A 144,179-nucleotide genomic window follows, 5' to 3' on the forward strand; every position below is an offset into this window, starting at 1 on the left:
GAATGACACTTGGGATGAAAACCTGCCAACAGGGAGGTCTCCTACCACCAGGAATAAGTGGCCAGCAGCTGTTTTCTAGGTCATGCTCCCCGCAACTCAAAGAACAAATATGTAATGAGAAACTACCAGCAGAGATTTTTCCTAGGCACTAGTTCCAGGTACATGACTTTCAGAAAGCTTTTCCTTGTTCAGGCTATTCCTTGACTTACAAAATCATGGAGAAGCTTTAGGACTGCAGCCAGAAGAGGAATGAGTCATCTGTAATAGAAGAACTCGACTGATTTATACACTATCAGAGATATCCGTTATGGCTTTGACCTTTCCTGCTGTCTTGCGAAGAACATTAGCATCAATCGCGTGGCCCAGATAATCTGCAGTGCTAGAAGCAGTCACATTTGTCCTTGCAAACTTTCCTTCTTTGGGCTCTCCGAGGCAGGGGTGGAGAAACTCTGGGCTGTGGGCCGAGTCAGGCCTCCCCATTCCTGCCTTGGGCTCCTCCGAGCAAAGTGCAGGCTATAAATCAAAGAAATGAGGAAATATTTGGCTTGCTAGGACATCTGAGCAAAGCCACACAACTTGCCCTACACCTGGTGTCTGAATGGGGTGGGCACAGGTAAGTAAAGTTGTGATTGAGCCAGGAAGGCATTTGCAGGATGCTTTGAAGTCCTGTTGGTCGGCAGACTTGCAAGCACCAGCAATCAGCTGATTATCTGAAGAGAGTCTTGCCAAGCCTAAGGCTCAACTATTAGCTAGATCGGCTGGAGGAAGTAGCTCTGGTTGTTCACCTATAATTCACCTAAACAAAATATGTGGCTTGTGTACTTGGCTCCTGGCTAATAAGGAGTCTGCTCCTGCATACCTGTAGATATCTGCAAAATTTGGGGCAGGTGGGTTAAAAACTGCAATAATTCCCTGGAATATAAAAAGAGGGACACATTTCATCTCCAGCAATTAGCAGAGACCACTGAAATGTGCTTTTATGCAATCAAAACAATGCATTGTGATACTAAAAACAGGCTGCTTTATTCCTACTCTGTTTTTTTTTTTGTTTTTTTGCTGTTCTTAGAAGATTCTTTCTGCAACATGATACTCAGGCCTCTTCCATATTTCTGTCATCTGAAGCTTTGCCCAATGTAGCTGGCCTAATTTGAGATGCACTTCAGTAGGGACAGTTTCCATATGATGCACACATTTGTGGAATTCCTTGCCATATTTCACAGGAACAAGAAGTCAAAGAACTGCTGTGACAAAACAGGCTTGTGATGACCCCTCCAGCTATGTATACCTGATGGTATTGGAAGGGATGGGGCAATCAACTAGGCAATAAATGGAAGGTGGAGAAACTGACTTTTGCTTTCTGCATGCTGCACACCCAATTGCAAACACATGTGCCAGCAGGCAAGCACAAAGCAGGCAAGACTTCTCGCGATTCCTACAAGCCAGGAATTGCCTTAAGCATGGAAACGTTTGTTTCTTGTTCTTTCCGTGTAAATTTCCAATCTCGTCTTGTAATTTGCCTACGTTCTGGACTTAAGTAGCAAACTGCATAGTCCTTCTCTATGGATTTTCACAGCACAATTCGCTGGAAGATGTGGAACATGATAGAACAAGCCAGGAAAGCTCTCTGGCTTCTGGGTGGGTGGGATGGGGGGGGGCAATGAAGTTTAATCCACCCTGTTGTAAAGGAAGGCTAAGTGAAACTTGTGGCTGCTGTTATAAAAACAGGAAGGTGCTGGCCTGTTTGTGAGCAGCCAGATATATGGAAGAAGGGAAAGGACGCAGGGTTGTTCTTGGCTCTGGGCTCCTCCAGACGCCTTCACAAGTGTGGATTCCTGATGCTTTCCTGAGGGGAAACGTTCAAAGCAAATAGATTCTGAATTGTATCATTCTGCTGTTGGAAGTCTGATGTATATTTCTCAATGGAGTAGGCCAGATATCAGTTATTTGTTGGAATATTGAGTAGGCTTGTAAGTAATCCTACTGAAGTGGCTTGGAAAGGGTTAAAACATATTTTTGGATATCTACAAGGGACACATGATTATTGTCTCAAGTTGTCCTCCTCAGGACCAGAAGAACTAAAGTGTTTTGTAGACAGCAATTGGGCAAATTTACCTGACAGAAAGTCAGACAGAAAGTCAGGTGAATCTGGAGCTAAGTTGAACATATTTTGTGGGGCCAGGCTAAGACATTTTAATGCACCCAAGTATTTCAATATTGTTATCTATCTTTCACTCATTCCATGGATGGTTTTGAGCTGCTTGGTGTTTTACAGGGATCACTGGTGATAAATTTATAGTGGGGGATGTGCACTTGCAGGAATGTTGGAGTGTGTTCAATTTTATTTATTGTTGCATATTTTTAATATTTATTTCTTTACTATGTAAGTTGCGTTTAGGCCTTTGGGTATAATACGACACATAAATAAAGTAGTAACAACAACAGGCAGCAAGGAAATTGAAGGATGGTGGAATAATGTGCTAAGGCCTGCAAATAAAAACAGCTGGAAGCTTGTTTCCATGGATTCACTCAGCAGGCAATTGTTGGTAACATCATGGGTGAGTTTCTCCTTAGAAAGGTAAGGTGACATGGAGAGACTAGACTTCCTTTAATTTTGGAACTTCAATGACACCTAGTGGCCAAGTGGTTGCATAAGCAAAGTCAAGGTTGCTCATCTATAGCACATATCTGCTGGTTTGAGAGGTTTTTCTTTTGCCCTGGAACAAACATCAACCAGGTTTGTTCCAATTCAGCAGTAAGCCACAGGTTTTCCTGGGGAACATGGCGGGAGAAAAGAAAAACCTCTTGGGCCCGTGCCTGGAAATCATGGGACAAACAGAACAAACTGCAGGGATGTATGGATGAGTCCTAGTCTGTTCATTTGTACCACCAATGTTTTTTTCTTAAAAAATTTTTTTTTAGGGGTACTCTCATTTCGACTCAAGAAAATCACCATTTTATAGTTCAAATTGGGAAAAACAAATACAGTAAATGGACAAAAGTACGAAGATTCACAAAACGTTTAGGGGTATGCGTACCCCTGCGTACCCCCCAGAAAAAAGCACTGTCTACCACATCTGTTGCATTCAGGGAGCTTCTTCTGCTTCTCACTGGGAAGCCCACACCAGTGGTACACAAGGGCATTAGCTGTCTCCCACTGTCATTCCTAGTTACTGATTTTCAGAGGCCTGCTGCCTCCGATTCTGGCATACAGCCACCATGACTAGTAGCCATTGATAGCCCTACCCTCCTTGAGTACATCTCATCCCCTTCTAAAGCCATCTAAGTTAGGGTCAGGGGCATCACTGAGCCTTGAGGCGGTCAATTTCATGCTCTGTGTGAAGATGTGCTTGCTAATCTCCCACTCCTCAGCTTCACTGGATGAACCCACGTTGAAGTATTATGAGAGGGAGGAAAACTTTCTACCCACTCCCTCCTTTCTCTCTAAACTAAATATATTTGATTATATGTTGTTCTTATATTCAACAAATAAAATATTCAACAAAAACAACAAAACAAAACAACTAAATAGCTCCAATTGTTGCAAGCTTTCCTCATTGCTGTTTGTTTGGAAGAAATAAACCACAAGTGCTAGTTTGCCCATCATGGCAAGTCAAGGCTCGCAGTTTGTTGTTCCTGCCTTAATAATAATAATAATAATAATAATAATAATAATAATAATTATATAATTAATATAATATTATTATTAATTATTAAAATTTATACCCTGTCCATCTGGCTGGGTTTCCCCAGCCACTCTGGGCAGCTTCCAGCAGAATATACGTCAAACGTTAAAAACTTTCTGATACAGGGCTGCCTTCAGATGGCTTCTAAAAATTGTGTAGTTCTTCATCACCTTGACATCTGATGGTATGGCATTCCACAGGGAGGGCACTACCACCAAGAAGGCCCTCTGCCTTCACTTCTCGTAGTGAGGGAACTGCCAGAAGATCCTCAGAAGGAGACCTCAGTGTCCAGGCTGAATAATGGGGGTGGAGACACTTCTTCAGGTATACAAGGCTGAGGCCGTTTAGGGCTTTAAAAGTTGGTACCAACACTTTGAATTGTACTCAGAAACATACTGGGAACCAGTGAAGACCCTTTAGAACCAGTGTTATATGGTACCGGCGGCCACTCCCAGTCACCAGTCTAGCTGCTGCATTCTGGATTAGTTGTAGTTTCCGAGTCGCCTTCAAAGGTAGCCCCACATACAGCGCATTGCAGTAGCCCAAGCGGGAGATAACCAGAGCATGCACCACTCTGGTGAAACAGTTTGCAGGCAGGTAGGGTCTCAGCCTGCAAACAGGATGGAGCTGGTAGACAGGAAGGGCAGAGCAAAATGGGAATCATTTGGTAGTGCGCTCTGTATTGCTGCTGCTTCATGTTTGGTGAATGAAGCTGATGTGGAAACTTTATCAGTTTTACAAATTCTCTTTATTTTGAGGGCAAACCTTCATGGGAAAACAAAGCTCGTTTCAACATGACAGCTGCAGAATTTTCGGTTTCACTGCTTTGCTACAGGGAGTCTTCTCCTTTTCAGCAGAATAGCACAGATGGGTCCTTGACACAAAGTACAACTTAAGTTATTTTATGAATTTGGTTGTGCGGCACTGATAGCTGTTTCCAGTATATGAGCTTATATCTTGCACTTGTTTTACACAGAAATTTCATAGCCTCACTAAAGCAAGATCTCACAACAAACTGAGGAATAAAGTTCTGTGGCATCAATATTTCATTATATAGGACTAATCTACTCCAACTTTTAACATTTCCATGGACCTCCTTGGGATTTCCAAGAAATTGTATGCAAGATGTTAAGTGTTAAGAACTGAATCCTGACAATCAAGAGATCCAATCATTTCCATCCTGTTGTCAAAATCTTCTCTCATCTTCCCATTTGGGCCCATTGCTGATAATTCTTGACTGCCCGCAACTGGTATTTTTTCTACTGCTACAAACTTTTAGATTCAGGATGCCACTAATAAGGCAACTGTCATAAAATATTCCAAATTATTTTTCATCGCTTCCTGAGACATGCCATATAAGCACAGGAAGCTGCCATATACTAAGGCACTGTCCATTTAGCCCCATACATTCTACATTCACTAGCAGTCGATTGTCAAGGTCTCGAGTAGAGATCTTTCCCAGTCATGCTCTCCGATAACCTTATTATGCCAGGGTTAAACTTGGGCCCATCTGCGCACAACACCTGTGCCTTATCATTGAGCTATGGTTTCCACTCTCCAGCTAAAGGACCCATTTTTTTCAAGCAACCTAACAGGTAGCTCTCAATTAAAAGGCATCCCCATTTTACAATACAACATAACCTTAAACTGGGGACACACCTGGGTAGGGATGGGCAAATTTGTCAATTTTTATATCTCTAATATTTCCAATCTTAAGTTTGGTTATCCACATTTTCACATTAGTTTGTGTCCTTTTTTTTGAAGTTCTCATGAAAATTCAGTCACATTTTATTGCAGATTTCTCCCAATATCTGCACTTTTGTATACAATTCTGCCTAGCCCAATGCATTTTTATGTATATTATTTTCACCAATATACCGGTATGCATTTTAATGCACATTTTACCCAAGTATATGCATTTTTGCTTACATTATTTGGCTGGAGAACTGCATTGCAAAATTAGAAGTTAGAATTTCGAAGGATGGCTGGGCTTCAATTTGCGTATTGTTTCAGAAACTGCAAATTACGGTAGATAGGTTTGCCTTTACACACAAACTGAATCAAAATTCTCTCCCATCCCTAGACCAAGATATTACTAACAAGCTTAGCTACATCCTATACATGATGTATAGAGAAACTTCTTTATAATTTATAAATAGATATTAAAGCAAGGGTTTTTAACTTCCTCCTACAGTCTTATTTTCTGTACAAAATGGTCCTGACCTGACACATAGCAATGGGTGCATCAACCTATCCTCCTTCAGAGATGCATCCAGATACTTCCATGGTCTGGATAATTCTCATAACGCTGATGTGGGTACGTATCCAGCTCTGCTTCTTCAGCAGCTATGTGTGCGGAAGGCTGCTTCCAAGCACAGATCTCTCTTGCCAAACTCACCAAAGTGTCTGATCCTGATGAATTCTCCTTGCCTTCTAGTGAACCTGAGTGTTAAGTTTGTGTCTCATTATTCCTCATGTGTTCACTGTGATTTCATCCCATATTGCTGTGAGACCTGAGAATTTTGGAAGCTGGTTAACTTTCTTAAACATGGAGAAGAAACTTTTCTTTAGTATGTTTAGTGTTGTTGTATTATGATTCCACTAGTGGTTTAAGCCCATTAAAATAATGGGCGCTAGAGCGGTGGAGGCCTCGTCATTCTCCCTTTCTCCGAATAGGTACAGGGGCTGTGCCAGCGCTGCGGGAGCCGGGAGAGCAGGTACCGCTCGCGGGATAAGGGAAGACTGCCCGGTTTGTTTGTTTTTGCTCTTGCGCCGCTCCCCGCCCCCAAGCTCAACCGCCCTCCCCGCGACACTGAGACAGGTAGCGAGGGGAGAATTTCGCTTTCACTCCCCCGGCTTTGAGGGAGACGAAGAGGCAGGGGCGGTGGTGGACACCTCGTCATTCTCCCTTTCTCCGAATAGGTATGGGGGCTGTGCCAGCGCTGCGGGAGCCGGGAGAGCAGGTACCGCTCGCGGGATAAGGGAAGACTGCCCGGTTTGTTTGTTTGTTTTTGCTCTTGCACCGCTCCCCGCCCCCAAGCACCTCAACCGCCCTCTGGCTGGCCGTGCCGCTCCCGGGCCACTAGTCAGGCGGCGGCTGCAGCAGCTGCGGGAGCGCGGCGTCCCTCGTCCTCCGGAGCGTCAGCGCTCCGCGGGGCGGGCTGCTCTGGGCTGCTCCCGGGCCGCTAGGCCTCGGGGCTCTGGTTTCAGCGGTGAGAGCAGCAGCATGGCCTCCCTTCTCGGCCTCCCCTCATCCTCTGGAGCGCCGATGTTCCATTTCAACTGCCGCTTCAACTGCTGCCGCTGCTCCCGGCCCGATTGTCTCTCTGCTCCAATCCCTGTGTCCGTGGGGCACATGCTCAGTAGCGCAAACCCAGAGACACAGGGACTGGACGCAGAGACACTTGCGTTTTATATATATAGATTGTATTCTGAGGTAGTAAAATATTCCCCCCAAAAGCCATGTGCACTTAAGGAAGTTTTTACGCTGCACTGTGTTGTAGGGTGTGGAAATCAAACCAGACTGATTTGCCCTGTGCTAACTCTCCTTTGGAGATTTCCTGCTCAACTACTAAGGAGACTAGAGTAACTCCCTAAAGACTTAATTATCTGTTCTTCTTTGCAATTTTCAATCTGAGTCTTTGTTGCATCTTGGCAACAGTATTATGCCCTTGGGCCCATTGGTAGTGGTGTCTGTGGGGAATATGTTTGTTCCTCACAGGCATTACTCTGTAGGACTTAGCCATGTCATTCGGTTGGATACTGGAATCCACTTCTAGTTCTGAGGTGGCCATGTTGTAATGGGAACGAACTGGGGCTTCTGAGCAACTTAGGTTGGGCTCGGAGTAGAATTTCACTTCCAGGTTGGAGGCTGGCATGCCCCTTGAGGCAGAATGTGGTTCGCTCTGGGAGAGTGGGTTGCTGGAAGAGGGCCCTTGGCCAGCAGAATGTTGGCTGCTGGTGGAGACTCCTGTCGCCGCCACTGGGTAATACCATGAGCTCAAAGGGGTGGCTGAGAAACGGGCGGGAGGAGGGCTCTCAGGCTCTGGCTGTGCCGCCGACTTCTGGCTAGGAGAGATAACCATCGAGCTGTGTGGTGTGGCCACTTCCACGGCACTCCTGAACGTCTGCAGCACACGCTCGTTCTTGTGCTTCTCCTTCTTCTTCTGTGACTCCTCCAGCCTGAGCTGACGCCGCTGGTCACGCACCATCTGATTCCGCGTGTCCACCAGGCCTCTGTGAAGCGACAGAGAGGATAGGTAGGAGAGGAATAAAAAAAAAAGCAGGAATGAGGGAGCTGAAGGCGTTTTGGGATCAAAATCATTTACCTTTCTCTACTGGTACAATGATTTCCATACACTGCAGGGATGGACCGAAGGTTGTAATGGCAGATAAGCCTCTGGGTGATATGCAGTGCATCGGCAAAGATTTCTGACTCCTCCCATTTGTTTATCAATGGCAACAACAAAGCAACACACATACCAATTACACTGCTGAAAGGGAAAAAAGCTATAAAGCAGGGAAGAGGAATTTTTATTGACCAGAGGGCCGGTCTGAGTTGGATACACACCACAATCACAGCTCAAGGATCTATTCCACCCAGGCAAAAGTACCGGAGGATGTGGATTAGGGCCCCAGTAAGGGGTGTGGCCTAGGAAGAGTTGCAAGGGCCAGAGAGAGGAGTCTGGAGAGCTGCTTGAGGTTCCCCATTTCTGATACAGAGGGTGGGATAACCGGAGGTACTGTGTGTGTGTGTGTGTGTGTGTGTGTGTGTGTGTGTAAGGAATGTACAATCAGTTCAGTTTTGGTACTTGGACCAAATTCCTGGGCTCAGAATTATTTTATTCTAATTGTCTATCTTTCATCATGCCTCCAGTTGTTGGACCTCAGCCTTCCAGTAAAAAAATAAAGCAGATTCTGTAAGTCTTCCCGTTTCTGTTGTGTGAGTGAGCTGCAAGGCTGGGTGGATGCAGGGGCAAAGGATGCTTCCAGGTGAGAATCCATCCATTGGTGCACTCAGCAATGTAGTAGAACCACCACTTTGAAGGCCCTGCCTTAGTAAGCAGCACATAGTATTGCTTTGTCCTGTTGCGTGGGTTTCTTCTATCGTTTCCTTGATCATCACTGTGCTTCAAGTGCTTCTCTTCTGCAGTTACCAAACCTGTCTAGTATTTCTACTAGGATACTATTTTGCAGTTGGAGGGTTAGTCTGGTTGAGCTCACTCCCAGCCCTGTCTGTAATTGCAAAACTAAGGTTTGCTCAGGAGAGTGGTGATACAACCAGCAGGACTGCTGGAGATCACCCTGATGGCACTGGCAAAGTAGTCAACCATGCAACTGTTGCTAAGAAGATTTCTATCGATAGATGGGGCCTTCTGGAAGCAGAGAGTCCTCTGGTAATCAGGTGTTAACATGCCACCTCCCTGGGAAAAGTGGTATCATTGGTGTGTAAGACTGCAATAGACTGGCAGTCCTGGAAATGAGTGAAACGGACACAACATTCCTCCAGGTGACATGCTTATTCAGCATTCTTCTTGATTTGCTTAGGTAGCAGCTGGATGATGTGCAGTCTTTTCTGAACATTTGTTATGATTTGTTTATGGGGTGGTTACATAACAAGGAACATTCATTCTGATTTGCTAGTGGTGTGTCTACACGCCCTCCCTAGAAATGGGAAGGCCTGGAAAAAAACATTTTAAATTTTTTTTTTGGGGGGGGGGGGGAACCAGGTATTTCCCCTCATTTTCCCCCAAAGCCGTTTTTTTTCCTGGAGAAATTGAAAAAACCCAGTTTGATATAGTTTGAATATTTCACACACACACCCGATTTCTCCAGGAAAAAACGGCTTTGGGAAAACAGAAAAAACCTGGGTTTTCCCCAAGCCTTCTCATCTCTAGCCCTTCCATCAATCATTTGTTCATCTGACACTTTTCAATGCATTTCCCTGACTCTTTCCAAACTGCAAAAAGTCTATGTGTTGTTTTTAAAGTGGATTTGTTGCACTCAGGCAACAGGGTGCTTTGATGCACTTTAATTGTGTAAACCTAAAGTATTAGTATGTACTTGAATCTGGAGGGTACAAACAGAAACCTGACTTTCTGTCCTAGCTGGTGGACACTCCTGCTGCTGCTGCTGCTGCTTAAGAACTCTTAACTTAATTGTCTTAGCTTGCATTCCCCTCTTCCCTCCCCATTCATTTTTCTTTAAGTGTGTCATCTCTTTCAGACTGTAAGCCTGAGGGCAGGGTAGGGAGTGTCTCGCTACTGTGCTTCTAAGCAGCTCTGAGACCCTTTTTGGCCAAAGTGAAAGGTTTTAGAGAATGCTTTTAAATGTGCAAACAAACAGGATGCTAGGCACTGTACAGAACAGCGGAATAATGCAGTCTGCTGCACATAACATTTCGTATTAGGATTTTAAAAGAAGTTCATTTTCCCAGGACAGTTAGCCAATGTATGAGTTTTATTCTACTCCTGCCCTTCTTTCTCTCCATCTAGAGGCTGGATAAAGCCTTTAAAGAAAGAACAGCCCTTTGATTGGATCGTCATCCTTGAATCCGGGAAACCAAGAGCTAATTCAGATGTTTGAAATAAGTAGAATATACAGTCCTCCTGGGCTTGCTTTGTTCTCTGCGATTAAGAAGCCAACCTGCAAACGGAATAGCAACTTCTTTTATAACTATGGAAACTTATAATCTAGTCCTGACAAAGCATTTTTCATCCTCTAGCTAAGTCAGTTTTCGCTAAGTCAGCATGCTATTTTGGAGTGTATTTTCTTATATGCCTGAGCTTATGTTGCGTTTGCTTCCCCCCAACCCCCCGAATAAAAATATTTTCAATTATTTAAGACTCTTCTTTTGCCTTAGCTTACTCAAAGACTGTGAACTATCAGTGTGCCACATTTCTTATTACCAAACTTGTATAATATCATATTCCTGAAGAGGGGCAAACGGTGAGATTCAAAGTACCCTGTATTAAGAAAGAAATGGTTGCACAAATTTCATAGAATCACAGAATCATATATCTGTTACAAACCTGCCTTTTCTGGATTAACTACTGCTATGGAACATATTTTCCCGTGTATAACACTCCCCCGTGTATTAGACTACCTCTATTTTGGGGGACTCCAAATTAAGAAAATGGGGGGAGATTGCTCAGAGTTGTTCAGCTTTGGGGGGGGGTGATTGCTGAAAACCGCTCGCCCAATTGCCACAGTGGCAGCCAATCATCAACAGGCCTTGCCACAGCCACAAATCACCCGCCAAATCGCCGCTGAAAATCTCCTGCTCGCGGCTGCAACCAATCACCCATCCCCCCCTCTGCACTATCCGTGTATAAGATGACCCCCAATTTTTAACATTTTATAATTATAAAAAACATTGTCTTATATACAGAAAACTATGGTAAATCTCATCTAAAGGCTGGATCTGCACAAGAAGCATCTTGGGCTCCTCTAAAACAGCCTCACATGAAATCAGTTTACTCACCTTTAAACTTTTGACATGATGACCCAGCCACTCAACCATTCTCTGTATCTCTAGCTAAGGGCTCGTCCAGATGACCTGTTTATGCAGCATTTCATCCTGATTTGCTTACACAAAGCTTACAAGGTGGTTAGACTGTGTTTGGTCTTTATTGCACATTTGCTCTGCTTTGTTTACAGGGTGGTTATATGACAATGAGCATTCATTCTGCTTTCATCCTAATACTTTTGTGGAGTGTTTGCACATCTTGTAATGAATCATTCATTCATTTCAGAGTTTTCCATGTATTTCTCTGTTTCTTTCAAAACTACAAAAAGTCAGTGGTGTTTTTAAAAAAGGAGGGGAGGGATTTGTTGCACTTCGACAGAGCACTTTAATCCGCTTTATTTGTGCAAACTTAACATTATGATAATTCCTCCTGTAAAATACTGAGACGGGAGGCACTGCAGATCACACAGCCCAGTGTAGCTACTTTGCAAAACAACAGTGCCTTGCAATTTGCAATACAGCTAATCTCCTTTGTCATGCAGTGAAGCAAGAGAAGGATCTCAGCTTTTGAATAAGAGCAAAATTCCTCAGCTATTTTGAGAAATTTGCCCAGATCCTGCAGGCATGCCTCAAAATGTGCTAACTGGAGTAGCTGAAGCACAGAAAGAAATCTTTCTTAGGGCTTATCCCTTCTGCCTGTCCTGTGTCTAGAAAGCATGGTTCTGAGCATGAGTTTTGCCTTTGCCTCACCACTTCCCACCAGAAACTTCCTCTTTAGTGCTAAATCAGAACAAATGGGCAATCTGCAGAAAACCCAGTTGCCATTTGTTCCGATTTAGCACTAAAGTGTGGGTTTTTCCAGGGGAAAGTGGTGGGACAAACAGAAGTGTGGATGAGCCCATAGGCATGTAGGAGAGGAAATATATGCAGGTAAAGCAACCTGCTAAAATTCATTCTTCTGAAAGAAACAGGAACGCAGTGTGCAAGGAAGGCAGACTGATTGGAACTTTTACGCTTACTCTTCATCCTTAAATCACAACAATACGAAGTATCTTAATGTTTTCGCTTTTAGGATACAATTATGCATACTATCTTAATGAATACAAATATTTAGGAGCATAAGTACATCAGTGCCTGCCTTATGCCAATTACAGGTGGGTAGCCGTGTTGGTCTGCCATAGTCGAAACAAAATAGAAAATTATTTCCAGTAGCACCTTAGAGACCAACTGAGTTTGTTCTTGGTATGAGCTTTCGTGTGCATGCACGAAAGCTCATACCAAGAACAAACTCAGTTGGTCTCTAAGGTGCTACTGGAAATAATTTTCTATTTTGTTTTGCCTTATGCCAAGTCAGACTATTTGTCTCCCAAGCCCAGTATTGCCCACGCTGAGGCCTCAGCTGTATTGTAAAGTGCAATGTACAAATGTGACACTAGATGGCGATGGTGAGCTATGGCAAATTCAATAGACACCCAGTGTGGTGTAGTGGTTAAGAGCGGTAGACTCGTAATCTGGGGAACTGGGTTTGCGTCTCCGCTCCTCCACATGCAGCTGCTGGGTGACCTTGGGCTAGTCACACTTCTCTCTGAAGTCTCTCAGCCTCACTCACCTCACAAAGTGTTTGTTGTGGGGGGGGGAAGGGAAAGGAGAATGTTAGCCGCTTTGAGACTCCTTCGGGTAGTGATAAAGCGGGATATCAAATCCAAACTCTTCTTCTTCAATATATATATTTTTCAAAACTTTTTTTTTTTAATTCACAGCGGGTTTTTTATGTGTGTAGATTCCATTTGACTGTCAATATGGATATGCTTCCACATCAGAGCTGTATGGCAGAAAAGTGCATGGCTGCTGAAGGGTTGAAACACAAACAAATCACACAATGGGAGAAGTGTGTGTGTTATTCATCACTTGCTGGACTAATTTCTAAAAGAGCTGGCTTCAGAAACAGCAAAAATGTGTCTCTGTTTCAAGCAGAGATGGGAAACCAGTGCACTTCCAATGGACTACAACTCCCACCACCTCTGTCCATTGACAATGCTGGCTGGGGCTGATGGGAACTGGAGTCCGTCAACACCTGGAGGTTCTTCATCTCTTGATCTAGAAAGCACTGAAACTGCTTCTGCCACACTATAAATATATAGCCACATATTAGATGATGATGTATGAAACTAAAAGGATTTCACAAAATGGCATGAGCCTAGGTGGGAGAATCATGTTGTTTGTCGCTAGTAACATGACAGGAATGTCTAACTGGTGACCATGACACACACAGTTCCACATGGGAATGTAGAGATAATAATCATCATAAATGCACTGCTTGGGGGCTGTACTGTGTTTTCCCTAGAATATTTTAGATTCTGTATTTCTTTCTTTTGGAAATCAGTTGATATTTCAGTATATTTTACGATCTAAAGTCAAGACTTTTGATTATTTCCCCACTTCCAGCACGTCCCCTTCAGCCCGCAGGACATGTTTCTTAGCTTCCTGCCACAACTTATCCTTCCATCCTTCACTGGCTGACCTGACTTCTGGGCCATATTAGCCTTCTTCTTCCTCTTCCTCCACCTCAGGCTTCTGTTCTGGCTCCTCAACTTTATAATTACTAATTTGAAAGGTGAAGGGGAAAAAACAAAAAAACAGTGAGGATTTGTTTTTGGGTTTTTTTTTGGGGGGGGGAAGCTTACTGAGGGTTCTATCCAGTTTTGCACAAGCAGAAGTTTGCACAATGGATCTTTCCCTTCCCTTCCACTCTCTCCACCCCCACCCCATGCTGCTCCCTTTACCCCCTGAAAAGCATCTCAGGAGGGCTGGGGGCCTACCAAACATGGTGAGCTATGTCATATAGGGCTGCAGTGGGAGGGAGAAATTGCCCAAAATTGGACAACAGAGCCTTGTAAAGCTGCCTTTCGCTCATGCAATATGAGATGCTTACCTGAATTTTTCTCCCTCATCCCCCAACAGACCTTTGAAAAGAACTTAACGCTGGGCACAGGACAGCCAAAGCAAGAGTATTTTTGCATGTGCTGCTTTCAAACCCACAGTCACATGTATCCACCGCATCACATTTAGAAATCGGCTTTGGGCACATAATTACCCCATGCGTGGCTGTGTGCCGAAGGCTCGGTCCTGCACATGACGCTGAATGCACATAACCAGCCTGCCAGAGGCTGGGAAGCAATATGTGCTGGCCATTAAGTTGAGAGCTGTCTGAACAATAAACCCGATAGCAGGGTTCTCCAGCTGTTTTTGGTCTACAACTCCTATCATCCCTAGCTAGCAGGACCAGTGGGCAGGAATGATGGGAACTGAAGTCCAAAAACAGCTAGAGGCCCAAGTTTGGGAAACCCTGGCATATAGCATTATCACTAAAACAGTTCTATTAATCGCTTTAGAAATGAATCTACATTCAGGCTCTTAGGAAGTGTTGAGGCCAAAGGCAGTATTTTAACTGTTTTTAATTCTGACATTTAAAATTGTTGTAACCCATCCTGGGACCTGCTACTGAAGGCAAGGTAATAATTTTAACAACAACAACAACATGGAAGAGACTGAGCTTACAAAGGAAAGAACAAGGAACAAGCATACAAGGTTGTCCACCCCTTAGAGGCCATCAAAGTCCAAGCCTTAGCACCTTTAGGCCTTCTCGGTGGCTGCTCCCAGACTTTGGAATTCCCTCCCTAGAGAAGCTAGACTGGCTCCCTCCCTCCTTGTTGTTGTCCTTCCTTGTTGTCCAGACAGAGCCTTCTGACTCCTCCTAACTCAAAAGAATGCCATGGAGGTCGGTGGTGTGCACCCTTTACCGAGCAGATTTATAAAAGGTGAACGATTTTGGAAGTCATGCCATAGGAAAATGCAGACCTGTAGCCTGGTTGAGAGATCTATTTGATCTCTTGACAGAAAACCGGAAATTGAGAAGAGAATAGAGTAACAAGCAAAATCTGGTTACCGTTTACTCACCTGTAGTCCACGTACCCCGTCTTCCTTTGGTCTAGCTTACGCACCAGTTCCACAACCTGTACCCGGTCCAAGGGGATCTTTTTTTGCTTGTGATACAAGAAGAATAATATTATTGAAATTGAGTACAGTTACATCTTCCAGAGATTGGGAACCTGTGACCCTACAGATGCGGATGGACTACAACTTCTGTCATGCCTGGCCACTGGCTTTGCCGGAGCTGGAGTTGAGTAACACCTGGAGGGACAGAAGTTCCACCCTCCTTCCTCTGTTGGGTGGCTGTAAGGTAATAGTGCCCACCTCCCTCTCTCCCCTATCTTACCTGCTGAGAAAGGCACCATGCAACAGACAGAGCCTGCTGGCTCCTCCTAACTCAACTTCTCTGAACACATCCTGTTTATAATAATACACCTCAAACTGTTTGAAACATAGGTGCCAACTCCCTGGGCCCCTGGGTGCTGAAGCACCCACGAAATTCCCCATGAAGGGACTGAGAACTCATAAATTTTGGTGCCATGGCCATGCACACTGCATGGCACCCATGGCCCTAGGCACCCACAGCCCTGGGGTCCAAGCTGGCACTCCTGGCCTGAAACACAAGGTGGAAAACCCAACCCTCATGACCCTCGCTCACCACTTCCAATATCTATGTCCATGACCAATTCTGAATTTTTATTTCAGCACCCAGCCCTGCCCATTGCCAATCTCACATCTAGACTTTGGCCAATAATGTTTCAGCGCATCTACACTGATTTGTTTGAGTTATGTGTTCAGATGGCTCAATCTCTGCAACTTGTCTCGTTCTCTAAACAGCCACGACCCCTGCCAACAAATGTCACTGCTTTTCCTGACTGTTTGATGAGCCAATTGTTTCTCTTCCCATCTGCTTCTCTGTACCAGCAATACTGTGACTTACGGGGATGAAAATGAAATATTGTAACAATAAACCATAGGGTTTGTGGTAGGTACTTGGAGTAGCTAGAGATGTACCAGTGTGAGAAAATGAGTCATCTTTTCATTTGTCTGCACTAAACGTTTAAATTGCTTCCATACTTGCTTGACAGTTTCGCTTTCCAACCATGGAAAACATGGGAACTGCAGTTCTGGGAAAGGGCTGACGTCCTCCCAGCCAATATTGCCAACACCCCAGTGAACTTGCAAGACCCAGGGGTCTTTGAGAGAATACGTGATAATTTAAAGCAATCAAATCTCTTTAAAATTCTAGTATAGTCGGCCTCTGGGACATACCAGCATCATGGTTCTTCTAAACTCCGCCACGGGAATCTTCATGTTGCCATATTTGTCCATATTCTTAAAGAAGTCCCAGAGCCTCAACTTGTGTTCATCTAAATAGTTCTAGGAATAAAAAACAGAAGAAACCTATGTGAGACCACAAGTTCAATCCCTTTCCCCTGGATAGCATTTACTGTTTTTCTTATATATTCAGATTATATGTACATCTTCGACTACATACAGGGGCTACATTTTTTGTTGCTCAAAACCACTAGATAGAACTACTCTTGAAGCAATTCTGCTTATTCTTTTGCTTCGTTCCTGTTTATCTTTAAGCATTTACAATACAATTATGTTATTTGGTGCTCTTTATTAACTGAAAATATCATTATTTTGGCAGGATACTTCTATTATTCTTTCCAGATTGATATACATTTACTTAAACCTGCCCATTGCAAGAATATTCCAGGCATTAAACTGTATTTCGGATGGTACGGATGGGCCCTAAGATTAGTAGATTATTCTTAGTTGTGGCACTCCCTTAATGGAATACCCTCCCCAGGGATGTTCATCAGGCCAGCTCTATTTTCTCTTTTAAGCAGTTAAGAACAGTGTTGATTTTTATAAATGTCAGTGCTGAGGAAGAAATTAAGATTATTTTTGTGCTGTTTTATTCTCTTGGATTATTTTACCACCATGGGATTTATTATTTAAATGTTTGCTATGGACTCAAAAGGCCTGGTAATAAATTGCAAAATCAAAAGATACTGGAAGAGGTCTCTTGCAACTTGATACACTGCAGCATGCAATTTAGCCTGCAGTCCTATGCATATTTACTTGGGAGCAAGCACTAGCGAAGACAATGCAACTAAATTGTGAGTACCGGAAATCTAGTCAAATTTTAGGCTGTTTATATTTCCGAATTGTGGAAAGAAGCTTTTGTGCTGGCTCCAGGCCTGGGTCTTTGTGTTGCTAGGAGGGGACTCTTATATTGGCTCCTGTGAACCTCTGTCTCAGCACAGCAGTTTACGTGCTCAAAATGTAGGGCAGGGATAGCCAATGTGGTGCCCTCTCAAAGCTGTTGGACTCCGATCAGGCTCAGCCAGTGTGGTCAATAATCAGGGACGATGGGAATTGTAGTCCCTAACACCTGGAAACGTGATTAGGTCAGGTTGGAGAGTAATTGCTTTCTCTCCAGAAGTACTGTAATTTTATTTTCCCATTCAATAGCACCATCTACTGAGTCTTGTAGAGAATGCATGCTTTTGAAAACAGGAGTTGACTAGGAAGCTGGTTTATGTGTAGCATGGCCACATTATTATTAAAGGTCTCTTGTACCTTTAATAATAGTATTTTTATTATTTGCACTCCGCCCATCTGACTGGGTTGCTGCAGCCACTCTGGGCAGTTAATGGTTTATGTCGACAAGGCATTTTGGTTTTAAACTCTTCTAAACCAAGGCTAGTGTAAGTGTGCTGTTTTCTGACGTTTAACAATATTTTAGTGCCACTTCTCTTTTTTGAGACGATAAGCCAAATCCCTTTTGATGTATTTCTGTTGTCTGTTAATTCTTGGGGTGCCCAGCTCTCAAGTACATCCAGGTTCCAACATCAAAAATTCCCTAGAACTGAGAGTCAGGTTGCATGTGAGAACTGCAGGCTTGCATGCAAACTACACACTTCATAACACTGCTCCAGAGGAGAGATGAGGGAAGCAAGCTCGGGGTGACAGCACCCACAGCTTGCACCCGCGCCCGAGCAAAAAACAAACAAAAACCCCCGTACATTTCCTTTAAAATGTAAAAAATGGATGTGCATGTTGGCCCCCCAAAAGAGAACATGTCAGGGATTTACCAGATGTATGGGAACCCTAAGTAACTTCATTTTGATGAGCAGCAAAAGCATGGCTTTTAAGGGGTGTGCTCTCTCCGGTAATGCAGTGTTTCTGTAGTATAAGTGCAGCCTTGAGATAAGATGTGCGGTCTGTAAATAACCAATGGTGTATGCACTGTTTGAAAAGCCTGACTGTGCAGCAAGGCCACTAAGAAAGGAATGGGAAACCTGTGGCCTGTCAGTTACTGAACTCCATCTAATGGGAGCCTAATCATTGCTGGAATGCCACAGGTTCTCCACTGCTACCCAAAGAGAAGCAAACTCTCTCTCTCTTTGACATGACAAAAATGTCAAAAACTCTCTTTGTCATGACAAAAATGCTAGAAGAGGACCTCACCTGAATCAGCTTCATTGCATCTGGCCGTGGTGGAATCTTATGGGCAACGTGGCCTCCAACCGCTCCAAAGATGACATCTAGTTCAGGCCGTATTTCACAGACTACATCCAGCAACTTGATGAAGCCTTCATTCACCAGCACATTCTAAAGCAGAGCAGATTGGATTTAGGGCAGACAGGCTGGATCCCATTTCCATATACAGTGGAACCTCGGAAGCCAAACATCTCGGAAGCCAAACGTTTCGGCTCCCAAACTCTGACAAACCGGAAGTGAATGCTTCCATTTTCGAACGTGCCTCGGAAGCTGAATGTCTTCTCTCTCTTTTTTTTTTAATCAATGGGGCCTGCCGACCGCCCCATTGAGCCTCAGTCTTCTGGAACGCATTAAGTTTGACAACCGAGGTTACAATGGGATGACAACCCTGGAGCATCTCTGGTTAGTTTCAATGTCCAGGGGATAGGCTGAGTGTACCTTGCGCAATCCATCTCAATCAAAATTTGGGGCCCAGGAAATCCAAAAATTGAATTCTATGAATAGAACAAATGCTCTCATTTTGCATAATTGATTCTGCCCCCATCTAACTTTTTGTTTACTTTGCTATTTACACACACACACACACACACACACACACACACACTGCTATTTATAAAAAAGGCTTCCAGTGTGATTTACCAATCCCTAAAAACAGCCCCTGTCCTCAGGTTTATGATCTAAAAAGATGCAGGACAAATGGAAAATGGATTGAACCCAGTACAACACCCTGTGGCATCTCATTTGTCACTTTTTTCCAGGATGACAAGGAACCTTAGTGAGCACTCTTTGGGTTTGGTCAGCCAACCAGTTACAAATCCATCTAACAGTTATCTCATCCAACCAACATTTTACCAACTTTCCCACAAGAATATCATGGGGGACTTGGTTAAAAGCCTTACTGAAATCAAGATACACTATGTCCACAGCATTCCCTTGATCCATCAAGCTGGTAACTCTATCAAAAAAGAAATGAGATTTGTCTATCATGACTTGCTTTTGAGAAAGCCATGCTGGGTGTTAGTAATCACTGCATCCTTTTCTAAGTGATCACAGGCTGACTGTTTAATTTCTGTTCCAAGACCTTTCCAGGTATTGATGTCAAGCTCATTTGTTGGTCTTCTTTCCCCTCCTTTTTGAAGATGGGGACAACATTTACCTGCCTCGTCACCTGTTCTCCAAGAATTCTCAAAGATTATAGACAGAGGCTCTGAGATTACATCCGCAAGCTCCTTTGGTACTTTTGGGTGAAGCTTACCAGGCCCTGGAGATTTGAATTCATTTAAAGTAGCTAGGTGTTCCCTTACTACCTCTTTTCCTATCTTGGGCTGCTGCCGCCTCCTTGCATTGTTTATTCTGTTATCACCAGATTGGGCACTTTCCTCTTGGGTGAAGATAGAGGCAAAGTAGGTGGTGAGTAGTTCCCCCTTCTCTCTATCACCTACTAGCATTTCTCCGTCTTCTCCATGCAGAGGACCTACTACTTGCTTGCTCTTCCTCTTGCTTCAAACATAGCTGAAGAAACCTTTTAAAATTATTTTTAACCTCTCTTGCAAGCCTGAGTTCATTCTGAGCTTTGGCCCACCTGACCGTTTCCCTGCAACTGTTGGCTACTCGTATATACTCCTCCTTCATGATTCCCCCTTTCTTCCATTTTTTAATAGATGCCCTTCATAAATCTCAGCTCATCTGTAAGCTCCTTATGCAGCCACACCAGTATCTTTAGATGTCTCGCACTTTTTCTTTCTTAATGGAATTGTCTGCATTTGTGCCTAGGCAGGATTTCACCATTATGAATTATGAGGGCTACTGAACTCTTCCTTAGTATCCTCTTACCGAAATATTAATTTCTTCCATTTTGGTGCTTGTATTCTTTCTGACACATGAGACGAGAGCAATGGCGCCCTCTACTGTAATGGGATTGTGGGACATCTATAAGGAAAAGAAATCAGAGATGATCTGAAGATAGGAAAGATTTCACTTGCTAGGAAGGAATGCACCATCAGTAGTTAAAGAACTGAGTTGAAAGGTCTGGGATTGTTCCAGTTCTGACATGGATATTGTATGGCAATGCATGAATGCTTTACCTCAGTTTTTGATCTGAGAAATGGGAATTATAGTGACTTATAAAAGGTAAAGGGACCCCTGACCATTAGGTCCAGTTGTGTCCGACTCCGACCGCCGGAGCAGTAACTATTTATCTACTTGCACTTTGACGTGCTTTCGAACTGCTAGGTGGGCAGGAGCTGGGACCGAGCAAGAGGACCTCACCCAGTTGCGGGGATTCGAACCGCCGACCTTCTGATCAGCAAGCCCTAGGCTCTGTGGTTTAACCCACAGTGCCACACATGGTGTGCTGACTGGGAGATGGAAGCAGCAGGGGCACACTTGGCTGCCTGAAAATTTTAACAAATCAGTATGTACTATATTTATATTTATTGATGTTTTATTGATGTTTTTATTGATGTTTTTGTTGATTTTATTCTTATATTTTGCACTCTGCCATATATTTTTATGAAAGTGCATTCATAAATAAATAAATTGTCCTGATTATATCTAATACATCATAACAGTAAATATACCAGTAAACAAATCTTTAAAGTGAACAACAATAATTTAGTCAGGGCAAATCCTAATCACTACCATTATAGTGTGTGTGTGTGTGTGTGTGTGTGTACAGCTTGGCTCTTCAAGTCACACTTTCTGTGGAGGAAGAGAGAATTCAAAAACAACAGAAGACATTTGGAAGTTTCTCAGATAAGTTGTGAACTCCCTTTGGCATCTTCATCATATGTTTTTCTCACTTTTCTCACATTTCTCACTTAATCAAAAATCAATCAGTCACTTAATGCAAGTTATAACATAAGTTTTATGTGGCATCTTGCCCCTTTTAATGGTGTGTGATTTATTAATCATGATATTTCTCCTTTACTTTTTCCACTGAGTTTCTCATTTTTAATTTCATGTCCGCCTGATCAGAGAATTGTAGATGTAGACATAGCCTTTCAACTAACAAACAAACAAACAAAAACCTTTTGGTTTAACACGTTCCTCCACTTTGGAATGCCCTTCCCTCAGCTATACCTGAAGCATCATCAATTATAGTGGTACCTCTGGTTAAGAACTTAATTTGTTCCAGAGGTCTGTTCTTAACCTGAAACTGTTCTTAACCTGAGGTACCACTTTAGCTAATGGGGCCTCCCGCTGCCGCCGTGCGATTTCTGATCTCATCCTGAGGTAAAGTTCTTAACCTGAGGTACTACTTCCAGGTTAGTGGAGTCTGTAACCTGAAGTGTTTGTAACTTGAAGCGTTTGTAGCCCGAGGTACCACTGTATTTGCTCCCAACATCTTGTAAAGACGTATCTTTCTCTGCTGGCTTTCTCTCATCAATAGGCTGGACTTTGTACCATTTGACTTCTGCTTTTATGATATTGTTCTAGTTTCTTTAAGTTCACTTGTAGGGTTGTTGAACACTTAAGACTTAAAAAAAAATATTAAGTGGTTTAGAAATACTTTTGAATAAACAATTTACAAAAACAAAACATCATTCATATACCATATGCTGCCAAGCTCCAAACCAGCTCAGAAAATAAAATCCTACCTTCAGGATTCTAAGGGTACCATTAACTTCTAACCCCTTGCACAACTTTAACGTCCCTTCATTGTTGATATGGTTGCTGCTGATGTCCAGCTCATTTAGCACGTTGTTGACCTTGAGGGCTTCCCCGAGGGCCAGAGCACCCTCATTCCCAAAACCGTTCCATGAAAGGTCAAGTACCTTCAATGATCCATTGGCCTCCAGAAAGAGAGAGAGGAGAAATTAACATTTATTTGTGGTTTCATGTATATGTTCTTTTTAACCCTGTAAATCACCCAGGAACCAGTTCTGGAGACATAACAGAAATAATAAAAATAGAACTCTTTGGGAGGAGCGCAGAGACAAGAAACGCCAAGGTAGCACAAACGGACACCTTCATCTGCCCAGCTGCAACAAACCATGTCTCTCCCATATCACTACCTACAGCCACAGCAGGCGCTGTAACTCCCAAAGGTTTGACTTTACACACACACACCCAAGGCACACTCCTCCATTGTCTCCCAAGACAGATGGGAACCAACTGAGGGGATTAATTCCAAGAAGACATGCTGAGAATGGCACTGTAAAGCTCTCTGGTGGTAAAAGTCCCAATTTATTACAATGTGGATGGCTCTTCCAAAATTCCTTTAGGATCAGCTGCAAGTCACAAAATCCTGTCTGCTCCTTCAGTGCCAGTTTTCACATAATGGTATCTAACTTGTACCCATAATAGCACCACCAAACAATAAAGTAACTCGATTTCCTCTTGGTGCCTGTCCATACACCAGTGATTTTATTATTATTTTTAATCCTTTTAGTGATGCCAGGCAATTGTGCCAGCTTGTAACTCACCAGCCAAAATTTTCTCACAGGGCTAGTTTATATTCTATGCTCGTGGGTTGTGGTTTTAGTTATGCTTTTAAAAAAATCATTTCTGTGCATTGCTTAGAACAGTGTTTTTCAACCACTGTTCCGCGGCACACTAGTGTGCCGTGAGATGTTCTCTGGTGTGCCTTGGGAAAATTTCCAGCCAGAATATCAGCTTTGTGTTCAGCCAAACAGGCCCTGGTTGCACACTGAATAAAGTATTTTATAATTTTTCATATTTCTGTTTACTTACTATTTCATAATAAAGTAATTATAAAATACTTTCTTTGTGTTTATTTGATTCCTATTCAAGAGAATTACTTTATATATAGTCAATATAGGCACAGAGTTAATTTTTTTTTAACATTTTCTAATGGTGGTGTGCCTCGTGATTTTTTTCATGAAACAAGTGTGCCTTTGCCCAAAAAAGGTTGAAAAACACTGGCTTAGAAATCTTCTAAAATATAAACTGGTGGGGTATAAAAGTGTTTGAAAATAATAAATAATTTGGAATTTGGCCTGATCTACACAACCCAAACCCATACTGGAATGTGTGTTGACTTGGAGGGGCCTCACCTGGAGTGTGCAGAAAGGTAGGTATGGCATACCCACCAAGTGTCCCAGAAAAAATGGGGGGGTCCTGTTTTTTCAAGCCATTTTGGGTGCCACAATATCACACGCTACCTTGTCCCCCAAAAATCGCTTTTTTGGGGCAAGATAGTGGCACAGGTCACGTAACTTGCCCAGGAGCGCATCCTAAAAGTCGCTCATCCCGTTTTTTTATCTGAAAAAGCTGGATGGTGTGGGTATGGTACTGCTTTACCCAGTGCTCCCCCCCCCAAATAATGTTTAGGGGTACTCTCATTTTGACTCAAGTGAACCACCATTTTATAGTTCAAATCGGGGAAAATAAATACAGTAAACGGACAAAAGTACAAAGAACATGCATTGTCTCATATTATACGGCCGACAGCTCACAGTAATTTTCCGACTCGTATTGAAATACTGCCCCTCAATGAGGTCAAACTTTCATCAGTAAAACACCACATCCACATTCCACATTGCTTCTTTCTGAGACTCAGGAAACACCATGACAGGAAATGAGGCCGCCATCGGAGGTGGTAATGAAACTGACCAATCAACGTGCTATTCAATGGAACTGACGATTCACCGTGCTAGAGAATTTTAAAATTTTGAGTTTCTTCTCCCATTAGATCCACAAAATGTTTAGGGGTATGTGTACCCTGTGTCCCCCCAGAAAAAAAGCACTGGCTTTACCACATGTGCCAACTCCCAATGCATGCCCATTTTGCTGCCACACTGAGCATAAGACAAGCCTGCTGGATGAGGCCAATAGTGCATCTTACTCCAGCATCCTGTTCTCACAGCGGTCAAGCAGATGCTCATAGAAACCAGAAAGCGGGACCTGAGCGCAACAGCATTCTCCCCGCCATCCCAACCATCTAAGACAGGGGTCAGCAAACTTTTTCAGCAGGGGGCCGGTCCACTGTCTCTCAGACCTTGTGGAGGGCCGGACTATATTTTGAAGGGAAAAAAATGAACGAATTCCTATGCCCCACAAATAACCCAGAGATGCATTTTACATAAAAGGACACATTCTACTCATGTAAAAACACACTGATTCCCGGACCATGCGCGGGCCAGATTTAGAAGGTGATTGGGCCTGATTCAGCCCCCGGGCCTTAGTTTGCCTACCAATGATCTATGAGATGGGGCAGTAAAAGGTACTTTGAGCAGCAAGGGCACCCTGTTTGCTGCTCTCAATCACCACAGACCTCTTTCCACCTTTGCCTCTTCGTTCCCACACGCCGGCCCTGTTCAGGCATTATTCCTGAATTGGTCTCCAGCCTCGCCATGCTCCTGGGATCCTCTCCCCAGGATCCGCAAGGGCGAGGCCCAACAGAGTCTTACCCTGAGGCCTGCACTCAGGGCTACAGCCCCCTTCATGCGCAGGTGATTCCAGCTCAGGTTCAGAACCTCCAGCGATTCATTGTTGGCTGAGGAGAAAGAAAAAAAGAAAAGAAAAAAACTTGCTGAGGATGCAAAAGATTGGGGTGGGTGAAAACACATGGCTCTTCATCTGTGACGATCCCAGACTCGCACTGACATAATTAGGACGGCCCAGGGATTTTTGTACATTTCAGGGGTGGTGAGATTCATATTGCCGGGGGGGGCGGGCAGGTCGGTTATTGCCATTATACAGAGGCCAGCAAACTTTTTCAGCAGGGGGCTGGTCCACTGTCCCTCAAATCTTGGGGGGGGGGCAGACTATATTTTGGAGGGGAAAAAATATGAACAAATTCCTACAAATAACCCAGAGATGAATTTTAAATAAAGACACATTGTACAGGGGGTTGGACTGGATGGCCCTTGTGGTCTCTTCCAACTCTATGATTCTATGATACTCATGTAAAAACACACTGATTCCTGGGCCTTAGTTTGCCTACCTACAGTATGCCGTTAAATATGAAGCGGCTGAGGGTTTTTCTTTGCCTTTCACAAGAAAGCCTTCCTGCCCCTTCAACCTTCTGCCTTCCCCACTCCCAGCAAATGCCTCAGCAGCAATGATACTGTCATGACATACAGTTGTCAACAGTGACGGTTCTTTCCCAGGAATGTGGCCAGACTTCTAAGGGGCAACCAAGTCGCCTTCTGAAGCCAGCTCTTTCTTAAAAGTTACAGGTGGGTAGTTGTGTTGGTCTGCCAGAAGTGTGCATGCACACGAAAGCTCATACCAAGAACAAACTTAGTTGGTCTCTTAAGGTGCTACTGGAAGGAATTTTTTATTTTATTTTGTTCTTTCAAGGTGAGACTAAGGCCATGTTTGCCCCTGCCCCCGGACATGACCAGAATTTTCTGATTTACATGGCGACCCTACCTGAAGAGGCAAAATGGAATGCACCGCTCCTATGTAGTGACACACACACACACAGGTACACTGAAACATAATCAGTCAAGAGTTTCTAAGGTGATTCTAATTCTGGGACCCGATTGTGCCTCTGAGGAGCTGTGGTGGAAAGAGATCTAAGAAAACAGCTTGATTCCTATACATTCTCAGAAGCTTTCCCTCTTGGTTCATAGATGTCGCCAATTTGGTGTCCCTCAGATGTTGCTGGATTACAACTCCCACCGTAGTGGCTGGGACTTGGAATTCAGCAACATGTGGAGGGCATCACATTGCAGCTGCTGGGATGGCGCATCCTTTTTTAGAAGCAAGCCTTCGCTTCCAAGCCAGATTTTGACGGAGGCACAAGCATATCAAGCTATGTATCCACCACCCCCTTTGGCTCTCATCATAATGATGGATTTATCTGCCTCTTGCAGACATCTGCTGACCTTCATGCTGGATTAATAACATTAGCAATGCTGAATTGGTTCTGTGAAAATGCTATTTCTGCTAGGGGGGTAAGCTCCAGACTAATTTCAAGGAAACTCTTACCTGGTTAGAAATCACATATCTGATATCCATTTTAACACCAAAAAAGTGTGTTGTTTGTGTGTAATGGAAATGTTCTAAAAGTTTGGGGTATTATTCCCAGGATGAATATTAGAGGCTTATTTGTCCAATAAGCGAAAAATCAAAATGATGTTGTATTTCTGATAGAAAGAAGACTAAAGCAAGTGGACAGGGCCACCCTTGGAATCTACTGCTTGAATTTTTCATGGTAAGGCTAGCCTTCTTTTGCTTCCACAATAGGGAAGGGCAAAGCTACCCACTATTCCAGAAGTAAACTGAATGCCTCAGGGGCACTGACTTGGGCCCCAAGTTATGGGTGCCCAATGGCACCTGTAATGTAATGTGATATTATGATGTCACGTTGGGTCGGCAGGTCAGTGGCTCTTCCGAGGCCTCGGAGATGACGTCCGAGAGCTTGCAAGACCTTTGAATGCAACTTCCGGTTTCCACCAGAAGTCTCGTCGGATGTCTCATGAGGCCTCAGGTAACCGGAAGAGCCCCGCATTGTGGGTGCTAGACTTGGTGCCTATGGAATGCCTCCTTGTCACAACATGGTCTCAAATCCATGAAATGATGAGGCTGCTTATTTGTCTCCAGAGCAGGAGTAAGCAGACTTCAGGTTTGTCAGACACACTCCAAATTTTTTTAAAATTAGAACTCAAAGATTTATCAACCAGAGCCAGTTAACAAATGACGCAGAATGCCTCTGAGCACATTATGAGCCGAGAAATTTGTTTTCAGTACAAGAACTGAAGTGAGCTCGCAGTCTTTACACAAGAAACTCCTTCTGATTAGCTTTCTTCGTTTTGGCAGTCCACCATACATCTAAAGCACGGAAAGTACATGGCTTCCCCAATAAATCCTGGAAACTGTAATTTGTTACGGGTGTTGGGAACTAGTTTTGCAAGGGTGAAACTAGGATTACCCAGTCAAGAGATATTATAAATTGTCAGGAATCATACTGTATTTGGAAGGCAGAGTACCAAGATTAAAATACAGGCATGCTATATTAGCTTTCCCAAAGTCTTCTTTAAAAAGTGATAATTCTTGCATTTTAAACAAATGGTTATGATAAATTTACCAATGCACTGCTTCAGAAGGAGCCATTGCACAATAGGCTTCTTGCAGAATAAATGATGAATGGGTTAGTGGACCTGCTGCCTGCTAGGAATGCTTAAGGTGTTAGTTTCCACTTGTGCTATATTTATATATTTGCAAATAAGCCAACTGTTACAAAAGCAGCAGAAGACTCCAGCAATCTCTCCATACCCTCCAACATTTCTCCAATGAAAATAGGGACATCCCATTACATAATGATAATTTTACTATTTATACCCCACACATCTCATTGGGTCGCCCCAGCACTCTGGGCAGCTTCCAACATATATAAAAACATAATAAAACATTAAACATTAACAAAAAACCTTCCCTATACTGTACAGGATTGCCTTCAGGCAGCTTGGGGTTGCAAAACCCCATACCCTCCAACATTTCTCCAATGAAAATTGGGACATCCTAAGGAAAAGCGGGACATTCTGGGATCAAATCAGAAACCAGGACGGCTTCTGTAAATCAGGGACGTCCCTGTAAAATAGGGACACTTGGAGGGTCTGTCTCTCCTCCAAAAGGAAACCGAACAGGTAGTGTTGCCCCTTGGAACTTCTTCCTCTTGTGGAAGCAGGGAGCACGTAACTCTTTGGTCCCACTAGTAGCCATGTAGAAATAATGAAGAAGGTTACCCAGCATCTGTCCCAGCTGCTCTCCTCCCTTGTCAGCAAACTCATTGTGGCTGAGGTCCAGCTCTATCACTCTGTAATTGACCTGTAGAGAGAAATGGTGCACAGACCTATGAGCTCAGTTGCAGCCTTCAGACCAAGCACTGGACTTAGACATCCCATTTTCCTAATTTGTAGTATCTAATGATCATTGTTTTCCGTGCACATAAACACCCACTTGTGGTGTGCACCAACCTAGTCCACCAAGATGCTGACAATGATGACAAAAGAACATAAATAAGAGCCAGATGGATCAGGCCACTGTCCCATATAGTTCAGCATCCTCTTCCCAGATGCTTGTGGGAAACTCACAAGAAGGATTTGAGCGCAAGAGCCCTCTCTCCTCCTGCGGTTTCAAGCAACTGGTATTCTGAAGCATCACTGCAGTTATTTTTGTAAGTTGGCACACTCTCAGTGTCTGGTTCAATGCACACCTTACCCCAAGTTCTGCCTCTGATTAAGATTTCAACATTTCAAAATTTCAATACAGTAACCCATAAAGAAACCCAACCAAAAAAACAACAGAAACTTCAACAGCAATGATATGTCACCCAAGAGGCTGTCAACAGGCACAAAGGAATTCATTCACTGTAGTGGAGCATTGGGGGCGGGGGAGAGGGAGGATGAAACAAATTGTGCTCAACACAGTGTGCTACTGGTTCTTCCTTTTTCTCACAGTACTGAGTACATTTACTTGAGAAGAACACTCACTATAGCATGAAAGAAAATATTCCCCATCCTCTTTTCTTCTGGTCTCTTATTCTCTGATTCTCTGGTACTCCCTCCCCAGTCCTCCAGTGCATGGAATATAATGGTACCTCTTACCACAGCACTTTCCGGGAAACCCATATTTCCTCTTAGGGCTAAATTAAACATGAGAAGCAGTTCCATTAGGCTTCCTTATGACAGTTTTAAAAAGAAAGAAAATCAGGTGGCCAATAGGTGGGCGGAGTGAGGGGCTCTTCCCTTCCTGCCATTCGCCTGTTCATACTTTTCTATGGGCAGCAGTTTTTCTATCTGCAGGGGGAAAGATGTAGGGACTTAATCATTCCCACCCCCCATCCGCTGCATGAATAAACAAAGTTTGGCAAGAAAGATTTTGAGCAGACAAGGCATGAATTGCTTCTCTTCCCGCTGCCCACAGCTCGTCATCATCCCTCACTTTGAAGGGTGCATCGTAACCTTTCACTTGTGGCCTTTTGCACAGACTCCCAGAGTTTCCCCAGCTCACAAGTTACTCACCATTAATGATTCCGAAAAATATAGTGCTGTCTCTTCCCTAAAGTTGTTTCCTGAAGAGGAAAAGAGGATGCTAACAGAGGGCTGTTTCACACGAGTTAATTACCTACATTGACCTCACTTCCAATCATATAGACAACACATGCGAAGTGCATGCCTGAAACAGCTGCATTTGGAGCTGCAGCCCTCCCCAAAAAATGTACCATAGGCAGTGCTTTTTTTTTCTTTCTAAAAAAATGTTTAGGGGCACTCATTTTCCTACTCATACTGAAATGCTGCCCCTCAATGAGGCCAAACTTAGATTCACAAAATGTTTAGAGGTGTGCGTACCCCTGCATCGGTTTGTGTGAACTTGCTGCTCAGTACAATGCATGCACAGTTTTCCTTTGTAGAGATTGACTTGTGTGATGTGCCCCCCCAAACATGGATTGTGTATTACAAATGTCACACGTCAAAGCAAACAACGCAGAACAAAGCAGAGGTGTAAGATTGTTTCTCTCATTTCCTTCCCTCCTTTTTCCATCCCTATTCATGGCTCCTTCCAAAGTGCTTACAGACTTCCTACTTTGGAATGACTCAGGGTAACTGCCTTTCAGATGTAATGCATGGAGTTCACATTCACACACACATAATAGAATCAGAACATTAGAAGGTGGAGACAAAAGGGAACTTCTCCTGGTATTAACGGCAAATACCAAAGTTGCTTCTCATATACAAATTCAAATACGTGTAGGTCGGGACTACAGTCTAATTGAAATGGGGTAAAAGTGGACTAACAGCTAAATACTGCTGAAATGTGGACAGGACCTTAGAAAATGGCATGGTTGGCTGGCATCATGAATAGGAAGCGCTCCACACTGCAACATTTTGCTGCAGGTCACACCAAACCCTCACTCATTTATAACAAAAACATTATTCTTCTAGCCCCACTATAACCTGATCTGACTGGAAATAGCCAAGAATTCAGGCACAGGTCTTCCCAGCCTTGTTGTCTAAGATCCCTCCCCAGCTTGGTGCCTTCCAAATGGTTTTGGACTTCAACATTCATCAGCCCCAGCCAGCATGGTCAGTGGTCAATGGTCTGAGAGGGATGAAAGGAGCTTCAGTCCAAAACATCTGAAGGAACTCCAGGTTGAGGAAGGATACTTTCAGGTGTTCCTGTGTACAGTATTCAGAAATTATCAGTGTTGCTGCATCATTCCACTTGTGTCTATAGAGGTAGAAACCGTACCTGAAAGCTGAACAGTCCGGATATTTGAAATATTACTGTAGAACATCCTGCAGATAGCTTCAGCTCCATCTGTGTTGAGATGATTATTGGAAATATTCTGAAATGCATGGGGTGGGGGGATAAGGTGAGGAAAGAGGATGAACATCTTAAAAGGATGAAGCTGTTCTGAATAAAGAGGTGTTTGAGGAATCTGACCAGCCTACCCCCAACATGGTACTATCTGGATTTCATTGCACTACATCTCTGATAACCCCTTACCACTGGCCATACTGGGAGATTGACATTGCCATCCAAAACATCTGGAGGGCACCAAGTTGAGGAAAGTGGAGCCTGACCTTTGCAAAGATACAAAATGAACTGGTATACACCACTCAGATTAATGTGAGGATCCCAGATGCCAACTCTATGGGGCTGAGGACAGCTTAGCCCCACCCCACCCCCTTATGTGGGGATAGAGCTGAGCCCCCCCCCTCAATCTTGAGGGGCCAGATCATGTCGGGTCTACCCGCGGTGGGGGAGGGCCCTGTCGGGCCTACCTGCAGTGACCGAGGACCTCCTTGGACTTCCCCTCATGGCCTCCTTCTGATGTGCGTTATGTCACATATGTGTGTTGCACGTGTGATGTCACATGCACACAATGAAGGCCCCCCCCCATGTGGTGCAGAACTCGGCACCTCTGGTGAGGATCAAAACTTAGCTGATGTTTCTGTTCTCCAAATGCTGTGATGCACCTCTCCGCAGTTTGAACATCTCAAAATATGCATTTAAATGTATTATTAAATAAAATACAGAGAAAAAGTATAAATATGTATGTCAACATTAATTGCACCTAAAATACATATTTAATGTGCATATTTTTCATCTGAAGCAGGAGAGAGCAGCATTGTAAGAGGTGTGGAGGGAGATCTTAACCTTTACCCTGCTGGACTGGCCCAGGTGAAAATCCATCCCCACCTGCTATTTGCACGAGGAGGGGAGTTTTCATTGTTTATGATGCAAGCTTCTCTCCTGGCGCAAACAGCAGTCAGTATTTGTTGGGGGCGGCACTTTTGGTGAGACCTTGGCAGAAGGGAAAGGTTTATATTCTCCACACTCTGCAGTTCCCTAATATACTATACCATCCTTCTAGATCCTATTTGCATTTGAAACAACCTGCATGTTGACTGCATTAATTTATTTAATATATGTATTTGGGCCCTGACTTGTATTCACAAACAGGATGGCAAAAAATTGTGAAATTTTCTCCTCCCCTTGCAATTTCAATGCACATCTATGGATAAGCTGCCTGTTTTTCAGATTTGTGTGAATATGGGCCCAGAGATGTTATTCTAGGGGCTAATGCAGAATTCAAAGGATGAACTTACGCATGGAACTCAAGAGACTGTGTGAAGAAGATGCTACTTATGGGCAATACTGATATGGGCAATGATACATATATTATAGGAAGCTAAATTTAGCTTTGAAAATAATTTGATTTGGGGCTTAGCTCTGCTGCACATGGCATTTCTGCAGAGGGCCCTGGGATGGTCTCCAGGCTCTCACCACCAGATAAGGAGGTATATCAACAATCTCTTGCTCAGAGACTCCCAAAATCCTGAAGCTGATCAATCCACTACTATGATTCTGATGGTTTTCTAGGGTTTCGGACCTAAGTCCTTCCTAGCCCTTGTATCTGAGAACATATAATTGAAGGGGTTTAGGCTGAACATGGGACTTCATACTAAGCGATTACAGTGGTACCCCGCTAGACGAATGCCTCGCTAGACGAAAAACTCGCTAGACGAAAGCATTCGTCTAGCGGGAGGCAGCCCCGCTAGACGAAAAAGTCTATGGGGCTGCCTCGCAAGACGAAAAAATTTCGTCTTTTTTTTTTCTTCGTTTTGCGGAGCGCGGCTCCCATTGCCGCTCCGCAAGACGAAAACCCCGCTAGACGAAAATTTTCGCGGGACGAATTATTTTCGTCTAGCGGGGTACCACTGTATTGTGAAATGAGGCCAGTGAACAGTTTCCAGAGATAAACAAGAAAAAGGTTCTAAAACACTTTGCACATCAATAATAGCAATAGTAATCAATACCAAAAAAAGAATGAACTTGTCAAGTAAGTGAACTCCCTTCACCCTCCATACAGGGAAAGATTGGGTACCATCTCCTGGATGTAGCAGTTCTCCCGCAGCATCTGCACCAGGTATGTGGTTCCTTCGCCCAGAATCCAGTTATCTTCTAGCTCTAAGTGGGTGATGGTTGTGTTGGACTAAAGAATGCAAAGAGGGATAGAGAACTACAGGAAATCAGCAGGACTGACAGAAAAGGCCTTTTTGAAAGTTCTCTGTTTGCCCTAAATATTAGTTTTCGCAGCTCAACATCACAAAACCATGAAAAACTGTAAGCCCGGCAGCTAACATTGGAGCTAACGTTAATTGGATGAATGCAGCTAATGTTTTTAAGGTTTAAACAACATCTAGGCAGAGGAGCAGATTAGGACACCAATGGGATCTTTCCTCCTAGATGAAAAATAACTTTGGGGGAGGGAGAATTTACAAACAGAACTACAGAGGTAAGGAGACAGATGAATTATAATGGGATAGTTTGTATGTGTGTGCGTGTAGCAGGGTAGTTTCCTGTTTAACCCCATGCTAATTCTCTGATCAGTTTGACCAAACTGCGGGAGGCAGTGGAAGACAGGAGTGCCTGGCGTGCTCTGGTTCATGGGGTCACGAAGAGTCGGACAGGATTGAATGACTAAACAACAACAACAAAATTATCTGATCAAAACCACACACACACACACACACACCCTGAAGGCAGTGTTTACCATGGGAGGAAGACAGGCTGTTTTTTGTTTGTTTGTTTGTTTACATATTGGTTGTAAATAGAGCCTCTTAGGTTTACAAAATTAATAATACAGGTACCAACCTTTCCCTTAGCAGAGCTAGCAGGAGCTGGGATTCTGATGGGGAAAACAGTGTGGGACCAAGTTTAACCCCCTCTCATATTAACATTGCCCTGAACTAATCTTCTCCCTTGGCAGCTAGTTTTAAACATTTTATTTTTTTAAAAAAAGTAGTGCCAGGAGGATCTAGCCCCACAATGTCTGGTGTAGGGAAGGTGAGCATAGTTTGGCTGAGACTGCCTCCTAGGCTGAATTAGGCCCATGAGCCAGAGGTTATTTACTGCTGCTCTAGAACCATTAACACTTCTATCATATACCACTCAGTAGACTTTGTGGCTTCATATAACACAGACTGTCACTAATTTTGAGTGGGATTCAATCACTTCTGGCAAATTTAGATTTCATGATTATAGCTGATTGGGAGGTACTGTGCAACAAACCTGTTTCCTCAAAAGATAGAACTTCTTGTGATAAGAGCTGGAAAGTGTGGGATAACACTTGCCATGTCACAATGTCATTCTAACCTCCCAGTAAACAAATCAAAATGAAAGCTCAATAAACAGGTTGTCTGCAAGTGCCCTAAAATGTGTTGAAATGCACTGTGTGATTATTTCTTCAGCATTCAGCATACAGCACATTACTTTACTCCAGTATGCTGCAAAGAACATCAATACAATTGCAATTCTGGTTAAAGCTTCAAATGTGAAGGGGAAATATGCATAGCTGTCAACCCTCCCTGCTGTTTCCCAACGCTATAATAAGGGAATTCCCCGCAAAAAAAGGTAAAGGTTGACAGCTATGGAAATATGGGGACAGGGAACAGGGAAGTTGCCATCTATGCAGTACAGTTAACCAGATCTAGTGATAAGACAGTGTCCTCTTTCTTCCTACATTTAAGAATAATCTTCTTTCTCCCTAAACTGGGAAAAAGCTTATCAGCTTGATGTGAAATAGTGTGGACTATTATTTTGAAGTACTTACAACCAGAGCAATGGCAATGGCTTTCGTTCCCTTGGGTCCAAGCCCATGATGGTTAAGGTTCATGGTGGGCTCTTCCATGTTACGAATGAAGTATGAGACAGGAACCACTCCTACCAGCTTGCAAGCCTCTATGTAGAGTTCTGCACCCTTTATGGTTGCAAAGGATCGGTCAACATCTGGAAAAGCAAATCATTCTGATTGGCATAGCATTTCCCCTGTGATCACTAGAAAGAAAACAGACGTGTCCTGACCTAGACTTCAGTAGCACAGTCGCTTAGGAAAGGTTTTAATTGATGGCCCTTAAAACAGTAGGCAACTGAACACCTCTGAAGTTCTCCCTTATGGCTTGCAAATGTGCAAAACTCATGCTGATTCCAGGAAAGAATCATAAGATCACAAATATCTCTATCCTTCCAGTTATGCTAAGCCTGCACTACAATATGCACTGCATCTATAGTTAAATCAATCCTATTTATGTTCAAGACAATATCAACCAGGCAAACCAATACAACAAAGAAAATCCATTTGCAGGGTTGATGTAGGTGCACATTCTTGTACATGGCTGGTCCACATTTTATTTGATGGTTTCCTGATACAGATGTCTCTGTACATTCACTGGCTAGGCTACCAGTCACATACAAGTAAGTGCAAATAGAACTAGATTGTGGTTCCTGTATAACATTTTGAGACTGAAAACATAAGAAGAGCCTGCTGGAGCAGGCCAATGGCCCATCTTTTCTCACAGTGGCTAACCAACTGTCTATGGGGAACCAGCAAGCAGGATCTGAGCAAAAAAGCATTCCCCATTCCCCCTTAGGCTTGCAGCAAATGGAATTCAGAAGCATTACTGCCTCTGACTGTGGAGCAAGAGCTTAGCCATTGTGGCTAGCAACTCACGTTAGCCTTCAGTTAAATAAGAATGACAAGGCCTACTATTGTCAAATAACTTCGACACTGATATTTGTGGCTGATCCATGTTTTGTTTTTTCCTTGATAAACTAAAATGAAGGTTATAGAGGCATTCCTCAGTTTACCAACAGAACCCATACTTTTAAGGAGACAACTACTGACATGGGTGTAGCCAGGATTTACGTTTGGGGGGGCAGAACCTCAGTTAGTTAAATATTTTTATTGATTTGCTTGATGGGGGGCAACTCCCTCCCCCCCAGCTACGCCCATGACTACTGAGTGTCCTTGACGAAGTCACTACTATCTTACAAGGTTATTATGAGGCTGAGGGGGAAGGTTTGGCTGGAAGACAAGATACTAAACAGTCCACCTTCTATCTCAAGGTCTGTGTCAGAATTTTCATCCCTTGACTTCTCTTCTGTTTTGTCAGTGGTGTCAGTAACAGACAGTATCTCTGCAGAAGTGCTGCCTTCCGACATCTCGCCATTCTCATCTGGAATGAGATTAATTGCACACTTTCTGCAATATGAATACAAGCCCCTTGCTATGCCTATTACACTACACAAGAAGCCCTCGTTGCCCATCAGTTAATTATGTTAATCGTTGCCCATTAATTAACCCAAGCACCTTAAAGAGCTTTCTCTCCTTCCCCATCCATGGATCTTTGCCCTTCTCTCCAGTGTGCATGACACTCACCCAAAAGCTGTCAGTGGTTGATGGTTGCTTTCTGCTGTGAGATCCAGAAAAGTCCACCACTAGCTGTCTTGTGATGTTCGCCTTCCAATGTGTGTGCTGTTGCTCATTTCAAATTGGGTTCTCCTCCATTCTTGGTGTTTTTTATCATTTCTCACACCTATAATCACTTACTGTGACTGGGCTCCCCACATTTTGTTGACCCCACCACCTAAAATGATGGCAACCGCTTTCATCTCTTTCTTGTGTTGCTAACTTGGAAGACACGCCGGCTGTGTTTTGAATCGGGCAGAGAAGGCTTTGGAGGGTGGGGGTGGGGTGGGGTGGGGACTGTGCTGTTCTGTAATAAGATGAAATGGTTTGAATGCCACTGTGCACAGGCACTGGAAGCAAGATTTGTAACTAGATGCTATTAGATGTGATTCCACCTCTCTCACCTCCAATTCATAATTTATTTTACAATTAGGCAGAAACAGAGCTTTGGGAAACTGCCCCTTAAGACAACTCAAACTGTACGAGGGATTTGTTGCTATACCTTGTCCAGCCAAACGAAGGAAAGAAAAAAAATGTGTTACTCTTTATTCAATCTCTCTTTTTTAGCACAGAGGTGTTCAACCTCTTCCTTCCACTTATTGGGTTACTGAGCTGCACTTCTACAACCTTCTTGAGTGTTATTCAATATTTAAGCTTGATACAAATGATCCCCTAGTTCAGCCATTAAGGTATCGATATGGGTGGAAAAAGAGAGTGCTAGCCGAGGCCATTGACAGGTGTGGGAGGGGTGTGTAGGGTTTATTGGGTTGTTTTTCTTTCTTTTTTGTTCTTGTATTATGTATTTTGTGTTTCTATCTTGCATTTTTGAGTTGTTAACTGCCCTGAGGTCTACAGATGGAGGGCGGTATACAAATTTAATAAATAATAATAACAAATAACAAAATTGATAACCACAGTTCAGAATGAACTGGGTTTCAAACTGTCTTGACTTACAATCAAAGATTCTGGTGGGTGCTGAGAATGGATGAATGGCTCATAAATGAAATGAAATGAAATGAAATAATATAGAACAGGCTTCCTCAACCTCAGCCCTCCAGATGTTTTTGGCCTACAACTCCCATGATCCCTAGCTAGCAGGACCAGTGGTCAGGGATGATGGGAATTGTAGTCTCAAAACATCTAGAGGGCCGAGGTTGAGGAAGCCTGATATAGAATAAAGGATCCAAAGAAGCCATCTAGAGTCAACCCCTTATTTTGAAAAGCAAAATGGACCACCCAAGCAGGGTTGGCCCAATAATTTTTGCAGCAAAGGATAAGGTAGTGACCTCCTTCCCCGGTTCCATATTCAGAAGCCAGCTGGATGGGCAGCTGAATGCTGCTTCAACTCTAGGGATGCAATAGTGTCCCCTCACTGTACCAGATGGCAGCAGGCAAGTGAAGGGATGCAAGACAAGCCATGTGGCAAAACCAAACAGGTAGGAGACTTAGGTGGAATGACTGAGAAGCTACCACTGCCTCTACATAGCATCTGCTGCCTGAGGCAATTGCTTTACTGTGCCAGCCTTGCACAGATGTTCTTCCCTAATTCTAACCCCCCCCCCCAATCCTACCAGTCCAGACCACCTTTCTGTTATGGTAGTGTGTAACCCTGTTTGGTGATACTAATGGTTTGTTCTTCTACCTCAGCCTCACTGTTGTTGCCTGTTTCATGAACCTGAGATTCTTTATAATTCCTGGCACATGTGAGCATCACTTCCTAGTTTCTTTTTGTGAAAAAAGATTGCTGTGGGGAAGGAGAGTTGGTTTCTGGACCCCGAGTTTCATCAAGACACCAACGCCCTGCTTTCCATTTTTGGATCTTATACATACACAGATAATAATGATTTCTGCTGAAGCTCTAAGAGCATTCTTTTGGTGATTGCTGTTTTAAACAAAACACATACAACACTCTCACCTTCATCCTCCTCAAAGTCAAAGTTCAAAAAGTCCATGGTGTTGTTAAGGAATCAGGCGGTCTGCTTGTTGATTCTTCCCTTTCTTATATTGCTATATGTAATTTATTGTGCTCTCTATTTCAGATTTTTTTTGAAACAGAATGTTTACTGGAGTCACCCAACCATAACAATTTTTTACATCACAGAAACATTTCCATGACCTAAGGTGTCAGCTGGCGATGTGGAGTCCCAGATGGGATTGTTTCTGGTTAGGAAGACATTTCCTAGTAACTGGGACTGTCTGAGTGTTGTGCATGCTGTTTGCCTCCTCTTGAGTTCAGGTCACTTTAATTTCATCTCAAGTATTCCATGACCTCATCTAGACATTGTGACTCAAGATATATAGTATCTCCTATGGTCACATAGCTCAGACTTGCATCAGGTCTTCTTTGCTGAGCTGGATCAAAATGGATCAGAATTCAGGTGAGAGATTTTGTTTCAGAAAGTGATGTTGTTGATTGCTTAAGGGGCAGATGAACCTGCCGAGGTTCTAAGAAATAATGTATGGTTCTGGGTACTAATGCTGCTACTTTTCATAACCAAAGTTCAGCTCCCTCTCTTTAAATGTGGTGATTTTTTTTACAACAGTCAACCTTGGGCGGCCAATTAAGATCAATATATGGATTTGGCGCCCCAAAGCCTATTAAATCAGCCAGATCACAATTCATGACACAGGTGACCCCTTTGTGAGAATTCTTCCCAATCACAACATTTAGACATGTACCATCAGTATGCCACTCCTGTCTGATTCCTTCATAAATAGCAGACATCTGAAAGTGAGGTGCAAATTTTTAACCATAATTTTTTCTTAATATTAGCTTTAAAATCTTGCATAATATAGGCATGAATGCTGGTAAGGTAGTGCTAAGCAAGAGTCTTCATAATAATAGCCTTTCTTAAGAGACAGCAAAAATGGTAAAATCTGTTGCCATCCAAAAGTAGCATACAGTAGCGTACAGAAGGAAACCAAGCTGAACGTAGTAGTGACATCTTTCCCTCCAAAAAGTTGTTGAAAAGATGGTTCATTGGGATCATTATTTATTTATTTATTTAATTTCTTACCTGCCCTTCACCATAAGGTCCTAGGACAGGTTACAGCAATTAATAAATACAATTATTAGGGGGGCTCGTTAAAAAAAGTATATCTTGAGTGTCAATACAAAATAAAAAATAAAAAAAATTCCTTCCAGTAGCACCTTAGAGACCAACTAAGTTTGTTCTTGGTATGTTTAGACATGCTAAAATTTGTATAGGATTGGGCCATTAGCACCCACTATTGCTTTCTATTTTGGGTGCCTGTCAAGTTTGTTTTCCTGCTGCAAACTGTGAGCTGCTTACAATTCTAATTAGCAAACAGAGACTGTTTTCTTGTTTTCAGCGACAGCTGCACTAGTCATAACTGTTAGACAAGAAAAAAGGCTTCTAATTATCACCTAATATGACCTCTGATTTATTCCATGAGCATGTAAATAAATCCAAGACTGGAGCTGGTGATAGGGTTATTTTGGGAGTGATCTTGCAGACAAGCAAGGGGTAAATTTAGTAAAACCAACCCACATGGTTCAAGTAACAGGAAAAGGCAAAAAAGATAATGAAAAAAGAGAGGAATTAATCAGAGCAGCTGGCAGTACTATTATTATTTTCAGGACCTTCTTAAATTAGGTAATTTAAAATAGTGGAGTTAAAATCTGATAAACTGGGGGGGGGGGGAGGAATGGAAGCTGACTTTTAAAGTATGAGACACCAGAAGGAAACTCCTTCCCTTCCAAATTATATTTTTTAAAAAACACAAAACAAGTCTCATGTTTCTTCAATTCCGGGAAGATGTGATGGCCTGTACTAATTCAGGGATCCTGAATGCTTCACAAACCACACAGTCCAGTTTTGGATTCATCTACAGTATAATAATTATTAACCTTGATTCTGTGCTGCTAATGCTATTATTAAAATCATCGTAAAGCACATAAACAACTGCACAGGAAAAGGTGAGAATTCTATCACAAGGATGTGCTGAAGTGGGGTGTGTAGTGTATGTGTGAGAGATATTCCAGAAGGAGATTTCTAAGGTGCGCACCTGACAGGCTGCTATGCTGATTTGCACAACCATGAAGCAGTGAGATGTGCACTGAGCGCAGGTCACCTGAATTGCCCCCCAGCGTAAATCCGTTGTTCCATTGCAGTACCCACCCCTCCCCACCCTCAAAATTTGGGAAGCCCCAACTATTTATTTATTACATCTATATTGTGCCTTTCCGCTTAAGAAGCCACAGGTAGCTGACATTTGATCATACCGGTAGCATCATAAGAGTACTAAGGAAGGGACCCCAAGGGTCATCTAGTCCAACCCCCTGCAATGCAGGAATCTCAGCTAAAGCATCCATGACAAATGGCCATCCAACCTCTATTTAAAAACCTCCAAGGAAGGAGAGTCCACAACCCGCTGAGGGAGATGGTTCCACTGCCGAATAGACTCCCCTTCCCCTTTCATCCTCACAATAACCCTCTGGGGCATGGGCATAGCCGGGGGGGGGGGCAGCTGGCTCCCATAAATCAATCAAAATCAATACAAATCAGAGGTTCTGCCCCCCCCCCCCAACAAAAAATCCTGGCTTCACCCATGCTCTGAGGTAAAGTTAGGCCTGAGCAAGAGAGGAACCTGCTGAAAGTCACCCTTTACAGTATTATTATTTACTGAATTTATATACCACCCTATACCTGGGAGGTTTAAAATCGAGATATAAAACCACAAAATACATAATAAAAATAAAAAACAACCCAATGCCCCCCAAAAGCCTTTTAAAAGGGCATAGGATGTAAATCAGATCAACAAAAGGCCTGGTTATTGGCTCTGTCTTATTTAGACAAGCTGCCCAGATGTTTAGAAAGCGTGCACGATTTTAAATTTGGCTTCAGTCTATCCTATAGTAAGTAGTACGTTCTTATTTATCCGCATGTTCTTAAATGACGGCTGCAAACTTCAGGGATAATTTTATTGTTTTGTCTTTTTTTTTTAGCTTTGAGTGTGCCCTCCCACTACTAAAATCAAGCGGGTGTATACATTTTATGAACTATGATAAATGAACATGGGCTGAGAGAGGGGGCGGGGGTTTCCAGAGTTTTCCCATAGAAGCGCCCGCTTAGGATATTCCGCATTTAGCCGCAGGCACCGGGGAGATCCAGCAGCGGGATCTGTACAGGTGCTCCGTTCCCCCCTCACAGACTCTTTGGGAAGCTCCTCCAGGCCCGCCAGCCTTCCCAAAGCACGGAGGGCCCGAGGGCCGACGCGACGCCCAACGGCTCATCCCGCCCGCGCGCCGCTCCCAATCAGCCCGCTCGAGCCTCGCTGAGGCGGAGTCGGGCTCGCGCGTGGCCCACAGCTGGGAGGGGAGGCGCGGGCGGCATGATCGGGACCGTGCTCTGTTACGTGCTGCTGCCCGTGGCGCGGCTCCTGCGGGCTTTCCGAGGTAACACCCCCCCCGCCGCCGTCCCTCCTCTTTCTTCTCCCGGCCTCCTTCTGTTTCCGCCCCCCCCCTCACGTCTCCTCAGAAAGAAGAGGCGGCTTCTCAAGGCAAGAGGGCACGGGGCACACGACGCCAGGGCTTCTGTCAGCCGAGGCCCAAGGCTGACAGGAATCCCCGCTACTGCTGCCCCTCCGCGCTTCTCCACCAGGCCTGGCCGAACGACGCTCAGTTGGCGGCCTGGAAGCCTCCCGTTCTCCCCGCTTAGTCCTGCCTCAGGGTCCCCTTTGCGAAGTCCCCCCTCCCCCCTTCGAGGGACGTGGTAGTGGTGGTTGTTAACAATTCTGCCCCATCATTCACGGCGGGGACAACATTATCTGGCGTGGGCGACCGCCAGTGCTCCCCCCCCCCCGTGTAATAAAATGCTTAACATCAGTGGGGGGCTGTGTTATTTTAAAACCAGATGGCCACTCTTTCCCATATGGGCAACGGGGGCGGGGACAAAGCAGGACAGGCGTGCCAGTTGTGGGCGGGACCCGACACGCAGAAGTGGGCGGGGCAATGAATGCAAAACAGTGCCTTTGCACGGTCGGCTGGTTTCTTCTACCCATGCTGTTTCTCTGTCCCGCAGCCGCGCTAAACGGAACGAAAACGCGCGCACGCTCCAAGAGGGTGTGTTTTAAGGTGTGCGTGGGTGCATGCGCACCTGTCCGGGGCGGGGCTTGGGGTTAACCCAAAGGGCCAGAAGGAGAAGCTTGGAAATTTGTGTTTGTCTCACCCACCCACCCCAGCCCCGGTTTCCCTACCTTGTTTAAACCAAATGTTGCTGTAAGTAAGAAGTACAGTAGTAATTATGGTTTGTCTGGATGATGGCAGTGGGAAAGAGATTAAGGAGGCAGGTGGGTTGGGGCGAAGTGTGGGCGGGAGCGTGGGAAGAGTAGGCAAACGCGTGTATTTGTGGTGGTAATTGTTGTAACGTCGGGATCGTGATTCAGCAAGTGATTTCAGCTCTGACATAGCAGGCAGGAGACAGCTTCTTCATGTACACTCTTTATTCAGACAAACAAGACTGGGGAACTGAGGAGAGAGAGAGATGCTACGTTTATAGGGACAGAAAGACTGGCTAGAAGGGATACATTTTGGAGGGAACAATCTCAAGCAATCACAAAGCTGCCTTTTGGTGGGAACCAATAAGACTGAGGATCCAAATGCAGCAACTTAAATGAACCAATAGTAGCTGTTCCTTCTGGAACAGGAAGGCAGCTATTTTCCCCTAATGTGAATACAGACACTAATAATACAGATATGATAACCCTTGAATCAATACACAACAGTAATCATAATAAATGAAACATATAGGCCTTTTGCACTGTTCAAAACACATTAGATTTGTGTCATAATCCTTTCAATAGGTCGCTATTACACTGGGTGTGAGTGAGTGAGAATGCATAGTTTCAGTTTTCTAAGTAGCCTACTTTATCTCGTATGACTCTAATAACCAGAGTGTTAGGGGCTACATATGTGCCCAATTTTCATTTTCTATGTGGCTTTGGAAGTACCTTTTTGAGGTATTCTTTTAATACATTCTCTCCCCCTTTTGAAGGAGAGGGGTACCGATTCCGATTTCAGAATTTTCTAACAGTTCAATGCTTTGAATGGTAAATGTATCAAGTTTCAGGGCTCCAGCACACTGGGAAGTACTCTTAAGGGTTAGTCTTTCTGCGACCCCTGGCCCTAGTTTCTTGCATAATAAAGTTATCCTGCATCACACTCCACCCATCATGATGACAAATATTTTGCTACCATATAATATCAGGTGACTAAAAGACAAATGTGAGGGAACAAGGATTACCGGTAACATGCTAACCCAGAGAAGAGGATTCATCTAATAGCCAAGCTAGATCTGATGCAGGAGATCTGTCTGGTTTGTTTGATTGGGATCATGACTTTGGGGGAGATTTTTAAACCTCTTCCCCTGCCCTGTTTTCTTGCTCCCTTCCAATCTGAAACTACTGTTTCCTAAATATATATACCAGCCAGATAACACAGCTAAAACTTTTACATTCTGTACTACTTCATTCTGTTCCAGTTCATGAGGTAATCCAATATCGCTTAACTTTTATATCTGTTTTTAAAAGCCTCCTGATCTGGTAAGAACATTTTGGAAATGAATGTCTGTTAATGGTTACTTCTATTTGTACTCAAATCAATAGAAAATCATTGAGATTTTGAGATCAGCCAAAGTGATCAATGAAGTCTTGATAGTGCTAAACCCAAATGTTCAAAATCATGAACCTGCAACAATATAAGACTGCTTTAGACAGTGGCATGGACTATTTTCTCTCCCACCCTCTCAGGATTGGTAAAAGCAGGTGTGCCCTACTGTGCCAACCTTTTTCTGATCCTTCTGAATTGTCCTCGTATTATATAAACTGTTGAGTTCTAATAATTTTGTGGCACCTAATTTTGCTACCCTTTGGAAACATGTTTTAATCAGCATCTGCTGTTGGCTTATTTTGGCAGATGCTTTCTTTACATGTCGAAAGAACGTGCTTCTGGCGAAGAGCACGACCACCCATATAGATGGTCTATCTGCTCCCATCAGTGGGAAGCCTGTCTCAGAGGAGCAGCAAGCCCTGCTGCAGCAGTGGCTGGAGGAAGGTGCTGGTGAGGTCCATGCCAGTGAGAGTGCTTCAAAACCAGAGAAGGTGCCCACGATATCAGATGCTGAGTGGCTGGAAGGCCCAGAGCTACTGATGACAAGCTTAAGCGACCTGAATGTACCACCACAATCTGGTGGCCAGGAGCAGCTGCCAAATGAGGTCCAGATTGAGACGTCTCCTGGACTACAGGAATTTGTAGAAGTGACAGGAAGTTTACCCGCAGAAGAAAGGGAGGCCTTAGGTGACAATGCTTTATGGGCAGCAGTAAGGACACAGGCTGATCTTCAGATGGTTGAAGCTGCTCCTCTGTCTACAGAAGTGTGGATTGAAGACCCTGCAGTGTTAGCCTGGAGTCCTGCCCAGGAGACAGATGTGGGACCAACAGAGGGAGCAGTATGGCCTTTTCAGAATGCTGGTCAGTTTCAGCCACTCCCACTAGAGATACCTTATCATGGTGAGTATAATTAATGTATTTCATCTTCTGATTTTGACTCTGCTTTCATAGAGCAAAACTTTCCAATATAATACGACTCTATGATCTTTGCCAAGTGTGAGGCTGCAACAGAGCTGAAAAACACCAGTGTTATCTTTCCGCAGACTCCTTCAAAGCTTTGCCTTGGAAGCATAGTCCATTGCTGAACTCCTTTCGTGTTTGGATATGTTATTACTAGTTTAATGTAGTATGACCAAAATTACAGCCCAAAAAGCATAGGCAGAAGGTTTTGTGAACAGTTGCCATCAGAATGGCATGGCAAAGTAGTTAAAGGAGCATTATTCAAGGTGTATTACTGTCTGTGGAACAGATGACGTTTCAGAGTACAGTTGCAAAGAAATGAATCTAGGTGCTTGTTTGAAACTTGTGAGCATTGCAGAATCTTTCTTCCTCAATACATTTAAGTCTGGAAGAATAGCTATCTTAGTCTGTTGCTGTAAAAATTCATCTTGTGAAGTAGGCCTATAAAATACCACAATGCATCTGTTAATCTTCAAGATGCCACCATGTTCACTTTGTTGCTTTTAAATACATTTATCCATTGGTCGCCTATCAATCTCTGCCAGTGGAGTACTTTTATATTAGTGAAGGATAACAGTCTGAAGAAATCATATCATATAGTTTAAATTCTTCAAGCAATTGGTGAATGATAAATCCTTCATTCCCAACATAGCCACGGAAATTAGGGCCAAACTGTAGAGATAGTAAATGTGTCTTTGCATTTAACAAGCACTTTTTAAAGTAAGTCATAGCTTCTAAAAGAAGGTAATTATGAGGATCGCAGCTAGAGAGGATTTAACCCTTTCATCCCCTGCTTTGGTCCTGGTGAAAATCACGGTATAATTGCATGGGGGGGAGGCAAATTGGTGTTATTTGCAGTTTTTAAAACCATGCATGTTAAATGTAAGGGTGCATTTAACATCACATCTGATTTGGTCCATAGGGTCAAACTATTTGTGATGCTGGAGATCTGTGATCAGGATCTCCCACTGTATTTTTAAATTAAAAGCACCTGTTTGAACTTTTGGAATGGATTGGGGTACGGGAAAGGGGTTTAAGCCTTTTCCCCTCATGCAGTTTCCTCTGCCTATTCCCTCATATTTCTAACATTTGTCTTCCTTTTTTTGTCATTACACAGAAATTCTGTGGAGGGACTGGGAAGATCTTTATGCTCAGGCTTGCATCCCAGAGTTGAGCTCAGAGGCTGGTTCTTTATTTGAATTCAGAGTCATGTCGTATAACATTCTGGCCCAGGACCTGATAGAACAGAGCCCTCATCTTTACATGCATTGCCATCCAGACATTATGAACTGGAGCTATCGCTTTACAAATCTCTTACAGGAGATCCAGCACTGGGATCCTGAAGTGAGTGTAACATTTGCATTAGGCACTATATTAGTTAGAGAGGAGAGGGAGATCCTAAGTATATTGTTCTTAGCTAGTGTCTGATAATATGGCTCCCAGAGTCCTCACTTGCAGCAACTGGAATTTGGGTCCTTCTCGCACATAATTCACGTGACTGTAAACCTGTCTTTTAGTCTGGATTGTCTGTAGATTCCTATCAGGGGTCACAGAGAACTTTCTGTGGCTGTGAATCTCTGAGCACTTTCAGTGAACTCTTTGAACTCTTTGCACCTCCTCTCCTTATTTTAGGTACCAGTAGTTTTTGAATATGTAATTGCTTGTAGTCCCAAAGGATGCTGTATTTTTTTCACTCTGTAGTAGGGGAAATAGGTATAGGGAAGATATTCAGTCAGAACTAGTTATAGTGAGGAAACTTATTCTGTTGTTCTGCCTTGGGAGAGCTGCTGCTAAGTATGTTCTCTGTTGCTTTCTAGATTCTTTGTCTCCAAGAAGTTCAGGAGAATCACTATTGGGAACAGCTGGAACCAACACTTACGATGATGGGTATAAGTAGTTTTTGAGATGGAGACTAGCTCAAGAATACTCCTATTGATTCCTCCAAGCACTGCTGTTTCTACACAGTTTTAGTGGCCACAATTTTTCTGGGATGATTTGCTTTACCCCCTGAGTTTGATAGAAGGAATGGTTGTGGGGAGGTTGGAGCTTCTCTGCTATCTTTAAAGCCACACTAGGATATCACCATTTAGTCAGAGGATTGGTCTGTCTGTCTGTCTCCCATGGTTTTCGGAGTGGGGTTGTAGCCTCATGCTGGGGATTAAAGTCAACATTCTTTTTAAAATAAAAAATGAGAAGCAGCCATGGGAGGCTGCAGTTAGATACAGGAGGTTGATGCAGAAGGAGCTGCTTAACTTCTTTCCCTCCAGCTGTCTTCTCACTGAAACTCCAGCTCCTACCCTTCAAGTTGCTTTTCCTGTGAGTCAGGATATGGACCCCAGCAACTCTTCTCCCCACTAGTGGAAAAGCAAGTTGGGGAAACTGGTTTTGAGCAGGGAAACATCCAGGCACAAAAAGGATTACCGTATTTTTCGCTCCATAGAACGCACCGGACCATAGGGCGCACCTCATTTTTAGAGGAGGAAACAAGGGGAAAAAATATTTTTCTGGTTTTCCTCCTCTAAAAGCCCTTTTTTGTGTTGTTGTTGTTTTTGAGGATCAGCTAAAAGTTTTGCAGCTTTTTTGCAAAGGGAAAAGCCCTGGCTTTTTTGAGGATCAGCTAAAAGTTTTGCAGCTGTTTTTGCAAAGGCAAAAGGCATTTTTTAGGATCAGCTAAAAGTTTTGCAGCTTTTTTTGCAAAGGAAAAAGCCCTGGTTTTTCCCCCCCGAGGATCAGATAGGTTTTGCAGCTTTTTTTGCAAAGGGGGAAAAGCAAAGCTCCTTTTGCAAAGGGGGAAAAGCAAAGAGGAAAAGCCCCATTTTTATGAGGTTTAACTCACATTTCTCAAAAATCTTAAGGAAAGGGAGCCATTTCTACAGTTTCCAGACATATAATTTAATCAGCCAGTCACATGTCCTGGGGAAACAAACAACCTCCCTCTGCAGCACATTCAACAAAGGAGGGCGGGGCTGAAAGGGAGCCGGGACTCTTATCTCTCTCCCGATCTCTTGCTGATCAGCTGCTGAGCGGGTCCTTTCAACACTCCCTTTTCTCTTTGTAAAATAAAAAGCATGATCCTCTTTTAGCCCCTGGGCAATCCAGCTCCAGGGACCACCATTCGCTCCATAAGACGCACAGGCATTTCCCCTTACTTTTTAGGAGGAAAAAAGTGCGTCTTATGGAGCAAAAAATACGGTAAGTGGTCTTTGACATTCCTTTGCTCAAACTTGGGAGCTCCTGCAGCATCTTTTCAGTTTAACAAGGAAAAATTGTATCAGGAGACAGTTGTATCCATCTCCTCTATAACCTCTAGTTGAGCTTTGTGAATAAAATCATGCCAGGTTTAGAACCGCCTGGCTTTTAGGTGGCCTTTTTTTTGTACCAGAGTAGGGAACCTTCACCCCAGACATGGTTCCCTGCCTTCCTGAATCTGCTCCAACTCCTGCGACAGTTGGATGTGTTTGGCTTGGCATGGTTTCACAAGAGGAACAGGAGGAACATTGGTTGGCTGAACACTTTAAAAACAGAAGTATAAGATCTCTATATAATTTCATTTTGCCTACAGAGACTTGCAGCCTAATCCTATGCAGATTTACTTATAGTTCAGTGAGGCTTACTCCCATGTATGTGTTAGAGTTGCAGCCTTAAGTTATTGGTTGTTTAAATTGATCTGATGAGGCCTTTTGTTGTTTGGCTAGGCTTTGCCTGCATCTACAAGCGGAGGACAGGCAGGAAGACAGATGGTTGTGCAATCTGCTACAAGCAAAACAAGTTTCAGTTGATAAGTGCTAGTCCTGTTGAATACTTTCGGCCTGGTTTGGACATCCTCAACAGGGACAATGTGGGTCTGGTATTATTGCTACAACCTTTACTCCCAGAGAGCTTGGGAGACAAATCAGTCAGCCCCTTGTGTGTGGCAAACACTCATGTGTTGTATAATCCCCGTCGGGGCGATATCAAACTGGCTCAGATGGCTCTGCTCCTAGCCGAGGTAGACAAGACTGCAAAAATGGCTGATGGCAATTACTGCCCTATTATCTTATGTGGTGACCTGAACTCTGTGCCTGACTCACCACTATACAAGTTCATTCGGAATGGCCAGTTGTACTACCATGGAATGCCAGCCTGGAAGGTAAGCACAGAAAGGGGATAGATGGCAACAACTCTTGACTCAGCTTAAAGGTATCATGCCTTTCCTCTGTAGACTTAGAAGCTTCTGATATTTTCTACCATTGCACCACCTTTTTGTGGCTTTGGTCCATTCACCAAGAGAAATTGAATGAGTTAATTTCTCTTGTGATAAAAAGGCCATTATTGTATTTGGGTGATAGGTGCTACAGGAAGAAGTCCAAGCTAGAATCTATGTAAACTTAGGCTATCTGCATGACAGCTTCCTGCATTGCTGCTTTAGTATACAATGGTACCTCAGGTTACAGACGCTTCAGGTTACAGACTGCACTAACCCAGAAATAACGCTTCAGGTTAAGAACTTTGCTTCAGGATAAGAACAGAAATCGTGCTCTGGCGGCGCAGCGGCAGCGGGAGGTCCCATTAGCTAAAGTGGTGCTTCGGGTTAAGAACAGTTTCAGGTTAAGAACGGACCTCCGGAACAAATTAAGTTCTTAACCCGAGGTACCACTGTTATTAGCACAAAACATGAAGCTGGGGCGGTGGACAAAGCAGGCACAGAAATAGGAAGTTATTGAGATCAAAACTTTTCTACAAAGTTAAATTAAATTTTCAAACAGATATTATACTTTCAATTTAGAACAGATAGAAACTATTCTCCCCCAGTCTAGCTGCCCCCAATGTATTCTATTTTATTCATTTGAAAATAATAAACTTTGTGAAAAGCAGAAAGTCAAATAGGTGTATTATTCTACTGAAAATGTGAAATCTGTTATGCAAATGGCACAAACTATGCTGGTTTTGCTGTATCGTCAGATGGGAGCGGAATAAACTGAAGCTACCAGCATGTGTGGGCTGCTAGATAAGGGTGTGCATTGGATGCATATTGAAAACTGTCGTGTATATATCAGTTTAAAATTACTGGATTCTAAACCTTTTTCTCTCCTTGAGACAATCACACATTAGCTGCTGTACCACCATCTGCTATAGGCTAGATTTCTAACATTCTTGATTACCCGGGAATAGTCTAGACCGAGTGCTTCCAGACAGAGGCATAGTATTATAAAAGGGTCCTTAGCAACAGGCTTCCTTAACTTGCTGTATTATTTTTGGAAAGCGTAACTTCAGATTAAATTGGGGTGTTGGGAGATACATGCTGGCATTCTGATGACAGCAGCTCTGTACAGGTGCTGCAAAAACTTGTATGCAACAGCAGCCTTGATCCCATAATACACACCCTTCATTGGGTTTTCTTCCTTTTGACTAAGTGACTAATTCCTTTGCTTGTAAATTCCTAGAGTAGTCACAAAACTGTAGGTGTGGGTGCCAGTTTTTAAGTTTGTATGTGTGGCTGTGCCTACTATAAATTTTGCTGTATTTGAGAAGATTATGTGTTTCAAAACACTTTTGTCTGTGCTTGTGTTCTGCCCCTGTAGGTGTCTGGACAGGAAGACTTCTGTCAGAACCCACACCAGAGGAAACTGCTGACTCCCCTGTGGCCCAGCTCTCTGGGGATTACAGACAGCTGCCAGTATGTCAGTCTTTGCCAAAGCAAGAAGTCAGGTGAGCTTCATGGTGGAAATGAGGACAAGTGTTGCAGAGACTTGTTCTCTGCCATTAATGTACTGCCTGAAAGTTGCTAGTTTTTTACACTCTAAAATCTTCAGACTGGCTAAGAGCCTAACCACATATAATATTACTATCCTATAAGTAATGTTTATTCATAAAAGTGTGTATTCACACCATCCATAATTGTGGGTTAGGGTCCCTCTCCTCTTTAACCAGCATTTGAGTTTTGAAATTGCATTTTGATGGTTGTATGGGTGCAGTGTGGACTTGTACCTCCACCTCATGCAAATAACAACACTAGGTTGTGTGAAAATAATCAAAATCAATTTAAATGCTTCAATTTATTTCCCTCCTTTGATCTGCCTTTCTCCCTGTAGACAGGCGCAAATACAGCCGTGACTTCCTGCTTCAGTTCCGTTATTGTGATGTTGCATGTGAGCGACCTGCAGATCTGATCCTGTTGGAAGGTGTGACGGATGCCATGCCAGGTATCCAAAGTTTCCCACCACTTCATTCTGCAACTATGATACACCTAGTTGGAACACATCTTTTAATACTGAATGGTTTGGACTCACTAGCAGGGTGTGAGTAAACACTTACAATTAAGAAAACAAGTATAAAGGTCAAGATGTAATAATGGAGAAATAACAAAGGGTAAGATGTAATGTGAAAATATGGTACAAAAATGATAAGATTATAACAATATTTAATTAGAAGATTATAAAATTAAAGTAGGAAAAAACAGGCAGGAGAAGTAAATAATTAATGAACCAGAAGAGGAAGTTGAGGGAAGTCACGGGGGGGTGGGGGTGGCGACGGCGGAGGTAGAGATTTATACATTATTTTTTGTGATAATATTGATTGTGTTGAATATAAAATTGATTTAAAATAATAATAATAATACTGAATGGTTTGAGGCACTGCTGAACATGGGCGTAGCCAGGATTTCTGTTGGGGGGGCAGGCCTTTTGTAAGGGGGCCAGAACCTCAGTTTGCTATGCAATTTTATTGAATTTTATTGATTGGGCAGGGACAGCTGCCCCCCTTGGCTATGCCCGTGCTGCTGAAGGTGTTCATTGGTGGGCTGAAGAATCGCCAAATGCTTCTCTTGGTTCCCTGTGGCTCTTTTGAGGGCTTTGTAGCAAACCTTGCATTCCGAAAAGAGAGTCAAATTTGGAATTTTGATTACGTTTCCCCCGCTTTTTGAAATCTGCGTCATGCAATCTTCTGATTAAAAGATATTTGTGGATTATTCTCATCCTCTCCAGAGGACACCCTCTTGCAGTTTGGTAATGACAGGCCATTATGTGCCAACAGCAAGTTGTCCATGGATCACAAAACATTGAGGCTTGTGTTTTTCAAATAGCAATCAGCCTTCCATGCCATGTGGCAAATTTACTTTTGAAATTTTGGACTGTTACAAAGGCAGCTTGGGTATGTCATGCAAGTTTGCTGTTTTACAAAAATGTCTACAATTACTCTTGGGCATTCCTAATGTGGTTATTTCAATCCTGAGCAAAATCTATTACTTGAAAGAGCAGCACCTTTACTCATCACTTGAGCCTTGCCTTGGTTTTATCTTGTTCCTGTTTGTGTATGAGCTGCTTAACCCAGTTCTGGAGCTGGAGGTGAGAAAGCAGGAGGGCCCCATTTCTAACTGTGGTAGATGTTTTCACCTCTGAGTCTCTTTGTGCACCAATATATTTCATTGAATGCTGGAACCTTGACCTGTTCCCCAGCCTCTCCCATTTCGCCACCTGGTCTTGACAATGTCGATTGTTGAAGCAGCAATTTGGATGGGGTTACTAAATGTGAGTTTAACCCCAAAATTGTATGTTCAGTGGTGTAGCTGATCTGTATTTTCTTTGGTGCATTGCAGACCGTCCTGCACATTGGCCTAAGGAACTCACTGTAGTGAACAACTCTGATCCAGATCTGTGTTACTCAAGGTAACTTGAAGGGGAAGGGTGTTGGGTCCTATGAATGAGACAGTTCCATAGCCAGGATTGTTTATCTTGAGAGCATAGTGGAGTCACCTTTGGCTGATGGGAATTGTATGATCCCTGTCACAAAGCCTATGTTAGAGTCAAGGTTTTCTCCAAGGAAAGGGGGCTATGTTTGCAAGAGCAAGTTATCTTCATACCGCCATTACTCTCTGGGTCACGGGGGAGTTTTTCCTTTCATTTGTTACAATGAAATAAATTGAAACCAACCATGGGTGCGCCAAGTGAGAAACTCTTGAAACTGACAGGCCGTATAAGAACTGCTACTGCTACTGCTACTGCTACCCAGGAAGACTTCCCTGCTCAGTGCCTGGGGGCCCTGCCCTGCTTCTCTCCACCTGGCTTGGGGCAAGGCCTGACAGGTGCCACAAAGGACTGTTGCCTGTGCTGCTACTGGACAGAGAGGGCACCGTTTTTGTTTGTTTTGTTTTTTACATTGCTATTATTTTTTACCTATGTCATTTTAAACTGTGATATTAATGCTGTATTCTTAGTTTTAGATTTTGATTTATGTGGAAATTGTTTTCCATTTGTATATTTTTGATGTGGTTTATTTATTGTTTATGACTTTTGTAATTATGTAAATCAATGTTGTAAGCTGCCTTGAGCATTGTTTTTAACTGTGGAAAAATGATGATGAAACTCAAATTGAGGTATAAGATTAGATATATGCCAGAATAGTGCAACAGTTACAAAGGCTACACTAGCTTGGTCCCACCTTAGCTAGACCCAGGGCTCTTGGCAGACTCCCCTTGAAAATAGTAATTTATCAAATAGAGTGTTATAATCAAATTAAGGGAGTTTCCCCAGGAACAGACAGTAATAGCAAAGCAAATGTCTGTGGAAGGCAGAGTTGAGTAGTTGAATAGTAGTACTTTTAAAGTGTGCTTTTCTTGCATTAATTGAGTTTCTTCTCCTCTTCCCCATGTTTTGGGGATGGGGAGCTGTTTCTCCTGTACAGGTATCCAGGAAGTATCCAGCATGGCCTCAACCTGACTTCTGCCTACAGCCACTTCCTGCCTGAGAGAGGTTGCCCTGAGATTACAACCATGCCAATGGGTGTCGGGGCCACAGTGGATTACATCTTCTATTCAGCAAAGCCTGTCAAGAGTGATAATGAAGAATGTGAGTGTTACAGAACTTAAATTTCCTGTATGGCTATACTTTGTGTATTTCATCAGAGCTTTTGTGATGGACTGCCTGTCTATCTCAGCCTCAGCCCTTCAGTGAGGATGGTAGTTTACGTAGTCATAAAATGCATAACTCCCCCTGTTTTTCATCTGGCTATTACTCTGTAGTGAGTTACAGTGGTGATCATGTAACTGCTTTGCTTCTTACGGCTGTTCCTTTAATTGCAATCTGAACAGACTAGAGTGCTGACTTCCTGTTGTTTTGCCATCAGTTCTTCCTGCTTATTGTACTTCAGCTCTGACCTATGCTCCTTGCCTCCCACAAACACTTCTTCAGCAGGATATTTGCTCACATCTCTGATCTGGCTCCTGAAGGCTCTCAAGAAAAGTATCCTAATGTCAATGTCCAATGCTGTCCACAATTTGTCACAGGGAGAAACTGTACTGAACATCTACATTGTGTTGTCCCCCCACTTTAATTTGTGGTCTCAAGCCTCAGAGAGTCATTTGAGAAGGTAAAACCTGAAATGAAGCTTAGACTTACCTAGCTAGTGATCACTTGTGTGATGACTGCAACATGTATTGGCAACATGTTCTCTCACAGGTAGAGCATGTGCTTTAAAATGCAGAAGGTCTCAGGTACAATTCCTGGAATCTCCACGTAGGGCTGGGAGAGACGCATCTATGGAAAGCCCCTGGCAGTGAGTTTAGACATTACTGAGGCAGACAATTGGTATAAGGCAGCTTCAAAATTGCAATTGCAATTTTCCTGTTTCCCTGGTTCATATTTTATTGAATGCTGAAAGATTTGGGAATATGAGCTGACTACACATCTAGGATATTGCAGTCAGGGAGGGATGGTAGTAGAATTAGAAAACTAATTGATAATGATTTTGAGAGGCTGTATAAGTGTGTCTGGGTTAGTGCATTATTTAGTTATTGAAAACAGTGGTTTTGTGTGTGCGTGCACGTGTGTGTGTGTGTGTGTGCCCATGACAGTTGCTAATATCAGTATTTTTACTTTTTGACACTTTCATTGCAGTCTGTCTGTGGTTGAGCTTATGCTTCCGCCACTCCACATGGGGTATGAGTGTGTATGCTCTGTGCACCTTTTATTGCAACTGTGATTCATTTTCAGGTCGCAGGATGTACCAAGATGGAGCCCTAAAGCTGCTTGGCCATCTCTCCCTCCTCTCTGAAGACATCCTTTGGTCAGCAAATGGCTTGCCAAACCCTTTCTGTTCATCTGATCATCTTTGTCTGCTGGCCAGCTTTGGCCTACAGATCTCTGACTTCTGATCATGTGCCAGATCACTAGGACTCTCGCAAGAGTTGGTCTGAATGGGAAAATCATGCCGTTGAAGTTTACATTAGCTATCTTTAAAAAAAGCAAAAGCTATTTATCTTCCCCACCCTCACCCCTCCCCTTTTTGAGAAGTCCTTGTTCGTTTCTCCCACACTTCTTTTTTCATGAGGAAATAACTTGAGTTCACCCAGAATGCTACAGTGCTCCACTGCCAGTTTATGGCTGCTGCACCAGCTTTTTTTTTCTCTTTTAACAAAGTGTATCCCGCCAGCGAATTAGCAGATTTCTGTCAGCCTGGCAAGTATGCTTAGCCACCATTGCTTAGAAGTCAGCAGAGCATGTCTTTGTGCACCACAAAGACCTTAGCAGGACTAGAGATGATTTGAGCTTGAGTCTAATCTGGGCTTCATTCTTTTTTCTTTTCATTGCAAGGCAGCAGCTGGCCCATACATTACTGTTTCTGTTGCACCTAGGCCAGAATGCTGCTGCTGATTTTTGCAAGTGTGCAAAACATAGGGCTTTTTTGAAGTGCTGGTACTGCTCATAACCTCCATAGGTGTGTGCTTGTAGACTGAAATGTTGTTTCTCTTATCTGCTTGGAAGTAGCACCAAATCAACCCGTGTCAACTAACTGTACCCTATGGAGTCACCTTGCCAAAATTCAGCTCTCCTGCATGAACATTTGGAAGCCGCCTGCTCATACTGTAACAGACTTTTATCTCTCTGCTCTAAGAGCTTGCTTGGATTTTATGCTCAGGTTCTTGAAAAGGCTGTTTTCTCTCTCCCATCAACTTGTGACATTTTTGTTGCCTCTGGTGGCACTTCAGGGAAGAAAAAGACCGGTTAAAAGTGGCAAAAGCCCAAATGAGAGCTGCTTTGTTCTTTGTTACAGCTTGCAAGCCATAGTACTGGGTACCTCAACTGGTCCTGGCAGTTGCTGCTCATTTTTTCCTTTATCATCAATGAGTTGTGACAGGAGCATGCAGCTGCAGAGTTATGGCCAGCCTCTAAATAACCCACATCCTTTCCTTGATACATGGAATCCACAGGATTAACTTCAGCTTTGTGTGGGCCATGGCACAACTTTATTTTTTTTTGGGGGGGGAGGGAACGCATTGGGAGTTGACAGTATTTTTAATGTTTTCTTAAAATTTGAAAAAATAATAATAAAATTTTATAATTTCAGAAAAGTTGTAAATTCAGTTGGCTGGAATGGCGTGGGTGAAACTGAGCAGGATTGTTTGTGAGAACCCTTTGTGTGTAGCCCTCTGGCGAACACAGTGGAAATTGCTGCTGAAGATGCACCCTGCTGTGTGGTGCCTGCAAATCCTGAAATCCAGTTTAAAATTATGTACACTGAGCCTCTCTGGAGTGGATTACCTGTGTATAACTGGTCTTTTGGTAGAATTTGGCCAATAGAGCTTTTCATTTTATAGAAATGCAACTTTCTAGCTCTTACAGATATGAAAGTAAGCCTGGAAGTGTGTGGGCACTGGGCCATGCCTTGTTGAATGCTCAGTCAGTAATAATAATAATAATAATAATAATAATAATAATAATAATAATAACTTATTATTTATACCCCTTCCAACAAAATATTAAAAATACAATAAAACATCAAACATTAAAAACTTCCCTAAACAGGGTTGCCTTCAGATGTCTTCTAAAAGTCAGATGGTTGTTTATTTCCTTGACATCTGATGGGAGGGTGTTCCACAGGGTGGGTGCCACTACTGTGAAGGCTTCTGCCTCAGGTGTCAGAATGGAGTGTGGAAGGCCTACTAAGACTTCAAGGGTGGGGAGAGGGGTATTCAGCACAGTGGGTTACTCCCTTGTTGCTCTCCTCCCTTTCACAATTTTCCAGAAGCAAAATTAAGCAAATGCAAACAAAGTTGCTTAATCTATACAAGTTACAGAGTTGGGGTTACATTTGGTTAAGGTTTTATTCGGGTGCGGGTTAAGTATACAGCCCTAGATATGAGTATACTCACCTTAGAGGCAGAAGAGACTTTGTCTGCCATCCTGTGTCCGCTTATATGGAAGTACCGGTAACTGCCCCATTTTTTTTACCCCAGCTGGAGAAAAATTCTGCCTTCATTTATTTAATCTTCCTGCAAGGAAGTGGTGGTGGTGGTCATTTTTAGGAACACATGATGGAAAGGCTTCCTGAGGGGGAGGGTGGGTAAAGAATGAGGAAACTTCTTGGACATAGAAGTCACTACTTAATTGCAGTGCAAGGAGCCAGAAACTTACAGAGTGATGCTTATTAAGTTCCAAATGCGGGAATGTTAAGATGGCAAGTTTCCATGTTACGATAGGCATATTAAGTGGCTGTCAAATGTATTATTTTATTTCCTTTCCCTAATCCATAAAGGCTCAATGTACCTCTTTGATTTGAATATGTGTCATTGCCAAAGCTTATGGTGTGCATGGAAGGGCAAGCAGCCACATCATCACACCAGAAAGTTAGCAGCAACAATGAAAAGTTTTAACTTTACTGGAAAGAATCCTACTTCATGGCAACTTTGGGAATTGACCAGGGCCTCTGGCATTACCTTGTACAGCTCATCATAGCTTTACTCTTCTAGATTCTGGAATAATGAGTATTAACTGCACCCAGCAATGGTGATTACAGAAATACAGAAAATTCCTTTGTCTAGGGAGTCCTGGTTGCCAGCCTTCTGATTTAATACACCTACAGTATTTAATAAAGCTGTAGTATCCCTATCATGCTGATTGGCCCAGAAGTACAATTTTTTATTGGCAGTTGGGTAGAATGGGCAAAGTGCCAAGTGCCCACAGAAAGCAGAGCTTAGCTTACCTTTCATGATAAACACCTTACAGCACCATTGAACTATGAGCATAGGAAGAACCTACTGGATCAGGCCAATGGCCCATCTACCCCAGCATCCTGCTCTCACAGTGGCCTATGGGAACCTGCAGACAGCTTTTGTGCACAAGAGTACGCTCCTCTCCTGCAATTTCTAGGATACTGCCTCTGTTGGCATAGCCATCATGGATAGCCTTATCCTTCCATGATTTTGCCCATTCCTCTCTAAAGTCATCCATGTTGGTGGCTATCACTGCCTGGAAGGCCACACCCACAACTTATATTTAAAGCACATAGCTTCCACCACAGAGTCCTGGAGTTTGTAAAGGGGGCTGGGAAGTGTAGCTCCATAAAGCTTAAGCTAAAGTTGCCACGATTTTGCAGGGAAGCTATGTGCTTTAAATATATGGGATGCTGTTTTTGTTCCCTTACACGGTGCAAATTCAGGAGAAAAGAACTTTGGGAAGAAATACCAGAACTGAGGCAAGACCTAAGGAGGGTCTGTGTTATCTACTTAAGATCCAACAAATGGTGTTAGTTTTTCATACCGAGCACACACAATAGTCACTGAAGAAAGCAAACCATCTGCTTCAGTTATGTGCTGTTATGACAACAGCTCTGAAAACAAAACCTAGCTGCTAAAACCGGGTAAATCATACTGATTATGTCAAAGCAAACCCCCAGGTGCCATGAACATCATCTTATTTCTGACACAACAGGCTCTGCTCAGCTTACAGGGAGTCACAGTTGTCTGAAGCAGGTGGTCAGCACACCATGTCAAGAGTGGTTTGGGGAGATGCAGGACATCTGCTACTGAGATCATGCTTCGTTTTAGGATTCCCCAAGGAACCCAGCATAGCTGACTTTCTGGCCTGTTAAAAGGGCAGGAACAGCAGTCAATTAACAAGGCACTAAATCACAAGTTCATTTCGTACATCTTTGAGAAGGCAAGCGTATTATTTAGTATTAATTAATTAATTGCCTATACCGCCCTTCATCAGAGGATCACAGGGTAGTTTATAATATAAAAACTCAAAATTACCATAGTAACAAACAAACAATACCCCCTCCAGAGTTTAAAAGGCCATAGATTATAATTATCCAAAGGCCTGGGGAAGATTTTTATTTTATTATATTTTTGCCTGGTGCCTAAAGATATGTAATAAAGGCCCTCCTGGGGAGAGCATTCCACAAGCAGAAGACGAAGTGTAGACACATAGGTACAGGTCACAAGCGATATGCAGGGATTTCTGTTTATTGGCCATCCTCAAAGGCAGTCGTTTTTGATGCAGTGATGCTGGGAGCCCCAAGGTTAGGCAAAGGTTCCCCAGTGTAGAAATCAGAAATAGCAAACAAGCTTTCTTTCTACTATGCATCATCTTCTGCAATAGGCAGCTTGGTGCTGCTTGTATGGGGGCACAGGCTCTGTTCATCAAGAGCAACAGCAGCTTCTGTTGTACAAACTGGTTCCAGACCTGCTCCAGGGTGTCTGCAGCATGCAGAGGTTCTCCAACAGGTGCCCTGTGTTTCCTCCAGGTAGAGAATTTGATCAGAACTACTTTAAGTCAACCTGTTGTTCCCCTGAACTGGGGAGCAAGGTAACCCCACAATTGATAGTTGTTGTAACCCTGAGCTCATAGGTATTTATCATCACTTGCTTTGATATAGGCTAATTGGCATGCTTTGGTGCTACCCTTATCTGTGAGCTTGGGGTGGTGGGCTCTGAGCCCAGAAAGGGGAACTATCTGTAAGACTTGGGCATTTGCCACCTATGCCCTCATCTGGGCAGGTGGAGTGATGGGAAGTCCTGTCCAGAGTGACATATGCTGCTGCTCTGTGTAGAAAGAAGGCATGAATGTTTGCTTGGGTGTGGACAAGCCACCTCCTTGCTGCGATATCCGTCCAACATCTGTAAAGGCAGGGAGACCTGGCAGGCTCAACTGCTTTAAGTCAATACCATTCTTTTAATAAAGCACTAGAACTGGTCATTCTGGCATTTTTGACATCCTTCTTCGGGGCCAGTGGTTCAAAACACTCACACCCATGAGTTTGATGACAATTGAGTTCTTTCCTAACCTTCTGTCACAGCCCACTTCACTGTAATTATACAGCTCAGCAGAGACAGCAAACAGCTTCTTCCTCTCAAGATCGCTAAAACTGTTATCCCCTTGTGCCTTTTTGTTGCAAATATACCCAGTTCTCACCTCTGCCACAGCTGAATTGCTGGTTGCAGCTTTCCTCAGAGTCTGTTCCAGCTTGCCAACTAAAGCATCCTCTCTGTTTACAGCTAGTCTTTTAATTATTATTTTTTTAAGGAAAACAAAACAAAGACAAAAACAGGCAGATACTGCTACATGGCTTGGCAAAAGAACACTTGTTCCAATTGTGTGTCATTTTTACTTTCACATTAGTAGCAAGTTTCATGAACAATGGAACCCACCAAACCTAGACGGCTTCTTTATAAGGGCCTTCCTGCACAGAGATTACTATCAGTTCACCTCAAGGACCACATGATGGATGCCAACCTCCTTTACATCTAATCTTGAAACTTGGCTCAACTTCTCCAGCTCTGGAGGATGACTCAACATGAAGCTTCATCTCTCAGCCACCAAAGGTTCATGGCCCCAGTAATGAATGTGACCCCCACCCCACCCCTTTCATGATGCATTTCTTTTGCAGATAAACTTGGCAGTTAACAAGCTAGGAAAGAGAAAAACAACAAAGGATAGTTGGAGTTTGATGAGCGGACCCAGTATTTTAAAGAGGAAGATGTTTCAGACATTTCAACACAGGCAATTGCTAACGGATTAATACGGGCTTCATTTTCAGTAGAATTTCACTATTTATTACCTAAAATTAGGCTCAATGTGAACTACAAAAAGAACACTCAGCTTTAAATATAAATATGATCCAGTCATATTTAAAATCTTTTTCTTCTTCTTAATTGTAGAGACACAAAAGGAGACAGGCAACAAGCATGTTGGATGGTTCCTTAAACAATGCTCCAAAAGTGTTATTAAATCTGTGAACATTTTTCTAACATGATATGTTTGCATTTGGCTCATAAGTGTCTGTACACATTCTGTATTGTAGTAAGACATGTTAAATATTCCATGTGTGAACTCCCACACACACCCCACCCCAATTATGTTAACATACTGTAGATCTCACCTCCTCTTTTGGCCCTACAGCCCCACACCATATTGCCTCTTCCTCCATCCAAAACTCACAAATAAAATACTGATCACAGACACCACTTCCTGGCCACTCCCTGGCCCTATAGCTAGAGACACCCACAGCACACCATCTTCTGAAATGTTTAATTACTTTGCAGCAGCTCACTAGTCAAGAGGAAGACCAGCTCAATCCTGATACAGAAAGGCAGTTAAGTTTAAAAGATTCTTTTCCTTTAAGTAAAAACCTGGAAAATATTGTCTGTCTGGGGGGTGGGGGGTGGAAGAGTAGCAAAAGGCAATCAGACTTCCTGGAAAAGATGATGGAAAATCCACAGCCAGAACAGATCCTATGGAACAAGAGAACTAGGAAACATGATACTGTGGAGCAAGTGGTTTACACTCATGAAGGAGGGATGGGGAATTTGCAACCCTCCAGATGCTATTGGGCTGCAACTCCCATTATCCCTGGCCATTGACCATGCTGGCTAGAAATAGAGGGAGTCAGAAGACCATCTGGAGGGCATCAGGTTTCCCTTCACTGTTTCAAGCTGCGTCCCTTACATAATACATGAGCCCTTTTGTGCACTGTCCCCTCTTTCAGCTACTGCAGAGTTCACACTGCTCTGAAAGCCAATTGAACCCAAGGAGGCCATAAGCTAATCAACAGGGATGAGTGACGAGCGAGTATCATTTGTCGCAGCAGCATCTCAGATTCACTTGCTGCCTGGGAGGGACATCTCAGCCCTGTTTGCAGAGCAGGCTTCTTTTAAGGTTGTGGCCATACTAGCCCTCCCCACATATAAGTTTATCATCCTTTATCATCCCAGGGCATGTCTTCTGAATACACACTATCTGCCATGACCATTCCAGATGCAGAGATTTCCCCCCTTTAAATTAAGCGCTGAAATTGTCCCAACTGCACCCACAGCCACCAGCCCACCTATCCATCCATGTTTTTTGAGAAAGGGACATGGATGGAGCACTGAGACGTGTTACTACATTTAATTAACAAGGTGGATTAAGTTTTAGTGTTTTTTAAAAAAAGGATTTACAGGTGCACTGGCACAAATTTTCCGCTAAAAACATACAGCAGACAGAAGGGCAACACAAGGCTTCAGTCAAGGACAGACATAGAAAACCCCACACTTTTCATTATCTGGAATATGATGGGCAGAGGTGGAGGGCACATGGGCGGACCAGAAAAGAGGGCACAAACAGTGACAGATCCACAGGGTGTGGTGTGGCTGGGACCCCCGTTATATGTTACTATCTGCATTAAAAAAGGCTATGGGTATACCTTAAGAATAATCAGTGTGTGTTCTTTAAATGACAACAACAAATGAACACCTTGATAAAGAGAACGAGCAAGGGTTGTGTTGCTAAAAGAGAGGGAGCGCACAACATCCTTTTTTTCTTTAAAAGGGAGAAATACTCATGGAGTCAAGTCATATGGATCTGCTCTTTGCATCCACATCACACTCCTACCTTGAAAGGCTATGATGCTCTGCCAATGTACTTGAGACACCAGAATAGCACCAGAAAGTAAAGAAATGGAAAACTGGTCTGCAACCAATCTCTTGAATGCATCACAGTGGCCGAGGGCCACGGTTAGGCCAGTTAAGATGCTACTATCCTTCATTTGGCTTCTGCACGCAAGAAATGCAGGTGTCTCCTGAGCTGCCTGCTACGAAGGCTCACTTCCTGGGACATCAAACCGGCCAGCTTCACCTTGCTACAGGAACTGCAGGAGAGCGTTGTTCTCATCATACAAGGCACTCCATCATTTGAAACAGAAGTACAAGATGGTGGTTTCAGGGCATATGCAAAGGCGGTGCTTGCTTTCTCCCCACTCCAACTCGATAAAAATATTAAAATTCTTCCACAGGATCCAAATTCAAAAATTCTTCCACAGGATCCAGCTTTTTGATTCCAGACCCTACTTCTCCTTCTCTGAGGCCTCATACCAGCTTGATTCTTTCAGAAATAAGGGTGGAAAATATGCCCCTATAAAGGGATTAAAAGAAATTCAGTTCCCGTTGGGCTGGCTGACACAAGTGTCTCGCCATCAACTCAGCAAAAAAGACGACTTTTCTTACCAATACTGTACAACACTGCAACACTGGCTGGCAGAGTTCACTGCTTGTGCAGTTTGTTTAGAAAATATATATATATGTAAAGGAGGAGGAAATCACCCCTTTAAAAGTCAAAGAAGCAAACTCCCAGAATGCCCTGTACCCCACAGAATAGTGCTCTGGGGGTCAGCATTGCAGGAAATACCTTGGAAGAAAACAGCACTTCATGCCCCCAGTGCCCCTCTCCCCACACATTGAGCCCCTTGTGGGCAGACTCAGTCTAAACAAGTGTCCAGAAAGCAATCCTTGAATGGTGAGAAGACTTCTTTATACTCTGATTTGGTAACCGTTGAGATCCGGCATAGCTTTGGGCTCTGTAGGCTTCTTCTCTCCAGATGGTCTAAAGGGTAAGGGGAGAGAAAGGGGGAAAGGGAGGAACACAAGTGAAATGGAATATCATTGTGCAGAACCTTTTCCAACTGTTAAAGAGAGGGTTGAAGAAGCACCTCTCAATGCCCCACCCGGCTACTACAGTGATAGGAGGGATTTTCAGCCAGCTGGACATGCTGAATGTTCAAAGAGTAAGTTCGGGCAGAGGTCCAAGTCTTGGCTTGGCCAGCCACATTTTCAGTCCCCAACTGTCCTTCCGCTTTACCCTCAGGGGACCTCGGGAGAGATGGTGGCAGCTTTGGGGAAGGCTGGAAGTAGTGCCAGCTTCTTGCTAAGCTTCCCCACGGTGATCTGGCCAAGACAGAGGGGAGTGGGCGAGGTTGCAGATGGCATGGATTTATTTTCTGCTATGCATATCAGGGAGAGAAGACCTCCCTGACTTAAAAGCAGGTGCAGATGTCTGCCCCAACCCTGTGGAACTCTGAAGCTGCCATCCTAACACATGCTTGCTAGGGAAGAAGTGGGGATCCTTTGACATTGCAGATGTTGCTGGACTACAACTCCCATCAGCACCGGCAAGCATGGCCAATGGCCAGGGATGATGGGAACTGTAGTTCAGCAACATCTGGAGGAACAAAGATTCCCCACACCTCCGCTGAACATAGTTGGGCTTATGCCTAAATAAACATCTGCAGAATTGCTCTGTAGGACTGCGGGCTCTACTCAGGAGCTGCACTTAAAAGTTCAAAGATAGCAAAGAAATAAATGTAACAAAGTTGCTGGTGGGTGCTATGATCAACTTCACAACATCCAAACAGATGGAAAGGGAGGTGTTGCTGAAGTAGCAATCAGAGGCTGCATGCACCCAAAAGATGCAAGTAATTTTTTGTGACATGTGCCTCAGCTCACAACCAGCTATAAAGTTTCAAAAAGTGTGTACTGCAGATGTGTTTGCATGCTTAAACTGCAATAAGTTGTTACAGCTATTGGATTTTAACTAATAGCATGTATATGCTATTGCTGTTTCATATAAATCATTTTTCTATATGCAGTTGCTTTAACTGTTTTTATATAGGCAACTGTTTCAAATATGTTTTTATTATATTGCAAATTGCTGTGGAATGTCTCAGGGGAAGTGATTTGTAAGTGAAATGAATAAGAATAAATGAGGAGAGAGATGGGGACAAAAACCCATCAGGATTGGTCATCTACATAGAATCAACATCCTTTGTGCTCACCGCCGTTCTGTCCGGCTGTTGCGACGATGTGGACTGGATTGGCTTCGCTGTGGGGATGACACATCCTTCTTCCTATCCTTGGTGGGCGATGGTGGTCCTGTTCCTTTGCTGATCTAGGAGGAGGAAAGTGACAATGAGCAGTAGAAGCCATTAGGTTCTTTGCACAGCAGCTATGTAAGTTCACATCCGACAAGTGCGGTAAACATTAAGCAAGGAGAAGGAGGTTACGGCGGAGAATGCTAACACTAAGCATCTATGTATAGCTCCTTCTGAAATGTTCAAAGTACATAACCAATATGTTGCATTAATCAACCTTCTTCAACTTGCAAATCTCCAGATGTTTTGGACTACAACTCTCACCATCTAGGACCATTGGCCATGCTGGCTGGGGCTGATTGGAGCTATAGGCCAAAACAGGAATGCACCAGGACGGGGAGAGCCTTGGTTTTACATTCATACCTTGGCTTTTCAAATGAGCTTAGGTCCCAAATGTTTTGGCTCCCAAATGCTGCAAACATGGAAGTGACTGTTCTGGTTTGCGAACTATTTTTGGAAGCTGAACATCTGACGGGACTTCCGCAGCTTCCGATTGGCTGCAGAGCATGGCAGAGTGAGATTTTAATCAGGGATGGCCCAGCTCATACTCTTGGCCATTTTACTGTGCCAACTCTTGGTGGTTCTGCATGCATTTTACTACAGTGTGAGCTGTGTGAGCTGTCTTGCACCATCTCACATCGACACCTTATTAATTTGAAGTATTTTTTCCTTGCTGTTCCACTAGAAAGTCTCCCAGAGTGGCTTACATACGATTAATAAAACTGGTCTCTGCCCAGAGGCTTACAATCTAAAAAGACACCACACAAAAGGAGATAGGAAGGAAGAAGGCGGGAGCAAATTACACACCAATTCTTACAGAAATATAGTAGTTATTGTGTAATGACCACTGGAATATAAAACAGTTCAGGGAGAGGAGGAACCAAAGCAAGCTGCTCTCTCAGCAGAGCTAAGAGAGTAGCCCTGGTTCCATCTGCTGCAGCCTGATGGAATCCTAGGTACATCTACAAAATAAACGAGATACTGCGGCTATCAGTTTGTTTATAAAAACACAATATAAAAATGGAGTAAACAGACAGATCTGAGACCTGGATCAATGGAGAAGCAAACAATTCTCCTCTCCTCTCTCCATTCCTCAGCCCACTTCTGCCTAGCACTCAAGAGACTCTTAAAGACTTTGCCCTAAAGCATGGCATATAAAATTCATTAACAGGCATCCAAGTAAGAGGATTCAAGGACAGCCAACACGGTGCCCTCCACAAATCCCGTCAGCCCTTGTCAGCATGGCCAATGGTCAGGCATGATTGGAGCTGTTGTAGGAGGGGAGAGGGGGCTATTGGTTTGGTTTGGTTTGGTTTGTTCTTATTATGCATTTTGCATTTTTACCTTGTATTTTTATGCTGTGAACCACCCCTGAGATCTACGGATGAAGAGCAGTAATGAATAATGATTATAATGGTCATGATAGTAATTGTCCAACAAACTCTGCAGGCAACCATGTTGGCTACCCCAGAACTAGAAAAACTAAACCGAGGGCTTTTGGCTTTAAGGCTTGACCCCAGCAAACAGAACTCGGCGTTAATAAACCGCTTGCAAGGTAACAGCATCTCCCACCCTCTCACCTTTAGCCTCATGTCACGGGAATGCCTCTCGAGCTCCTTGCGGAAGTCCTCACGGCCCAGCTTCTCCACATCCAAGATGGAGTGCTTCCACTCAATCTGCTCCACGCTGTGTGGGTCATGGGACACACACTGGCCAAGCTTCACCTTTTTTAGGGTGTGCCAACAGCGCCGGTATGCCTCCTCGTAGTCAAAGATCAGTTCGCTCAGCGTGCGGAAGGTGGGCGCTTTGTACATGAGATCCTCACGCCGACTAATGCCCAGGGCACCGTAGCGGCCTCCAAAGTTCACTCCCAGCACAATATGGCGGAAGTAGTTCCCTGAGAAGTAGGTTTTGAAGCTGATGGGGAAACGCTCCAGGGTTGGCATGTTGTTGGTGAGGTAACTGTGAATGGTGAAGCATTCAGGAAACAGGTGGTACTACAGAAAGAAGAATATAGTAAGGGCCCTCCCCCACATCTCCAACATCTTAGCCAACTTGGTTGGTTATGTCCAACTCTTAGGACTACGCAGATAGGTAGATCTAGACAGCAAATCCCACTGATCTCACATGAAGATACAAGCTGAACAGACCTGCCTGCTTTGGAGGGACCTTCTCCTCTACGTGATATCCACATGCAGTCATGTACTTGGGCATAGTCCTGAAGCATCAGCGGACCAAAAAGACTATTTGGTACAAAGCTCATTTGGTTCTTCTTGGTTGAGAAACAACAGAACTCCCTGCCTGAGGAAACTCACCATGCCCTTCCTTGATGTCGGTCTTTTGTCACCTCCTGAATATCTTTTTTATTATTATTATGGCAAGAATTTGTTGTGTCAAGTTGCCAACTTGTCCTCCTTGAATTTTTAACTTCTTTTATTTTTTACCTGCTATCCCTGTTTTTAAGCCATTTGGCTTTTGATTTATTTTATACTGATTGTTTAAATGTTTAACTATGAATCACCTTGAATGCCTTAAATGGGACAAAAATGTTCTTTAGAAAAACAAGAAAGCTCTCTTTGGTCATTTTAACTTTAACCATTGCTTCAGCTGAAGACTAGGACAGAAGGTAAGCTGTACTAGATGTTAGGAAAGGGGAGAACTTGGCACAGGGCTGCCATTTTATGCAATAACGCCACATCTTTCAGAACAGGTTCTCCTGCACCAATAGAACCCTACTTTATGTGTTTGCAGCTACCTAGAAGACAGCACCCCTCCACCATCACAAGAGGTGTTTCTCAAAACATTAGGTCAGTGCAAAGCAAAATAATTTGCATAGAATGAGGCTATCATCTTTTTCTTAAGTTTATTTCTAATGAAAAATAAAGTAGGCTTCTCTATGTACTCTTCTTGCCCTTCTACCCCACACCCCCAAATGGAATGCTTGGTAATACCGGATGTATTTTGTTATTTGGTTTGACAGGTGGGCTTCAAATACTACAGTATTAAAGCCATCCTGTTGAAATTACTGTGCCTGAACTGATATGCACACACTCTCCTGAGAGAAAAGGATACATTCCCAGGATCACAGCTTCCAGGCACTTGATTGGCAGAGCCTCTTTTGTCATTTCTTTGGCCAGATCCATCAGCCTATGGAACAAGACAACAGGAGGAGCAAGAGAATTAAGGTGGGGGGGGGAGCTAGTGTCAAGCAGAACATAGGTAGAGAGAATGGTCTGGGAGAAGACAGAATGGTCTGGTTGCACAAGGACAGAGGGAAAACCCTTTGCTTGATTCAGACTCAGTTCCTCACCACATCCCTCTCCATGGCTGATAACACACAGTTTCCCTTCAATAATTCAGTGACAATTCATCTTCCAAGCCAGACTGCATCCTGCACATATATTTGGATTAATTTCTATTTTGATCAAACCCATGGTGTTCCTCTTACTTCTGTTACTTGATGGCCCAAGGTGGGAGGAACAAGTGCAAAGTGGAACAGAGGTCTGCTAAAAGCCTCCCGTAATCAGGAATGTGCAGCTCCAGGTGTTCGTTAAATGAGTTGAATGTCTTTATATAAGCAAGACATCAACAATGACAGAGGTTCCGAGATACTATGCTGCATGGAGTTCAGGGATACTGAAGCAGGAAGTATATGGACTATCTGTGTAAGGCTTATAAATCTAGAAAATAAAGACAGAACCTTGCTCTTATGCACACTTTCCAGGACCCTGATCAATGGGTCCACAGCATCTGGAAGAGTACTGTGCTCTTGTACTGTAGTTTGGGCAAGAAATCAAAACTCCAAGCAGCTGCATCCAACTTAAGAGTTCAGTTTTTGTGCTGTGCCTCCCCCTGGGAGGCAAGTCATTGAGACATCAGCCAATAAAGAGCTCACCCTGGGCCTTTTGGCCAGCTTCAGTAGAGTCTTCAGAGAAGGTAAGATCCAACAGGGATGACTTCAGAGTGATAGTACTTACCCAGTCAAAGGCCTGCTTTTCTTGATTTCAAAGAACTGTGTCCCAGTGTGATTGTACCTGGGAACAAGTAATTAAGGGCCACACAGCTTGGAAGAGGTGACTGAAGGGGGGGGGGGAGTCTAATGTTGTCACAATCACCAAACTCCTAGCTAGCAAAGCATCAACAGCACAAAAACAACAAAAAGAGAAATTGGGTGCTCTGGGACAAACTAGATGTGATGCTAAATGCATAATTAGAAACCATGCCAAGGCTGTTGCTTTATTTATTAATAGCAGGTCCATACCTCCCAATTTTCATCAGGGCTGCAGTTGTGCATGGAGGAGAAGTTCAATCCTTCTCCCTATGTCCGCAATACTAATGAAATTCCATCCTCTTTCTGGCCATGCAGCCAGAGAAAAGCTCCCACTGGTGCCAGTTGCAGTTATGGGCACCTAAACAGTTGGCTTTTAGCATAGCCAAGAGCCTTCGGCAACATAATGTTAAATCCCTCTTCCTTACCAAAGCTACGCAGAGGAGAGCAGCACATTATCTACTGTCCCTGACCTTCCTCAAAGAATTAAATGCAGAGTTCCTCCCTTTGGATTGCACAATGGGCATCAAGTAAAATGCATTTCTCATACCAGAAGCCTGCAATGGATTAACTTCATCTTGTTTACACAGAGGATGCTGAGATGCCAAGGGAACAAACCAAAGGAAGCTAGTTTTAGATGGCGAAACCACAGGTCTGTAACAAACAGCACTTTCCTTTGGGAGGGGACTGGGCTTCTTTCCCCAGTTGGTCTAAAGTGCCAAGCAGGCAGAAATTCTCTTTTGTGGTCAAAGCAGGGAACTTGCCCGGCTTCCCTTTTCATTCCTTGGCAATGTGGCAGAGGTTAAAAGGATACTGAAGCTCCCTGATATAACGCTGTACAGCTTCCAGGCGCTCAGGGATAAGAGTGGATGGCTGGAGCGTAGGCACACTTGGTATGGGAATCTGTGCACAACAGGGGGAGGGTGGAGGCAAGGTATGAGATCACCAAACAGACATCAATTTACAGACATAGCCCACACCCAGACACAGCACCGAAGGCACATTGAATCATCGCTCCACCGAACCACACGAAATAGCTCATTTTTATTACTGGTCACCTGAGGTTAGTCATGCAGAGCGAGCGATCAAGAGAGAATTATTCCGTTTTCAGATAGCTAAAAGAGAAGTCTGATTATTTCAAGAAATTCTCAAAAAAGGAGCCTTGATATGCAGGATGAGCTAGGAGGATACCACAAAGTGATTTGGAAAGCAGTTGCAGCAGAAATAATAATGTGCACCACAGACTTAAGGAGTGTTATGCCAGCATTAACAATGATAAGTAGTAGTAGCAAGTAGATGCAGGTGAAACCGACAGGGCATTCCTGTGAATGAGGAACACTTTTCACAATTCTTAGGGAACAACACTGCAGGAGTCCCAGCTAGCAGTATCACGCAGTCACTCTTAGCAGAAGGTGTTTAAAATGTGGGGTAGGAATTAGAGCACCTACAGCCACTCCTAGCACTGTGCTAAACACACAGAGACCAGCCCTTAGGCAGAGCCATTAAATGTCTATGACTTCAGGTGGGTGCAACATTTAGCAGTTATTAGTTTCTCCAGAAAGGGTGTGCACAGGAGAAAGAGAAAACGGAGAGCTGAAATGTACTTGCCAAGCAAAGTCATAATGCTAGATGGGCTCCCAGAAATGCAGTGCAGGCACTTGGGCATTTTAAAGGTGTAAGAGCTGTACAGGAGAGAACTGCCTGGGAGATTCCAGATTTTTTTCCTTTTTTTAATCAACAACACACTCCTTAAGCCAAAGAGCTAAGCTACAGATAACAAGTGAATGGTGGAGGCACAAAAACCTTTTTAAAAAAACAAAAAACCTCCACACACAACCTTCCAAATACTAGAAGAGTTGCTAGTCAACCTAATCCATACATAAGTTGTGCCTTATCTAAATTGCAGCTATGTTAAAAAAACAGTTCTCTTAGTTGCTTCCTCCTCTGCTGGAAGAAGCAGAAGTTGCTGCTTCTCCCCATCTGCTTTACCTCGAGAGTATATGAAATATTCCCAGTGTAACCGAAACCACTTAAAAGTGCATTAGAATCTCCTAATACCTATAACTAGTCCTTCACTTAAGCAATTAAACTGATGAAGAATTCAGTATACTCTACACAAACCTGGGCCTGGAGCCCAGACTAGGTTAAGGTTTCCTCTTTATCCAGGATCCTAGTCTTCACTTAAGTGAAAGGGTGGGAGGGCAGAATGAGAGACAGTAATCTGTCCCTTTTATCTCAGAGCTAACGGATAAGCTGTGTTAATGCTTTGTTGGGAGACTGCCCTGCTGCCTTCCACTCAAAATATGTTGGGAGCCCAAGTTTTAATTGATCCAAGCAACTGCTAAAAGGAAACATAAATCTGTGGCTGCTAGCCCTTTCTGAAGAGCTGTGGAAAGCAGAGCGTCATGCTTATTATGGCTACTCAGTGAAGTCAGCAGCAACACAGCCAAGAAGAGGCAGTGTGCTTGTCCACATCAGAGAAAAATGTGGATTTGCACCTGCCTTTCTCCCCTTTAATGTAGGAGTGTCCACATGATGTCCCCCTCCCCTTAAATACATGGCTGTTTGGTCTTAGACATTTTGGATTTTTTTCAAGAACTGAAAGCCTGTTCTTCTTAAGTTTGATTCCTGAGCCAGTTAACATGATTAGGAATTGTTTCATCACGTTCAGGGGAATATCTGAAAGGAAGCAGAAAAGTCTTCATGTAATAAGATGGTCTCCATGTGGACTGGCAGTGTGCATTCACTGTAGGATGTCAACAAAGATAACTGGGCACCTAACGCAACATTGAAGTGGTCAAGGTTTAGAGGGGCCCCAACGAAGACAATGCTTTACTGGAGAGTCTACATTGTAGAAGATTTGCAAAGCATATATTATTTTCCTCAGAGTCAGGACAGCGAACACCATTGTTAGTTTACAACCGCTCCCAGACAAAATACTCTTGTTGCATTTTGCAATACAGACAAAACCATAAATCCAAGTGTGAATTCCTGACACTGAACTACTAGATTTGCCAGCCACCCATGTTTGACTCTGAGAACTTGGGACTGGATCTCATCCAGATATGAAGTCTACAGAAAAAAATATTACAGAGGTGCTTTGGAACTGTGGAGATTTGGCAGGTGTGTTCTAGCATTAAATCTCAAAGCATCTAGGGGAAAGGAACAATAAAGTATCATGTACCTTTAATGTGGTCTTAAGTGGTACATAATATAAGGTAAAGGTAAAGGTACCCTTGACTGTTAGGTCCAGTTGCGGACAAATCTGGGATTGCGGCGCTCATCTCACTCTATAGGCCGAGAGAGCTGGTGTTTGTCCACAGACAGCTTCCGGAAACGTCATTTACCTTCCCGCCGGAGTAGTACCTACTTATCTACTTGCACTTTGACATGCTTTCGAACTGCTATGTGGGCAGGAGCTGGGACCAAACAACGGGAGCTCACCCTGTTGCGGGGATTCAAACCGCCGACCTTCTGATCAGCAAGCCCTAGGCTCTGTGGTTTAGACCACAGTGCCACCCGCATATATATATACATACATACGTACATAATATAGCCCAGTACTAACTCTGAGAAGCACTTTTGTTCACTTTTTTCATAATAAACAAGTCCTTCTGGATCTTCTATAACCATTATTCCCAAATCTCCCCTTATGGACCTCTCTGTACCTTAATATAATCGATGGAGACCCCCTTTTAAAGTGCTCCTTCAAGCTCAAACATGGAGAGTTACTCCATGGATGCAGCCATGACCCCACTTCATCCCAACTAAGGAACACCTCCATGGCACCTACTTAATTGGCCTTTCTGCACACCACAACTTTTTGTTCTCCCACAACTTTTTAACACGCTCCCATTTTAAATTAACATTTTAATATTAATTACATTGAACAGTTTATACTTTTTCCCCTTTTACAGTTGGGCTGTTTTTAGCTTTCTGAGATCAAGACCACTTGATACAAGTGGCTGTGGCTGCTACCGGTATTACATTTTGCTCTCTGTGCTCATTATGGATGATATGGTGGCATTTGGATGGTCTTTTATCTATTTTGTTGTTGTTCTTCTTCTTTAAAAACTTGTTCAAAAACTTTCTGCACATCACCCAGAGAACTGTGTATTGGATTTTTTTTTAATAATAAATAAATTATGGAAAGCGACCCAACTTTACTAAAGAGCATGAGGAAGGAAAAGACAGTATAGGGGGGCATTTGGTGCATTGCAATGCCAGCTGGCTGAGTTGGGTGATCCAAGGGAGACAGCAGTCTGGGGAGAACAAGGACAGATGGAAAGCCAGCACTCTTGAAATGGGGAAGTAGAGTAGACTCCACTTAATACTGGTTGCACTTGCTATTAACAGCTGTTTTGTCTGAAGCAAGCATGCTAACCATCTGCCATACATGGTAACAGCAGCCAAGGTCCCACTCATGCATGTAGTCCTCAGCATGGAAGCTACTTGAAAATGCAACCATGTGGCAAACCTTCTGGTTTAGGCACCTTCAACTGCTTGCTACTATTGCAAACCCCTGGAAACTTTCCCCCACTGTGGGTGCACAACAGGGATCCCTTCACACGCTACTGAGGAATCTCCCTAGATCAAGGGTGTGGAGAATGTAGCTGAGGATGTATGGGTAGCTCTCCAGGTGACTGGCAGTTAGGGATGTACAAAGGCATTGCTTTCTATCCTGCCTCATATCAGTCACACGTAGTGCTGTTTCCATTCCACTGCAGTTTGCCTTCTGCCAAAAACTGCTACATAATTTACACGGTAAATTATTCAAGTTATGTTGTCATTATGTTATTGCGCCTCATTCATTTCAGTGCAAAGGAAACACAATACATATTGTTTGCGGACTAAAAGAAACCACAGCAGCGAATATCGATTGTATTCACTGGATTGATTTCTACTTTGGACATGGGATGAATAAGTGAACTTTGGCCATTTCCATTCCTGTTCCTATTTTAGTTGGAATTCGTCAGCATCCCAATTTGCAGTAGATCAGCCAGAGCTTCTGACTACCAATTCTCTAACACTAGGAACACCCTGAAAGTTCTCCTACCTCCAATTATGTTCGGGGGGGGGAATGCTTGAGGTGGGGTGAATGTTTTTGTGAAAGAACTTGTGCGCCAGATTCTGCTACTTGTCACAAATTTCTGGGCTGAGCATGTGCTCAGAGGTATCTGGTCCACTCTGAACCCATTCTTTGCACCTCAGGATTTGGACAACAGGATTAAAAGACCACTGGACTAAGGGTTGAGCTAGTTAAGGTTTGTGGCATTCACATTTTGTCTGCCTCCATTAAATGTTACACTACTTGATTTGATACAAGTCGGCACCTACAACTCTTTTGCAACTCTTTCCCCTCAATCTTCCTCATACATTTAGTGCCTATATCACTTCAGGCACCTTGACCAAGCTCAGACCACGATAAATGTTGACAGCTACTGGTCATTTTTGCCACAACATAATAAGATGGCTGCTCTGATCTGGAATTTGGTTTCCTACGTTGGTTCATTTCAGAGACACCTTCAGCACCTTCCCTTCTGCAGATCCATCTTCTGGTCTGTGTACACACTTTGTTGCCTTCATACAGTTGGCATACTGCTCTCTTGGTGTTTTGAAAGCACCTTTTGGTTAGAACGGTTATAATTAGTCATACGTTTTACAATGCATTCTGAAGCATTTCTTGTGTGGAAGCTGAGAGCACCTTCTCTGGGAACCTCCTATTGGGGAGGGTCTTATGATGTTTTGGGGCCTAACTCACGTAGCCACTCCTCCACACTTTCGTGGAGATTCATCTGAGAAATACCCAACATGTTCGGTGTCCTGGACTACCTCAAAGATCATGCTTTAGCCCCACTCCCCCCAACATATATCAGTATACTGATACTTCAATCTTTGGAGAGTCACATAGGTTTCACTAATATTTTATTCTTTAAAGGGAAGGGCAGAAATAGCCTCCAATAAGTGACTGTGCCCTTTAAAAGCACAGGTGGAAACAGCAACCAATAACTCTTTCTCCTCTGTACTTGAACACAATTGGAAAGGAGCTGGCTTCCTCCACAGCATTTAAAAATATTAATAATCCCCACAGTTTATCAAAATCCCACAGCTTTGATCGGCTTAATGTTGCAATGGCTATAAACATTTCCCACTAAAAGCCATATTATCTGACTTCTTATGGTGGCAGATCAACAGATTTGAAGCTTTTCTATTTTGTACGTTGCCCTTTAACAAAATGTCATATCTATATGTTGCCCTTTAAAAACCACAATGTCTCCAGTGGAATCAAATGGTGTAACAGGGAGCATCAAGTGCCTTTTTTGCACTCCTCTTTCAATAAACGAAACTGTTGTAATGTTGTGTGCCTGGTGGCAGGACAAGAGAGACTTTGAGACCTTTTCATATCAGACTGTAAGCATCAAGAGTAGTATACTAGCCTCATCCATCCAGTAGAAAAATTATGACAAAACTTTTCCTAATACGGTCTCTTCCTCAAAACGGTTCCTTTTCTAGCCCAAACTAGTTGCAGTATGTGTATTCTGTAGCCCTTTTGCAAGTCAGTTCTCAACACATAGTTATACAGCCTTGGATGATGATGTACACGTTATTCGGTTACTTTTCCCCAGCACAGGTCCCAGCCTCATATGCTTCCAGCATTAATATTTTAACAAAGTTGTTCAAAAGCCGGATAGTGCTATCAGAGGCTACTTGAGTTACCTCAATCACTCATGCACACAAAGGGCACTCCTGGAGCCAATCTGAGCACACTCCTCATTAAAACAGGCAGCATCCCCAAACATTGTTCCAATAATTCTGCATTCCCTAGTGCTGCTTTGGAAGGACCAGACTCCATTAACAAACAATAAGTCGCTAATGTAGACCACACAAAAACATCAGCGACCTGTTGATACCATCTCAGGTATGCAAAGGCAGAACCCCAGCAGTTTGCATGCTCACTCTGCAGTTCACCTCCTTCCTCACTATGAACTAGAATCTTGACATTGCAGGGTTTCAATCCCAGATTCCCCCTCCCCTTCCATCTTCCCATTTCATTCATTCTCTGGCCTGTAATTCTGAGAATCAGTTTACACCTGCCTTCTTCCTGAGCAAAACAGCTCCCTCTCACCTTGGGCAGGTCAGTGGCTCCCCGGATCCTCAGGGCCACCCTTTCTCCCTCGGGGTGGATCTTGGCCACGTGCTTCCACATCCTCTCCCAGGTGGCCTCGTTGACGGGCAGCCCGCCTCGGTTGACGAAGAAAGGGACTCCTCCATCTCGGAGATCTTCCTCCGCATCTTCTTCCTGCTCCTCGTCTCTCTGCGCCACCCCTTCGCTGGCCTCGGACCTCCGATGCGCGGCCGCGCCGCTCCCGCCGCCGTCCACTCTGCCGCCCGACATGCCGGCGGCCGCATCCACCGGCTCTGCGTCCCGCTCGCTTAGGGCGCCGCGCCGCAGGGCCTCTTGCGCTTGCTGGGGCCCGAGCTGTCCGCTGCTGGAGACATGGCAGTTAGCGAGCCGAGGCCCTTGAAGACAGACAAGACAAAGAGGGTGTGGCTCATTCACGCAAGGAGCCCGCAGCGTCCAGGGGAGCCGAGGGGGGCAAAACTCTCCCGCCCTCCAACCAGAAGGGCTGCGGATCCCCGAATGACTTCAGGAAACGATTTCTGGGCGATTTAACAAAATCGCTCTCCATTCACATGCAGGGGCGCAGCAATGATGCGGATTATGGGGTTGGGTTGGGTTTTTTTTGCGGGTGGGAGAAATGCATACTTAAAAAAAAAAAAGTGTTGCTAATTCTTATTAAATCTGAAATTCCTCACTCACCTAGCAGGGCATCGCCAGCCGGTAGAGCAGCAGGTCCACGAAACCATCCCAAGGGAGCCGACGGAGAGACTCGCCGCCCGCCCGGCGGCTGAGAGAAGCCAAACAAAAGGCGGCGGCGGCGGGAGTCAGGCGCAGGCGAGCGGAGGAGACGCTCTTCTGCCGGCTGCAGAAGGGGAGAGAGGGAGAGGGAGGCGGGGTGGTGCTTCTCCTCCTCCTCCTCCTCACCCGCGCGGGGTCCTTTTGAGGCGCAGCCCAAAGCCGGCCGGCTGCGAGGCAGGTGAGCTCAGCGCCTGTCACAATGCCAAGAGCGCGGCTTCGGGGCGAGGCGAGGCGGGAGGGGACTGGCGCGCGCGGGAGAGAAGCAGGGGAAGGGGCGCGCGCGCGCTCGCTTCCTCTCGGCCAGACCCGCTAGCTGTGTGCGGCTGAGCCGCAGGGACAAAGGCCCGCCCGCTCTGAGGCAGCGGCTCTCTTTGCCCGCTGGACGACGAAGAGGAGGAGGAGGAGCCGGCGGGGCAGATGCTGCTGCTGTGGCTGCTCCTCCTGCGCGCAAGGGCCGCGGTCTGCGGAACCTGCAGGCGGCGCCTCGGGCCCAACTGCGCTCACGCCAGAAAAAAAAAGAAAAAGCCGGCCTGGTGCTGCCGGCGCTCAAGCGCCCGAGGGCGACACCGGGGGGCGGCCGCAACTGGGTCTCCCTCCCTCCATCCCACCCCTGAAGCCAAACTCTCCTTGCGCATGCGTTGCTTCCTGGCGGCCACGGCTAGTTAAAGGGACAGTGACAACCCCCCTGCCCCAAATCAGGCAGGATGCTGCAGGTTTGGTTGGAGCCAGAGCGGCAGAGGAGAGAGGGAGGGGTATCTCTCAGCCCAAAGCCCCCTTCTTTCCTTCCCTATGTAATCTTCCAATGAATGAATGAATGAATTATTCTTTTCTATGTCTGCTTAAAACATTTTAGTTCAAGCACGCCTATCCAGACACATAGAAATTACATGTGTTTTAATCTTTTTAAAGCTAATGTTGGTTTTAACCATTGCTGGAATGTTAATAGATACCAGTTTTTAATTGTTTTTATAATCAACAATTGTAATGTTTTATATTTTTGTTAACTGCTTAGAGGGTTTTCTGACAATCAAGCGGTATATAAATTTTGTTAACTGAAATAAAAGATAAGAGCTACACTATTGTACAAATGCATATTAATGCGTGCATTTCAGTTCGGATTCCCAACCAATAACTGAACGGGTTTTTCCACACCCGGCTGGAAGATGATACACAACTGCATGTGACTAGTGACTATGCTGCAATGGTGGGTGTGTAGGGAATTCCCTGGTCCACACAAATAAAGTAAACTGAAGTTGGCTTATCACCCCCAGGCATGGAGTTCAGGACTGGCCTTACAAACAGGGGGCAGCTCGGCCTTGTGCAAGGTTCTTCCGGGTGAGGAAGGACTGTAGCTCAGGGACAGAGCATCTGCTTTGCATGCAGAAAGTCCCAGGTTCAACCCCAACATCTCCAGGAGGTAGGGCTGGGAGAGGCCTCTGCCTGAAACCCTGCAGAACTGCCACTGATGGTCAATGCAAACATGACTGAGCTAGATGGACCCAACACTCCAATGGTGAAGCATGGGTTGCCAGTGCCCGGTGCCATGCAGGGGGTGGGTGGATGAGAGGGAGGGAGGGAAACTGATGCAGTATGCATGTGCATTCAACTGCCTAATGGTGTTTGTGTCATCGCAACCACAGAGATAAGAGGAGTTGTTCCCTCATCTGGAGAGGTTAATTCCAGGTGAAGCCATTTTCAGTGGAGCTCAGCATCAGAAGTACACGGCTGCCTTGAGGCAGCACCAGGTGTTGAAATTTTGCACCCCTAACAATTTTGCACCCAGGGCAACCACTCCTCTGCCCCCCATGCCACTGCAACTCAGTGTAAGGCAGTGGTGTCAAGTATCCCGTTTTCCCCGGGATTCTCCCTTATTTCAAGCAGTTTTCCCGCTGCTCTCCCTTATTTTTTATTTCCCTTAAATTTCCCATTTTTAATGGAAGCAGCTCCTCCCCTGCTGGCCAGGGACTGGGTGGGAAGACCTCGCCTACTTGGAGAGAAAAGCCTCAGCCCTCAAAGCAAGTGGGAACCGTTTCCCGTGCTTACAGGGGGGTGTATTCCCCCCCTGCATCAGCCCCTATCCGTTGCCGCCGAGCCCCTCAGCCGGCCAATAGGGTTAGCTGGCGGGCGGAGCCTGGCTGCCTTTGAGCAGCTGCTGCTTCCTGTCCTGTTTGGATGGGATCAGACAAGAAGACGATGGGGCTCCATCGCACGGAGCACATGGCTGCCCTCCTCTTTGCTGGCTGCCCTCCTCTTTGCTCCACTCCGAGCCCGCTTGGAGTTTACATTGCTGCTCCGCCCACTTTTGGTTCTGGCTCCGCCCACCACTGACATGTGACTGTCCCCGGGATAGCTGAGACTGCTGATCCCTTATTTTCAAATCCGAAACTTGACAGCTATGGTGTAAGGCATCTTCCTATGGTCCTAGAAGCTATTTTCAAATGGTGGTGTGTTTATATGAGAAGCTTCTCAGATCTCACCCACAACCCAGATCTATGACTGGTCATTGGCCTTAGGGTGCAATCTGTGGACTTCGCATGTTACACACCAATGGACAGAGAAATGGGATTGATTTATGTTTCTGGGGAAACCTGTCTCAATACAACAAGTCGTTTACAGATAAGTCAACTCATGACTTCTTATGTCTGTGTATTCCCTTTCCCCATGTTGTATGTAAAGTGAAATTTCTGTGGTAGCCTGAACAGGGTTATGAACACGGATGATTCATGTGCATTTCTGTATGTTCATATTGCTGATGCAAATGGAAAAGTCAGGATCTGGAAAAGCTGTTGAAAAAAGAATAACCAAAATCAGGGGGCTGAATCAGGGTGAGGAAAGGTTACAGTGTTTGAGTGCTTTTTGGTTTAGAAAAGAATATATACGGGACAAGACAGAGGTTACAATGTTATGCATTCCTGAGCAAATATGCAATTGTAACAAAATCAGTCACAGATTTGCTTGGGCAGAACAGCTGCTTGTCTCCTCCTCACAAAACAGAGCTACAAGCATCCCAGAGAAGAGACCCTGCTTTGTTATTTAATGGGCAGCAGTGGGTTTTTTTAGGCCTGTGAAATAATCTGAGAGTTGCAAATGTCCAAAGGGCATTCTAAAAATTCCTGTACTCTACACAAAAGGTGCCTGTGAGGCACTTAAGAAGCAGGGCATGGACTCTTTGCTAGTAAAAGTGATGCCTCAGTTGTCTTAGAGAAAAACCTTTGGATCCCCTGGACTCTGACATGATTTTCTATCTGCTGGTCTGCAGGGCCAGCCCTACCATTAGGCACCCGACCTGACAGCTTCTTTAGGCAGAGGCAGCTGAATGTGGGTGTCACGAAAGGGCAGCAGATTGTTAAGTTAAATTTATCATTGCATCTTCACAGCCAGGGAGGGAAAGAGGTGCTTGGGGAATTTATTCATTTTGCCTCAGGTGGCAGAAAAACTTGACCAACCTTGACCTCAAGGACTACACACCTTCACTTTGTGGCCTTTTAAACTTTGCAAGGGTACGACGACGACTATTGTTTTGTTTGCTATGTTACAGATATTTATGTTTTTATACTGTAAACTGCCCTGTGATGATTGGATGACAGGTGGTATATAAATTTAATAAATAAATAAATAAATATGTAGATTGAGAGAAGGAGCCATTTGCTGCTTGTCTTGGTCAGCTCTGCTGGCCCATTTCCAGCTCTGGGTGCAATTCAAAGAGTTGGCCATTCCTTTTAAAATCCTGAGAAGCTTAGGATTAAGTTTTCTAAAGTTGTGGTTCCTTGCCTTTTTGGTTTGGCGATCCACAAGGCCAAATTTACTTGCTTTGGTGACCCACTGAATTATTGTCACGTTAGTTTTGGAGTATAGGTATTCATTGGCAATCGGCTGCATGCATTTAATTGCAAAGTTCGCCTATTTTATAATAATTACTTGAAGCATTCAAGAAAAAAGATGACACTCCTTCGGGTATACCGGGCCGAGGCTGTTTGGGGCTTTAAAGGTCAGCACCAACACTTTGAATTGTGCTCGGAAACGTACTGGGAGCCAATGTAGGTCTTTCAGGACCGGTGTTATATGGTTATACGAGCACATTGTGGCCAGCTGTCATTCCCAAGTGTTAAAATGTAAGATTTTAGCCTTTCTGATTTTTGGTTACACTTGCACAGGCTTCACAATCCGTAGCTTGGGAAGCACTGACCATCTCCTCCACTTCTCTGCATGAAACTAGGGGGATTCATGCAACCTGAGATATGTGATGAAGGCAGTGTGCTGCCCTGGTGCTCCTGCTAGCTATGCCTACCACCAACCGCCCTTTGAAGTTGTTGCCTAATTCCTGCACTGTGTGATGTGTGCGAGAGAGTTTGCATGTGACTTTTGAATGGGCAGGTCACAGTGCAGGGAATGTTACTGCCAGCTCCAAAAACAACCCTTTGCATGGCAATTAGGTTTGAAATACACTCCTCGTTGGAGTCAATGGAAGGCACTTTGGTGTTGGTGTGGTTGCAGTAGACGTGAAAGGGAGGGTTAAATATAAGGTTGCCAACTAACCAGAAAATGCCCTCTCCTCTTAATAGGTTTTAATTAGCAGCTTCACTAGCATAAATTGGCAATGGAAGCTTTTTATGCCATGGGCACAGGCACAAGCTATTCTTGGCAGAGGAGCAGAGGCTAGTAAAAAATTGGCAACTTTTGGCATCAGTAGCTAGCTAGATTGATTGATAGATGACCACAATAAATAAGCAATACCACTATTCATATTGAAATGCTGCCCCTCCATGAGGCCAAACTTAGATTCACAAAATGTTTAGGGGTATCCCTACCATAGCTGTCAACCTTCCCTTTTTGTGGGAAATTCCCCTATCAGTACTATACTATAGACTGATAGGGGAATTCCCCCACCCCAAAAAAGGGAAGATTGACAGCTATGATCCCTACCCCTGCATTCCCCCCCCAAAAGCACTGGCAATAAGCAAAAAGGAAAAGTTGGCAACCCAGTACAACTAGTGATGAAATGAATTATCATAAGAATTCAAAATCTGACAAACTCCATGCATCAAGAGGACCACACACCTGGCAGGCTCCTGCATCTTTAGCTGCACAAGAGGCAACTACACAGTGGAAGACTTCAGCACTCCAGGATGTTGACAACTCACCATGAATCACTGGAGCTGGGGGGTGACAACCTCTAACTGTAGACACCGTAGACTGCCAATCCTATACATATCTAATCAGATGTAAATTCCATTGATTTCAAAGGGACTTCCAGCAGTTAAGGTGGTTAAGCACTGCAGCCTTAAATTGTGAATCATCACCCTTTTTAAAAAAACGTTCATACTGTAAACTGTGAAGTCGCAAATTCAAAATCTAGGCTAAAAAATTATTTCTCTGTTCAGTTATCGTGGTGTTTTATCCAGCTGTGTAGATGGGACTTCCGTCTGGTGTCATCTCACCTTGTGATGTGACAGACATATCCCATCGAAGAGATTGGGCACAGAGAGTGAAACAGGAATACATGCTTCCAAGGCAAGCGATCGTGTCTGAGTCATTTGTTCAAAAGCTTCCCAGAAGGATAGCTTCATTGCCCGTAATTCTCGAACTGCTTATTGGAAGAACTGCCTTCTGGTTTCTGGATTTTAAGCACATTTAGAAAGCAGTTGCCAAAAAGGATTGCCATTTTAAAAAATTAATGAACCCCAGAGATGCCCTGATATCCATTCATGGCTGCCTCTGGGGCCATCTTGTGGCTACTGGAGAGATTTTTAAGGAGGAATCAAGACAAGGTTTGAATGCTGCATTTTCTGGGAGTGGGGGCACATTTCAGTCATGCAATGACTTGATATGAAGATGCATTATTCTAGCCCGTATTGGATCAGTATAGATATAATAATAATAATAATAATAATAATAATAATAATAATAATAATAATTTATACCCCTCCCATCTGGCTGGGCTTCCCCAGCCACTCTGGGCGGCTTCCAACAAAATATTAAAATACAATAATCCATCAAACATTAAAAGCTTCCCTAAACAGGGCTGCCTTCAGATGTATTCTAAAAGTCTGGTAGTTGTTGTTTTCTTTGATATCTGGTGGGAGGGCATTCCACAGGGCGGGTGCCACTACCGAGAAGGCCCTCTGCCTGGTTCCCTGTAACTTGGCTTCTCGCAGTGAGGGAACAGCCAGAAGGCCCTCAGCGCTGGAACTCAGTGTCCAGGTATTGGATCAGGCCCTGCACCAGAATTCAAGAGACCCATGGAAGATGTTGCTGATGCCCCCTGCAACACATGCACCCCATTGTGGCTTCATATTTTTTCTTCTGTTTCCACTGCCCATGTGGCGGCAGCAACACCGCTCATTGTCTTCCTTGCTGGGCCTCTGAGTGGGATTAAAGCAATGTCTGATTGGCAATGCTGCTCCCACCCAAGGTGGATACCCACCATCTTATTTTACACACAATACAGTGTCCCAGCCTACAGATCTACGAAATCACCCTTGGCAGCAAATCACTTATACTTGGCCAACTATTGTACTAAATAAGAGTCAGATCTCTTTGGTAGGTCTTGCCATTCAAGTGGTCCTACCACCATGTACCGGTAGTGCCTAACCTTACAACAATAAGGCTGGAAGGGATCCCCAGAGGACATCCATGTAAACCCCAATCCCACAACATTATAAAGGAGTAGAAAAATCTCTGACTTCATTTTCAAAACCATACATTTTTAGCCTTTTTTTCTCCTCCCTTTCACTGTTATAGAGGAGATGACTTACAGTAGCTGAAAAGTTCAGAATAATACCATGAAAGCCCACGGTAAGCACTTCGTTAATTACGGACTGTGTAGATGACCATGCAAAATAGCTGCAGTACATAGTCTCATGAGATGCTTGTCTTATCCTCTTTGGCACAGATTATATTGTTTCACCTTAACTTTTAATATAGGCGAGCTCCCACTGTCCCTGCAATCCTGACTGGGGCTCATGGGAATTAGCTAGAGATACAGAGGCTTTTTATTGCTCTGTGCTGGGCCCTAAGCTATGTATTGGGAATCTGCCTGGGAACCTAATGGAGAAGCAAGATTTGTTGGGGTGTTAATTCTGCGAACCTTTCCATCCTGAGCTCAGGTTGTGTATATGTGTAAATAAACCATATATCCTAAAGACACCACAGTCTCCATTGACCTTCATTCTAAGGAAACACAATACACAATAGGCACACAATACACAACAGACCCCCTTTTATTCCCGCAGGAATGCGTGCTTGAGCAGAACTCTAACAGAGCTAACTGGATACACGTGGGTAGCCGTGTTGGTCTGCCATAGTCGAAACAAAATAGGAAATTCTTTCCAGTAGCACCTTAGAGACCAACTGAGTTTGTTCTTGGTATGAGCTTTCGTGAAGAAGTGTGCATGCACACGAAAGCTCATACCAAGAACAAACTCAGTTGGTCTCTAAGGTGCTACTGGAAAGAATTTCCTATTTAGAGCTAACTGGAAACGATCCCAATGATAAACTATATCTGTTCTTATGAAGTTCCAGTTACAAGTAGGTAGCCGTGTTGGTCTGCCATAGTCAAAACAAAATAAAAAATAAAAAATTCTTTCCAGTAGCACCTTAGAGACCAACTAAGTTCATTCTTGGTATGAGAAGTGTATCTGGAGAAGTGTGCATGCACACGAAAGCTCATACCAAGAACAAACTTAGTTGGTCTCTAAGGTGCTACTGGAAGGAATTTTTTATTTTTTTATTTTGTTCTTATGAAAACAGTCCCACAGAGACTCATTATGGTTATTGCAGCCAAGAAACTTTTGAGTGCAAGTGTAAGATTTGCAGGATTTATATGACAGTGGATGATAGTTATCTATTTATGTTACACCCATCAATTCTTCAATAGAGGTCAAGGTGGCATAAACAGGGTTCCCTGGAGATCTCTCACCCAAGCAGTGAGGATAGGAAGCTGACTTATACCAGGGCATCTGGCTCAGAGTGGTAGTGACTGGGCTGCCATTTGTCAATTCAGCCCAGACTGGCAGCAGCCCAGACTCTAGGAATCTGTCCAACCAAGAGCACCCCAGGGGAGGTGCAAAGGAAGAGGATTTTGAACCTGGTGGGGACGGGTGGTGAGAAACCGGCCATACCTCAGAGGAGGAGATGAGCTGGGAAGTGCTAGAAACAGGGCGCTTGAGGGATAGCAAAGTCACAGGACAGGGTGAAGAGGTTTGCAGTCTGGATGCAGCCGTCAATAGTGATGACAGAGGGGAGGTAGACCATGGGCATAGCCAGGGGGTGGGTGGGGGCAGCTGCCCCCCCCTAAATCAAGAAAAAAATAAAAATACTTAACTAACTGACTAATTACATCACAGATAACTTGGTTCTGCCTCCCTAACGAAAAGCCTGCCCAACCCCAACTAAAAATTTCAAAGCAAAAGCCCTTGTCCCACAGATGTTGTCAGTCTTGCCTGACTCAGACTTTGGCTTTCAACCATGGATGATGAGATCACCTGGTGCTGCTTGCCAAGGGATTTCACTAAGAGTTTCTCCCAGTTAGATTGGCATGTTCCCAAGTTTGGCTGATACACCTTCTCTTTAAATAACATACCTTCCAGGGTTGACATCCACACCATACATTTAAAGCACTCTTAAACCACTTGAACAGTAATGGCTTCCCACAAAGGATCATGGGAACCGTAGTTTGTTAAGGGTGCTGGGAATTGTAGTTCTATGGTGGGTCTCCTAACAACCCTCAGCACCCTTAGCGAACTGCAGTTCCCAGGATTATTTGGGCAAACCCTTGATTTCCAATGTGGTATAAGAATGTTTTAAATTTATGGTGTGGATTTGACTGACAAATCAATCTCTTCCCACATCAGTCATGAGCCTCTGCTTCTTGGGGTTTTTATGTCACCAGCCTTCATAGGAATGACAATATTAGAGCTCTCTCCATCCTCTCTACCCTATCCAGATATGCCGTGATCTGGCTGGCTTTTCTAATCTTGTTACTTCGAGGCTTCTCTGTTGCAGCAGTGCAGCAGACATACTAGTCCTCAAGAACAAACTAAAACTCGACACTTGGAAATTAAGTCTTTTACGCATAATATGCACAGTTCTTTCCAGACTTGATATTTAGCACTGAGAACGAATCCATTTTTAATAGAATGCAATAGAATGAATGAATGAATGAATCCCTTATGTTGATCTACACTTTAACTGTCTGTCCTCCCTCCAGTCTGTCCTTGTGCTACATAACTTGTTAATAAAATAAAATAAAATAAAATTGCATTTGTGGTTTTAAGAGAAAAGTCTGTGAAAGGCTTTGGGGGGCAGCTCAGTCATCTAGAACACCATTTAACTTTTGAAAGGGAAGAAAGCGACTTGCTCATTCCCCACTTCAAATATATCTATAAATAATGTGCTTGCTTAGGCTTCAGCAAAGTGCTTCCATTTAATTAGGTGGAGTTCCAATTTACAAAACAGTTTATTCTTCTTGCTTTGCTGGGCCTGCCTAGCTTAGGTGGCGGTGGCACAGAGCCTCAGCCCTGCGAGTGCGTTTTGTCATTGATTAGAACAGATTGAATAATATTCGCCAAACAGTCATTGTAATGAATGGGAGTGGATTTGATTCCCACAAATTATTTAATAAATCTAATGCCACGTTCTCTTGGGCTGTTCTAGGAGCTGGCTGAACTGGCATTAATCAACATTTCCTGTGCCTCCAGTTGTGATTATGTTAACAGCAGGAGATGCCAGTCACTGTGATACCACATCCTGATGAAATTCGAACATTTTAAATAATGTCTTGGCACATATTTGTCAAAGTCACTGAAGAAATAAGATGGTGGAGCCTTTCTGAAACGTCCATGTTTTGGCAGAATTGCTTCTTGAAACACAGAGGTGGATCTTTCTGAGACAGACAAGAGAGACACAAAGTGGTCCCGCGATAAGGCCATCAAAACCTGTAGAAGACACAAGTTTAGAATCTTTCAAGGAGGACTGGAAACTTTTTCTAGTCTGTTTGAAAAGTAACTCTTCATATGTGAAGTCCACAGTGGGGTTTGAAGTCTAAGAAAAAAAAGAGCAGAGCATCGTAATAAATTTGTTAAAGATGAAACTGGATAGGATGGAATTTTTTAAAATGCAGTTGTATGTAATCATAATTAGAAACATTGAGGTTGGGTGGGTGGGAAATCATTAGTATTGTGGAATAGGATTATAATGGTTGAGTGACAATGTGTAACTTTGAATCTTGAAATAAAATAAAATATTAAGAGCCAAGACGAAAAAGGAAACCTGTAGAAGATAGTATTGTATTTTCTATATGATGGTTGGAGGTGGTGGTGACTTTGGAGGTGATATGAATGGGAAATAATTAGGACTTAATGACTGAAGGTCAAAAAAGTGAAATGGTTTTGTCACAGATTTTACAGCAGCAGCGACTAACCTGGGCTAACCTCCAGATGCTGTTGAATGACGCCTCCCACCAGCCCTAGTCAGTATCTCCAATAGCTAGGGATAATTTGAGTTAGGGTTTCGCTAGGCTTGCCATATTTCAAAAAGTGAAAATCAGGACACAAAAGTTGTTGATCTGTACTTTTGACATGGGTTGCCATTAGGGCAGGATTTAGGTTTGATGAGGCCTTAAGCTACTGAAGGTAACGGGACCCTTTATATGTCTAGCTGTCCTTTGTCAACAACAAATTGACACTTTTTTGTGTTGAATATATGCTATATGGTAATTTATGGACCTAATAGGTATCTAAAGCCATTCGCACATAACAAAATAGGTATTACTTACATCATAGGAGCCTACACAACACAAAACACTGTTGCTGCATGTAGGTTTTAATTTATTTGTTTTTTCCTCATATTTTGGAAATGTACATCCAGGGTTTTTTCCCATTAATTTTTTGGGGGGTCCCCAAGAGAGTGGGGCCCTAAGCTAGCTTGTTTAGCTTATACGTAAATCCGGCACTGGTTGCCATACTTCTGGATTTTCCTGGAAATTTCAGCGATTTCCTCCTGAGTTTTTGACAGCTAAATCCCAGCTATGTCCAAGAAATTCTGGACATATGGCAGCCCTGGTTTAGCAGCCTTTGGAGGTCCTCAGGTTTGCCACCCCACTTTACAGTATAATGAGCATTGTATGGCATTTAAAAGAACAAGGCTGTGCACAGATGCTTGCATTCTAAAAATGGAGACAAGAGTTTGAAAACATCCAGGGGTTAGGCTAGATGACCCTTGGGGATTCCTTCCAACTCTGCAATTCTATGATTCTTATTTTCCTACTTGTTTTTTCTTTCTTTCAAGAAGCTGGGCTCTAGACTAGACACACTTTCACCTGTACCTGATTTATGCCTTAGTAACAAGATTTTACTTTGCCACCTAGTGGAAAGCCATAGAATTTTCCCCAGCCTAGCTACCGGTATTTTGCTAGGATTTTGTTTTACAGAGCATCTCCCTTGATCTGTTGCTATGCATGTGTGAAAGATAGAAATGTATTTAAAAGCAACAACAACAACACTTGCACCGGCTTTTATACTGATTTGTGATTTTGAACTTCTCTCACAGAGGGTCCAGGAAAAGGGCCAGGCATCTTGATAGTGCTATACAATCAAGCAATTGTATGACTAGCAGTAAAAGTCACAATAAATATCTGAAGAAATTTGATTCCCTTTCTTCTTTATTACAATACAGTAGTACAGGAACCCCCAGATTCCCCCCCCCTGGTTTTTCATGGTCCGCAGAGAGGAATCGGCAGATGGGGAGGAAGAGGCAGAGGAAAACAGAAGGCTGTCTGTCACTTCTCAAAGCAACACTAAGATGCAGGAGCAGGAGGTAGGTGGTAGTAGGGGGGTTGGATTCAACTCCAGAGGAAGAGGAATTGGCTGCACCTGAGTCTCCCAGAAGTAGGAGGCTGAGCAAGTGATTACAGCAAAGGAAGGCCAGCTAGAAGCAGGGGTGGGCTCGGCATATATCTGGCCTTGGAAGGGGCCGGAGGCCAGTCACGTCAACTGACTCCGATAGTGAAGAATGAGCTATGGGAGGCTCTGTTTGCTGTAAGCCTGTAATTGCCGAATAAAGCTAAATAAGTTAAACTGCCAGCTTGCTGTGTTGTGCGTGAGAGGTGTGCTAAGCCTAACTTTTTATTTATACTTTTCAAGTTTATACATTTCACTAATTTTACAATCATTTCAACATTTCAAAACTTGACTTCCTTCCCCCTCTTTCTGTGGTTCCTTAAATTTATTTTTAATATCCTCTGCATATCCAAATTAACTTAATTTGTTCATTTATTCATCTACTTTAAATATATAATCTTATAAAACAGCAGGTTTTTACAATAATCCTGCCAATGATCTTATCTGTTTACAATTTATCTGTAAATATTAAATAAACCATTTCCATTCTTTTATAAAAAGTTTGTTATCTTGATTTCTTATTCTTCCGGTAAGTTTCGCCATTTCTGCCTATTCCTTAAGTTTGTGTATCTATTCTTGCTTTGCTGGGACTTCTGCTTCTTTCCATTTTGGGGCGAATAACATTCTAGCTGCTGCAGTAGCATACATGAATAAGTTTTTATACATTTTAGGGTAGTTCTGTCCCTATAGTTCCCAAAAGAAAAGAAAAGCTTTTCTCAAAGAACAGATTCAAGCAGGGTTTGCTTTGACTGGTTAGCATTGTTTTCTGCTTCTCACAAAAAAGAATTGGCTTCTGAGCTCTCTCCTACATTAGTGTGGGCAGAAGTCAGATAGATCAAGATCTACGGTCAGATATCTGGCATTTGTTTGAAGTAAATTGCCAAAGCTTTTTGACTTCCCCCAATTAAATTAGTGACAGGAGTGAGCCAGCAGTAAATCACACCATGCACCCAGCAGCTAGGCGAGGAGGGTGGAGGAAAAACCCACCCATTAGCTGTGTGGGCACCATCACCTATTTGTAGCACTCACAACATACCGTAGCTCATTCTTTTGGGATGCTGATGAGGACACACCAGTGGCCAGCTAAGGCCGTTGCGTGTCGAGGACCTCAAGCCACCCCCCAAGAATTAACACAGAAACATAAATTTTGGTTTGGGTTTTTGGCAAATAATTTAGGGCCACAACTTTATTAAAATACAAATTTGGTGAGTGGTTGCGTAGGCATTGGTTCAGACTATCTGTCCAAACGGGACAGCTGCTGACTTCAGTCAGCGTCGGGAGAATGCAGCTGGGGAGAGTTAAGGAGGCTGGGGACGAAACCTCCCCCTCACCAGCGGTCCCGGGGGGCTCTGCCTATGGCCCTAGCCCCAGACCTGGGGTTCGGACAAAGCAAAAGAGCCGCCGGATTCCATTAACGGAATTCCCTGTACCAACATAAACATGATTGTGGAGGTGGGGCCTCACCATCCGAGCAATCCAAAACATAACCAATGCCTAACCGCCAACCTTACAAGTTGTGACAAGTTGCTACTGCAGTAGGCGAAAACCATAAGGCAACCACTAATCAGCCAGATGGAAAAATTCCTACTGGGCCCCTGCTACAAAGCAGACGACCCCATGACAGGCAGTTGCAAGGTCAAAGCAGAGGCCTAAGAAAACAATGGGGGGGCGGGTGGGTGATCCGAAGCACGAAGCCAAGAGAGGGATCACCCTGCGTGCAGAGGATTATAAAGGACGCTGACCTGTCCATCACAAATTGCTACATCTCACTTTGCCCAGTAACTCTGCCTGACCAATCCTGACTAAGGCCAGCGTCCAGCCACTCCCTACAGGTCAAATTTAGTGTCTTGCCAGGCCCCGACCGCAACACGTGCTCTTACTCAGGGTAGAACCCGATTTGCGTGTCGAGGACCTCAAGCCACCCCCCAAGAATTAACACAGAAACATAAATTTTGGTTTGGGTTTTTGGCAAATAATTTAGGGCCACAACTTTATTAAAATACAAATTTGGTGAGTGGTTGCGTAGGCATTGGTTCAGACTATCTGTCCAAACGGGACAGCTGCTGACTTCAGTCAGCGTCGGGAGAATGCAGCTGGGGAGAGTTAAGGAGGCTGGGGACGAAACCTCCCCCTCACCAGCGGTCCCGGGGGGCTCTGCCTATGGCCCTAGCCCCAGACCTGGGGTTCGGACAAAGCAAAAGAGCCGCCGGATTCCATTAACGGAATTCCCTGTACCAACATAAACATGATTGTGGAGGTGGGGCCTCACCATCCGAGCAATCCAAAACATAACCAATGCCTAACCGCCACAGAGCCAACGGCTCCCGCCAAAACCACTCAAAAACAAAGCCCAACCTTAAGGCCCTCAACTATTGCCGCCAACCACAAATCATTCCCCTCAGGGGAAAGGTGAACGCCATCCCTCCGAAACAGGGAGGCAGACTGAATAGTGATGCCAGGATGCGGAATGTCCCAACCTCCCAGGGCACGGACCGTTTGGACCGCTAAACCATTGACCCGCTTGCGTGCCCTCTCAACCGCTGCCGGGGATCGAGCTCCCCGCCAGGAAAAACGTTGCAAAAGGTGTGACCACACCAAAATAGTGTCGGGCAGGCAAGCCCTCAGGGTCCGCAAGTCGCCGTGGATGAGCCGGCGCAAGGTGCGGCAATCAGTCCTGGGCAAATCATTCCCTCCCAATTGCAAGAGCAGAACGTCAGGGGGACCCAACCAAAACACCCTATTCTCAACCAGGGGAATGAGCTCATTCCAAAGCATGCCCCGCTTGCCCAACCAAGTTACCCGGACCAGGGGAGAAAGTCCAAGATGCTGAAAAAGCCCCGACTCCCGTGCCCTGGCACTGGCCCAGTGCACGATGCTGTGTCCAACAATCCAGACACGGGTGGGAACGGGACCTGGAAACAGAAATACAAGCAGTATCAATTCAACAATCATGGCCGAGGTCTCACATACCCCTTAAAGGCTGCGGACCTCCACCTTCCGATTTCTTTAATTCTGTCCGCCGACAAACCCCAATGAGCTGCCGTTGTCGCTGCTCCAATGCGAAATGAATGGGGGGCATAATTGTCGGCCGGGACACCGCAGGCTGCAATTGCCTTGCGCATGACCCCAGCGAACTGATGTCTGGTGAGAGGAAGGGAGTTGGCGTGCACCAAAAATGGGCCATCCCCCACCGGCCGAATCGCCAGGTACTTACGCGTATCCCGGACTGGGCAGGGGCCTGGATGCCCCGTCGCAGGCAAGCGAACGAGGGTCCCCCTACCCAGCTGGTCGGTCTTAGAATACCTGATAGAAACGACTACCTCGGTTGGTGACAGAGAAACGTCAGGCAGGGCCAAACCCCTACGACCGGCTGGGTTGGCTTCCGAGACGACTTCACCTACCCTCAAAGCACCAAAAAATGATAAAGAAAATGCCGCTGCGAACAGCCGGGCCTCATACCTAGACCAGCAGATGCGCTTCAACTGTGAACGCATGGCGGTCAGCAGGTCAAAGGAAACTGGGAGCCTCCCGGGGGTCCTAGGTGGGCCCATCCTACCCCAACCCTTGAGGGCCTGTCGTACCAAAAAGGACGCACAGGGGTCCACCTCATAAAAGGATTTTCCAAAAAAGGAAATGGCAGCCGCCTGAATTCGAAGAGTCTTGGGGGCCCTGCCCTGCTGAAAAAGGAAAGCCAGGTACTCCAGGACCTGGGCTGTTGTGGGGGGAACTACTGACGAGGCTGACCCTGACTGGCGAATGAACTTATTGAAATCAGCCCAGGCCTTTTTGTATGACCTGAGTGTAGAAGGGGCGACGGACGCCGCTACTCCTTGGAGCACTAGCTGTTGCCAAGGCTCCACAAGTGGACCGGGAAATGCTCCGGAAGCTCCCTCGCCTCTGGGGCCAAGGACCTGAACCGCTCGACCTGGAAACGGGACAGAGCGTCAGCAATGTCATTAGAAATACCTGGGACAAAGCGGGCCGAAAAAACTATGTTGTGCCGGAGACAATGCAAAACAAAAACGCGCAATAGAGCAGACACCCTCGGGGAACGCGACGACTGCTTAGCCAGGACGCTCACCACCGCCTGGTTGTCAGTCCAAAAACAGACTCGACGATCCCTGAACTCCTGGACCCATAGATGAACGGCAACCGCTATGGGAAAAAACTCAAGAAACGTCAAGTCTCGTGTGATATCTTCCCCTAACCAGTCCTCCGGCCATCGCTCAGCGCACCAACGGCCCTTCCAATAGAGGCCAAAGCCCAGCGAGCCGGCAGCGTCTGAGTGAACCTGAAAATCATTGCGGAGGTTCAAGACTTCCTGCCACAAAGATATCCCGTTGTATTCCTGCAGGAATACCAACCAGTTCTGAAGGTCCTCCTTCACGTCCTTGGGCAAACGAATGTAATGGTGAGGTGCTCTAACGCCTGCCGTGAGCCTTGCCAAGCGAGAACAAAACGGCCTCCCAGGCGCAACTACACGGCAGGCAAAATTCAAATGGCCCAGCAACGACTGGAGCTGCCTCAGAGTCAATTTGGTAAGAGGAAGGACTCCCTCTATCACCTCCTTGAGGGTGGCGATTTTATCCGCTGGCAGGCTAGACGTCTGGGCGACTGTGTCTAGCAAAATGCCTAAGTAGACCAGCCGGGTAGTCGGGCCCTCGGTCTTAGCCGCCGCCAACGGGACGCCCAGCTCCGCTGTGAGCGATGCGAAGGCTTGCAACAGAGCCACACAGTCGCCAGTATCCGGCCCCGATGATAAAAGAAAATCATCGAGATAATGGGTCACGCCAGGAAGACCCGTTTTGTGACGAAGAGCCCAGTCCAGGAAGGTGCTGAAGGCCTCGAACGCCGCACAGGCTACAGAGCAGCCCATGGGCATGGCCTTATCTACGTAATAGGCTCCCTCAAATTGAAACCCCAGGAGCCAAAAGTCCTGTGGGTGAATGGGCAAAAGGCGAAATGCAGACTCCACGTCGCATTTTGCCAGAAGGGCCCCGGGGCCAAATTTCCTAATTAATCTAATCGCCTGATCTAGGGTAGCATATTTCACTGAACAAAGTTCCGACGGAATCATGTTATTCACCGAGGTGCCCCTCGGGTGTGAAAGATTATGGATCAAGCGGAACTCACCAGGGGCCTTCTTGGGCACTATGCCCAGGGGGGAAAGATGTAGCTTAGGAAATGGAGGAGCTTCGAAAGGGCCGGCCATGCGTCCCAACGCGATCTCCTTCGCTATCTTTTTCCTAGCTACTTCCGGCAACTCCCTCACTGCCTTCTGGTTCGCAGAATTCCGAGCCACTGGGTCCGAGGCCACAGGAATCCGGAAACCATGGGAAAACCCTTCCCGCAGGTAGGAAGCTGCCGATTGATCAGGGTAAAGGGACAACCAACGCAAAAGGGGCTGAAGGCGAACCGGGGTGGGCGCCAATTCAGTGAGGGCATCAATTGGAGGCGGCGGGTGGGGGCTGCGGGGTGGACTTTGCGGCCTTCTGGGCGCCTCCTTTCCCCCCCCGAAAGGACCGCCCACCCCGAAAGCACGAGTTTATCGGGTGCGGCCCCGCGCACCTTTCGCAGATGTGAGGGAAGGGGCAGACAGGGCGCTGGCACGTCCCTTTGTTAAACGCCCAGCAGCAAAACCTGCGGCCCGACTGAAGTGTGGGTTGTTTAGTCTTGCTCTGCTCAGGGGCCCTCTTGAGAACATGGGGCGCCACGTATGTGGACCAGATGTCTATGTCCCTGCGATCCCAGCGGGCTGACGGGATCCGATGGGCCCTGGTCCTAAATTTCTTGTCATATGTGATGGCCGCCGCCTCGCCAGCCATCGCATATGCCATGCGCACGATGGACTGGTAAACTAGGAGATGGAGTGCTCTCCGCGGATAAGAGGCAGAAACCACCCCAGCAAAGACTTGAAAGCAGTCAAGCCAGCGCTCAAAAGTCCGCTCTGTCCTGGCCGCACCCGCCCGTTTTCTGGATGGAACAACTGTTCTCTCCAGATCCGGGCGCCCATCCTCGGGTGGGTCCAACTTGAAGATGTCGACATATCGACCCTCAAGAATCCTATTCCTGATTTTTGAGGACAGGTGACTGCCAGGAATTATGTCCTTTGCCCTATTGGTTGATCCGATGGGATCTGGTACTGGGACGCCTCCCTGGTACTCCAATGGGGCCCCATACTTTGCCCTATGAGAATTGGCCCGCCTCTGCAGGGCCCAGCTGGGGAGGCCTGGGGTCGACTCACCAAAGCCCCAGTAAAGCCCACTGTCCGCCCCCTGTTCCCCATCAGAACTGGAAGAGGTTGTACCTGAAGTAGACGAGGAATCCGCATCCCGTCTCTTCTTGCCACGGTGCCCGCAACAGCGCTTGCGCCGACGCTTCCCTCCGGCCGAAGTCTTGGACCGCACTGGAAGGCTGTCTTCCACTGAGGAGTCGGAGGCTGGCTCTAGCTGAGGAACTCCCACGACCACAGGTGCTGGGGCGAGTTGGACTGGGGCTGCCAAATCCGGCCCTGGCGGAAGGGGGTTGCTCTGGCTCCTCCCGGCACGCCTGCCAGCAACCGATTTTTTGCGACACTTCCTGGCCGGCGCCACCCCTGGTTGCGATGACTGGACGTCCGCTGTCGAGGCCACCTGCTGCGAGACCTGGGTTGCTGGACCTGTGACAACTGAACCAACAGAAAAGCGTGAGGCAGCAGATGCTCTCTTTTTCCCTATTCTGGGCTGCTTCCCCCGCTTCTGTGTGGGCTGTGAACTGCCCGCCACCTCCTGGCTGGGGGTCACCGCAACCTGAGTCTGAACCGGCGCTGGGGACGGGGGCAAGACCAAAAAGGGCTCGGCCATCCCCGACACCACCCCCGATGGGGGGACAAAGTCCTCATCGTCGCTAGAAGCCGACGTGGCTTGGAACTGCTGCTCATCAGGCGGGGGAAATTCCCCCTGGGAGGTACCCTGCGGGGTTGAACTACGCATGAGACCTTCCATACCCAATTCGAAGCGGGCCAACGCCGCAGGATCACTGGCCAAATTGGCCATAAACGCCTCTACGCGACCTAAAGTAGCGCTAGGCGTGGGGGAGCGCAAGGCCTGCGATGGGCCACGGATCTTACGTTTTAAGGTCACCTCAGCCTCCACTTGGGTGGCGGCCTCCGTTTCCGCCATCGTTCCTGAGTGGTCAGGAGACTACCTGCTACTGCGATTCCTTGGCCAAATTAAATGTGAGGTAGTGCAATCTCTGCACGTCCACTAGGGGCACCAGTGAAAAGCAGGACAGAAAGCAGGAATCTCCAAATAAAACAGTGGCTGCAGTAAACTATGCAGCCACCAGGTGGCAGTGCACTGCGAAGCAATAAGCCAGGATCTTTTGGCTGGAAAATGCCAAATTCAGCCACTAGGGGTCAGCAGAGAGAGCCCAAAGTGGATGAGGGGGAAGAGAGGGAGCGCACACACCAAAATGGCGCTTCCCGGGGAAAAAACAGCCCCGCGAGGCCAATCGCGGGGCTGGGAATCGCCTGGCAGCACCCCCCTATCAGCCCCCACCAGCTCAGGGGAGAGCACTGGGGCTGAAAATTGGAGAACGGCGGCCGCGAGGCTGGGGGAGGCCTGGGAAGCCGCCAAACAGCTGTAATGCTGGCCGCCGATCAGCTGTAGCGCGGGCTGCTTTTTTCCCGCCCGCGCGGCGCCCTCGCCGCAGGAGACCAGGGGGAGATGGCCAGGCAGGGTCCCACAACAGGGGAGAGCTGACCAGCCCGAGGGAAGCGTCCCCGAGTCTCCGCGCACCGGGTAAGCTCACCGGGGTCAAGCGGAGGGAAAGCGGCACCGCGGCAAGGCAGCAAAGCCGCAACAGGACGGGGGAGAGTCGCAGGGACTGCAGCGGCCCCTAAAACGGCCTCCGATGGCCGGGGTGGCACAGATGGCCGTTTCCCCCGTGCGCTGGACGGCCGAAAAATTCCCCGCGCAACTGAGGCCTAGGAGGGGATCCGCTCGCACGGCCTCCTCGCGAGGAGGCCGCACGGATGCCCCGCGGGCGGCGAGGCGGCCCAAAGGCAAACGCCGAGGCGACGAGAGAAGCGGTGTGCAATACGTGGGCTGCAAACCCGCCCTCGCGGCTGGGCGACTGAAATAACCCCCCGGGGCAGTAAGCCTAGAAGGGGGGGGTCCTGTAGCTCAGCCTCCTCGCGAGGAGGCCACGCGGGCGCCTCGCGAACGGCGAGGGCTCGGAGGGGAAGCTGGGGTGAGGAGAGAGAGCGGCGCCCGGTAGATGGGGCTGCAAATTCGCCCCAGCTAACCTAAGGGAAGGGATAGGGGGGTGGGGGGGAGGGGGAAGGGGGAGAGGGAGACGAAGGGGGGATAAATTAATTTAAGAGAGCTGGGAATAACGGCAATGGGAATTAATTAAACAAGGCAGCTAGGATAAGGCAATCGGTAAACAGGATTAGCAGATAACGAAAGCGAAAGAAGCAATACGACCGTAGTCCTAGCTCAGCGACCGGTGTGATCCGAAGCACGAAGCCAAGAGAGGGATCACCCTGCGTGCAGAGGATTATAAAGGACGCTGACCTGTCCATCACAAATTGCTACATCTCACTTTGCCCAGTAACTCTGCCTGACCAATCCTGACTAAGGCCAGCGTCCAGCCACTCCCTACAGGTCAAATTTAGTGTCTTGCCAGGCCCCGACCGCAACACGTGCTCTTACTCAGGGTAGAACCCGATTTGTCTTAGAAAGAAACTTATCTCACCAGTTCAGCAAATTCCTCTGTTAGGTTCTAACCATGCCTGGGTTCAGGACCCCAAGAACTGGAAGGAACTCAGGGCATCACCAGACTGACCCTGTTAACTATACTTATTTAATTGACACTGAAATGGAGAATGCCGTAATGTATATTGATACAATAGCGGATTTTCCCAGACAGCATACTGAGAGCTCTCTAAGCTCTAACTAGTTGATAATTAACTGTGGTGTTCTCTGCTCTTAAACTGAGTCTTTAACTTTAGATCATGTGATGAAAGTATTCAATTGCAAATTTGTCATTTTGGAAGGGTGGTGGCTGTCTTTCTTTGCTCCCAGGCTCCATGAGAGAAGGATGTGCAAATGACTCACTCCAAGGAGCTCAACATCATTGGGCTGAAATGCAGACTAATGGAGCTCATGTATGAGAGAGGTCTGTTTATCAGCTTTGGTTATAAGTTACGTTATTTCAAAGATTAACCTATGCCTTGGACAGACATATGTCATGGAATAATTTGAGTGCATCTTTGATTACTTTTGCACCTTTTTCCCAAGAAGGTCTGGTTAGTAAGCTTGAACATCGTTTCATTCTAAAAGGAGTCAGTTTTTATGCTTCAAACTGCACAATATTAATATCTACAATACACTCCCACCTACCAACAACAGTATGCATTTAGAAACACAGGACTGGAAATGTAGTGAATACACAATAAACGGGTGTGTGGATACAGCCTGTATTTCTTTTGCATCAGGCTCTGATAGGGCCAATCAACCAGAGCCAAGAGCAAGAGAAATACTGTCTGGTAAAAGCAAATAAGTGGACCTGACAAGCTTGAAGTCTGCCCACTCTTGCCCAAGACTAGCCAAACTGTCTTTGGAGCTTTCCCTCTGAGAAGAAAAACACGTTTTTTTGGAGGAAATTTCATTCCAAGGATGTGTGTGTAAAGGCATCCCATAGAGCAGAAGGGCTGGAAGGTAAGTATTCTATGTGACAAGTGAAGATTAAGGCCTCCAACATTTCAAAATGGATTCTCTCCGGCAACTCTATTTTCTAGACTTCAGGTAGACAGAGTTGTGAGAGAGAACTTCATGGGGAGATACATCCGACACGCTGACCTGGGAGTGACAGGAGACATTTGGCTCAAGTAGGAGTTTCCCTCCGAGTCCCACAGTACCTGCTTCTGAGTTAATGACACCTAACCTTGGTCAGTCCCTGGAAGGACACTTTTTGTTCAAAAAAAGAGAAAAGGTACACAGTGATAAGACCATTTCCTTTCTCACAGCGTCTCCTTTAATGTCAGGCCTGAAATATGAAGTCATTAGGGGATATTAAAACAGTGCTGACAAACTAATTAACAAAAGACATTACGCCGGATGGGCTCAATTTATCCTTTTTAATGGTTCTTATAAATGGGCGCCGCCAATTAAAATTAATAAAGATTTACCAGCGATTGCCTGGCATACACTGCTAAGGAGTTCCACTGAAGGTCGAACTTAAAGTCAGTCTCCTCATAGCTGCAAGTTCAGCTTCCCACCCTGTGCCCAGCAGGGCTGCTCTTGGCTCATTTTTTTCCACATTGTTATCTGTTTCTAGGTGTTTACCTGGTTCTTGTCTTGGTTGCTTTACAAATCCATCTGTCTCTGTGTTGAAGCACCCTTCTCACTCCCCAGTTCCTAATGCACGTTTGGATTGAGCACATCTTTCTCTTGGCAGAATGACTGGAATAAAGCAGATGGAGTCCAGTGAGAAAAGAAACTGATAATACTTTCTTGAGGTAAACTGAACAAGAACAGGGTATAACTTGAGGAGAAAGGAACAAAGAGCTTTGTCTTTCCCAGGCTTCCTCCCACTTAATCTGCATCCAGTGCACTCCCGTTGCTGGTTTGGGAAGTGATAAACTCATGATGTTAGCCGCAATCCATATCTAACCTGGCTTTTCTTATGAAATACTGTGTTTCGGTGTGTTTCTCCTCCCAAACTACCTTTGATCTGAATTGTGAAAAAGAACATCCTGGCCGCCTTTTAAGCTGGTAATGTGGACAAGGTCTTAGTTGGGAAAGGTCTATGGAAAAGAAAGAAAAAATCCTTCAGGGAGCCAGTGTGGTGTGGTGGTTAAGAGCGGTGGACTTCTAATCTGGTGAACCGGGTTCGATTCCCCACTCCTCCACATGCAGCTGCTGGGTGACCTTGGGCTAGTCACACTTCTTTGAAGTCTCTCAGCCCCACTCACCTCACAGAGTGATTGTTGTGGGGGAGGAAGGGAAAGGAGAATGTTAGCCGCTCTGAGACTCCTTAGGGTAGTGATAAAGCGGGATATCAAATCCAAACTACTCTTCTTCTTCTTCTTCTTCTTCTTCTTCTTCTTCTTCTTCTTCTTCTTCTTCTTCTTCTTCTTCTTCTTCTTCTTCTTCAGAATCACACAGCCAGCCAGAACTTGAGTCACCTCAGAAAGATCATCCCATTTTGAGTGGTTGCTAGGCAACACTTTCACCTCTTCTTTTGCTGGCTGTCCAAATGGCAGCAGAATTAACCCTTAGGTGACCAACTGGATGCTCCCTGCTGTTGTACTTCTGACACCTTCACAGCAGAATTTCAGCCTTCGCAGTTCTGTTGAGAATTTGGTACTCTCTTAATGCTTATCCACACTGACTCTCGTCTTACTGTTTTCCCCTGGGGGAACCCACTCTTTAGTGCTCAATTGGAGCAAACAGCAATTTGGACTTTCTTCAAATTGACGTTTGCTCTGATTTAGAGCTAAAGTATGGGTTTCCCCTGGGAAAATAGTGAGGCAAGGGGGAAACCACTCAGTCCCATGCTTAGAAAGTCACTTGGACTCATGCTTTCTAAGCATAGGACATTTACAAGCAGAATTGTGGATGAGCCGAAACTTTGATGTATTTGGAGTGCATCAACAGATATTGAAAAGTATCTGCTTTCTGAAAATGCTTTGGAGCACTTCATTTACACTAGGGCAAAGAAGGCTGAATTGTTTGGTTGAATGGGGCACTCTGGGTACAAGGGCACATTGGTGGAAGATGACAGTCCTGTTTGAAATATCACAGTGGTGCCCATTGGAGACTACAATGTATATTGCAGGGTTTTCCCATTACTGTCAGATGTCATGTTTTACCTTTTGAGATTTTTCCTTTTGAGGTTTTATGTGTGCTTTTTAAATGGGTTTAAGATTTTGAACAAAGCAAACCTCTGACGAAAATATCCACGTGCTCCTCTCCTGCATGTTCTGCCTGAGCCTTGACTCTGTTGACTAGTTCAACAGCTGGTTGTCACTTTTCTATTACAGTATTTCACTACAAATACGAAAATCGGCCTCTGGTTTGTGTAATGAGGGGCATTTTAGGTCAAGCTCAGAAGAGGGGAATACAAAAGCCTTGGAATTTAGTATTACTGAAGCACTGTTCCTATGTGTGTCCAGTGAGCATGCACAAGGGGAAGTGGAAGCGCCGTCACATTCATTTGCCCACCTGCAATGTGCCTATACATGTACCAAAAGTTATATGAACAGGCTGATATGCTGAGTCAAGGACTCTTCAAATAGCATCGCCTCCGACTGCACTTACAAGCCTACATGTGTACCGTCTGGAGGCATGAATATACAGCCATCATGAAGATCTGCCAGTGAGTGTGTACGCTTAGGGAACAAGGTTTATGGTCATGACGCCTCTTCTTCATACACACATTCACTTCACCTGTGGGGCAGGAACATCTGAATGGGGCTTGGGTGGGATTTTGCATTTCTTCCTTTCCACTAGCATGCCTGTTGTGAACAAATGGCTTTGCAACCGGGATGGCTTCTGTAATTCCGGGGTGTCCTGCTTAAAATGGGGCTGTTGAGCAGTATGTACAGTAATTACCAGTCTTGCTCTCTCTCTCTCTCTAACTGAGATTTCAGAAGCATTCGGGTCTGCCTGATGTAGTTCCATAGTTGCCTCGTTTTCTTTTTGCCTCCCTGATTGAGAAGCGGCTCAATCCATTGAACTTTGGAAGTCTCCAGGGGAGGGCTTTATTTGAGGCAAGCCTCCTGCTTAGCCTTGGCTGGAACACATTTCCAATGCTAGGACTTTGCAGAAGAGGACTTTGTGGGAGAGGATCAGAGATATGAGAAATAAACAAATTATAATGAAGCGTCTTTAAGCCAGGGATAGGGAAACTGAGAGCTGGCGGTCAAATGTGCCCCTCATCCTAGCGATCTGGCCTCCCCAGGCCTGATAAGAAAAGCCTGCTAGATCAGACCAATAGCTTATCTAGCCCAGCATCCTGTTCTTACAATGGCCAGCCTATGGAAAAGGCCTGCTGGCAGGAGCTGACTGCAAGAGCACTCTCCTCATTTGAGATTCCCCAGCAACTAGTACATTGCTTCCAGCAGTAGAAGCAGGAAGCCTCTGTAATAACATAATAAGCTGTTGCAATGTAAGACACATTGAGAGAGCGAGAGAGAGCAGATGAATATTTTAAAGTTAAAATGAAATATGTAGAATTAGCAGGTGGTGGGAGGTTTAAGCCCTGTCCTGCATGAATGTCCTTCCATGCAAATGTCCCCTCCCAGTGTTTGCATTAGTGTTCCAATGGAAACAAACATGGGCTTCTAGTTTGGCCCTCAAGTGCATGCCAACTCCCCTTCTTTCAAAATATTGCTTTCTACAAAACCGCTAGCTCAAGGCATTCAACGCCACGTTACCAAATTTCTCTCTTTCCCCCCATAGCTGTGCTCTGTCGGCTCATGTACATTAAATTCATCGAGCCCTCCCTAATTCCTGCATCATGATAAATCTCCTACTGTCCTATTATTTGGCTAATTGCTGTGGATTATATGGCAGTCAGGTGCTCCTTGGCAGGAAGAGATAAATGGAGGACATTTCCCTTGTTTTGATTTCATTTACTAATTGCTGTGTGGAGAAGTGGTTATGTTAATTCGTCCCCTCTCCCTGTTAGATAACAAGCACTTGTTTTTCACAAGCTGGGGAGGGAGTGGAAGAACAAGAGCCCCAGAAGGATGACATTCATTTTGTGCTCAGAAATTTCCCCGAAGGTAGTGTGTCTTTCCTTTCAGCCTGCTGCAGACAGAAGCCCCCACCCCAGAAAGCCAATATAGGCTCAGGGCAGGGATCAGGTGCCATCACATGGCACAAAGAGGGGGTTGCGATATACAGTACAATAGGAGGGATATGGAAGAAAACTGCATTTTAGCCAATGACAGAGGTACAGATTTCCAGGACCAGCACAACCTTCTTGGTTGCTTTGTATCCACACATTAACATGTTCCATCTTAGCTCGTTGAAAACAAGACTGAGCCTGGAAATCTCAGGAGCAGCGTTTCCTGTTCTGACGTTCCAGCATGGAAAAACACACCATATAGGAATTAGCTTGCAATGTGGATGCTAGGTAGACTTTAATGAGCATTGTGACATACTGTTATGGGTTTGTGGGGATCAGTCTGGGTGATACCTATGGATCCCTTTCAAACCTGCAAGCCTGTGCATATGGGGTTAGAATGCATAAGTGGATGTCAGCCAAACCTGGACCTGATTACATGTGCAAAGAGGCTGCCATAGAGACAAATGGGTGAGCATTTTCCCACTTGACTGGGCTGGATGCCATGTCATCCTAAGAAGAAGAACAATGGGCATGTATGGGCAAATTTGGGGGCTGAGGTATGCCTGCTCTGTGCTGGACCCAAAACTGTGACTTTGGGCTCTCCTGGCAACCTAATGGGGAAGTAAGATCTTTTGGGATTGTAACGCTGTGAGTCCCTCCGTCCTATTCTCAGGTTGTATATCTGTGCCAATAAAACCATATATTCTTCTTCATTGACCCTCATTCCAAGGAACCTGAATCCTGGGCAAGTGCTGCGCCGGTGCCCCCGAGGTCTCTCACCACTGAGAAATTAGGGTCACATGCAACAATCTGTTATTGTTGTTTCATGTTTTGAAATGTGAGCCACGTTGAGTTTCTTTGAAAATTAGATGAGGATGTGCACTATAAAAAATTAAAGAAAGTAAAACACTAAAATAAATTAATTTCATACGTGACAGTCCGGATGAGTGGGGCATGACCTGCTCTGGATGGGGTTTGTTGTTGTTCAGTCATTCAGTCGTGTGCAACTCTTCGTGACCCCATGCAACCAGAGCACGCCAGGCACACCTATCTTCACTGCCTCTAAAGAAGCAGGTGCAGAGCTTGGGGGTACCATTACTGTCATCTGAAGCTCCATCAGCTTTGTTGGTGCAAAGCGCCTCCCATCAGCTTCACCCCTCTCTGAACAGTGGCAGCCTAACTTCTGCTGCCTGGTGACCTCTAGGTTAGACTACTACCATGTGTTATATGTGGGGCAGCTTCTGAAGGTAGTTTGGAAGTTGCAACTGGTGCAGAGTTCAGCGGCCAGATTGATGACTAGGGCAAGATGGTCAGTGCATATAAAACCAATTATGGCATGACCGCACTGGCTGCCAGTAGGTTTCTAGGTTCAATTCACAATGCTACTTCTCCCAAGCAACCTTCTTAACAGAAGAAGAAGAAGAAGAGTTTGGATTTGATATCCCGCTTATCACTACCTGAAGGAGTCTCAAAGCAGCTAACATTCTCCTTTCCCTTCCTCCCCCACAACAAACACTCTGTGAGGTGAGGGGGGCTGAGAGACTTCAGAGAAGTGTGACTAGCCCAAGGTCACCCAGCAGCTGCATGTGGAGGAGTGGAGACGCGAACCCGGTTCCCCAGATTACGAGTCTACCGCTCTTAACCACTACACCACAGCAATGGATTGATACAAATTGGGAGACTGTGATGAGTTACAATTTCAGTGACATTCATTACAATGGCTAAACTCTGAGTATGAGTAATATTGGGTACAACCCATTGCTTTATGACTACAATCCCACAACTTTCTCTCTAGTTAGGTAGCACCTCCTTGGCTGATTTTGCTTGGATTGCCCCCAAAGCTATGATAATACCAAGGACTGTGACCTTTTAGCTTCTGTTTCCCCTTCATTAGCAATGCCACCCTTGTTACAAAGCACATAGGCAAAACCTTTGCATTTCAGAAGGAGTTGTGAGGTTCCCCATGTCTCTGGACGAGGGCCTGGGCTATTTAGCTCTTCGCCAAGCAAAGAGCAACCTGTCCCTCAGGGTGACCTTCCAGATCTCCTGATCTTTTAATTAGTAGGAACTGATAACAGGAAGGTGACTGCCACAGATAGTATAGAAGCAATGACACTGAGCCTTGCATAGAGATGGTAAAAGTTTAGACAGCTGAAGTGGTGGCGATGTATATAGGGACAGATCCAGAGTTCCTGTGTATGGGACACTCTTGCTGGAGCACAGGTGGGTGGGAAGCTGTTCCTCCTTCCCCCTAAAGACCCCTGCCCTACTCCCAAATCTGCACTTAGGGGGTTGAGGCACATTCTGGTACAACCTGGGATATGGTGCAAGAGGGCTGTAGCGGGGAGGGGGAATTGATGAAAATCCTCTCTCCCTTCTTCTGATATGTCTCTGTCCACATTCACACCATACATTTAAAGCACACTGACACATCAATCCCTCGTCTCAGGGAACTCTGGGAATGGTATCTCTGGGAGGGGGGGGGACAACTCTCAGCACCCTTAACAAACTACGGCTCCCAGAATTTCTTGGGGGAAACCATGGCTGTTTAAAGTGGTGTCATAGTGCTTTAACTGTATAGTGTGAATGTGGGCTCTGCTGGATCTCAGTCCTTTCCATAAATGGAAGAGGCCCCTTTATTCCCCAAAGGGCATGCTGTGCACCACATTCTCATATCAGCACAAAACCATTATGAGCACCATAGGAGCCAACTCCTAGTGGCCAAGGTCCCTCCCCCACCCCCATTGATGGGCATTGCCATTCAAATGGTGTGCGCACGCAACACCATGTGATTGATTGTGCAGGGTGGGGCTTACCTGCCAGCCACCACCCCCCCAATATTTCATTCAAGTTGGCACCCCTGATGAGCACAATGACTCTGGTAAAGCAGTGGTTCTCAAACTGGTCTTCAGGTGCGGTGATAGAATGTGCATGAGTGGCCACAGGAAAAGCACGTTTTGTACAGGGCAATGGAATAAATTAGGGCTTTGTATCTGGCAGCCTTCATTATATGGTTTTGTTGAATGCTGACAACATACCTCTTCATCCTGAGATACTGTATATATGTTTAGGACCCACTCCAGTTGTGACTGTAATTTGTTTTAAATGGTTTTTAATGTTGTATATGGCTGTAATCTGCCCATGGGCCTTCTGGTGAAGGGGGAACAGAAGAAGGAGAAAGAGAAGGAGAGAAGTTGTTGCTAGTCTCATCTTTAGTGCTTTACATCAGTAGCTTTAGAAGAGCGAAAGGCTTGGGAAAGGCAAGAGTTCGCTGGAGCAGAGCTGCAGCTGCCGCAACTACAAAGGCCCATGAGAGCACAACATTGGCTTACAGCCGCCGCTCCTCATTGGACCCAGGGAAGAGGTCATGTGTGCGCTGTGGAGTGCTCCCGTTCCATTCATGAAAAATGGCAAGGGGTGGGAGCACAATGCATGGGGCTTTTAAAATTGTTGTTGTTGTTGTTTTAAAAAATATTGGGTTACTTTAAAGAAACAAACAAAAAAAACCAAACGAAAAAACCCCCAGACATTTGCCAAATTAAAAAAATCCCACCCGGACAGAAATTTTAATCCTGAAAAAGAGGATGTGTCCTGGAAAAAGAGGGCATGTGGCAACCCTGGTAAGTACAGTCAAATTTATCAAATAGTTCCTTAAAATCAAATGCAAATATAGCTTCCCTTTGGGGTCATCCCTTCAGCAGTTACCCACCACTGATGACCCAGTTCTGGTGGCGAGCCAAGTGAAGAATAGCACCCCCCAGAAGCCAATTGTAGATTTCAGTTCTCAAGGTAACAGGGCTTTGTCTTACTCTGTTACTGTACTGATCTCTCAAAGCTGCAGCTACTCACAGCAGCAAAGCTCTGAGCCTACAAGGACATCAACCAGTTCTCCCTCTGGTCCTGATATTGTCCCTTTACTGCTGCAGCTCTCACTGGGGCTGGGTGTCAAGGTTCAGATCTAGTCAAACATTTACTTATATTCATACCTATATATTTTAAGTATTTATTTCAGGATTGAAGCAGAATGTAATAACTATATGAAACTTAAGGTAAGAGGGATGCAATGGGGAATACAATCTCCAGCCACGGAAAATCTTTGGTGATAAATATTGAGTCTGAATGTGATAAATGATGAAGAATACTGTCGCTCAACTCCAACTGCTCTCGGGAGAAGCTGACAAAAGCAAACATTTAGCCCAAAGACTGCTCACCAGAAAATCATTTAAAAAATGGACTTCACTATGAAATGAAAAATTTAAAATGTAGCACGCAAATAAGTAAATATCCTCAAAGGCCATGAAGGTTGTGGCCATTGATTTTTCGCTCTCGGTGGGACACTGCCTTCCGGGAATACTAAACGGCATGTCCCAGGCCACATTCAAGAACAAGGAGCTTGCAAATGCACTTAATCAATCTGAAGATATTGATTGTGTTTCACAGGGACAAATAAAGGAAAGCTGGCGATGTAGTGTTGCTACATGTTCCTTCCTTGCTCCCTAAAAGATAGGCCCATGGGAGATTCTGAGACTTCATGTATCTGGACAGTCTGCTCCAGGTAGAATTCTTGGAGTGATTAATTTATCTCTCCCTTGTCTGTACATCATAATAAGGGATGGGCCTTACATACTTACGTGGTTTAAACCAGGGATGGGGGAACCTGGTGTCTTCCAAACATTGTTGGACTCCAGCTACCATTATCTCTGACCACTGGCAGACCTCCCAAGTGTCCCTATTTTCCAGGGATTGTCCCAGATTTACAGAAGCCATCGTGGTTTCTGATTTGATCCTGGAATATCCCACTTTTTCCTGAGGACATTCCTATTTGGAGAAATGTTGGTGGGTATAGAGTTATGCAACCCACAAGCCAAGGAAATAAGTAGCTGTATAACTTTTAGAAGACATCTGAAGGCAGCCCTGTATAGGGAAGTTTTTTTTTAATGTTGAATGTTTCATTATTATTTATATACATATGTCAGAAGCCACTCAGAATAAGAATGTTGTTGTTGTTGTTGTTGTTGTTGTTGTTGTTGTTGTTGTTGTTGTTGAATAGGATGTCCCTATTTTCATTGGAGAAATGTTGTAGGATATGCACTGGCCATGGGACTGATGGGACTTGAAAGCCAACAAAATCTGACATTTAGAGGCACGTTCCCTCCGACAGCACAGGGAGAACATAGATATTGTGGCTTGTATCTTTCCTTAGATGGATGATGAAGAGGGGGGAATTGAATGGTTGCACAGTACTAAAAAAAAGTAGTATTGCAGACCGATGCATGCTTACTTGGGAATAACTTCCCTTGAACTCAGCCAGTGGCTTACTTCCGAATAGATGTGCCGGTGTCAGTCAGGATGGCTGGCGGAAGGCCTGCATATTGCAAGTACACTAAAGATCTGCACCTCCTCCATACATAGCTGTCAAGTATCCCGTATTGGCCAGGATTCCCCCATTTTTACATGTGTTTCCCGCTCCTCTCCCGGATGCCTCAAAAACCCGTATATTCCCGGGTTGTGTGGAGGTGGAGGAGGGCCGGGAATGCCCAGGGGGAGGAGAGACAAGCCGTCGGTGCTTCCCTCGGCTGCAAGCGGAGCAGGAGAGCCAGGAGAGTGAGCGAGAAGCCGCTAGGGGGAGCGCTCTGTCGGCAGCCCGGCCAAGCGCTCTCTCTCTGTCCTCCCTGGCTGGCTGCTGCGCCGGAACCGGCAGCGCTTCCAGGGGGCGGGCGCGCCTCTCGCCCGGGAGGCGGGCGGGCTGGCCTGCTTCGCCCTCCTCTGCTCGAGGGAGGGACTGCTTGCTTGCCTGCCCGCCTGCCCGCCCTGCTCGGCAGGGTGGAGAGAAAGAGCATTGGCACCATGCGCTAACCAAGTGAGCTATCCTCTGGTTCCGGTTTGAGCCTGGAGGCGCGGGGCTGCTAGCTGCCTGTCCTGTCCCTCGGGACCTTCCGGACTGGCTCCTGGGCTTGAGGGGCAGTCAGTGAGTCGTCTGGCCGTTAGCGGCGGCCACCACAAGCCCAGCCCAGTGCAGGGCGCAACGGGGCGGGCGGGCGGCACTTGGAGCATTCTACTGAGCCAGCCAGGCGAGGGAGCGGCGAGCAGATGGGACGGGCGCAGCGCCGACGCTGGAGCGCCAGCCTGCCACACAAAAGCGACGGCCGAAGCGCGTTCTAGCTGCTCCGCCCACTTTTGCTTCTGGCTCTGCCCACCGCTGCCATGTGACCATCAGGTGAGGCTGCTGATCCCTTATTTTCAGATCCGAAAGTTGACAGCTATGCCTCCATAGCACCTGCTTATTTATTTGAATTCATTCATGAATTGGTTTCCATAAAATATATGGAAGTGGTTTCACAATAAAAGCAAAACATTTGTAAAAACAAACAAACACAATTCTGTAAGTGAAAGCAATTTCAAATCCAATTCAGATACAGTTCTTCACTTAAAAGCCTTGTTGAAAAAGGAAGGTCATAAAGAGGCACTGAAAATAGAGATGACACCTTTCTGATATGTAATCAAAGTGGGGAGGAGCGGAAAAGTTCCAGAGGGTAGGTGCCATCACACAAAAGGCCAGTTTTCTAGAGAGATGATTTTTTTTTTTAACAAATAAAATGCAAAAGGTCTCTCTCTGTTATTTTCTTGATGAGAACTGGCATCGCCTCCAAGGTCGGCTCTTGGTCCTTGCTGAACACTGCTGACTGATACATACCTGATGTATGTACCTATCAGCAGTACCTATCAGGTGGTGTTGGTATCAGCAGTACCTATCAGGTGGTGTTGGTAGGTAGGAATGAGATAATTCTAATGTACATACACTAGCTAAACTAAAGGCAAAATCATTTGGCACTGGACCTACAGATCCGTCTTAAATGAGTTCACCCAACTCCCCTAAGGCACGTATTATTCAAAGGGAACCATCCCTTAACATCAGCTTGAAGCTTGCTTAATCCCTACAGTCAGTGGCATAGCATGGGATGCCAGCGCCTGGGGCTGCACAGAGGTGGCGGGTGGGAGGGAGGGAAATGAACAGAGGACGCGTGCGCATTCAACTGCCTAATGGCATCCGCGTCACCCAGGAGATCGCAGCCGCAGAGATAAGAAAAGAAGAGTCCTTCCGTTGTCTGGAGAGGTCACTTCCTGGTTTGCATGGAGAAGCCGTTTTCAATGGAGACCAGAAACAGAAGCATGCAGCTGTATTGAAGCAGCATCGGGTGTTGAAATTTTGTGCCTTCTAACAATTTTGTGCCTGGGGCAATCGTCCCTGTGGCCCCCCATGCTGCGCCACTGACTGTAGGCATAAGGGATGATGAAGCTGTGGTCCTCCAGATGCTGTTGACCTACAAGTCCTGCCATCCCTGACTATTGGTCATGCTGGCTGGGACTGAGGGGTGTCGGAGTCCAACAGCATCTGAAAGGCCACAGATTCCCTTACCCTGATTTACCTGAACATCTTATACTTCGGCTTAGTGAGATGGTTTGCAAGATCCAATCCCTTATCTTGGGTGGGTGGGTGGGGGAGCAGATAAAATGCATTCTGATTGCTGCTGTTTTTTTTTTCCTTATGTGATTTATGATGCCAAGTGATCAGTAATCAAAGTGGGAGGGTGGGGAATTTGTACTACCTGAAAGGCTGGGATCCCTGCTCTCCGAATTGCATAGAGGATTAATCTAGTTGCTGGAGAGATCAGAAGCTAGAACCCAGTGGCAAATACATCATTTTAAATGGATTTGTAATGTAGTCCAAGTTGGCCGCTAAGTGCTCAGAAGCATGGGGCCCCAAGCTAGGATCACAAGGGAAGCTGATCTGTGCTCATAATTTTAGGATGTCTTAGGAAGGGAAAGGTGTCCACAACAGTTTGCCTTTCAAAATATTGATTTCACAGCCTTGCTTTTCTCATTTGTCAAAGTGGTAATATTCTCTGTAAAAGGCCACACATTTCTTGACGGCTCAGAGCAGATCATTGCCACTCAAAACACCAAAGTGACGCTCATGCTTTTGTTGTAGACTGTGTACCTCCCAATGGTGATGGGACTCAAAGCTCCAAAGGTTCACCTGTCCATTGTTGCCATCTGTCTGTCTTGAGAGACAATGGAGTGCTCCTCCAGGGGTGAAGTCCCTGGAGCACAAGCCTAGGCAGTGTGTATGGAGGTCCTGGGCTGCCCACCCCGCTCTCAGCCTCACTGAGCAATGTGTTTGGCCAGTGGTGTAGGAGGGGTGGGGCGTAGGGGGCGCTCTGCCCCCGGTTCCAGGGGAGGGGGGTGACACTCCCCGGCCCCTCCCCCACCGCCCGGCACCCTGCCCATGCTTCTTTACAGACAGGGCAGCCCCACAACCCACTGCTCGCTCGCCAGCTTGCAGCAGTGCTGGCCGGATCCATTACACTTGCCCGGAAATTCCGGGCATGCACAGTGCATCCGAGGCACCGTGGTAGCACGGAGGCTTCCTCCGCCACTGTGTTTGGCACCAGCATGGCCGCAGGAGATGCTGTACATATGGAGTGGCAAATTATGACCACACCTGTGTGGGATTCTGCTTCTCTTTGGGCTCCTCCAGAAGACCTATTTCTTACACATTCATCCTGACTTGCTTGCACAAAGCTTGCATGGAGGTTAGATTATATCCAGTCTTTACTGAGCATTTATTCTGATTAGTGACAGGAAGATCATATAGTAACGAACATTCATCTTGATTTCCTTGTTACGTCGTCTCATTAGTCATTCATTCATCCCATACTTTCCAAAGCATTTCCCTCAGAAATGACTGAACAAGATGGTTTGAGCATATTATACCGATCTTGTCCTGACTGCACTGGCTACTAATTAGTTTCTGGGCCCAATTCAAAATGCTGTTGTTGTTTTTTTAAAACCTATAAAGCCTTAAACGGCTCAGGACTGCGATACCTCAAGGAGCACTTTTTCCCATATGAACTGACCTGGACCCTGGGATAATTTTCTGAGGCCCTTCTACATGTGGCTCCTCCATGAGAGGTTCGGAGGGTGTTAATACAAGTATGGGCCTTTTCTGCAGGTTCGGTTGGCGCCTTCATTACACACCTTTCGGTGTCAGGCAAAAACGTTCCTCTTTAACCAGGCCTTTGTGTGATTGATATCCAATGCCCTTTTAAAATGAGTTGGGGGGGGGTATTGGGTTGTTTGTGTTTTTATCTTTATTATGTACCGTATTTTGTGTTTTTATACAGGGTATTGCGATTTTATCTTGTGAACTGCCCTGAGACCTGCGGGTATAGGACAGTATATAAATTTTAGTGATGATGATGATGATACCCTGAGTATTTCATCAGCCCTGTTACAGAGGTCACTTCCAGAGGACCTGATTATTAAACATTAGCAGCTTCATAGCCAGCATTGCTCAGGAATTCTAAGAAACAAAAGCAAAAAAAAATTGCAGTTTTTATATCGGTGGTTTGGAAAGGTTCGGTCCACAATCTTGATTCAATATGGCATCCAGTTGTACACCAAAACAGATAAAAACCTGCTCCTTGAACTTAGGAACCATCATGCAAAATTCATATTATTAAAAAGAATAATAATTATTAAGACACCTTAAGGAGTGTCCAAATGAATAACGAGCACACAACTTTTCAAAATATATGGTAGATTTACCCTGATTTGTTTGTACATACTTTGTGGGCAGGCTAGACAATAGTTGCTATTTATTGAATAATAATAATGATAATAATTTTATTATTTATACCCCTCCCATCTGGTTGGGGTTCCCCAGCCACTCTGGGTGGCTTACAGCACATATAAAAAACTGTAAAACATCAGACATTAAAAATTTCCCGAACGTTTATTCTGACACGTTTGTGATTAATAATAATAATAATAATAATAATAATAATAATAATAATAATAATATTTGTACCCTGCCCATCTGGCCGGGTCCCCCCAGCCACTCTGGGCGGCTTCCAACAAATATGAAAATACATTAAAATATCACAGATTAAAAACTTCCCTAAACAGGGATGGAAGATGATGTTGGGTCACATTTCCCCACACTTTCTAGTGCTTTTCCCCGTCACTTATTGGGAAAAAGCTGGGATCTGTTTTGGTGGTGGGAGCTCCAAATCAACTTGAATTTGTGATTGAGTCCCACACAAAAATAGCAACAGCCTGGCAGTGCCCTGAATCCATATTTAAATGCTTTATACCTATTCTGGCCTGTAAGCTTCACTCTATGTTGTTGTTTAGTCATTTAGTCATGTCCGACTCTTCGTGACCCCATAGACCAGAGCATGCCAGGCACTCCTGTCTTCCACTGCCTCCCGCAGTTTGGTCAAACCCATGTTGGTAGCTTCGAGAACACTGTCCAACCATCTCGTCCTTTGTCGTCCACTTCTCCTTGTGCCCTCAATCTTTCCTAACACCAGAGTCTTTTCCAGGGAGTCTTCTCTTCTCATGAGGTGGCCAGAGTATTGGAGCCTCAGCTTCACTCTATGGCTGTTAGCTATTCTGGTTCTTCATATAGGTCTTCATCATGAAATGACTTAGAACTGGATCTTCTATGAACTCAGGTTTTAAAACTGCTTTGCTATCTAACTCCTGAAAGGCAGCCTGGATTATGACCTGAAGGCTAAAACTCAACCCCTGCTGGCTGCCTTTTAAGCTGCCTAGTTCCTCCACAAGCACAAGGAGAAGGGCACAAGGAGAAGGGGACGACAGAGGATGAGATGGTTGGACAGTGTTCTCAAAGCAACTAGCATGAGTTTGGCCAAACTGCAGGAGGCAGTGAAAGATAGGCGTGCCTGGCGTGCTCTGGTCCATGGGGTCACGAAGAGTCGGGCACAACTGAACGACTGAACAACAAGAAGTTCCTCTACAGCTTTGTGACCAGAAAGAACAAAATGAGCAACTCTGTAACCCATTGGCCACGTGGGGGCACCAAATGCCTACTTTTTCAGCCTGAGCCAAGTTTCTATAAATCTTCACTTTGGTTAGTCAACATTACTTAATCCTGAATTACTGCCATTCCTTTGTTCCATGCTCACAGTCCTTATTATCACAGTTTAGACTCCCCACTTCACCATTCAGCATGCATGAAAAAGGGGGAAGCACCTGCTCTTCAATAATAATAATAATAATAATAATAATAATAATAATAATAATAATAATGCATTTGTGGTGGATTTATTCTGCTTTATTAGTTGTTCTGCAACACTGCCACATTACTGCTGTCCAGGAGGGCTATAGCACAATGAAAGTGGGACAAAAATAAGCCAGAACAATTGTTGGTGGTATAAAAAGTTAGGGGATTTCAGAAGTAAGTTACAGGACATGCACTGACTGGAAATTAAGCTGTGTGCTTGCTTGCCTCAAAATGTTTGCAGCTGCAAACAGTACTGGAAGGAGGGTAACATAGAACCACCCTAATAGCGTCATGGGCATGAAACATGAATGTGTAATAACAGACCCTCCAAGTGTCCCCATTTTCCAGGGACATCCCTGATTTAGAGAAGCCGCCCCGGTTTCTGATTTGATCCAGGAATGTCCCACTTTTCCTTAGGATGTTCCTATTTTCATTGGAGAAATGTTGGAGGGTACGGAATTACCTGACCCCTGAGCCATCTGAAGGCAATACTGTATAGGGAAGGTTTTTTATGTTTGATGTTTTATTGTGCTTTTATATATGTTGGAAGCTGCCCAGAGTGGCTGGGGAAATCCAGTAAGGTGTGTGGGGTATGGATAGTAAAATTATCATTATGGAATTTGGGATGTCCTTATTTTCATTGGGGAAATGTTGGAGGGCATGTAATAAAAAGGAAGTCTGGAGGAACCTGTTTACAGGGAGTATGATGCTATATTTTCTGCTTTATGGTATGTATTGGAGAAGATACTCACACCAGACTTCTAATTAATGGACATGTTAGCTATGGAAGCCAGACAATTTCAGTACAGAAAATCATTATTTGAGCAACCGCTTTATCCCTTATGCACAAAGTAGATTGCCACAGTCTGTGTGAGAGTATTCCTGCCAGTTCCAAAGATCTCAGAATCCAATCCTCACTAATGGTTTTAGTGTGGCTGCCCCAGTTCTATGGAACTAAATTCCTGTCAAGATATGACAGGGAACCCACTACTGACACTTTCTGGAAACAATTGAATATATTTTTGTTCCAACAGGCTTTCCCAGCTGGATAGATGGGCCTTTATCACGAGTGTCCACATGTTAATGTTTTAGTCTTGTTTTAAATGTATTTATTTTGTATTTTTAACTGTTCTTAATGATCTCACATGTAAATTGTCTTCAGGCAGTGGTTTAGAAGGTAGTTAATAAATAGTAATAATAAGAATAAGAATTTCATGCTCATTTTAATCAACCTTTCACAGGTTCAGCAGCTGATTTCTTCAAACGGAAAACAACAATCAAACAATCATCTGGGAAGACATTATAAGAGTAATTGGGTTCTCTCTTAATAAAGACCCGTATGAGGGTCATAGAACTTCATTTAGCATAGTTATAGTACTTGTGCCTTTAGCATAGTTATCCACACTTGTGATGAATCACTGTCATTTTTAGTTCCCATTTAGTTCCATTTTATATTCAGTTTTGGCAGAAGTTATAACTTCTGCCATATAATGCAACAGTGAGGATGGGCATTGAGGGGAAAACACCATTTAAAGACAATTGAATGCCACTGTTTTTATATCACTTCAGTATGTACAAAAATATATATATAAAACAAAACAAAATAAAAAAATTCCTTCCAGTAGCACCTTAGAGACCAACTAAGTTAGTTCTTGGTATGAGCTTTCGTGTGCATGCACACTTCTTCAGATACCAATCTGGTATCTGAAGAAGTGTGCATCTTAAGAAGTGTGCATGCACACGAAAGCTCATACCAAGAACTAACTTAGTTGGTCTCTAAAGTGCTACTGGAAGGAATTTTTTATTTTATTTTGTTTTTACTATGGCAGACCAACATGGCTACCTACCTGTAACTAAAAATATATATATTTAACATTGTATAATAACAACGAAGGTTGCTTTAAAAAGATGCTTTTTATCTGGTCATAAATGAGGGAGCAGAGGCCCCTAAGGCATCAGCATGATATGTGAGTTTGTGGAATTCTTAACAGCCAAAAGACTTTACACTGGAGATCAGTGAGCACTCTCTGATACACATTGAGGAACCTGGGAAGAGAAACAGGATAATTAGACTGAACACTGGTGTGTGTGTGTGTGTGTGTGTGTGTGTGTGTGTGTGTTACCTTGGTTGTAATTCTGGAGATTGATCTCATTTTAAAAAAATGTTCTGTATTCTTGTCTTCTACAAAAATAATAAAAATTATTTATAATGCCTCTCCAAAAACAAATAAGCCAAGCTAATTTGCCAACTTAAATTAAACAGAAAAAGGTTAATACCCTTCTTCTTCTTTGGTGATCACTCATAGCTGAGTAAGATTGTCTTCCATGAACACGGTCTTAACAGTGAGTCCATGAGTGACTGTGAAGGCCATTTCTGGATCCACACATCCTTCCACAGTGTGGACATTGGTTTCCAGGAAGGAGTTGATCATGGTGTGGATTTGCCAAGCATGCCTTCCTCTTAGCATGTTTCTCCCATTTGTCCTGAGTTCGAGCGTCTTCAAAGTCCATGACACCTTTGGTAAAGGCTGTTCTCCAATTGGAGCATTTGCAATTGTCTGTGTTTATACGACATTTTTTAAGGATTTGCCTTGTGAGTGTCTTTAAAGCTCTTTTGTTGACCACCAGCATTATGCTTTCCATTTTAAAGTTAAGAATAGAGTAGTTGCTTTGGAAGATGATTATCAGGCATCCGAACAACATGACCAGCCCAACAAAGTTGATGTTGAAGAATCACCGCACAAAATAGAACAGTAGCACACACCATCAAACTCTTCTTCATCATGTTTCAGATGATGCACCTGCATCCAATGGTTTGGTTCCAAGACTCAATTTTCAAACATTTAAGAACTCCACCCAATCTTTTACCTAGGCTAATGCCAACACTGCCACTGGCTGTCACCCAGAGGGCCCTCATGCCTACCTTTTGTGAGGGCTTTTCCCTCACATGACAAACAATAACTTTCCTTCTATGTTCCTTTCCTTCCACATTCATTCATGCAAGCTAGGTCTCATGGACAAAGTATCTACTCTCGTGGTCATCCCTGAGGTGGTGACTGCCTCCATTGGGATTTTCGTTATGGGGATACTCCCACCAAGCCAACTGCCACCTTTTTGTCCAGGTTGGATTTTGCTACAATCACCTCACCAAGAAGCAAGAAGGCATTCCCCCCTCCCCCCAGCAGAGTTGATGCACCCTGCCTTTTCAAGCCTTTCATTGCAGGGATACTTCTACCAATTCAGCTATTGCCTCTGTGCTTTGGTTGTAGGGGAGCACAATTGAGCCACCTTTTTTCTCTCATTGGAGAACCAAAACGTAGACTCAGCCAATACCTCATCAGGGATTCCAGAGCTTCCTCATTGCTGCTGCTTCCTCCTGCTTACATCAGTGCCAAAGGTAGGATGTACAGGTAAGCATCCTCAGCACTGAGAGAAGGGGTACAATTTGCGCTGTGTGTTCATGCATGTGTCTGTGGTGGCACAGGTGGCATTTTTGGTCCAGGGCATTTCAGCTGATATATAGGGCACAGTTGTCCCACATTAGGCTATCAGCAATGCTTTCTTAGCTGCAGCCTTCCATTCCTATAACAAAGGCTGACCAGCCATTGGCTGGGGTCACCGACCTTGTGACTCCTCTCATGCCCTTTGCCCTTCCCCCTTTTAATAATACTAGTCCCAATTTAACGGCTTGTGTGTGTTTTAAAAAAGCTTGCTTTAATCTATTCCTCAGGCTTCTAAATCTTTAGGACTGGAGGCTGTCAGAACAGCGCATAGGCAGAATGGGCAGGCAAAGTGGTTCAAAATGTGCTGTGGGTGCCATGGCCACATCTGATCTGGAAGTACAGCTCCATCATTATTTATTCCCCTTAGCTCTGTAGAGGGACCATCTTGAGCTGCATCCTGCTTTGTATGTCAGCCTAACATCCAAGCATCTCTACCTTTCATCCTCCAGTGAGTCCTCATGGCTAATCTGGCCGACTCGTCCTTAATGTCTGGCAAATCTAGTGCTAGCTTTGCTACTTTATGGCTAATGTACTGGTAAGAAGGGGCATGCCTGTCAATTTTGTGCCAAGGTTTACAGCCTTTTTGAATTATTTCCCCCTCCACACACATATTTGATGGGCGAATAAGGCCATGTTCACACCATACCTGTCAACTGTCCGTATTTCCTGGGACATTAATGGAATTACAGAAGCCTTCCAGTTCCGCCATTGAGGAGGATGAACCAGTGCTTGCAGCCAGTGCTTCCACTTAGCTATGGAACCCTCCTGAAGTGGAACCCTTGTGTGCAGGGAAGGTTGTTCCCTGCCAGACCAGAGGTGGCGGATGTTTGCAACACTCTTGCCAGCCCCTTTCTGCCACCGCCAAAACCACTGCTGCTGCCTTGACGGTGTGAGGTGCAGTGCAGGCCAAGGAAGCAAGAGAGGAGGGAAGGGAGCCAGCAGCTGCCAGGTAGGGGCAGCAGCAGGGGAGACAGCCAGCTGACTTGCCCATCTTTTGGTGCCATGCTTCATTGTGAGCCAGCTGACTCACGTAGCAGCACAGTTCCAGAAGACACCCCCCCCCCCCAATTTTCAGATCGAGGGCACTGATAATAAAGCTGAAATGTGACAAATCAACGCTATACAGTGGTACCTCGGTTTACTAACTTAATCCGTTCCGGAAGTCTGTTTTTAAATCAAAACTGTTCTTAAACTGAGGCGCACTTTCCCTAATGAGGCCTCCCTCCACTGGTGCGCTTGCACCATTCAGATTCCGTTCTTAGACTGAGGTAAAGTTCTCAAACCAAGACACTGTTTCCGATTTTGCACAGTTTGTAAACCAAATTGTTCTTAAACCGGACTGTTGTTAAATCGAGGTACCACTGTATGTGGTTTTGGTGGTAAGTTTGGGGAGAAGAACCATTCTTGATTCGTCTTTGAATGTGCGGAGAAAAGAACCTGGTAATCATGATTCATTATTAGTCAAAAAGTTCAGATTTATTATTGCTGTTTCTCCCCCACCAGTGCATGTCTCTTTGCCTGGTCAAAAGGTATGTTTTCAGCTCCTGGACTGAATTTTTATACAGCAGATAATAACACACCCTGAAGGTTCTGCTTTTGATATAGCTTGCATAAATATTTTTCACAAATTCTGCTCGTAATGAAGACATTTTAATGATGCTCCCATGAGTACAGTGAATCAGACTGTAAGAATGCGGTGAACTCCTCTTATGTGGAACTTATTGGGGAAGATCTATTTTATAATCAGACTCAAGAGGTGGACAATCCAAGCAACTGTAGTTATTTCCATTGTCAGCAAAACGTTTCCAAATTTCTGTCCAGTACAAGTCACTCAATATGTGTTTAATTGAGCTTTTAATGACCCACATCAGTCCCACTCCTGAACTTATTTGGGACCAGAGCTGGAGCAAGGCAGGTTGGTGGTTCCCCAGGTTGGCCCTGGGAGGGTCTACCCAATTCCCCCATGGATTGGGGCCATAAGGCAGATCGGCTGGGGGCTGTGTACAGTCCTACTAGACAGGCATAAGTTGGTCACAGAGATTCATGCGTTGAGAATGTCAGGTGTGGACTCTCATAGGGTGCTTTATTTTGGCCTTCCCTTGCAGCTGGCCCAGAGGCTGAAGCTGGTGCAGAATGCTGGTGCCAGAGACATGGCCAGCAGAGAGGACTCTGCAGAGGGGGAGCAAGAGGAAGAGAAAAGTAGAAACTTGATTCTTTCACACAATGAAAGTGAGGTAAGCCCTTCTCGTTCTGGAATGCTGCCTGTAAGTTTTCGCAGCAGCACAGAGATGAAGGAGCAGGATGCAGGTGGTAAGAGGGAGTTGGATTCAACTCACGAAGAGGAGGAATTGGCTGCACCTGAGTCTCCAAGAAGTAGGAGGCGGAGCAAACGATTAGAACAAAGGAGGACCAGCAGGAAGTGGGGGCGGGCCTGGCGTATATCTGGCCTTGGGAAGGGCAGGAAGCCAGTCGAGTCAACTGTCTCCGACAGTGAGGAATGAGTTGTGGGAAGCTCAGACTGCTGGAAACCTGTTATTACTAATAAACCTCAACTAATTAAACTGCCAGTGTGTCGTGTCTTGTGTGAGAGAAGTGCGAAACCTGACAGCCGGAGACTGAGTGCTGAGTGCTGCTCCTTACTAGCCACCTATCACACCAGCTCTGAAGGATCTACACTGGCTGCCAACTAGCCACCGAGCCACTTTTCAGGTTCTGCTACTAAATAACTCTGGACCAGGTTACCTGAAAAAAACACCTTCCCCTCCGCTGCCTGGTAAGGGCAATATGGTCAGCTAATGGAACCCAGTTGATTTTGGCATGGACTGATAATTATTGGCTTGTGGTAACCACATAGGTGGGCTTTTTTAATTATTATTATTTTTTACTGGTGGCACCAGTTTTGTGGAATTCCCTCCCTGCTTAAATACCCCCCATATAAATAATCAAATAAATGGTACCCTGTGGAGTTGATGCTGCAGTAAGGTGTCACCCTCCTTCACATTGTGCAGGCAATGAACACGTTTGCCTGTGAAAGTTGGAGGACCTGCAGGTACGTTCTGACCTGCTACAGAAGATGGATTGGCAAAAGAACTTACCTGAGACGCCACAACCTCTTGCCTCACCTGTGCTTAAAAATGGTGAATGTCACAACCACACCCACTTACATGGACATTCAGACAATAATGTGTTACTTCACCCCCCAAAGCACACTCTTTCTTTGTCTCCCAAGGTAGATGGATGCCAACCATGCAAGGAGGTGGCTTTCAAAATGAGATCTAGTTATGAGGGTGTGTCTCTTTTGGATTGGTTTTTGTTTGTTTGTTTGTTTTTACTGATAGAGAGTAAAGAATCATTTTTCCGAATTCTTCAGCTCTTCACATTTCTGCTTCACTTTGTAATTTCTTTTTTAAGTCCGCATGAAATTTCATAAACATTTTAGTGCAAATTCCTCCTAATGTACACAATTTTGCAAGCAATTTCCCCCAATATGATGCACATTTACAAGTTATTTTCACTAATAGATGCACTGTATTTTAATAAATACACATTTTTGTACACATTATTTGTTTGGTGACCTGCATTGCAAAATTTGGAGAAGTGTGAATTTTGATGATTAGTGCGGTTTGGTTTGCATCTTCTTTTTGAAAAGTGTGAATTAGGATGGTTCTCATTCAAGTTTGGATCAAACTGAATTTCCCCTCCATTCCTAGTGAAGTACTCCAAATGATTTTTTTGTCCCCAAACTGTATACTTCAGTTCTACCATAGAGCTATCCCCCGAAACAAATTAATGTAGGTTTTGTTAATTGTTAAACTGATGGCCTTTTGGTGACCTATGCCAGAAATGTCAAATCTGCTTCCCACTTTCTCCTTTAATCAGTGGCCCATAACAAATGAAAGAACCAAATTTCTTGACTGTAGCTCAAAAGGACATTTGAATGATTGAAATCCAATAAGAATGTCTAACCTTTGGTTGACCTCTGGTGAAAAGTGCAAGGGTCAGCTTTGGAATATTACCCCTGCCCTCTGATAATGAATGAGGGTATCACATTTTAAGATAGTTGGTCAGTAAGAATTAAATTCCATTATGCTGCATGTGCTATTGAGTTCATTTATGAAATTCAGACAAGAAAAGTTGAGAGACTTGCCCAAGTCCATAGAAACATTCAGTGTCAGAGCCAAAATATAGAACTTTAATTTATAGTCCATTGCTTAGCTAGAAAGGCTTCAAAATTTATTTATCACATTTGTGTCTGATCCTTCCTCTAGTATACATGGAACTATTCTGTTCATAGAATCATAGAATCATAGAGTTGGAAGAGACCACAAGGGCCATCCAGTCCAACCCCCCTGCCAAGCAGGAAACACCATCAAAGCTTTCCTGACAGATGGCTGTCAAGCCTCCGCTTAAAGACCTCCAAAGAAGGAGACTCCACCACACTCCTTGACAGCAAATTCCAACGTCGAACAGCTCTTACTGTCAGGAAGTTCTTCCTAATGTTTTGGAGGAATCTTCTTTCTTGTAGTTTGAATCCATTGCCCCATGTCCGCTTCTCTGGAGCAGCAGAAAACAACCTCCTCTGTATGTTTTAGCTTCGCAATAACTCAGTGAGTTAGGTTAGCCTGTGGGGCTTGGCCCACTCTCTGAGTGTCATGGTTGAGCAAAGATTTGGACACAGGTTAATGGCACAATCCTTTATACCACACTGGTTCACTGGACAGTGTGTGTGTGTGTGTGTGTGTGTGTGTGTGTGTTTAATCTGAGCCTCTGGAAATTTATATATTTCTTAGACATACCCAACGGTTGCTATGATATACTTTATTATTAGAACACCATATTCAGTATAACCAAAATTAAAAGGTGTTGGAATGTGGAGCTATGGCCAGTGAAATCTAATTTTTGACATGTATCTTAAAAGCTGTCATCTTGGTTGGGCCATTTGGAGACACCCTTTTCTAATTTGCTATGATTTATTTCACAGTATCATAGAAGTGGCATGAGTTTGGCCAAACTGCGGGAGGCAGTGGAGGATAGGGGTGCCTGGCGTGCTCTGGTCCATGGGGTCACGAAGAGTCGGACACGATTGAACGACTGAACAACAACATCATAGAAGTATCATTATTCATTGATATTTTGTGCCTTAAGACCTGTTACATGCAGAAACGTGAGCACTAGCCATTTTTTCAATAAAGATTTGACATTGCTTCTGGAGCACACCAGAGCCTGGGTTTTAATGGCTCATTGGGTGAAATTAAAGTTCTGAAAATGTGGGTGAAAAGGAGTAAAAAGTGAGAGATTTTTTAAAGTTGGTTTTGCAGAGGTGCAGATATATATTGTAGGCGGGACTTCCTGTCATGTGATGGTGCACAGTTGTATGAATGGGCAAAGCCCTTTGGTGGCCCAGTAGTGATAAGGATGGTAAATTCACAACCGCAAAGGGTCTGTGCAGGAATGCAGCAAAAAGACAAAGAGAGGAAAAATCCTGAAAGTGACATCCTGCAGTAAGAACATGAGAGGAGCATGCAGAATCAGGACGAAGGCTCAATTAATTCAGCATCCTGTTCTCATGGTGGCCAACCAGATGTTCTTGGATGTATGAAGAAGGTGGAGAGGAATGAGACAATGAGACAATAGCATTTTATGGATATTATTCTGTATCCTTTGCATAACATAGTGCAGCCTTCCCCAACCTGGCATCCTACAGATATCTTGGGCTACAACTCCCATCCGTCTCACTCAGCTAGAATGGCAAATGGTCAGGGAGGATGAGATTAAAGGTAAAGGTACTCGTGACCATTAGGTCCAGTCGCAGATGACTCTGGGGCTGCGGCACTCATCTCGCTTTATAGGCCGAGGGAGCCAGCGTTTGCCTGCAGACAGCTTCCGGGTCATGTGGCCAGCATGACTAAGCCACTTCTGGCGAACCAGAGCAGCGCACGGAAATGCTGTTTACCTTCCCACCAGAGCGGTACCTATTTATCTACTTGCACTTTGACGTGCTTTCAAACTGCTAGGTTGGCAGGAGCTGGGACCGAACAATGGGAGCTCACCCTGTTGTGGGGATTTGAACCGCCGACCTTCTGACCGGCAAGCCCTAGGCTCTGTGGTTTAGTCCAAAATAGCTTGAGGGCACCAGGTGGGGAGAGACTGCTCTAAAGGCACATGGGGCCACCATTTAACGTAGTGGCTAGTAACCTGAGCTAAATAGTTCCCAGTTCAAATTTCATCTTGGTGATGCTGAAGTGACCACTCTAGTTAGAAGCTCTGACCTGCAAGTGCTCCAATTGGAGAATAGCCTTTACCAAAGGTGTAATGGGCTTTGGAGATGCTTGAACTCAGGACAAAAGTGAGAAAGTGCTAAGAGGAAGGCATGCTTGGCAAACCCTCACCTTGATCAACTCCCACCCAGAAACGTATGTCCCTATTGTGGAAGGAAGTGTGGATCCAGAATTGGCCTCCACAGTCACTTACGGACCCACTGTTTAAACCATGTTTATGGAAGACAATCTTACTTGGCTATGAGTGATCGAAGAAGAAGAAGAAGAAGAAGAAGAAGAAGAAGAAGAAGAAGAAGTTAAAAGCTGAATAAACAATTCAAAATAGCAACAAAAAGTGCTTTGAGTACTAGAAATGCACCATCAAAATGGTAAACATTATTATGACATGACTGTGTGGAGTGCTATCCTATTACAGGTTCTTATACAACAGTAATAGCCTGGCGAAATTATTCTGGGTGTGTTGGGTGTTTCTTTCTCACGGATAAGGTTGGTTTCCATTGGGCTGATTGTCACATATCATTTGAAAAACTACCACCAACTGCAGCTATTTGTTATCAGCCCCTTTGCCTTTACCACTTCCATTTGTAATTTAAACACCCTAATTTAATAGGTTTGTCTCATTATTTTGATTAATCATATTAACTCATACTAATTAAGAGATGGATTTAGGTAATGACAGAGGTTAATGGGATCAATTTTCACTTTCCCCTGATTTTTCGGGCATGGGGTGCAGGAGCAGAAAGAACTGTGGAAGGGAGGACTGGAATGAAAGAATGAATGGGGGAAATGAAAAGGAGTTGGTGAAAATCACAGTAAGCAATCAGAAATTCTCTGCTAATTGAATGTCTGATTTTATTAATGATGAAATTTATAAAGGTCTTTAAGAAAAGAAAAGAATTTAGCCAGTTCAGCAGTTAAGTGTGAAAATTAACTTACTCAGAGATAAAAGTTAAAATATCCATTTCCTTTTATTTTTCTTCCTTTAAAAGAAAAAAAAACCCTCTTGGTTGACATTTCACCTCATTAAGGTTTCAGTTCTCTTTGCTTTCTGCTCCCAAATGAACAGAAATGGCATCAAAGAATAACATTCTCTGGATTTGTTCTGGAATCTCAGAGAGTAGAAAGGAAGGTAAAACATCAAGTTCACAGAGATGTCTTGTTTTGTTTCTTTGTCATTTTTATCTTCTTGGGATTTTAACTGAATCATTGCCGGAAGTTTTGCAGAAAATTATTGGACCAACCTGTCAGGTTGTGCAGTAGAGCAGCGATGGGGAACCCATGGCTCTCCGAGATGCTGTTGGACTCCAATAAATCATCACTATCACCATCATCACATTTTTAATCCAGAAGCAAAATGAGTATTTCTTGTACAAATGCAGAGCAAACAAACGAAAAGGTTCTTCAGTGGTCCACTGAGACCCCAACAATTTCAAGCAGTGCATGAGAAACAAGTTTGACAACAGCTCTGACCTGATGGACATCCAGTCTGATCCAGTAGGGAGACTCCTATGTTCCCATGCTAATTTTGTGTGTGTGTGTGTGTGTGTATTTCCTAGCAGCAGTGCACACCATCCACTTCCCAAACTGGTGTGCATTCATTTTCATAACTTTTTCTTCCATTACAATATTAATGGGACTATCAGTGGCAAAGGACAAGGGAAGCATTTTTAATGTTTATCTGACAGTTGCAAATTTCACTTGAGGTTGTTTACTGGGATCTGATTGTTGGCAAAGAAGAGTAGGAGAGGCAGCAAGATGAATGGGATCACAGCTATATGAGATGTATTTATGGGCCTTCTGAATACCATCTAGGAGTAATAAAAAAAAGCCCTCCTCTTACTCCTCCTCTAGACAGTCTTCAGAAGTTTTAAGCCTGGTGAGAAATGAGGGATTGTTTTAATTAACTTCCATCTATTCCAGGTGCCCTGTTCAAAGTGAATCATGTTGCATTTATGTCTCAGTCCATTAAAAATTACACCCAGGCTTCTGAATGCGATGTGTACACCCCATCCTTTCCACTTCTCCCTCGTGCATATTTTGCCTAAGAAAGGATTTTGGAGAGGAAAAAGGAGGGACACAGCCTGCTGCATTAATAACAAAAGAACATGAAGTGAACCTGTTTGATCAGGCCAATGGCCCACCTAGTCCAGCATCATGTTCTCACAGCAGCCAACCAGGTGCCTCTGGGAAGCCCGCGAGCTGAACATCAGCACAACAGCCCTCTGCCCACCTGGGACTCTTGACAGTGGAGGTAGAATGCAGCCGTCATGGCCAGTAGCCATTTCACCCGTGCTGTTCCTATATTAACATTGGGATCTGTACTTTCACGAATAATAACTCTTTTGGCCCTCCGTCATGATCAGATTCCCATTCTGCCTGGGAGTCCTATACTAGCCAAATATAGGAAGTATCCAAAGATAACCCAAGCCCTTTCCCACAGTGACTCGGGTTCAGGAACTTCGTTGAGGAAGTTCTGCATGGAGATAGTGCTCCCAGCCTCCATAGTCTAGGCCATTTGGAAGTATCCTTCAGTTTGGGACATATGATGGAAGGACCTCATCTCTTTGCCCCCATCACAGCCTCCTCCAACCTGGTACCCTCCACATGCTCTGGACTACAACTCCCACCAGGGCCATTAGGCAGGGATTGTGAAAGTTGTAGGCACTGTACTACTTCAGCATGGAAAGGCTAATCTAATTTCCCCTCTTCAGCACACATCTTCCCCGGTTTTTCATTTAAAGAGGGGGCAACAGGAATCAAGCTAACCCTGCAGCACTGCTCTCCCCCTCCCTCCCACACTTTGGTAAACCTGGATGAACATCACAGTATCACTTATTGTACAAAGGCTAAAATCATGTTGTTGGAGGTATCTATATTTCTGATCACCCAGACAAGCCCTAAAGCATCCTGATGCTGATACACAGGAGTCTTTTTTGGGGGGTCAGCATATCTGTAGAAGATGCTCCTATCCATGACCTCTCTCTTCCTTAAACTCAGCGAATGTTTGAGCCAGCATGCTGCTTGCTTGAGAGGAAAAGAGACCAGATGCTTTGGACAACAGCTCCCATCAGCCCTAACCCCTGTCGGGGGCTGATGGGAGTCTGAACTATCTCGTGGGCACCAGGTTGGCAAAGGATGCATTCAGTACTAATAATTGGTGACCAGAAAGAACTTATTCCATGTACATGTCCCTCCATTTATGTTCACTTTAGGGTAGTCCCTGGCCCTATGCCGAGAAGCAAATAAGTGCACGTTTATTTTATTATTTTATTTTTGTTTTAAACTCCACATTTATGTTTTTTTCAGCATCACAAAATATAAGTGAAAAGGAAACACCATGAGCATTCAAAGCAACCCAGAGAGAATGTGGATTCCATGCATCACCACCTAGCAACGCCACCTCCGTTAGTCAATTACCAGGACTAATTAGGCTAATTACAGTCAGGTTCCTTCCAGTAGTTAGGTTAATTACACCTAGATGTTCCCTGTGGCCACCCATTCCCCAGCAATGAGAGATGGTCCATTGCTGCGTGGCATTAGCAAAAGCCAGGCTGGGATGGAAGCAAGGCAAGTGGCCAGACATCTCTTTTGCTATGGTAATGCGCAAAAAGGTGAAGCTGGACACCTTTCAGTATACTTCTGAACACTAGATGCTGGGGACAAATAAAAGGAGAAGTATCATCACTACCTTCATGATCTGCTTCTGAGCTTCTAGAGGCATATGGTTGACAGCTATGGGAGAAAGGGTGTTGGGCTCAGAGGGCAGACGGAACCCAGAAGTTCTTCTTTATTAATACATTTATATCCTGCCAAAGGAGCTCAAAGGAGCAGTCATGATTCCTGCCCACATTTTCTCTGTCAAACAACCCTGTGATTCTAGTTACAGGTAGGTAGCCGTGTTGGTCTGCCATAGTCGAAACAAAATAAAAGAATTCCCTCCAGTAGCACCTTAGAGACCAACTAAGTTTGTTGTTGGTATGAGCTTTGAAGTGTGCATGCACACGAAAGCTCATACCAATAACAAACTTAGTTGGTCTCTAAGGTGCTACTGGAAGGAATTTTTTTAAATTTTCTTTCAACCCTGTGATGTTAGGCTGAAAGATCATTACAGGCGCATGGCCACACAGTGAGCTTTGTGAATAAGGGGAGATACCAGTCTGGGTTTCCCTAGTCCTAGTCCCACACTCTAACTCGTATTTCAGACTTGGGTGCAGCATAGGAAGGGTTGCTCCACCATAGCACTTAACTGTGCAACCAGTTACATGTTCCCCTGAGCTGGCTGGTGCCATTGCCAGCAGCCAAAGTACAAAAACACACTTAAAAAAAAAAGATTCGATTTTTACTGTATATGGTTCCCCCCCCTCCCCTGAACACTGCTTTGGAAACATTCATCGGGAAGTGGTTTACGCATCCTTAAATAAACAAACATTTAAGGGTACACGTAGTCCCCAGCCCTAAGAAGCAAATGTGAAAGAAAAATGAAAGAGAAGCAGAAACGGCTTAAAAACGAACACTCACCTGAATGGAACTTTCCCGTTCCCAGTGGTCTGTCCCAGTTGCTGTTGAACCACTTTCATTTGTTTGTCTTCCAGTTGCACTGATGGGACGGGAGTGGGAAGAAATTTTTGGAGCGTGTTGAAGTTTTGGCATAAATCATAGGCTTTCATCTGCTGCCTCTTTGGCTGGAAAGTAAATGCGCCCCTGCTTCCTGGTGATCATCCAGGTGATAGCCTCTTTGGAATTCCACAGGAGGACCTTCTGTCCGTGTGTAACAAATGATGGCTATAAAGGAAAGTGATCGCAGAGCTGATACAGGAGGAGGCATTTGTTTATATTCTTATAGTATGTATCTGATGGAATAGAAATTATCACTTAAAATTGACAAATGGAGAGGTACACTGTGGAGATGCCAGTATTCAGCGAGGGCTAAGCTGGCTGCGAACCTTTTTCCTTCCCAGATGTCCAGAAGGAATCAAGCTGCCAAGACAGCTTCAGCTTAATGTTAGAGCAGGACTTTGGGCTACCAGGCACCTCTGAGGATAATGATCCTTTCAAGGCCCTGAAAAATTGCAGGCAGGATGATTTGGGAGCTTTTCGCCTCAAATGCATTTGGTGCTTAGAAATATGCAAGGAATCATGAGATCCAGAAACTTGCACATGGCATGTGACGAAAGCGCACAATTGTAGAATGGATTGTTGCGGGAATACTGCAATTAAAGCAAAACGAAAGCTGAGGTCAAGTATGAATGTGGCAAAGGAAGTTTGCTGAATTTGTCCTTCAAAACGTGCAGGCTACGTTTTATATAATTGTGTACATCTTGTCTGATAAGCCACCACAGTACATGCTGAGCCAATCCTGTGTTGGCATAGAAACGTCTGTTCCCCGGGGCCTCCTACTGAAAGGGCTGCGTCAGTCAGTCAACAGCAACCTCTACGTAAGAAACTTTGCTTTGCCCATAAAATTACGGGTTTATAACTCCCCCAGGCCAGCGAGAGGGAGAGAATCTAAACGGCTGTGTAAAAACAGCAATGTACTTATTCAGCAGTCTTTATTGATAGCATATTTTGAGAACCAGGGGGATTTTCAAGGTAAGTTTTGAATGGAAACACTCGTGGCTTGTTTAAGTTCAGTTTATGATTGGCTAGGAACTTGGCAACTGTTTCATGTAGTATCTCGATTTCATGGATATGATCTTGTTTCTTTATTTGGGAAGTGGCAGAAAGGATTAGTATGGTCTGGGGGGGGGGTGGAATGGACTTTAGAAGATTTATTTAGTGGCAACCCCTAGTGGGTGATATCACCTAGTGGATGATATCCAACATTAGTCAAAATCTGAGTAGACTCACTGAAATCAATGGACTCATGAGGTGTTTGACAATGGGCCAGACTCCAATGAGAGGTGGTGGGCTCTCCTTCCTTGGAAGTTTTTAAGCAGAGGTTGGATAGCTATCTGTCATGTATGATCTGGTTGAGATTCCTGCATTGCAGGGGGGTTGGGCTAGATGACACTCAGGGTCCCTTCAAAATCTACAGTTCTACGATTCTATGTCCCACTAGTTTCAGTGAGTCTGCTCCGACTGATGTTGAATATCACTCACTAAAGGTACAAAGATTGGTTTGAGCTCTTTTTATAGCCGATACTTTGTTATCAGGATGTTTTTAGCAAAGATGCTTTAAGTGAATATTTCAAGTAAGGACAAACAGTGGCTAATTAGAAAATGTGATTTAGCACATATGGGGGGGGGGAATTGATCAAAAGTTTTACTTTAAAATTTTGTATTAGAAATGGCATGCTCAGAACTGTCCTTTCTCTGCTATGTCACAAACTGGAACTTTGGAATGGAGATGCTGGAAGGTGATGCTTGGTGTTCCCTGGAGTTCTCTGCAAGGATGTTTATGGACTGCGTCTTGACCTTTGGTTATAAAGAAAAAGAGGACATTCTGGACAATGATGTTGGAGGGAGGTGGAGAGATGTCTGGTGGGTGATCCCGAGATGGCGAAGGAAAATGGTTAGAAGGGGGATAGGGTGAAAATATTTAAAATATAATTAGGATGGCTCACCATGGTACCCTGAAGTCCCTATTAAGCAGTGTATAAATGCCTTAAATAAGTAAGTAACTAATTTAACTGCTGTGGTTTCCCAAATTCTTGGAAATTGTCATTTGGGTGATAGAAATAGGCTGCATGGGACCCTTATCATTTTCTCACCCACAAACTATTGTACCTGGGAGACAATAGTTGATGACTGTTGGACAATCATTGCAGGATAAAACCACACTGGCAAAGCTTTCATTTTGCCTCAGATGCTATATTTTGCCTTAGGATTTTAAAGGAAATATAAAACTATAGACAATAAAAAGTAGAATACCCAAAACAATGAAAGACAATTACTAAAGAAATAAAGACTCTCAACGAGTACCATCAGTATATCCTTAGTTGGGGAATTGTGGTCAGTAACGGCACTATCATGACAGCCCCCATAATCACCACTACCCCTGGAGAGTCCAAAAAATACGGGCAGCTGTGTGGATCCATCATATATCTCTACAGAAATACCAAAATACCCTGTCCCTCCGAACTTCATCAGTAGTACATAGCATAATTCTGAAGTGATTAGAATCTGCATGACTGCAACCTAGATTTAGTTCCTCAGGTGAGCTAGGTTGAATTTCTGACTGTGCAAGTTCAACTTTTAGAGCACATGGCACTTGAAAGATCTGCAGCCAGTTGAAATGCAGCCTTCAGCAGATGTGAACAGTCCTGCAAAGAAATTCTCCCATCTAAACTGTCAGCATGAAGTAGGAACCCCATCCAAGAAACAGAAAGATGTATCTGGCCTCTGCTTGAATGTTTTCCTCATTCTCTGAATTCCTCTATGGTAATCGGTCACAAGCAAAAGCCTCAGTAGCTCCGCATTCACTTGCCAGAGGGAGGAAGTTCCATTAATTAACTTTGTGCTCCAGCAGATGACATCAACATTCCTGCTCTGAAAAAGAAAAGTTCCAGAGCTGCGCTCCATTACAGTCCCACCTCCACTGCACCATTGATTCTTAGTATATCAATAATCCATCTTTTCAACAGAGGCAGTTGTGATTCATTGAATGCTAATACATCATCGAGTAACCTACAAGCTCATGCGACTCAGCCCTGAGAAACCACAATGCATACAATCACACACAAACCATAGTATATACAATCAGTAATCTGCATATTAAGAAACCCCTTATTCACTTTGCAGAATCAACCTGAAACAAGATGAAAGAGGGAGGTAGAGAGCCTCTCAATAGTTGAGGGCTCACCTTTGCTCCACCTTAGGAATAAGTGACAGGATAAACAGTAGAACTGCAATTATGCCGAGTGTCCAGAGGTGGACGAACCTGTGACAAAGACACAAATCTTTACATGATTGACTAATTGCTTTTAATATAGTAAGCCATGTATTCTGCAGGGACAGGAGCCTAGGAGCACTTCAGGACTATACGTGCAATAGAGAAGTAACAAACAGAGCACATTGGTAGGTCTCCTGTCACCTTTCAGCATTTTGGAAAGAAATACGAAGGGAAACTTGAGCTGCAGTTCTGCGTAAAGTGCTGCCACCAGCCTTATTATAACCTCTTCCTGTCGCATTTTGGCTTTCCTTGAGGCATAGATGTAACAGTAAAGATTTCCTCAATGAACTCAGCACCTTAAACTTTCAACGTCAATGACTGAGAAAACCATTGAAAGTGATACCAATCTACTTAATGCTCTCGTGCTGGAGCAGGGCTGCTGAATGAGCAGCACACAGCCAGGAAAGCTGCCAAAAGCACAGGAAGAACGGACGTAGAAACATATAGCTTGTATACTGTTTGTTGATTAGGCAAATTGCCATTTCATTGGGCTCAGTGCAGTGCATATTTATATACCTCTTTCAAAAGGCCCATTAATAAAAACTTATTGAGTCGGATGGTAAAAGCATTAGTTGTTCAGCTTCATCTCAATAGACAAAAGCGTGGGGCACTGGAATATGTATATAAATAAATTCCTTGACATATTTTCAAATACTCCACCTAGAACTATTCAGAATTAGGGCAATCTAAAAGGGGAGCCATTTCCACGAACATTCTCAGCAGTGTGACTAAGTCTCCCTCTCCTTTAAGAGTTATTTTTTAATTTTTTTAAGGATTGTGCTGAAAGACTTAACTCAATCAAAGTGAGAGCAATCTGTGACCTGACTGGCTGGGATAACTCTTGTGATTATGCAGGAAGTGTTACCTTCAATCTTAAATTGCTTCTTTGTCCTCAGTGATATTGTCACATAGCCAAATTTGATTGGCTACATCCTGCTGTAATGTCATCTTGTTCATGACATCATCCCTGATTAGCTGGAATCGGTCTAGGGAGGAGAAAAGAGCTCTAACCAGGACATAAAGCAGTGCAAAAGTTATCCGTATTGAGGGGGAGCAATGACAATGAACAAGGGTTTTCAGGAACTGTCATTCTCCCTGCAAGAGTTATTTTCAACCCAAAACGTGAAAAGTGGAGGCAAAGATTTGATGCAGGACTATTCTAAATAGAGGGTCTTTGGAACATTAAACTAACTGCAGGCAATATGGAATATAGTGGAAGAAATCCTATTCCCCTTGTCAAATGGTTGCTACTGGGAAGATTACTTCCTCTATGCCGCCACTTTGGCTAGCTTTAGAGGGTGTGTTGTTTCCTCTTCGAAGAGGAAAAGAAGCATTGAGTTCACTTCTTCAATCAGGTCCATTTACCTACCTCATGGCATCACCAGAGGGCAGTTTTTGAAAGGTCCTGCTTTGTCGCTTTGGGGCATAGTCATAACTGATGGGCAAATTTCCCCTTGCTCATTTTGAAAAGCATCCATTTCTCTGGACTGTTTCAAAAGATTCTGAGAATAAGCTCAGGAAGTTCAGACTATTGCAAATCACATTCTGGGCCCTTGAACATCCTGCCTGAACATCGCTCCAGCCTAGGCTGTGGAGCTGGGGCCCCTGACACACCATATCCATTTGCTGCCATTCAAGATGGAAATAAGGAATGACATTGATTCGCCTCCGCATGCCAGATTCTTGTCTGCCTCAGCTTTCCTGTTGTTAGAACTGAGGGCAAAAGCAGCAAACTTTGTAGACTTTCTGAATCTCATGCCAATAATTGAATGCAGACCAATATGGGCAGGACTTTATGAAGTTCTACAAGCTGGTACTCACAAGCTGACCGCAGCTCACTGCAGCACATAAGAAGATAGGAAGAGACCTGCTGGATCAGACCAAAGGCCCATCTAGTCCAGCATCCTTTTCTTTCAGTGGTCAACCAGATGTCTCAATGGGAAGACCACAAGCAAGAGGACCCGATTGCAACAGCGCTCTCTTCATTTGTGATTCCCAGCGATGGGCATTTGGAGGCAAAGTGTCTTTCTTTCTGTATTTTCTTCTCATCCATTATCAGATTTCTTTTAAATCTGGTTTCCCTCCAAGTTTCGGAGTGTATTAAGTTAATTGCGGATCATTTCTCTTTGTCTCTTTAAAGACTGATCATATCCTTTCTATAACCCACCCTTTCTGGGCCCTCTGTTGCTTCGCTCCGTGTATTTATCACCATATTGTAGCTGCGGGGCACCTACGATGCAAAGTACCTAGGCCTGCAGCTTTGGCATAAGGCCACCTCCCCTCCCCCTCCCCGCTGCCACCGCCACCACTGCTACCAAGAACACGCCAAGTGCATCGGGAATCAGCCAAAAGGACAGCAATAAAAATAATAGAGCTGGCACCATCTCTCCCTCCTCCTGCTTTGCCAGGGCTCCCTGAGCAGCATTTATTCATTGTTGTTAACAGGGATGGGGCCTCTTAGTCCCTCTGCAGTGCTTGGAAAATGTTCCCTCTATGTTATGTTAGGCTTTTATCTCACTCGCGAGCCGCTGCCTCCTTCTGTCATGAGTTTCATTGTTAAATCTCTGTGAGCAACCTAGACATTTTCCTCATTATTTCCCCTTTGTGGTGGTGGTGGGGAGAACCTTGGAATCTCACAGATTTTCTGCCCCTCACTCTTTTGCCCAGTATGAATGAATAAATCCAGCTGTGTAGGAAGGGTTATTTAAAAGGGGGTGGGCTATATCCCCATAGTACTTGAAGGAGCTCAGTGTAGTGTATGTGGGGGTTTTCTGCTCCTTCATTATTCCCAAAATAACTGGGCAAGGAAGGTTAGGCTGAGAGATAGTGACTGAAGCTCAACCAATGAGCTTCATAGTTGAACTGGGGTTTGAACATAGCTCTCCATGGTGCTAGCGCATGACCTACAAATGTTGCTGTCCTAAAAATGTTGCAGACTACAGCTCCCAACCAATGAGCCTGCTGGATCAGGCCAGTAGCCCATCTAGTCCAGCATCCTGTCCTCACGGTGGCCAACCAGATGCCTGTTAGGCTTCGGGGGCTCAGCTTCCTCCCCCCTTGGCCATAGATAAGCAGTACAAAGAGAAAGCAGTCTCTTACCAGTAACAGAAATGTTTAATGAATGCAGCAAAAGAACAAGCGACCATTCTCAGAGTGCAGGTGTTCCCAATTAAGGTTCCTCCCACTTCCCTCCAGTCACTTCCGTCCTCTCATCTCCTAGCAACCTGATTTTAATGTATTTTAATATTTGTTGGAAGCCGCCCAGAGTGGCTGGGGAGACCCGGCCAGATGGGTGGGGTACAAATAAATTATTATTATTATTATTATTATTATTATTATTATTATTATTATTATTATTATTATCATCATCATTATTATTATTATTTCTCAACCATTGAGCCTTTTGCAAAGTTACCTTATCTAATCTCCTAGCCTTGGGACTGAGAGGCTGCATGTCTTCCAGTGACAGAGAGTCTGCTAGCTCACTCTCTTCCTGTTCTTCTTCTTGCTGTTCCCCTCCCAGTTCTGCCCAACTATTGTCTTTCGAACTGTGCCCCTCAGCAACCATTGTTCCAAATCAACACCACTCCACTGCTCCTGTGGAGTTTCAGGATCCTGGCCATGAGCAGGGGGAGGGGTAGGCTCCCACCATTCCTCATCAGAGTTGTACTCCTCAGCCTGGTCTATGACAATGCCTGCGGCAAACATGCAAGCACGATCCAAGCACAACAGCACTCTCTCCTCCTGTGGCTCCCAGCAGCTGTTATTCAGAAGCATTATGGCTGAAGGAGGTCAGTGAAGAATGCTGAGGAGGCAGCTCATCTTCGGCCCCGCTCTGCCTTGACCAAAGTATCCATTCCTTGACACTTATAACAGTCTTATTTGAGGTTGGTCAACGGCATTATTAATCCTTTAAGTGCACAGAAGCTATGGCAGAAAGAGCAGGCACCTAGCAAATACAGTGGTGCCACGCTAGGCGAATGCCTCGCTAGACGAATGGCATTCGTCTAGCGGAAGCTGCCCTGCAAGACGAAAAAGTCTATGGGGCTGCTTCGCAAGACGAAAATTTTTCGTCTTTTTTTTGGTTAGCGGAGCGCGGCTGTCATTGCCACTTCACTAGACGAAAAAACCGCTAGACGAAAAAATTCGTAGAACGAATTATTTTCGTCTAGCGGGGCACCACTGTAATAGTTTTGACTTCCATTTGAAAAACCATCAATCATTAACTGCAACATCAAGTGTTGAAATGTGTGAAATTTTAGGGCAGCTTTTTAAACATCCAGTTTTCTCAAGGTATACTTGGTACTTTTAGTGCCTTTTGTAATCATCTGCTTATTTTTTGAATCTACAGGATGACCTGATGGGGAACAAGCATGCAGGCTGCCAATAATAGCATCCTAACAACAACAAAAACCAGCACCCCTATAACCCCCAAGCTATTTCTGTCAGTCAGATACCTTTTAACAACCTTCCTCCAGAAAATTCCGAAATTTGCTGCAGTTGTGTCTGCCACTTACATTCAAACATCAAAAACTGGTTTTAAATAGGCAGGGAATGCACAAAAGCTTGCAATGCAGTAGCCACCAGCCATCAAAATACATCAGTCAATGCAATACCCTGTTGTTGCTCATCAAGTAGCAGGCTGTAGAAAAGCCTGGAGAGAAGAATTCATTTTGCATAATGAAAAATCACATTGCTGACAATACTTTCCAAAATGAGGCACTTCATACATTCAGCTCCAAACCAATGACTGATAAATCACAGGGTGATGGGACACAGAAAGATGTACATGTCATGGTTCCAGGGCCAGGCACCCCAGGTTCAGGAAATGAGGCTGTGACTTTAGAGGACGTGTCAGAGTGGAAAGAGACATCAACACTGAATCCAGGTGGCCCCCATTTCCAAGAAGCGCTCCACATCAGCCACAGTCTCCTATGAGCCATGGGAGTCCATGGCTGCTGAAGCAGGCAAAGTCCCTTTAACAACTTTCTGACTTTTAGAAGACATCTGAAGGCAGCCCTGTTTAGGGAAGTTTTTAATGTTTGATGTTTTATTCTGTTTTTAATCTGTTGGGAGCCGCCCAGAGTGGCTGGGAAAACCCAGCCAGATGGGCGGGATGTAAATAAAAACAATGATTATATTATATTATATTATATTATATTATATTATATTATATTATATTATATTATATTATATTATATTATATTAATTATATTATTCCCAGTGGATGTTAACTACCCAGAAAGTCCTAGGTCTCAGACAGGGGTTGTCTGTTGCTGAGGCAACAGTAAATGTAGCTATACAGTCTGAGCTCCACATGGAGCTGTCCAAGGTACTCTCTGGAACTTTATCTTGCCTTACTGGAAACTGTACTTTGCCTCACGGGATACTGAGCTTTGCCTTGGCTGGCCTGCTGAACTCTTGTATGGAACCCCTCACCACTCACCTGACTGAGACCACGCCTGGGACCATCTGGGGCAGAACAGTATATGAATGTGTGAGTCCTCTGTCCCAGAAATGGGAGCAGACTCCAGGAATTTTTATTCCCCAAACCACGTCTCCAATTAGCTTTCCTGTCTCGCATCTCTGAACAGGTGATAATATCTAATATCCACAGAATCCACAGCTCCACCTGCCTAGGCCACCCTACACAGTGCAATGTTCTCTCTTTCTCCATGGTGTTGTCCACCTTCCTTCTTTCATCACCGCTTCCCTTTTGAATTTAGCTCTGTTCCCAACATTCGCAGGTGAGCTCCAAAAGGGAGAAGCTAATTGCGCAATAAGTCAAGGTGGGTATCTTCTCCCCTCAACCCAACCTCCCCCTCCCCCCCTCCTGTCCATACAAGATTGATAATGAAACCGATACCTTTCGCCAGCGTAATTTTCATATTTAATGAGCGTGACTCAGAAACTATTACATTAATTAGTCAAATCCCACAAACCGTTAATAGTGCATGCTGTAATTAATATTGTATTCAATTAAAAGCTGACCCATTTCAGGTGCCTTCCCCTGGTTTGGGGGGAGGGGCTCTTTGGAAATGGCGTATGTCACAGTGCCCGGGGCCAATCCTTTCCCTTTCCTAGCAGCGGGTGAGGGAGGTATCCATCTTCTCCGTTTTGCTTCTGTGGTTCTTTTCTCCGCAAACATATGCTGGGTTCTTTCCCTCCCCATCTCTGAACGAGGCTGCTCTTGCTATACAGACAACCTGCTTGCTGTGATTTATGGGGTAGGCCTGTACGGGGCTCACAGACTGGAAAATTTCCAGTTTACACAAGAATTCTCTGAAAAATGAGCTTGGCTAATTTATTTCTTTCATTAACAACTTCTAGCTGTGAGGTAATCTTTCTGGAACCCCCTTCTCCCCCTTCACAAACCAAAGCCCCACTAACCCCCTACACACACACACACACTCCTCAGTACACACTCTAGATGTCTCTCAAAGCAATGGCGGATGAAACTTCCTTTAGAGGACTGTCCTTTATAAACTAGGAGACATGGCCACCACAAGATGGGAATCCTATCAAGGTTCTCTGGGAAAGAATAACAATTGGATTAGCATGTCGCCATCTCAGCTTGCCCAAACCTTCTTTGGCATGCAGGCATGAGAGGGCTCACTGCCCAGGCAGCTGGACAAGAACTTTATTGTCTCAATCTCTAACAAGGACAGAACAGGAACAGGAAACTGCTGACTACCCAGATAGAACTAAATCCAGTTGTGCTACTTAGGGATTATACTATATAATGGCAATATCTTCCAGGTGCCCCTGCCATATGAAAATGAGATCTGTAGCGATGGAAGCAGAGCTGGCTTAAGACTTTTAGAGGTCCTAATCACTTAAAAGATTTTAGTATCCCCATGTATATCTAACTCAAAATATAAAACAATGATAAACCGTAAAATAATTTTTTTTTCAAAATGAATGAAAACCTACAGTAAAATGGAAAATAATGTTTATTTTTGTATACTTCCACTTTAAGTATATTTGGGGGGGGGCACTACTTTTTCTAATTGCAAAGATTTTGATCAGATCCTCAAAACTAATATTATTTAACACGTCTGCTTCTATGCTTAGTAGAGATAAGGCACCCAGCCTGCCTTGCTTCATAGTTGTTCTTAAGTTAGGATTTTTAATATACTTCAGCTGAGAAAGTGAACCCTCAGCATAGCAATTTGTGACCATTAATGTTAAAAATTTGCCAATGGAAAATTTATTTAGTGCCCCCCTTCCCTTGGTGCCCTAAGCAGGTGCTTATTTTGCTTAATTGTTGAGCCAGCCTTTGATGGAAGATTAGGGTTGCCATATTCCAAAAAGTAAAAACCAGGACACCCCAAAATTGTTGAGCTCTTTAAAGGAAAATGCAAAAACAAACAAACCAATCCTGCAATTTTTTGATTGACTTGCCTAAGACCCAGGACAAAGCACCACCTTTCTACCCGGACGTAAGGTAGTCCAATGGAAGAGACTCTTTTCAGAAGTGCTGCCCTGGTTGTGGAATGCTGTCCCCAAAGAAGTTTGCCTGGCACCTGCCTTGTTCTCTTGCTGGCAGCATGCCAAGTCCTTTTAAATTATCCCACGTTCTTCCTCTGAATCTGCTTTTATACTTTCCATCACCATTTTGATTTATTACTTCACCCTGAGGTCTCGGTGGGGGTCACAACAATTTAAAACACAACATTAAAACATTTTGAACTTTTAAAAAATATTTAAACACCCTTAACATTTTAACTTTTGAGAATTGAACTTTTGACAATATTTTAAACAATTTAAAATATGTTAAAACATTTTTTTAAAGTACATTATGCAGCTTCAATTTTTTAAAAAAATAATGTATTCTAAATGTAGTTTATGTAGTTATCGTGTAGTTATCCGGTAGTTTTAAAAGAGTAGCTTTTTTAATACAGTTATTCAGTTATTTTAATGCCGTATTTTGTATGGATAATATTTTATTGATTTCGATATTAGCGATATTATTTATTCAGCTGCTCTGAAAATCTTTTCTGTAAGTGGTTTATCCATCTTGTAATAAAGAACCGAATTAAGGTACCTCAGTATGACCTAGGCATAATGATTCGTTTATTTATAAATGCATGTTGCCTGCCTCTTTTGGGTAAAGAGACCTTCCAGTTGCTCTGAATCAAACAAGGGGTCATTTGAAAGTCCACAGTATGTTGCCATGGACGAGGGGTTTTATTTCACAGAGGATGCTCATTGATCACGAGAGCAGATTTTAAAGTTTCCACTGCTTAGAGCCAATGGCGCTCAAAGGGGTCGTAACTCCCTCCTTGCCATCCTGGGACCACTGTGACTAGAGGCAAAAAAACGAGAGGCAGCGCTTTCGTAATCACAGAGGAGGCAGAGGCAGAGGAAGAAAAAGTCAAAGTGAGGGAATCCAATGTTGGCATCATACCTCCAGTGTTACAGGCAGAACTGAATCACTTGTACTAGTCCGGGTGTTATCTTCAGCTTTGGCAAAAAGAGGTAAACAGCAGCACAAGTCACCATGTAGGTATTTTCTACAGTAAGTGTGAGCATGTGGCACAGGGCGTCAGAGCTCAAAGTGGCCCAATATTACATTATAAATTATTTTCAAAGCTGTGTTGAAAATACACAACAATGAAACCTGTCCAGGGTGCCAGCCAGGCAGGAGTACCCCCTTCCAGGACACTCCATTCCAGCCCACTTGTTTAATACCCTCCCAACAGATTTTCGGCTTTCTGTCCCCTTATTGCAGTGATGGCAAGACCTTTTAGAGACTGAGTGCCCAAACTGCAACCCAAAAACCACTTATTGATTGCAAGTGCAAACACAGCAATTTAACCTAAATGATGATGTTTTAGTTTAGAAAAAAATAATACACAGATAGGCCTAAATGAAACATACAAACAATATCATCAAACCAAACATGTAGGGGGCATATAACTTCTATTGTAGCGCCTATCTTTAAACTCCACTAACAATATAATCCCGGGGGAAATTCCGCTGGGCTACAGAGCCTAGGGCTTGCTGATCAGAAGGTCGGCGGTTTGAATCCCTGCGACGGGGTGAGTTCCCGTTGCTCGGTCCCAGCTCCTGCCCACTTAGCAGTTTGAAAGCACATCAAAGTGCAAGTAGATAAATAGGTACTGCTCCGGCGGGAAGGTAAATGGCGTTTCCGTGCGCTGCTCTGGTTCTCCAGAAGCGGCTTTGTCATGCTGGCCAGAATTCTCATAGCAAGGAATTGGAAGGGTGAGAGTAACCCCACAATATATGATTGGCAAGCTCTAATGACGGAATATATGCAGTTAGCAGTAATGACGGGAAGAATGATAGGTCACTTCAATCAAAAAGTACAAAAGGAATGGGAAGTTTTTACAGATTATTTAAACCAGTACAACAACATCAAAATCTCTTGGCAATAGGAAGGTGAATTTTGTGTATGTACTGAATATTAATATACCATTAGAAAGAAACATAAGACTAAATTGGATGTAACAAGTCCTGTGTGGGAAAAAGAAGGGTTAAGATAAAGGAACAGAGAGTGCAAACGAAAGTCAAATCTATTTATTTGTATATTAATGTTGTAAATTGTAATTTCACTGTAGATTTCCTTATTTTCTTCTTCTTCTTCTTTTTCTTCTTCTTTTCCTTCCCCTCCCTTCTCCCCCCCCTCCCCCCTTCCCATTCCCTCTTTATTCTCTTCTTTTTGTCTTTCGGCTCCATTTTAGGACTATCCTTTTAGTATTGTTAAATTATGTATGGGTTGTATGTAGAAGTGTGTGTGTTTTTGTGTTCTGAAATTGTCATGTGTTTTGTTATGTATATGATTTTGCTGTTTAATAAAATCTAAAAAAAGAAAAAAAGAAAAAAGAAAAAAATTCCACTCCCCCTGCGTATTCAGGGTATGGCACTGCACACCATTAAACTTAGGGCTAGTCAGGGCTAGGGTGGCCTGGTATAAAAGCAGACAGGTCCCCCACAACTTTAATAGCGCTGTAGAAGAGAGAGTGAATGCAGCCTGTCACACCAAGCCGCACCTGCTGAGATTCTGTATTCTGTATTTAAAGATGCAAGAGCCCTGTCTGCTTTTGCATCTCCTCACCCTTGTCAGGCCTGAGCATCTGCGGCTTCTCCAACCCATGACACAGTTGAAAGAAATAATGGCTGCACTTACTTACTTTGAACCAGTGCCACTTTCCCCTCAAGTAAACCTGGCTAAGATCAAGGTGAGGCAGTGTAAACTTGCTGAATTTGACTCAGCTGGAAATTGGATTGTAACTTGGCCAAGTGGGGTGTTTTTTGGGGGCGGGTGGGGTGAGGAAGGGGGCACCTTTCTGAATTGTTTTCTCCTTAGCTCAAAGGCCATGATAGTCCAAAGGCCAATTTTAAATTTACATGAAAGTTAATGACTTGGCCCATGCCAATGGGTAGCGGCTGGTTTTCTCTCCTGGGGGAAGTGGCATCCCCTAAAGGGAAACGCTAAGAACTGCAGTGCAGGCCGCATGCATATTCTAAAACCCGGCGCGCCAAAGAGCCGTTTGCCAGATTACAGTAGGTCTTTTCCAGGCCGATGGCAGACCAGTCTGGTTGTGCCTGTGCCTCGTGTGTAGTCCAGGGGGAGAATTCAACGATATTTCACCCAAATGAGAAATGTTATTCTGCAGATTAAACCCACGCAGCGCCTGGTTTTGTCTTTATTTATGCCTTTCTATTTCCTTCTCTGCTGACATGGGTGCACATGCCGGGAAGCACTGAAGGACATAATTGGCGTTGTGAAAAATTATTGGGAAGCCAGGACGTTCCCTTGCAGTGATCCCCCCCCCCTTCTCTTTCCCATCTGTCACCATCTAATGTGACAAAGTTTTTATCGGGCATTGAGGCAGAGGAGATTAAAAGTAAATACTGCAATCAGGAAGCAGCTGGGGGGAAAATGTAACACATTTCACACTAAGCTGAACAGCTCATCAACTTAGCCTTGTATATCTACAGCAGGCAGGCAAAAGGGAGAGGCCATGGGTTTTGGGGAGGTGGGGGGTGGAAAGACAGCTTGAACAGGCTCCTCCACACCAGGAAGGCTGGAAGTGGGTTACGTTTATACTATATAAACAGGGATCCCATTCACTTAACAGATGTTTGCTAAAGGGATCAGGCTGGAAACCGCGGCCCCCTCCCGCAATTCTCCCCTTCCTTTGATTAAGCAGCACTTTGGCTCCCAGGCTCCGATCCAGATAATGTAGGTACCTTGTTGTGACTGCTGGGAGCAGGGTAGGTGATGCTGAGCGCAGTGGTTAATTCCCATGCGACTGGCTCCAGTAATGTTGGAACAGTGTGTGTGTTTGGGGGGGAGTTAGCAATGTTGCTCCTTGGTGATGTCCATGCAAAGTAGCAACTGCATCGCCAGACTTTCCCTTAATTAACTGGTTAAATTTGTATTCTGACCTTCCTGTCAAAGGAGCCCAAGGTGGCAAACAACAAGAGATAAAGCAAGAAACATCTTAAAAAGAAGTCCAGTGCAGGTGCAGACTGTAGAAGATCTATAAGGCTTGTTGGAAGACAACGGTCTTCAGTAGGCACCAACAGGACTACAGAGGTGGAACCTGCCTAATATTTAAGGGGAGAGCATTCTAAGGGGCAGGTACGACAACACTAAAGACCTGATTGGCTTTAGTGTTGGCTGGCAGGATGTCTGGAAGGAACAGGAGTCAAAAAATGATTGCCAAGTCTCCCTTGGTGTTGATGGCTGACACCCACCACAATCTTATAGTAAGATTGTGATGTGGCTAACATTGAGAGGGGGAGCCGAGAGGTCGAGCTTGAAGATTTTGTTAACCTACTTCCCAAAACTGATAATTCAAGGACTGGTTGAGCTCCTTTAAAACCTGATCACATAATAAGGAACAAATTTCAAGCCAAGCTAGAGTATGAATTTCAGGAACTGAATGGTAAGTATTTGGGAATTTCTATGACACGACTGCTCCTAAGCTCAACAAATCAAGCATCTGCAGGGATCTGCTGGTTTAAAGCATTTTAAACAGTATGTCAGAAAATATATGACATGAAAGAAGTAACATTTTCAATATTTTCAATGAAACGAGTAATCCACATAGAACATAGGACAATGAAAGAAAGAATTAGGAAGTTGGACATTATATATTATTAGGTCTAGATGCAACAAGTACTCTTGGCTTCAAAAGGAATGGAACGTATATGTTAAGTGGATAATTACTTGATATCTGGGCATTTCCAAAACATGAAATGGCTTTTCTGAGAGGTACATATGGAAAAGTGCTTAGTGCCAGAAGAATGAAGAATTGCACACTGGTGATAGAGAACATCTGATTTACTGGATTAAGCAGTTAAAGGTGAACTTGTTTTTAATTGAGGAGAAGCAAAAGAGGTTGCTGAGCAAATGGAGTTGGCAACCCTGAATCCCTGCACTGAAACAGGGATGGGGAACCTGTGGTCCTCCAGATGTTATTGGACTACAGCTCCCATCATCTCTGACCAATGGCCATGCTGGCTGGGGATGGTGGGACTTGGCATTTGATGGCATCTGGAAAGCCACAGGTTCTCCGCTCCTGCATCCCATGGGTGGGGAATCTCAGGACTTTCTATCTGGCCTTAGGGACTCTTACCAGGCTGTACCCTTCACCAGCTCTGCTCCGCACTCTCCTCATGGACTTTGCCTGGCTGGCATGCATCTTTGAACTGTGACAAAGCGTATTGCTTGCCTGGAAGAAGAATACCTGCAGCTTGATCACATGAGATCATCTGGAGAAGCAAAACTGATTGTCCCCAGAGTTGGTGAGGCTCATTTGACAGCAACAGGAAACTGAGCCTCTCCTGTTACTGGCCCAGTCCAGATTCAGCAGACACTTCCTGTTTTAATCTTTCAGCATCTCTTGAAAGCATTTCTATTGTTGTTGTTCAGT

General features: G+C 44.5%; 3 protein-coding genes across 7 annotated transcripts; 1 reads left to right on the forward strand and 2 right to left on the reverse strand.

Moving 5' to 3' along the window:
- Positions 1-13,689: 13,689 nt before the first annotated feature.
- LRRC74A (leucine rich repeat containing 74A) lies at positions 13,690-38,636 on the reverse strand. Its single transcript, XM_033174292.1, has 14 exons — positions 38,187-38,636; positions 35,916-36,038; positions 34,637-34,812; positions 32,909-33,016; positions 30,766-30,862; positions 29,538-29,587; positions 28,260-28,341; positions 24,975-25,060; positions 22,200-22,394; positions 20,434-20,529; positions 18,568-18,711; positions 16,354-16,461; positions 15,109-15,194; positions 13,690-13,753 (listed from the first exon to the last, which is right to left on the reverse strand). The coding sequence occupies exons 1-14, from the start codon at positions 38,221-38,223 to the stop codon at positions 13,690-13,692; spliced, it is 1,452 nt and encodes a 483-aa protein (XP_033030183.1). The 5' UTR covers positions 38,224-38,636.
- Positions 38,579-55,280, forward strand: ANGEL1 (angel homolog 1). Of its 4 annotated transcripts, none has more exons than XM_033142316.1 (10): positions 38,579-38,649; positions 44,208-44,801; positions 45,979-46,205; positions 46,679-46,748; positions 48,557-48,990; positions 50,423-50,549; positions 50,933-51,043; positions 52,435-52,504; positions 53,520-53,683; positions 54,827-55,280. In XM_033142316.1, the coding sequence occupies exons 1-10, from the start codon at positions 38,634-38,636 to the stop codon at positions 54,985-54,987; spliced, it is 1,974 nt and encodes a 657-aa protein (XP_032998207.1). In that variant the 5' UTR covers positions 38,579-38,633; the 3' UTR covers positions 54,988-55,280. The 4 variants fall into 4 exon arrangements, with proteins under 4 accessions (XP_032998207.1, XP_032998234.1, XP_032998214.1 ...); XM_033142343.1 differs by lacking the exon at positions 38,579-38,649 and adding an exon at positions 41,542-41,690; XM_033142335.1 differs by lacking the exon at positions 38,579-38,649 and adding an exon at positions 42,444-42,512.
- Positions 55,281-63,378: 8,098 nt separating this feature from the next.
- VASH1 (vasohibin 1) lies at positions 63,379-76,944 on the reverse strand. Of its 2 annotated transcripts, none has more exons than XM_033142363.1 (8): positions 76,667-76,944; positions 75,971-76,365; positions 69,659-69,747; positions 68,774-68,830; positions 67,869-67,943; positions 66,377-66,758; positions 64,701-64,813; positions 63,379-63,472 (listed from the first exon to the last, which is right to left on the reverse strand). In XM_033142363.1, exons 2-8 carry the CDS (start codon positions 76,238-76,240, stop codon positions 63,400-63,402), a joined length of 1,059 nt encoding a protein of 352 aa, XP_032998254.1. In that variant the 5' UTR covers positions 76,241-76,365; positions 76,667-76,944; the 3' UTR covers positions 63,379-63,399. The 2 variants fall into 2 exon arrangements, with proteins under 2 accessions (XP_032998254.1, XP_032998246.1); XM_033142355.1 differs by having other exon boundaries at positions 75,971-76,331; positions 76,667-76,744.
- Between the last annotated feature and the right edge of the window lie 67,235 nt (positions 76,945-144,179).

Source organism: Lacerta agilis, chromosome 1 (assembly GCF_009819535.1).
Source record: "Lacerta agilis isolate rLacAgi1 chromosome 1, rLacAgi1.pri, whole genome shotgun sequence".
Classification (NCBI taxonomy): Eukaryota; Metazoa; Chordata; class Lepidosauria; order Squamata; family Lacertidae; genus Lacerta; species Lacerta agilis.

Coding starts and splice junctions, on each gene's coding strand:
- ANGEL1 (XM_033142343.1), top strand. CDS start 41,627: ATGATCGGGACCGTGCTCTGTTACGTGCTGCTGCCCGTGGCGCGGCTC. Junction 41,691..44,207: donor GCTCCTGCGGGCTTTCCGAG/GTAACACCCCCC, acceptor TTATTTTGGCAG/ATGCTTTCTTTACATGTCGA. Junction 51,044..52,434: donor TGTGACGGATGCCATGCCAG/GTATCCAAAGTT, acceptor GGTGCATTGCAG/ACCGTCCTGCACATTGGCCT.
- VASH1 (XM_033142355.1), bottom strand. CDS start 76,713: ATGGTTTCGTGGACCTGCTGCTCTACCGGCTGGCGATGCCCTGCTAG. Junction 69,748..75,970: donor GAGCCACTGACCTGCCCAAG/GTGAGAGGGAGC, acceptor TGTTGTGCACAG/ATTCCCATACCAAGTGTGCC. Junction 63,473..64,700: donor AACAGCCGGACAGAACGGCG/GTGAGCACAAAG, acceptor CTTACCCTTTAG/ACCATCTGGAGAGAAGAAGC.
- LRRC74A (XM_033174292.1), bottom strand. CDS start 38,223: ATGGACTTTTTGAACTTTGACTTTGAGGAGGATGAAG. Junction 36,039..38,186: donor TGACTTTGAGGAGGATGAAG/GTGAGAGTGTTG, acceptor ATCTCATTCCAG/ATGAGAATGGCGAGATGTCG. Junction 33,017..34,636: donor CCATTGCCATTGCTCTGGTT/GTAAGTACTTCA, acceptor TGCATTCTTTAG/TCCAACACAACCATCACCCA.